Source organism: Pseudochaenichthys georgianus, chromosome 8 (assembly GCF_902827115.2).
Source record: "Pseudochaenichthys georgianus chromosome 8, fPseGeo1.2, whole genome shotgun sequence".
Classification (NCBI taxonomy): Eukaryota; Metazoa; Chordata; class Actinopteri; order Perciformes; family Channichthyidae; genus Pseudochaenichthys; species Pseudochaenichthys georgianus.
Window position 1 is genome coordinate 26,516,414 of NC_047510.2, and position 128,764 is coordinate 26,645,177.

Consider the following 128,764-nt stretch of genomic DNA (forward strand, 5'->3'; position numbering starts at 1 on the left):
ACTCATATGTTGATAAGAGTATTAAAAACTTGAAAAATATCCCTCTAAGGAACATTTAGAACAAACAAAAAATGTGCGATTAATTTGCGATTAATCGCAATTAAATATTTTAATTGACTGACAGCCCTAGTTTTTATATAAATGGATCAGGAACAAAAAGTGAGCAAATCTTTTTTCCTGAAACGTTCAGAATCTCTTTACACAGAGGGGACACATGTTGATGTATAAAAGACATGAACAAGTGGATTTTGTATAATAGGTGACCTTTAAGTAAACGACACTATTGTTTATGTCAATGTTGACCAACCACATGTTGAGCTAATAATAAGGCAAGGCAAGGCAAGTTTATTTATATAGCACCTTTCAACACAAGGCAATTCAAAGTGCTTTACAAAAAACGAAAGACATTAAGAAAATGGCATTTAAAATCAGTCTTTAAAAAGAAAAGATAATAAAATAAACATTAAAAGAAAAAATACATGGATAAAAGTTACAGTGCAGTTTAAGATGTGAATAGTTCAATTAAAAGCAGCGGCAAAAAGAAAAGTCTTTAGTCTGGATTTAAAAGTAGTTAGAGGTGCAGCGGACCTGCAGTTTTCAGGGAGTTTGTTTCAGATATTTGGAGCATAACTGAACGCTGCTTCTCCATGTTTAGTTCTGACTCTGGGGACAGAAAGCTGACCAGTCCCTGAAGACCTGAGAAATCTGGATGGTTCATAATTTAGCAGTAGGTCAGAAATGTATTTTGGGCCCAAACCATTCAAAGCTTTATAAACCAGCAGCAGTATTTTGAAATCTATTCTTTGACACACAGGAAGCCAGTGTAAAGACTTCAGAACAGGAGTGATGTGATCCACTTTCTTAGTGTCAGTGAGGACTCGAGCAGCGGCGTTCTGAATCAGCTGTAGCTTTCTAATATATGTTTTAGTGAGACCTGTGAAGACACCATTGCAGTACTCCAGTCTACTGAAGATAAAAGCATGGACAAGTTTTTCCAAATCCTGCTGTGACATTAGTCTTTTAATCCTAGATATATTCTTTAGGTGATAGTAGGCTGATTTAGTAACTGTTTTAATGTGACTGTTGAAACTCAGGTCAGAGTCCATGACTACACCTAGATTTCTGGCTTTATCTATTGTTTTTGAACATTGCAGACTGAAGCTCAGCGCTAACTTTTATACGTTCTGCCTTGGCTCCAAAAACCATTACCTCAGTTTTATCTTTGTTTAATTGGAGAAAGTTATATCCAGTCATTGATTTGTTCAATGCACTTACTCAGTGTTTGAATTGGAGCGTAGTCTCCTGGTGAAATTGTTACGTACATTTGTGTGTCATCCGCATAGCTATGGTAACTTATTTTGTTGTTTTTCATTATCTGAGCCAGTGGTAGCATGTAGATGTTAAAGAGAAGAGGCCCCAAGATGGAGCCTTGAGGTACCCCACATGTCATATTTGTCAACTCAGATGTGTATTTACCTATAGAAACAAAGTTGTTTCTGTCCTTTAAGTAGGATTCAAACCAATTTAGAACTGTTTTCGAAAGTCCCAACCAGTTTTCTAGTCAGTTGAGTAATATGTTGTGGTCAACAGTGTCAAACGCAGCACTGAGATCCAGTGGCGGCGCCAGAGATTTTCTCTAGGGGGTGCTGTGGGGTAGCTTGACGTTTCATAGAGGGTGCTCAAACATTAAGGGTTTCCCATTAATGCACCAGCGCTACAGTTGAATTTTCTACTGCAACACTCCCCACACAATGTACCCGCGACTGTTACAATGAAGGCTCGATAATCAGCTCACGGCATATAGGTGTAAGCAGGGGTAAAGTGCTATTTTTACAAGTGGGGGGTGGACCTCACCTCCTCTAGGAGGGACCTCACCTCCTCTAGTGGGGTCTGAGGGCATGCTTCCCCGGGAAGATCTTTTTTAAATATTGAAGTTAAAAGCATCAATCTGGTCCACTTTGAGAGCAACATTAAGAGATATATGGATACATCTCTCAACAACACCCATATGAAACAGAACTGTAAACAGATTTTCTATTTCTTTATAGATATTTTACAAATCACTCCCCTTTTAAAACAAACCGTTTGAGACCCAATGAGTTAACTTTAGTCTAGTTATCTATCTAAACACTGAGAGTCCTTTACTTCACCTGAGCTGAGGTTATCTGAGACTCTCCGTCTGACAGGAGAGAGTTCTCCCTCCACCTTGTTATTGAAAAAGCTCCTTATACCCGTTAGCTTGGCTAGCTCGCACCAGATGCTAACCACAACGATCTCCAGTAGATACCCACCGGTGCACGAGCTCTCGCTCGCGAACGCACACAAAATGGCTCGTGCCACACACACACAGAGCAGAGCTTGAATGAAACACAGAGACCCAAAAGTAAGCTACTTGTACTCACGAGGCTATGCTATTATGTGCAGAATCCCTCTCGCTTTCAGGTGGTTTTGATTGACACGTGGACGTTTAAGGACTAAAAAACGATACATTGTTCACTTTGCTGTTAGCAAATAATTTGGCGCTCTAGCTAACTGGAAGTCAATCAAGTGTCACAAAGTAATTTAGCCTATGGGTAGGTCAACAATCGAATGGTTGCTGGCCATTGGCCTAATCATATCACCTGTGTTGGCTTTATGGTTTTGGTCAAAAATGTGTTTGTTTCACATTTGCATTGATGTAATTAATAATATTTCTAATTTAATTTAATAAAAATAATAATAATCTTCGGGAAAAAAACACATTTCTTGGGGGTGCTTAGGGGGTGCTTTGGCAATCCTGGGGGGGGCTTCAGCTAGCTCCCCCCTGGCGCCGCCCCTGCTGAGATCTTATAATACTAACACTGAAGTTCTGCCACTGTCTGTGTTTAAGTGGATGTCATTGAAGACTTTTACAAGAGCAGTCTCAGTGCTGTGGTTTGGACGAAAGCCTGACTGGAACACATCGAAACAACTATTTAAATGCAAGAAATTACTCAACTGTTGAAAAACAACTTTTTCAATGATTTTACCTAGACATGGCAGGTTTGATATGGGCCTGTAATTGTTCATTACTGAAGCATCTAGATTATTCTTTTTTAAGAGCGGTTTAATGATTGCAGTTTTCAGGGCCTGTGGAAAAATACCTGAGTGAAGAGATTTGTTTACTATATGAAGTAGATCTGAGGCCATGCAATGAAAAACATCTTTGAAAAATCCTGTTGGAATAATATCAAGGCAGCAGGAGGAGGATTTCAGAAGTTGAATAATGTCTTCGAGGTTTTTATCATTAATCTGATGGAATTGTGTCATGGTGTTTGAATTGATATTAAGTGGACACAGAGACAACACATTTGCTGTTCCTGATGTAGAGGCACTGACTGCTTGTCTGATTTTCTGAATTTTGTCAGTGAAAAAGGAGGCAAAATCATTGCATGCCCTGGTGGATAGAAATTCAGAGGCTACTGACACTGGGGGGTTAGTTAGTCTGTCGACGGTAGCAAACAAGGCACGTGCATTGTTTTTGTTTTTTGTAATGATGTCAGAGAAGAAAGAATGTCGTGCGTTTTTCTCTTTTTTCTCGTTTTTCTCTCTCTTTATATATTTCAAAGTGAACCTGGAGATTTGTTTTTCGCCACCTACGTTCAGCTTTTCGACACTCTTTTTTCTGCTCTCACGGTCATGGCCTTTCTCCATGGAGATATCAATTCAATTCAAAACCTTTATTTATCCAGGTAAAATCCCATTGAGATCAATGATCTCTTTTTCAAGGGAGACCTGCAGCAGTAGGTTACAGAAGAAGACATAAAAACATAAACAACAGAACAACAAAAGGACATCATACAGCAAAATGTACAGGGATTACAATTTACATATTTAACCACATGTACAGGTACCAACAACATCTGATTTTGTAGCATCCAACCGAGTTTTAAAAACATGTAGTTGTACTAGCTTGGTAATTTTCCATTCTTTTTGCAGACTGTTCCATGTTAGTGGAGCTGCACATCTAAAAGCTTTCTTCCCTAAGACAGTCCTAGCACTTGGCATATTTTCTTCCCAGTCACTTCCTTTACCTTAGTTGGAGCAATGGCATCTATAACATTTTACATTTTTGAATTAAAATGATCTACTAGCTCATTTACTGAGATGTTAGCAGGGGCAAGTGTGGAAGAATTAATTCTGAGTAAACATTTCCCTAGTATTTTCAGTTAAATATCGCTTTGTGGTTATCTATTTTTGAACATTTTTGTGAACAGAAATAGAGCTCTCAAAGAACACACAGGAATGGTCAGAGAGCGCAACATCAGTCACCACAACTTTAGAGATATTCAGACCCTTTGAGATAATTAAGTCCAGAGTGTGCCCCTTATTGTGCCAGTGGGCGACCATTCTGACTACACCGTATACTGCATGTTCATTCGAATGAATCATCATCGGTAAAGCCTTTAGCAGTATGTGGTGTGAAGAGGTTCAGGCTTTACACTGCCAAGTCAGTTCAGGCCCACTTGACACAAAACATCCACTTTGCTTAAGTGGTATTGGGCTGACTTTGACCTTTGACCTCCCTATGGAAGGGGAGCAATAAACAATTGTTCCCAACATGAATCAAACCGACACTGGGAAACAAATAGTAAAGGCTGAGATCTGGTCAGAGCAACAACGCAAGAGCGTTGAAGTCCTACATGTTTTTATGGATTCCTGACATCAAGTTCTATCTGCATATTCATCGTGTATCTTTATACGCTTATAGACAAAGGGAGATAGCGATGGACCGAGTGAGTGAGCAGAATGATTTGACCTAAAGCAGAAAGGGAAATGAAAGAGAGAGGTGCCAACGCAATGTTTCAGTGATGAGTCAAGAGATAGAGCCCAAAAGCAAAGCAAGAGTATATCTAAGTGTGCAGAAAAGATCAGACAGGGGAGGCAGGGAGCAGAGGAGAAGAACAAAGCAAAGAGAATGAGGGAGCAGCAGTGATAAGAAGATGAGGAGCGAAGAGGGGGCGGCTCCTCTGGGGTGTAATTAAGGCTCCGGATTCTGTTCGCCATTGACCGCTAGAACTTAAGAAAGATGAGGAGAGAGATATAAGTGAAGAAGCAACATGCGTCGATAGAACACAAGGGAAGGCCCTAAGGCTAAGAGCACTGAAGGTAAACAAAGAAAAAAGGGCGCATGTGAAAGAGGATGACTTGGAATAAAAGAGAATATTAACAGCGGGAAAAAGTAACGTGGGAATGAGTTTAAAAGATCCCAGATAATAGTATAAGAACAGAAGAGCTGTGGGAAATTAATCAAACTCAAGGAGGGGAAAACTAACTATAGGTTACTTACGTAACCCCAGGCCTCAGAGTAACATGAAGTGAGATGTCTCACTATGGGATGCGCCTCATCGCGGAGCAAACAGAAGCATCAATCTCATTACGCCAATCCTGATTGGCTGGTGATCTTGACGTCAACGTCAGGGGAAATCACCCCCTATAAGTAGCCTGTACCACGACGCATGCGTCATTCAAAATAAGCACCTCTTCTCGCTTCACCATAGCAAGGAGGGCCGTCTGGTGAGACATCTCACTTCATGTTACTCTGAGAACTGGGGTTATGTAAGTAACCTATAGTTCTCATTCATAACACTCCGTTCGATGTCTCACTATGGGAAATTGTAGCTCCCGTATTGCCAGACGAGCTTATCTCGAAAATCACCAAACCAACCAGAACTCAACAGGTAGAGCTCTGACTCAACCAGGTGCCCAGCACTGCTTGAATCACACCGGGAGCAGAACGCCCAGCCTGTTAAGAGGCGGACAAAAGTGAGCGGCGAGGAACAGCTCGCCGCTGCACCGATGTCTTGGATGGGAGACATCCTGGACAGAGCCCAGGATGCAGCCAGACCTTGAGTCGAAAGAGCTCGCGGACCCGAGGGTGCCTGCGAACTCTGACTCGTATGGGCCCCAAAGCAATTGCTTCCACAAGACAGTGGGAGAGCCGTTGCTTAGTAACAGGCTTGCCCTTATAAGGGTTAGCCCAGGACACCAGGAGTTGGTCATTATGACAAGCACCCCTGATCTGTCCATACAGGTGCGTAAGCACGAACTGGACACAGCAAATCCAGCTGCTGTTCCCCGGAGGGACCCAGCGGCGGAGGAAATGCCTCAATGTCCATTGGGGTACATGACCCAACCCCCTTGAGTATAAGGACAGGGTTGGGCTTCAACAACACTCTCGTTTGCCCTGGGGTGAACCAAAAAATATGTACAGATAGTGCATGAAAACATTACTGGCTCGCCTGGCGGAAGCCAGGACCAGTAACAGCACTATATTAGAGAGACCTGGTGTAGGAATCTCTCGCACTCTGAATAGTGTTTATCACCCTATGAGGGAGTCTCACTGTATTCAGGTTGTACCACTCACGGGCCAGGCCCATAAGGCCAAGCGCTCTGGGTGTGGGTGAGAAATCGCCCCCCCCCCCCCGCCTGGGACAGTATGTCCCTGCGTAGTGGGAGCTGCCATGGCTGCCCGCACAGCAGCTGATAAATCTCCGCCAGCCAGTACATAGCGGGCCAGTGCGGAGCTATCAGAATAAGTGTGTGGCGTTGTTCCCTCACTCTGGCCAGAGTTTGGGGAATCAGAGCCAGGGGTGGGAACGCGTACAGAAGGCCCGAAGGCCAAACGTGTGCGAGTACGTCCACGCCTAACGGTGCGTTTAAGTCGCGCATCGAAAAGAACAGCTGACATTGAGCATTTTCTTTTGATGCGAACAGGTCCACCGTGGCTCTACCATAACGCACCCACAGCTGGCTCACAATCCTTGGATGTAGAGTCCAGTCTGCATAAAGTGGTGTACCTCTGGACAGCAGATCTGCCCCGAGGTTCGACACACCCGGTACGTGCGTCGCTCTCAGAGAGAGGAGACGCCCGCTGCTCCATAAGATCAGTTTGCGTGCCAGCATGTGTAACTGGAGAGAACGCAAACCCCCTTGGCGGTTTATATACGATATTGTAGTCGTGTTGTCTGTCCTCACGAGGACATGATGTCCTCTGAGAAAAGGCAGAAAGCGTTTTAGGGTGAGGAACACCGCTAAAAGCTCTAGGTAATTTATGTGTGCCCGCTGGAGGTCTCTGCTCCAGAGATCCCTCACCGGGCGGCCTTCATAAATACCTCCCCAACCTGTCAGAAATGCGTCCGTGGTGACCACCTTCCGTGAAAGGACAGCACCCATAGGCACGCCCCGTACTAGAAAAGTCGGGTGCAGCCAGTGGCGCAGTGCCGTTACGCATTTCACAGTAACCATTACTCTCCGCGCGCCATGACGCGCAGGGTTTAGTTTTTTACCCAGCGCTGAAACTCCCTCATGTGTAAGCGTCCTAGTCGTACGACCAGGATGGCTGACGCCATGAGCCCCGTTAACCGCAGGCATGTTCTGAAGAGAACATGTTTGCGCAGCTGGAAAGCTTTCACTCTTTCCGCTGACAAGCGAGCTGAAAAGGGCACCGAGTTCAGGCGTAACCCCAGGAAGAGTATAGTCTGCGCGGGGCACAACATGCTCTTCTCTGTATTTATTATGAACCCCAGGTTGAGCAGGTGCTTTACGAGGACATTTGTCTGCGTAACAGCCTCCTGCTCCGACTGTGCGAGAAGCAGCCAGTCGTCCAGGTAGGTCGCCAGGCGAATACCCTGTTGTCTTAACGGGGCTATCGCGGCTTCCGTACATCGTACAAACACTCTTGGACTGAGAGACAGGCCGAAGGGAAGTACTCTGTATTCGTAACAGATCCCCTGAAATGCGAACCTCAGATATTTCCTGTGTGGATAATATACTGGGATGTTGAAATACGCATCTTTCAGGTCGACTGATGTAAACCAGTCATCTTGTCGCACGAGACGCAGCAGAGATGTGTGAGTGAGCATTCTGAATTTGTATCTTTTTAGATATCTGTTCAGAACCCTCAAATCCAGTATTGGCCGAATTCCGTTCCCTCCCCGTTTGGGAACGAGGAAATACTTGGAATAAAAGCCACTCTGACTCTGCTCGGCAGGTACAATAGATATAGCCCTCTTTTCTAGAAGTGAGAGGATCTCTCTCTCTAGAATATGGGCTGACTCTCCTCAGGCTTGTGAATACAAAATGCCCGAGAAACAAGGGGGGGTGACAGCGAATTGGAGTCTGTAACCCCGTGTTACTGTCTTGAAAACCCAAGCAGATGTTGTGAGCATCTTCCACTGTGTGCTCCTTAGAGCCAGCGGAGATGTCACATCTCTTGCCCTCTGAGACTCTGTTTGTTGTGTCATGGGGCCCTTTAGTGTCTGAACACGGTGGTACCCCATTTCAACAATCCCCACCGTCACTGCGCATGCACGTGACAGTGGAGCCTTCACGACCCCAGCCGGCACGGCGCATGCGCGTGACGGTGGTGCCTTCACAGACCCGTTTATTATCCACCTTTTGAGAGAGGCCGTAGCTGCTCTCAGAAGGGGATTTATAGTTAACGGACTGTTTATTGTTTTTCTTTTCATTTTTTTGAGCTGCGCCCTTGGTCGAAGCCTGGATGCGTCAGCGGAAGATGGTTTATTTAAACAACAAAGATGTGACATGTGTTTTATGCGGACTTGAGGATGACGTTGAGGCATCTCTCGAGGCAGCGGGGACACGTTTAGAGCCGGGGAAAGAACTTCCAGCTCTGTCACAGAGGGGAAAAGGAGAGGCTGTCATGCCGCTCGCTTCTTCCTCCTCGACTGCTGGCCGAAATTCTGGGTTGGTTGCGCCTGGGCTGCAGCCGGAACCGGAGATTTTCTAGGCCAACTCGCCCTCGTCTCCTGCCTGGGCTGGGGACTCGGGGCGGGCTGCGACCTCTGCTGACCTGGTACTTTAAACCTAGCAGGGTTCGGAGCAGCTTGGGCGAAGGGCCGCTGTTGCGAAGGCAGCGGCTGGACCCTTCGAGGGAGACAGAGGTGGAGGGCCTCGTCTTCCTTCTTTTTCAACTCGCACCTCCTCTGCATGGAAGCGAGAGCGGAGCCGAAAATCACCTCGGGAACGATGGGCATATCTATCACATCTTCCTTTTCCCGGTCCGGGAGGTTGGTGAGGTTGAGCCATCTAGCTCTTTCCTGCACCACCATGATCCCCATCACTTTGCCCGTGGCCTGGACGGCGCAGCGTTGGACACAGAGACAAATGTCTGTGACCGCGGCTATCTCGTCCAGAGTGGCCGGTCCAGAATTGCTCGACAGATCCTCACAGAGCTCCGCTTGGTATGCGGTTAGCATCGAGGAAACGTTCAGAGCCCTGGCGGACAATGCTGCGGCTTTGTAGGACCGTTCAGTCATGGTCGACTGGAATCGGTCCGCCTTCGCTGGCAGTGTGGGGTTCCTGCTTGGTGACGGGCCCATCCTCGGTAGGAGGTGGGTTGCCACCAGCGGTTCCATAGGCGGTATGTGGAGCAGGCCGAGCCTCTCCATACCGTCACAGTCAAGGGAGGAGGCACCCTGGATTGGGGCCTTGTTGCTAAAGGGCCGGTCTCTCCACGAGACCGACACCTCATCCAACATCTCCGGGAAGACCGGAAGGAGTTGCCTCTTCGTCCTCGTTGTTTGGGAAAAATGTTTTCCCTCGTAACGGGACCTGGAGGTCTCCTTGGCCATTTCGGGCCACGGGATGTCTAGCCTGGACGCAGCGCGCTGAAACACGGCTTGCAGGTCCATGCTTAGACAGGGCGAAGCTGGTGTGCTATCGCCCGGGAGAGCAGCCATCGCTCCCGGGTTTGCAGCCTGAGCTGGTGACACGAAGATGTCGTCTTCTTGCTCGTCCGAATCAGACAGGAGGAACTCAGAGGCATCCTCTTCATCCTCCATGTAATCCAATTCTCGGACATCCTCCGCGGGTGAAACCATGGTGAGGTCCAGCCGGGAGCCCCAGCTTGGTATAGCGTGGGGCCGCGTTCCCGTGTCTTTTGCCGCCACCGGGTCCCGGCCTGATATGGCGCGGGAATCCGGTTCCGCGGCTGCCGCTGTTGATGAGCCCCAGACCGTAATGGTGAGGGATTCAGTCTCTGCGGCGGACGCCCCCGCGTCTTGATTGCCAGCCGGCCAATCAATGGACATGAGGGGATCCTGTCCCGACAGGCTAGCTTGTCGTGCTAACCGTCGGCGGAGGCTCTTCATGGTGAGGCGGGCACAATGCCCGCACGAGCCGGGGTTGTCAATAGCCTCCTGGGCGTGTTCCAGCCCGAGAAAGGACGAGCAGACCTGGTGTGAGTCTGTGCCTGATATCTTCAACCCGCAGCCGCAGAGTCGAGCCTCCGAGTCCCTGACTCCTCTGGTGTGAGGGAGAGAGGCGTCCATCTCGTTCGCCGCGAGGCGTGGAGAGGACCCGCTCTTAACAGGTACGTCGAGAAAAAAGTGTTACCAATCTGTCTTTAATCCGGAGAAAAAAGGGCAGTGTGGGTCTTTTTTCTCAAAGAATATTACCTGGTGTGGTAATATTCTTTTAATCCTTTTCTCCTCCGTGAGAAGAGAAAAGAAAAAACGTCCTCGCTACCGTGGTGTCGGCAGTGAGGGAAAAACACAAGCTAGCAACGGGTGTGTTGCTAACTTGAAAGTCAAAATCTTACCTTAATTCCAGAGGAAGAACGGCGAGGTTGACTATAATACTAACTGGTGTGTTAGTACCATACTCTTCTGCAAGGCAGAATAGGGTAGCCGGCTAACGCCCGTCGACCGAAATTAGCTTTTGGTTCAGTCTGTGGACAGTTAAGCTAGCCCGGCTACTATTAGAGATGTGCTCTGAAGCGAGAAGAGGTGTTTGAATGACGCATGCGTCGTGGCGCAGGCTACTTATAGGGGGTGATTTCCCCTGACGTTGACGTCAAGATCACCAGCCAATCAGGATTGGCGTAATGAGATTGATGCTTCTGTTTGCTCCGCGATGAGGCACATCCCATAGTGAGACATCGAACGGAGTGTTATGAATGAGAACTAGAGAGAGGAAAGAAAGAGTTAAGGACAAGAAACAGGAAAGTGTGTGAGCATGAATGTTAGCGACAGACTTATTGCTCACCTCTTTTTTCAAAATACTTTTTATTTGTTGACTTAGTTTGTTAACAGATCAACATCCCCAGTGAACAGTACATTTCTTTACATAAAGTGTATGTAAATCACAACAAAGAAACTTAAAAAAACAACAAAAAAAGGAAAAAAATTGAAATAAAATATGTAAAACAGTAATACACTAGTATATAATTGAGTTATATTAAAGCTGATTACAGAGCTATGCTAAACAGAAGGGACTAAGATATGTTTGTGACTTCAATTCATACTTCGTTTTTATAACAATATATTCATACCTCTGGTCAACATTTTGTTCTTGTTTTAAGTTAAATGTTTCTACTTTGGGTGATGATAGAAAAAAACATCTTCAAAAGTCTTAGCCCTTACATTTAGATGTATATGGGCCACACATTGAGCCATCTGTCCACCATGTGAATCCCACTGAGGACGTGACAGTGTCTTTTGTCGGACAAATTGATTTAATATAGAGAGGCTTGACCTTTAGTTAACCGATATTTGCCTTGGCCGAAGACAGCCCTTGTAGACAGAGAGAGTGAGAGACAAGCAGACGTGGGCTTGTCTCTGCTCGTGGCACTTGCGCTATCATGAGGCTCCCGGACAGCTGTCTCTGTCATCCTGTCTTGTTGCCATCACTCATCCTGTACATCCGCACCCTTGATGTGGTAACAAATAATTTAATATTTGCACAGCTATTTTATACATCGGTTGAGATTGACTCTGAAAGAAATGTAGTTCCCGCGTTTTTATTTGTTTAAGTCTTTCATGTGGTGGTGTTGAAGAAGAAGCTTTGTACTTTTTTCTTCTAATTATTCTCAGCTTTACTACGGCTTTTTGTGTGTGTGTGAAATTAGTTGCTTTCATCTATTCCAAGGGATTGAGAGAATGATCTTAATCCATTTTTTGACAGGATATAACATAGGTTGAGAAGGGCTATACAACGCTCAATTTTTTTGAGTAAAGTGTGCCAAATCTGGAAATAAGGTTGAATCAATGGATATGGGATTTCAAGACCAGAAAATACTTCAATATTGAGCAGTGTGGCTTTTAACTTTATTAACGATGTGGAAAATTGAGCCAAGCTTTACGTCAGAGTCAGGTCTTCTTATTAGGTTCACGTGGTTTGTGAGATCTAAAGATGGTGACGCAGACACCCTAGGAAATATTATTCATGTGAACTTCAATATGTAACGTTTATGTGACGCAGGAAGCTGCTGATCTGCAAAGCACGTGGCAGTTTTACAAAATGGCATGCCTTTCAAACTGGAAGGTCTTCTAAAGAACTTCTCTCGGGATTCGATGGCTCCCACGGGATGGAGAAGTGAAATCCTGGACAAGATCTACGTTTAACTCGTGACAGCATTTTACACAACAACCTGACAGATTTAAATCGTATTATATGTTTCAAAGTCACATTTAGTTCCAAATGACTCATGCTTTTATCTAAATATTCCAGCTTTTATCTACTGCTATTAAAGAATTTAATATTATGTCTTGTTGTGGAGCACTTTAAATCAAACCCTCGAGACCATTACCGATGATGACAATTTAGCTCCTGTTCGGCAAGATCAATTGAAGCATGAAGATGATTTGAAAAAGTTACCGTAATTGGCGCTGACAGTGGTAGGATGACTGTGCGTTGGGTGCTGAATCCTCTCCAAAAGGAGATTTGGTGCTGCGAGCGGTTAGCTGCATAGGCCTGCCGCTGATGATGAGCTCCCTCGGGTGCGGTGGTGAGTCAGGTTTCCTGTCGCAATGCATTTGCTACAACACAGACATGCTCTAGGGAGTCCATGACTGATCTTAGTGGCTTGCAGAGCGCTGTTTGCGTGTATTTGTGTGAGTGCACACATGGCATGTGTCCTGCAAGACTACAAGAAAGACTTAAGAGCCCCTTGATGTCAAATAAGTTGACCCAGTAGGCACATGGCAGACATTCATCCTAAATGTAGTAAGCACGTAATGTGTGACTTTGAAAAAAACAGTATGACTGTGACAGTTTGCAAAGATTGACGAGACACACTGCCGTCCAATTGCCAAGGACATCACAGAGTTTGGATGGCTCATGTCTGACTGAAACGAACATAGTCACCAGAACGTCACTATTTGGTTTGTGAACTATGTTTTGAACCTGGCAGTGGCGGTTCTAGAACATTTTACATGGGGGGGCAAAGGGGGGGCATGAGGTCATGCCAGGGTGGCATGGGAGGGCGGACAGTACGTGGTATTTTATACTGTATATAACCTATGTATTGTTAATTCATGCCCTAACACAAGTGTTCTTAATGCACAAGAGAAATAAGGTGTTCAGACAAACAATCGGGTGCCATTTGAGTCCCCCAAGCTTACCTCAACAATTTTAAATGAAAGGAAACTACAAAATGTATTTTAAAGCAATGAATCAATGGAACAGGTTGTTTTGCATTACAATGTAAAATTAAATATATATTTTGTTTTTAAAAAATTGGTTGTCTTAGTATTAGACAGAAATATTTGCATGTCATCACTAAGCATTATTACATATTAATTTAATATTAAACAAATCAAAATGGCCAATTATCCCAAAATGTTGCTGCTAATATAATCATACAGTATGCTTGTCAACTTTAACTGATCAAAAGGAAATTCTGAAAAAATACTTGAATTATCTATGAAATTGCAATATTGTCCCTCAGTTTGTTTCAACCCTGTCACACCATAACATTTACCCTCCTATTAAAATAATGGATCAGTCCATGTGTGATCTGCATTGAGGGAATTACATCACAAAAGTGTCAGTTTCTTCTCTTACCTATATTTCAGTTTTTGTATTTTCAGATTAAGATTGACAAGCTCAACATTTCAACTCTGTTATATGAATTAATAATAGTAAATAATTGTTTATTACAAAATAAAAAATAGTTTTGCAAAATATTACAATTGTGTAATGTCCTTGACTTCCATGTGGTGCCATATCTTAGCTAAACAAGGTTTCATGGCTACTTTTTGTCATAAACTTCAACCCTGTTAAATTTTTTCAAGGATATTAGTAATTATTTATATGTTGTGCCTGAGGTGGGAAAATGTAAGTAGTCCACTACCAGATGTTATGACCAAACATTTTGGTTTCATTTTTCAAAGATATAAAGACCCAAAAGGCACCCGATTCAGAGAATACTCAAAATGCTGCATACTGTAAGTACTTCATTATAATTAAGTACACCCATCTCTTCAGAGAGCTAAAGGTGATCTGTGCAGCAACACATTTCAATCAATATTTGTCAATACTAAGAGCTGCTAGATTGTGCTGCTGTAATGGAATATAAGGAGAATAAGAACATATGTGGTCCAGCTGGAGTTTCATCTGCCTCCTGATCCCTGCCTCTGGCCCTCTTTCTGATACTTCATCTTTATTCCTCACATATATTTCTTCTTCTTCACTAATGTCTTCATCTCCTCCTCTTCCTCCTGCTCTGACCCTCCTGGTCTCTTCATCTCTCCTCCTCTTCCTCCTGCTCTGACCCTCCTGGTCTCTTCAGTGAACTCTCTTTTCCTTTTCCTCTTTCTGTTCGTCCTGATCACTTCTCATATGTCTTTTTGTTGTTGTTGAATCACTCCTATACTCTGGCCTGCAAGAGTCTACTTGTGAAAAGCACTGGTACAAATGCTTGTATAATTTTACACGTTAGGGCCATGTAGGTAGCTAATATGTAGCATATCATAAATATGACATCAGAAAGTATTGATCAAGCGCACACAGGCAGCTGTGTTTAGATCCATTTTTTACGGTAAAGGATGTATCCTGGTTTCATTGATCTGGCCTCATTGCTGTGATGTGTAGTTTACGTGGATTTAATAGTAGGCTACCGCGTAGTTTAGCAAAGTGATCGATCTCCCAGCTAACGCTGTCTGCGTAGTATTTTGTAACGTAACGCCCCAAACAGCGCCCATATGTTAAACGCCATCGATTCAAACGGCAGCGTTTTATTAATATTTAGTTTCAAGCTCTCGTCCTTAGTAAAAACAAAACTAGTGGAAAGGGAAATGCTCCCAGGGGAAGCTGATCCATAGGTGCAGGGACAGCTCGCTCCCTCTCTGCAGCTCTGTGAGCCACGGTCTGTGTGAACGCCACTCCGCAGTTTAATGCAGGGCCGTAGCTGCGTTTTTAACGTGCCTAAAATTATATTTAAAATGATTCACTTATGCAATGCTTCACTGTAAAATGTTTGACTGTAAAATGACAGTAAATTACTGGCTACTAGTTGCATGGATTTCACAGTAATTGACTGTGAATATTTCACAGTAATTTACTGTAGATATTTTACAGTAAATTAGAATAAAAGTACAACTAAATACTGTGACTTTACAGTTGCCATGCCCATGGAATTACTGTGAGAGCTGTGGTATTATAGTACCTTGATGTACATCAATTACAGTAATTACCTCTATTTTCACACTATTACTGTAGAAGTAATGCAACACAGTAGCCAGTAATTTACTGTAAATATAAAAATGTAAATAATACGATAATATATTGTAAATCTGAATAGTTCACTGGGATTTTACCATAACTACACAATTCAATCAAAGAAAATGCCCATTTTAACTTTGTATTACTCCATTGAAGTGCAAAGTACATTTCACAGTGTCTTAGACATGTTGTTACGGCCCCAACCTCTACTCCGCAGTAGTGGCTCGTGCTGAGACCCGCAACATGAAAGAATACACGCAATAACCGGTACTTGGTAATGAGCATTTATTGATAATCAGCCGTTTGCTCACACAAGCGAAACGGGAAACAAAAAGAGGTCTGGAGGACTGGCCAAAAGGAACAAACAGAAGGAGGGAACCCGAGCCAGCCACACCACGGGCCGTAGGACCCAGAACTTCCCCCACCCTAACCAGAAATCAATTATAAACCCTATGGGAAACAAAATAAAGCCGCAAAAACTGGACTACCAGGTCCTCCAGGCTAAACATAAACACACTGCAAAAATATGGCCTACAGCTCAAAATGGCAAAGAGGTATTCTAAGGAGAGTGTCTCCCGGCGTTAGGACAGGCAAGACATCCTTCTCCTCCAGCTTCTCTTTATATATACACGGCTGAGTGGAATCTGGGACACCTGGGCAGAGGCGGAGCCAGGGGCAGACCAGGTGCACCTGGGCAGACGCGGAGCCAGGGGCAGACCAGGTGCACCTCCAGCAGGGAGACAGAAAGAAAACAAGGAGGGGAGCACGTAACATGTCTACAGACATCCACTCAAAGTCAACAATTTTTCTGAAGAATGTGCTGACATGGGGGTTTAAATTGCCATGGCTCTTTTTGGCTTTCGAGCCCGTCTCAGGATTAATGCCCAGGAAGCACCTGAAAACAATAAGCCAAGACAACCATTTACATTTTACATATTTATATGTTGCATCGTTTATTTTAAGGCACATGCAGCGATGCCCCTTTCAATATAAGTAAAACCTGCACCAAAGAAAGAAATTAGTATTTAAAGCCAAGCAAGAGCGATGAAAGCAAGAAAATCACTTAATTTGTTCACAGAGGATGGTCTGAATATGCCGAGGCCATTTGTTTTATTTTATAACCAGAACTGTCAAAGAGGGTGAACAAATATGAGGAAAATGTTGCAATTTTCTCTGTGAAAAGATTAAAGACGGAAACACAGAGAACACACATATATCGCAACAATGTGGTAGAGAACTGTCAATCACAAGGTAGCCGCTCCCTAAAGCATACACTCCTTTATCATCTAGTTTACCCTAAATGAGAGAATAATAAAAGAAATGAATATAATGATGTTTCGAAGACATGAAATTAGAAATTGAGAACTTTAACTGATTAGGAATCATTTTCTATTGAGGCAAAAAAACATGTGAGACGAATGCTAATATTCTCATAAAATTCTATACAATTAGATTTTCTTTTTAACCAGTGGAGTCGCACAATAATCATTGCTAAATCTTACACATGTAAAAATCACAGACGTTAACAATGTGTCCCCTATACCAAAAAAAGGGAGTGTGTAATTTTGGGCACACACATGAAATATTCTAATATCTATACAACATAATGATGTTAGGGTCTCTGCTCACCACATGCTTCACACACCATCAGTCTTCATATAACTCACAGTGCTTTTCTGCTCTCCTCTTTTAAAGCCTTAGAGGTTAAATTAAAACTAACACTCTGCACAGAGCAGCTCCGCCAACTCTTGTCTCACTCATGGCTGACTTCATTTACATCCCTCAATTGACTCCCAACTCCTTTCTCTTTTCATGCGGTACTGGCTACCATCAAGGGTTTTTACTTCTGGACACACACACATTGCCCATCTGCTAAACAGATGCAATATAACACTTTTTACCCTAGACACCCTAGAACTCATATTTGTGCCTATTTACAGTACAGTATTATGAAAAACATATTACTTTTAAGGCCATACATTTTTTAAGGTATACATAACATTTGATACCTTTAATTACTTATTTTGAGTTCATTAATATTTGTACAGTAGTGGTCAAGAAAAAGGAAGACATTATTCAGGCAAAAAAAGCTGACTAAGTAACTTCATAAACACATACGGCACATCACTTCAGTAACTTCATTTGAATTTTTCGATATTTTGTCAAAACATATTTTATGGCTTTGTTTGACTCAAAATGTAAAAGGACAAATTGAGGTTTAACATGACAGAGATATTTGGATAGATGCAGTTGTTGTATATATTCCAAAATCTTTCTAACTATGCATTGCAGAACCTAGAATGTGTTGAACTTAATAGCATTGTTATAGTTTTGAAGATATTATTCCTCAAAAACATCAAACTCTTTGAATACTATGTGTTTCATTCCTGACACTTGGATGAGCAGGGTGATGTGCATTGCATGAGTTCAAAAGAGTTCATCCATGAATTTTTTCATGCTTGATATCGTTGACTGGAAGATTACATGCAGCAACTATGGTTTGTTTTTGTGAAGTTTCTAACTTTAGTTGAGAAAATGGTCCTATATGCCACTCTAACATACTTGTACTCAATCCATCCTCGCTGGTACCCATCATATCGGTGACAATTTGGGTTCCCAGGAGCCTGTTTTCAGCTCCTCCTGTCATGAGAAATATAACACCAGTAACAAACATCTGGTCTACAAGTCAGAGATACTGCACTTGATTTATTAGTGAATCGATCCTGACTTTTCTGCATTTTCATACATTCAAGATGGTGGGAGTGGAAATGGGAACTGTTCCCATGCAGCTGCTTGATCTCCAAGAAACATCTTGACCTACCTTCTTGGCTGCGGTCCATCCAGCACCATCCAACCCTCAGGCTTTTTACATTTCCAAACCCAGTGTATGACTTCTATCTGTAAGAAAGATGAAGCTTGCATCAGTGAGTTCACAACGCTCCGACATCCTGTTTTAGTTCATTACATTTGGCCTGAATAAATTAAGAATAATGTGCACTCACCGTCCAAATAGAGTATGTTTAAAGTGGTGGTAACTGATGTTTTGATAATGAAAATGGAACAGGGGCCACAACAGCACACAGACAAAGTTGGTGACTGGCTGGTGAACACAGTGGAGCTTTTAGCATCGAAAGAGACAGATATTTCCCTCAGGAGTTGGTAGAGAGCAAAACAGAACTAAAAGGGCCCGAACACTAGACTTACATTTGCTGGGTGGACAGAAACATGACGCTTAATGATATGACTGTTCGCAATATAAACTTAAATGGTGACAATGTCAATTTTGTATAGATAACCTGTTTACGCTGCCAACAAGGGCAAAGTGCGGGATACATCTTTTCTGTTTCTGTCAATTCTGATATGGTGATTTTAAGTGATTTTTTATTAGTCACTGGTAGGAGATAAGACTCCAACGTTCTCATATAATCCTTCCATGCTTTTCAAACTCTGCTCTGTTCGTATGCCTGTAAATAAACCACTCAGGGGACAAATTATCTTTCAAGAAATGCTTATCTCAAGAAAAGTGAAGGAGGGCTGAAGAAGACGAAGAAACTACACAGAGGAGTTCACCTTCAACAATTAGGTAACCTCTGTGTCCTGTTTATGTCTCCTCCACAAATCCCGTCTCACATTTCCTATTCTTTATCCTGACATATCCTTCCTCCTTTAACCAAGTTATCGATCCAACAGATATATTCATAGCCCCAGAACTAAGTGGAAAAAGGAGATTTTACTTTGTAGACCATCATTTCTAAAGCTGTATTTAGACGTGATCAATTTCACAGGGAAGAGTTGGGATAATGTCATTATAACAAAGATATCTCAATGATTTGAAACCAATTTGTATACGTCAGCACTTTCTGGGGACTGCATTGCAGCGATTACTGTGACATCTTTCAGCTCCCTGTGAATGTGTGGTTAACATTACCTCAGGTTGTAACAGTCCTGTGCGAAGTAGAGTATGTGATTTAATGTGTGAATGGAGCATTTCACGCATTATCTTTGACTCGTTGACTTAATTACTATCCTCCCTCAACATTAAGTGGGCCTATACTGTACGTGTCAGAAAATGTGTTCACCTCAGAAATGTTATAGTAGGTCATCCGTTAATGACACTTGTGACCACCTCATATTATAATTATGAAAACAAAACGTATTTTATACTATTTAAAAACATATTTGTATATATTATATTCTTTTGCATTATTGATCCAAAAGAAAATGTAATACTTGTTACTCACACACCATAGCTGCATTGTGTTCCAAAGCCAACATTAATCACATAATGTGTAAACAGATACAAACAAAACACATAATCTGTGGTTCAGGTGTGTCAATATGAATGACTGTGTTTGGATAATATCACTGCACAAACTGAGCTGCCAGTTACACAGCTATTGTTTGTCCTTTGGCTATTTAATTTGTGACTTTAAAAAATCATCCACAGCTTTTCATGTAAGTTGCTTGAAACACGGTGGCAGCAAGAGAGTCTTAGATTTGTGTGTGTGTATATGTCTGTGTGTGTGTGTGTGTGTGTGTGTGTGTGTGTGTGTGTGTGTGTGTGTGTGTGTGTGTGTGTGTGTGTGTGTGTGTGTGTGTGTATGCATACCCACATGTGCACACGTGCCTCCGTGTAATTACAGTGCAAGCAGTTGAAACCCTTACAATGCCCCTTCAACAGTGTAAATTACCATAATCATGTTTTTTGTGTGAAGTCTGACTTTTCTATCCCCCCAACTCTGCCCCTCTGCCTTTCATCCTCTTGCACACCCTCCCTCTCTTCCTCTATTGGTGTTTTTGCAGCAGTGAGGTAATTACAGTCTGCACACACTGAAGGCCTCGCATGGAGAAATAGAGCACATTAAATATGTATGTAGGCACTCTGAGAGGTTATTCCTCTCTGAAATGTTAATGTCTTATCCCTGGTAGAACCTCGAGAACATTGTATATATAATGCAGCCCAAGGCCAGAATAAGGTGAAAGGTGCTTTACGAACATCAGACTTGGTCTTGTCTGCCACCGGCACTGACGTCACCACAATTATTGTTGGAGGTGATGAGTAATCTGTGCAATGATTTGAAAACTCACAGCAAGGGGTTTCACAGCCAAATCGGCCAAATGTCATTTTATTTCAAATGCTATCGGTACCTTAGAGCAAACCCCATTACCCAATTTATTAACTTGCTATTTTAGGAGAAACACTTTATGTAATTTGTTTATTTAAAAGAAGACAATTAGTTATTAGATTATTTATAACCCAGTAAGTCATTTATGAAACACATTACCCTAACTGTGTCTGATTATCCTCATTGAATCTTATAAGGAAATCTAACACTTTAATAAGTACAAATATAAATAAATTAGATAAATTAAACCAAAAAAAAAACTGTGTTTGGTTGCAGTTTGTTGGCCCTTTACTGATTTATCTTTCCTATTCAAAATCTTAGTAGAAAAAAAGGAAATGTAAAATTGCTGTTTGCTCTACGAAGCACGGCCGGAAAAAAACTCTCTTTTAAACACCTTCATGTCCCACTGAGGAGACAGCAAGGTCTGCGGCCAGGACAGCCTGTCAGCTGGGGTCCGTGGCGTGATGAGCTCCAAGTGGAGCATGACAGGCCCGGCGGTGGGCTGATGGAGCACAGCCTTCTGGGAAGGTCAGTTCTCCAGTTGGGGAAAAGAGGTAAAGGTTAGTCACGATGCAGCAGGGCACTGTAGCATTAGGACAGAGGGGTTTAATCAGCTCAAGTGATGCAAATGTAGATGGTTGAAAATACATTCCTCTGAGTTACCTACTTCTGGCACATGAGACATCAGAACATCCCCGTTCTTAAATATCTTATTTATTTATTTATTTAGTAGTGTTAATGTATTGTACATTTCCTATTTATTCCCATGAATGTAATTAAAGGTAAATTGTACCTATCTATGGTGAGCGTATTTCTTATGGTATTCAGCACCACTTACTGTACCTAATTTAATTGCTATATTATGAGTCATTCTATGGTTTTCTGAAATGTGGCAATCAAATTCAATTTCATTTATTGTTGTCCTACAAGCGGTTACTTATGTAAATTGGGTTGTAAGAAAATCCTGCAGTATGGATGGAGCCAAAGACTGACAGAGAGAAACATTTCTGTTCTCAAATTATCTGTAATGTGGACATTGCATAGCAAGACACAGCAAAGCTGGTACATAATTGATTGTGACACACACACACACATGCACGCACGCACACGCACACGCACGCGCACACACACACACACACACACACACACACACACACACACACACACACACACACACACACACACACACACACACACACACACACACACACACACACACACACACACACACACACACAGACAGACAAACAAGCATGTAACAAGGAAAGACAATACATTGGCTATACAAGATAAAATTATCCCTCCATACATTCCACACACACATTACTCACACTCCCTGCACGTCTTGAAATGAATCTTTCAGCAGAGCCACTATACTGCGGCTATGCAGATCCTTGGGCTGTTACATACATTTGTATTCCATAGCAGCATACCCAATTTGTGGGCTGTGGCCGTATACAATATGCTGTGGATTTCTCACATAACCATAGAGGATATACAATTTAATAAAATGCAAATACTTCCCACTTGTTTGTAGCCTACATATGTGCAAAACAAACAAATACAGTCAGTAACACAAACACATTAAAACACACAATTTATTTGATCAACTGCAACCCTTCGCTGCAGGATGTTTCACAGAACAATACGCCATATGGGATCAATAGTATCAGATAGAGAGCACAGTGCCCTTGAGCCCAGAGGATGTGGCAGCGGTGGTCTGTTGTGAGGGTACTAGTTTACTGACTGCACATATAAAAAATGCATGAAAGAAAATGATGGGAAAAGTAAAAGATCCATTAAAGCCGTAACCATACAAGTTTAGTGTTTAAAAGGGAAGGAAAAACTCAGATGTTTGTGAACAGACTTTAATGAAAACCACCATTCAAATTAACATTCAGAAACCTTTTTCTCTCTTTGAATGGTTTGCGTTTCGGTTAAAGCATATGTTAAACACTCCAGGGCATAAAAATAGTCTTTAAAGAGACATTTTAAAGTATATGTATTTCGTTGTTAGTACTTAATTGCATTTGCATTAAAGGGGCCCTATAACGCTCATTTTCAAGTATCATATTTGTATTTTGTGCCTCTACTGTGACATGTTTACTGCCTGTGCTGCAGCACCTCTTTTCCCCCTCTGTCTGAAACAGAGCCCAGTCTGCTCTGATTGGTTAGCTGGCCGGCTCTGTTGTGATTGGTTAACCGCTTAGAGATTTCCCGCCCCTTAGCTTATCAGGTACAATGTGAAGCGATAGCGAATAGAAGCAAGTGTAACGTAATGATGTCACTGTGTCGCGAAAGTAAACAAAGGACTACAATTGAAGCGTTTCAGGCAGGCGGTCAGTGTGTAGGAGAGAAACCCCCTCTGGAGGAAACTTTGGGTTTTTAGCCTTTGCAGAACATTTACATGCACAAAAACCTACATGCCCAAAAACCTACATGACACACTACAGGAAAGGGGGAAAACAAGTTGAAAGCACAGCAACTAAACTGTCAGAGAAGAAAGTCACTAACTGATGACAATGCATGTGACAATTTATTTGTAATAACTGGCAGGTTGACAGCACAAAGGGAGCAGATTAAAGCTGATCTTCTATTTTGGGAGAATATCAATGCGTCATCCTGTTGTGTTTTTGTGAGCAATTTGACTTGAAATGAACAAAACTGTATTAGGGATTCAGAGTCAAACTCAAATTAGATTGATCACAACAACAGTTAAAAGTGTATCTGTAATGTTGAAAGATGATATGGGTGTCTACTGAATGTATGGAACTCTGTGGACAAAGACCAATGTGTATATTTGTGTTGCTAAAACGATTGTTTATGTAACATTTTCAGAGGCTAGGTAATGCTAAATTTGAGCCATCTCTTACAGATGTTATAACATAACAGGAATGTAGTGGAATCATTATACAAACAAACACTTCAAATAGTAGATAAGAAATCAGTTTATTCTCATCATTGCCCAATACTCACAAAATATAACTTTGAGTTGGAAACATAATACAAAATAATACACGGCCTTACCTCACCTCCGCTCAGACATGTTATCACCATACGCACACCTGTAGGTCAACAAGAGCTGCACCAAGAGGAGACTGCGTTGTTCCATTAAGGAAGAGTTCATTCAGCCAATCTTCATTTTCTTTTAAAGCTGCACAACAGTGGAACTCAATCCCAGTAACGATTAGAGAACAAAACACCTGCAGTTTATTTAAATCTAACTTTAAAACATGGTTAGTGGAAAATCAGCTCTGTCAACACTGACACAATGTGCACTTTACAACGCCCTGTTTGTACATTGTTTTTATGTTTTTTATATATGCTTTTATCATAATATAAGCATCTATGTTGAATGTTGTTTTACTGATTGTATTTACCTGTCATTTGAAGTGAATGTCTTTTTTTAGAATGACTTTCAACATCTGTCCAGGGACTGCAGATGAAAAATAGCCTGTTGGCTAACTCCGGCGCATTTACAGAAATGTCAATCAATGTGCACTGTCCCTGTCAAATAAATAAATAAATAAATAATATTAAATCCATCCTGACAGTTGTAAAACCAACATCTCAGTATGATGTTAGGTCTAAAGGTCAGTTCACCCCAATCATCCAGGTCACCTGCAGTGGTATCTCCCCATGCAAACACTCTTGGTATTACAAGCCAAGGTTTTCTGTCCATGAGGATTTGCCTCAACCCCAATATAATCCCTGTTATTCTGAACAATCTCAGAGCTTCCGTCCACATATTGTGTTCTAATCCTTTTGTGGGTATAAATAGATCCAATTAAAACGGCTATGAATCTGTTATATTCAATACAGTATAGCAAGCAAACGTTTCAATCTCAAACATAACTGGTTGGCAGAAAATTAAAATAGAAAAGAGGTGTTGAGTTGATAAACTGTGGGTTTTCTCTGGAAGTTTTTCCTTGTACGATGTGAGGGTCTAAGGATAGAGGGTGTCGTTTTTCTCATACTGATATTCTGAACAATCTGTGCTGTTTTATTTGCTGTAAAGTGTCTCAACTGTAGACTATTTTTATTTTATGTACAGCACTTTGGCTCGACCAAAAATCGTTTATAAATGTGCTATATAAATAAAACTTGATTTGATTTGATAAGAAAAACCACTGAATAAACCTTAAATAACATTCAGGTACCACTGATTCTAAGCCTAGGTTATTTCTCACTCACTACTTTACTGCATACAGCTCCCTGGTGGCAGAGAGACTAATGCCCAGATCATTACTTCCTGCTCATGGCTGAAATTACTTTTAATGTGAATTATATTATTATGGCGTGACATGATGCCTAAGGGTATAACATGAAAAGTGTTCAGATATTTGCAGAACACTGGCAGTGATGTGAAGTCGGGATTCTCTGTGAATCAAATACGTTTCCATTTAGAATGGTGATAGTGGATGAATGCTATGTATAGATGTAGTATTGTCTTAGATCTAAAAAGACAGTACCTAAGGTATGGATCTCACAGGTACAATTCCTTTGCTGATGGCCTCAGAGTTGAACAAGCTGTACTACTGGCTACACATAAACACAGTGTCAAGGGAAGCTTATTGGTATGTGAAGGCCTTTCATTTGGGCCTGAGATACATACAGTAAGCCTTAGTTGTTTGGATGCTGAGCTGAGGTTTGACATCGCTACGCTTGGGTTAACAGCTCTGAGTTCCTGATATATATTTGTGTATGTGTGCTTTTTATGTGCTTGCTGATTTTTCTGTGCAACAATAAAGCCAGTGTACTGACAGTGACAGAGTGTGACTGCAGTTATTTGGCCTCTGAATCGGATGCATCACTGCAGAACAACAATGCCACGGGGGGTGAACAGGTCTCAGACCACACACTAACACCAACGCGTAGCATGCTGAATCATACTGTAGGCATGATGTCTTACATTCATCCCTTTTGTGATCATCATCCTGTCTCAAATCAACAGAGGAGCTCACCAAATGTTATGAGAAAGGTAGGAAGCCAAGGAGTTTATTGTGTAACTCTCTCAAAAAGTACTGCAGGCATAGTGATTGTTGTCATATACGAAATACCGTGTTACATACTTTTTCTAGACACCTACAAAGATGTGTAAAGCCCATAGACATGATGAAACTCACCGAAAATGATGCCTGGAGCATTCACAGTACATGTTAAATGCATAGGAGTCACAGGAACGTCCTGTACTTCTCAAAGTTGCTCTACTGCCAACCTTTTTCCGTTTTTTGACAAATTTGCCTCCAAGCTGCTGTCAGTCAATCAAACACATACACCAACGCCTCCTCGAGCCAACTGATAACAACTACATACGTTTTAAAAAACATCTTGTCATTACATAATGTGGTTTCGGATGGAAAAACAGGTCTGGTATCTAGACAAATGTTTATCTCCTGTATGAAAGTCTTATGCATCATAAGCCTTTTTTCTGAGCCTCAGACCCTTAGCCATGAATCCTAATATATTTCTGTTGATACAGGTCACTACAGTGGCCAGCTATTCAAAAGGTGTTTTCTTGTATATGCATGGCTTTTGATGGCATAATTGCACATTATACGATACGATACGATATACTTTATTGTCCTCGTAAGGAAATTTGTTCTGGATGCAGTTCAGCATACATGTACATATACAAAGATAGTGGACATTAAGAGACGTACACATATCCACTAGATAGGACCCTATTGCATCATCCCATACACTGCCACTCAGTGGAAAGTCAGTGTAAGTGCATGATACCTTTCTCTAAACCAAGATGGACGACAGAAAGCCAGATGGACCGAATCACTCGTCAATCCTTTTATGGAAAGCGCCCCCTGCAGGTATAATAATTATGGTGACATCAAGTAACAACTAAGGAATCATATAATTCATATAATTATCAAAGTATTGGTTTTATGTTTTCAGGAAATTATGATTATTCACCTGTCCACTAAAGTGGACGTCATGCATCACTGGCTATATTTCAACTACAATTCAAGGGCCGCCCCTCCCTACAGGCAGATCATGCAGACTGCGTGGGGCCTCACCTTGCGGAGGGGCCTCACCTTGCGGAGGAAGCCTCACCTTGCGGAGGGGGCCTCATCTGAGGCGCAATTAGTGTGGCACGGCACGGTTTCGCCGCTGCGAGGCTCCACTAGCACTAGTAGATTACCAATGCGTACACCAGTGCAGTAGTTCATAATCGGAAAATCAGCCAACTGTAGTGGAGAATCACACACACACACACACACACACACACACACACACACACACACACACACACACACACACACACACACACACACACACACACACACACACACACACACACACACACACACACACACACACACACACACACATGCACGCATACTCACCTAGCAGTGCTGCACGTGTAAGCGCATGTCTTTACAAACTAGTGCATCATTATTGAAAGCTTACTGTAATTCAGGTAGAATCAGTATTCCAGTGAATTGAAGAGACTCTAGAGTAGACTATACACATTTTCATATCAAATGTATTGCAAATATAGAAATAGATCTTTAGTACAGAAATCACAAAGGGAATTTTTTTTCAATATCAGCAACAAATAATTAAAGAAAGAAAAAAAGCCAAGAATGATCCCCATCATCCAAACCTGTGTCTCTCCCTGTTGGTGTTTAAACATGAGTGTGTAGATCTGAAGCAAGAGGGGAGAGTCACATTAGATTTGGATGGAATATGATCATGGGACTTTTGATTTAATACAGTGACAGACAGTTTAAGCTCAAAAGACCAACTGCCACTGTCAACATGGCAAAAGCTCTGACACAAATGGGACATATATGGCAGAATATGGTAACTAAGATCGTATAATATTGATAGAAAGATTTGCTTTGGCCCTTGGGATCACACAGATAGTGGTTATACGTTAGCACTACAGTGATTATATTAGACGTTCGTGGTACTTTTCTAAGGGGCTATCATAGCTTGAAATCCCTCTACTCCTGTTTCCTTGTATGTGTTCGTAAAAGGGATGAATCTAAATTATTTTGTAAAGGGAATAGCGTATGAGAAATGTCAGTAAAATCACACATACACTATATTCACTTCTTCATGCCTTACTACATTCTATCTCTGCCATATCATCTGTGATCTTGTCCTGCACAAACACAGATGGGAACACACGTGTGCGTTCACACTGAGCTACGTGGCAAAGAACACACACGCATCACTCTTGCATAATCAACAGAGCAAATACGTCTAAAAACACATTCAACATTAATTACATGCCATTCATATTGAAGCGCAATGAATAAAACATCTGGCAGAATCCTGAATGCTCACTCGTCCACATAAAAAATGCAGAGGACCCCTTCCAACAGGTTTTTAATGAGCCTGATTGGTTGGTGCCGCCATGTGAGGGAGTGTGTTGTTAGGACACCTCTGGCTCTGTTTCAAGAGATATTTGAGTGCTGCCGATGCACAGTTCATACCGTTGTCCCTGTCGTCAGCAGCAGGAGGACTCTTCTGTTATTATCAGAGGCAATTACGATAAAAACACATTTAAATTATCTTTAAGATGCGGTAGAGCTGTTTAATTAAAGCTGCTTTTGTTTTTTATTGTAATGAGCATGAATAAATAAATCACAGCAATAAAGACATTGCTGATTTAGCTACTACTGTGGTTGTACATTTCTTCTTTATGCACTTTAAAATATTTAATTTAATAAATGCATTCCTGACATGCATCAATCAATCAATCAATCAATCAATCAATCAATCAATCAACCAATCAATCAATCAATCAATCAATCAATCAATCAATCAATGTTTATTTATATAGCCCAATATCACAAATGTTACATTTGTCTCAGTGGACTTCACAGTGTGTACAGAATATCAGTATGACAATACACACCCTCTGTCCTTAGACCCTCACATCGTACAAGGAAAAACTTCCGGAGAAAACCCACAGTTTAAAGGGAAAAATGGGAGAAACCTCAGGGAGAGCAACAGAGGAGGGATCCCTCTCCCAGGACGGACAGACGTGCAATAGATGCCGTGTGTAAATTGAAAAGATAATACATTTGCAACATAGGTAGTCCAACTGTTTGGAAATGCAAGTGTGTATAATAGGAAGATGAATCCACGAGGATATCCATCCAGGACCGATGATCCAGGACCACAGCCACGACTCAAGATCCAGGGCTCGCGATCCAGGACACAGGACCGCAGGATCATCCATGACTCCGGATCCCGGCGCATATAGACACCAAAAAGAAAGACATTTGGGGAGGCTGGGTTAATCGGAACATGAGAGTACACAGGTACAGACAGAGAGAAGGAAGAAGTAAGATGTCCCCCGACAAACTAAGCCTATATCAGCAAAACTAGGGGCTGAATCTAATCAGCCCTAACTATAAGCTTTATCAAAAAGGAAGGTCTTAAGCGCACTCTTAAAAACGGATAGGGTGTCTGCCGCCCGAACACAAACTGGAAGCTGATTCCACAAATGTGGAGCTTGATAAGAAAAGGCTCTGGCTCCCATTGTACTTTTAGAGACTCTAGGAACAACCAACAACCCTGCATTCTTGGAACGCAATGCCCCAGTAGGACAGTAGGGTATAATGAGTTCTTTAAGGTAAGATGGCGCCTGCCCATTAAGGGCTTTGTAGGCGAGAAGAAGAATTTTAAATTCTATCCTGTGTTCTATAGGGAGCCAGTGTAAGGCAGCCAGAACAGGAGTAATGTGGTCCCCTTTCCTAACTCTGGTTAGTACACGAGCCGCAGCATTTTGAATCAGCTGAAGCGACTTGACTGACTTCTTGGTACTCCCTGATAATAAAGAGTTACAATAATCCAGCCTAGAAGTAACAAATGCATGGACGAGTTTCTCTGCATCGTTTTGAGGCAAGATATGCCTGATTTTTGCAATGTTACGTAGATGGAAATAGGCGGTCCTTGAAATTGATTTTATGTGGGCGTTAAAGGATAAATCCTGATCAAATATAACACCAAGATTCCTTACAGTCTCACTGGAGGCCAAATTAATGCCATCCATAGTTAGTATGTCTTTAGATAATTTGTTTCGTAGATTCTTCGGGCCAAGTACAATAACTTCAGTTTTGGTCGTGTTTAACATCAAAAAGTTTAAGGTCATCCACGTTTTTAAGTCCTTAAGGCAGTCTTGAATTTTATTTAGATGATTAATTTCATCAGGCTTGATTGATAAATGTAGTTGAGTATCATCCGCATAACAATGAAAATGTACAGAATGATTCCTTATAATATACGGAAGCATATAATGTGTGAACAAAATAGGTCCTAAGTAGCATATCTGCTATTATTATAAAAAAGCAACACCTACCTGGAGCGTTTGTCACATACTAGATTCACACATTTACACATTGGAGGGTGAAAACACTTTGATGGTTATTTATTTAGAGGTGCGTGCACATGTAATTGCTTGCATTAAAACAGCAGAACATAATTTTAAATTAGAGTACATTCGATTATGGTTCACCAGGCTCTAATTCCCTCTGGGTGTTTCCTCACCGGCCTAAACACAGAGAATGTGATGTTAGGTCACATGGAGGAGAGGGGCCTAGCGAGGTCGAGTCCCAGCCAGCCAGAGTCGACGCTGCTTTGATTAAAACAGCTGAGAGTCACACCATACTAGTTGCTCTGTTGGCCTTTAGTGCTAAAAGCTAAACATCAGCATACTAATATACTCACAATGACAATGCTAATGTTATTACAATTTTACTGAAAGAAAGTAACCTAAGGACATGTTTTTTTGTTAGATTTTTTCAATTTCATGCTTGAATTTGATTTAGTAACATATATTTAAAAAACATTTTTCACTCAAAACTGTAATGTAAACTTTATGTAAACTATTTTTCTTTTTCACATGCATAGAGACAAGAAAGAGCACTGCGCTTTCTTCTTTCTGAAAGGAGCAATTATATTTAACATACCATCTCAGTTCAGGTTCAGGCGACACCATATTTTCTTGTTGCAACGGTCACTGTGTCATATTATTGTAATATTCATAAATATTGTCCATCACTTGGCCGAGAGACAATTCTACACATTGGTCCCTAACCAATTAAAGCTTGCTAACTTTAAAGTGTGTGAATACATTGGAAAGCAGGTGCTAAAGTCAAGGAAAAGGGGGAATATGTCATCAAAGGATAGCAAGTGCAACATGCTGAATTTACTCCAGTTCACACTAGTTTGGGTGAAGCAACTTTTGCTCATTATCATAAAACACAAACTACAGTTTAGGTGGATGGCAATATTATATTTGAATGAAGTCTCAAACATGCATTATCTGAACAAAATGTTGTGCCATTCCATTCGGTGGATGAGATGTTGACAGACACAGGATGAAGGCAGATGAACAGACTGATAGCATGGATTCTCCATTAGCGGCACTTTGCTCAACAGCCCAATGTACAAGAGGAAACCATGCAAGGAGAGATGAACTAAGAGGAGATAAGAAAGGATTATGGGATGGGGAGGTTTAAAAAAGTAAAAGAGGGTGGAAAGGCGGGATGAAGAGACACTCAAATGAGTGTTAATAGTTTTATAAATGCACAGGGTGATTCCTGACAAGCTTTTAATACCGGCGTTAGGATGACACATAATATTCAGAGTAATTACATGGTGCCATCTAAGGCTTTTATATCCTTACCAGCAGTACAGTAGCTGCCAGTGTTGTACGTCATGTTTGTCAAACAGAAAGAACAGCAGAGCTAGATACTCTACACTCACTGCAACAAAGACCTGTTGGAGCTTTTTTCTGTTTGTTTGTCTGTTTGACAGCAGGATTATGTAGAAAGTACTGGCCCTATTTGCCTGAAACATGGTGGAAGGGTGAAGCAAAGGCCAAGGAAGAAACCACTACAGGCTGACACGCCAGAGGTTTGCTCTCTTTGAGAACTTCTAATCTAACTTCTAATCATGATGCTTTTGCCGGCTTCTTGATTAAAAAACTAAAAGCAAACGTCTGGGAAAAGTTGTATTTCTGTCCCCTATCTCCCTGACCATTCTATGTATAATCTTATAGGCATTTTATCTAGTGAGAGAAGCAATTGGCGGTGGCAATGCTAATAGCTTAAGCTAATATTCATATGGAGATATCCTCTCCCAAGTTACCAGCATTTACAGCCCTATCTAGGTTACTGCCTTGGGGGTTACACATAATTCTCAGTGGCTCCAGAAGTAGCTTTGTTAAAACTTCCTCTTCTTCCATTACCACATAACTCTGACAATCACTATGATGGATGTGTGAGCAATAGACAAGGTGATAAGTGAGAGTAAGGGCAGCTCTGTTAGATACCTCTTATCAGTGCAGGGTAGCTGACAAAGCCAGTAAGCCTGGCAGCAAGGACCCGGCTCATGTTCGTCTCTCAGCTGTCAACTCATGGCCTTTGCTGCTTTTTCTAAGATGTAGTTCAAGGCAGGGAACTTTTTCTAAAAGGCTGCAGGATTTCTCATTGCAGACATTACAACAGCTCTTCTTAAACAGAAAGACAATTAACAAATACCTCAACAAGCCACTAATGCAGATTGTTTAACATGTATTCGTATGGGTTATTGTTGAAACAGGGTCTTATTTGAATGCAGCCATTTTCAATTATTGCCAGTGCAAAACCTATTCTGCTAAAAGGTCTGAGAATTTGCACTGAAAATATCCTCAGTTTGCACATGTTAAAGCAGCAGATAGACAAAGCAACATGCCCCTTTTTGAGCAGTTTGAGAAGGTTTTTCTGCAAATAACACATCTAATTAATTTATTTTGTTCTAAACAATGAGGTGACCTAAAACAAATTGCTGCTCCCCATGTGCTAAAAGGGTCACCTTTCACTTTGAATAGCAAGCACTGTGAGCAACACTCTCACACTGTTTCTAAAACTCCATCTACCTAACGTTTTGGAGGAACCATTTAAGACTCAAAATACCCCTCCGAGTGGTTCGGAGGGGGAAATAAGTGGATGGAATGAATAATTAATGTCTTTCTTGAAAGATGTTTTTTTTTTTTACTTTTCCCTTTTTTGCTTATTTGACTGTGCGCACACCTAATGCCTTGTTTACATGTGCAGTGCATAAAGCTTTTAAAGGCAGTCAGAAGGTGTTTGCAGAAGATGTTTGAGCTTGAACAGGATTTAGCTCTTAGTGTGGACATGGTTGAAAGCAGTTATCTTTCTATGTTGTCTCTTTCATTATCATGCACCTTGAATCCAAACATCGTTGACACAAAGATGACTCTTTTTCAGGTACCTCTGGACTCATGATTGTTGTACATGAGCACCATTTCTTATCCTGCATACAGAGTGTATAGACTTGCTACTGTTATTTATGATGATGAAAGCCATTCATTTAATTATTCTTATCATCCAAATGAGGCTGTTTCATGAGTAAGATTTTAAGAAACCTAAGACTTTAAATCAAAAACTCCTCTTATTACCGCCTGTAAGACTCATTATTGCACTGTCAGACTCCCTGCGGCTCCTTAGTTTCAGAGAAGATAGATTTTCTGCACAAGCTGTTTAAAGTTATTTTCTGATTTTTTTGAAAATCCATAGAAAACATGCGGCTCCCAGTTACTTCTGGTAGTCCGGGGAAGGCTGATATAAAGCTCAGCTCAGAAGTCTCTGTGTGATTCCATTTCACATAGAGATGGATAATCAAAAAGTTTTCTTTCGTTTCCACTAAACATCAGTTTTGATTCAAGAGTGGAGTAAAGTCGATGTGCTGATTGTTAATCATTCAAAAACAACAATGGCGCTGTTTGAAGAGTTGTTGTGTTTGAATTTGTCAAGAAAGACCAATACTTGTAGTAATTTGGCGTCTGAAAAAATTGATTAATTTAAACGGCAACACCGAAAACTCCCTGTAAATAATCCACAACACAAATACTGTGGGAGAAACAACAAGATGAAATATGTCTGCAAATGTTGTTTTTGAGCAGCATGAAGATTAAAAAGACCCGAATGGCACAATGTAACATTTTAATAATACATGTAGTTACCTCGGCTGTACCACCTGCTGCTCTACCACCTGCTGCTGCACCACCTGCTGTGTGATGGCAACATCTACTAAGCAAGTCAAGGAAAAGGAGCTAACATTCATTTGGTTGGTCAGCATGACAGTTTATTCATATACTAGGAAATAGTTGTAAATTGCCTGCATACAGTACAGTTAAGTAACGCCACGTCCCAATAAATACCCTTAATAAAGAACAAAGCATGACCTAGAATGTTTGAATGAACTTAATTTACATTCAACTCTCACTTAACCCTACACTAATCAATATGTGCTGCAGGAAGCTCAGTGGGCTAAAATAGCCTAATCAAAGAAGACTTTCAGTCTCAAATAATGATGGACGTAACCAAATTCAATATACTGTCTTACAAATGAAGCTTAGCATATGTTCAAGCAGGAACCTCTATGTACATTCTTCCGCAGTTATCTATCTTCTCACTACTCCCGAAGCTTCTAATCATCTTATTATGCATGGCCGTTGGCTCTTTTAGTTAACCAGACCCATGATAGTGTGTCAAAATTGCCTCATGGAGTCCCCTCCCCCTTATACTATATGATATCCCAACGTAGTCGCAAAGACCATTCACATTCTCATCCTTATATGTCAATAGATATCTGATGCTCACATTCTTGTGGACAATGACTTCCTGCATCGAGGGGCCTATTGTCATTTTCTCGGGGCAGTGTGTGTGTGTGCGAGTGTGTGTGAGAAGGTCAAAGAGAGATTACAGTAAATCTCAGATTCTCTGGTCAATGAAAGTTCTGTGGTTCCCACAGCATTTTCAAGGTCAACTCTGTTCTTCTTTTTTTAGTGCATAGTTCTTTGATTGTCTTCTCCTTCATTTTTTTTATTTCCTTTGTGTCCATCTCTTATTACATGCACACATACAAACAAGCATTCAATGTTGGAAGACAATGATAGATATGGGCACGAGAGGGCACACACAAAAAGCAGGCAGGATTAACGTAGTTTGAAATTCAGAATGGATAGTCAAGTAATCCAACCCCATAATCCTCAAGTGATAAAGAGCCTAACATGGACGGTTGGGATTTATGGATATTTATAAATGTGGGATATTTCTATAGCTGCTGAGTTTGGCTTCCACAACTCTCAGCAGGGAGGTTGAGGCTATGAAAAGAGGATGATGTTGACAGTGTCAGAGCACGGGGGGGGGGGGGGATAGGAGAATGATGAAAATACAAGAGGATGAGACAATCATGAAGAGGATACAGTAGAACAATGGAGGGAAGAATGTGAGAGTGATCAGACAGGAGTAGGCTGAAGAAGAAAAAGATGATAAATGATGTCATGCAGTACAAAATAGAGAGATATAGCCAGAATCGCCAGTAATATTTGACAGCCTTCATGTCCAAGACTTCTATGTCTAAAATTGTTTTGCTCCATAGGCAGGGTGAATTGTTTCATTGGTCTTATCATGCCAAACCAGCATCAAAAATGTAGTATTTACAGTGTCACCGAAAACACCTCGACTCAAATAGACAAGTGTTTTTCTTTTTTTTCACAAGTGGGTCTTTTTTCGTAACACACTAAATATTTTAGGGAAAATGGATGGAAGCCTTGGATGGAGACCCAGCTGTCATGAAGGAACATTAATTTTTAATAATTTCACCTAGGTTACAAAATTGGGGGCTGGTTCACAAAGTCCTTGTTGAGAGGGACCGTCTCAAAGAGACACAAGATCACCTTGCCCTCTTAAGACAAACTGACCCTTCATTTTTCACAAAATGACCTAAGTAGATTTGCAGAATTTTCAAACGTTAGCAGCTCATTAGCTAGGGTAATGGTGCCATACTATTATCCCCACGGCCCATTATTCCCATTCCCAATAGAGCATCAAAAAGTCCCATTGGACCAAAAGCCCATTTGTCTGACAGCCCATAATCCCAAAAACAAATTCCCATTGCTCTGTAGGCCCGCTTCCTGCAACAACAAGGAGCACATGGCTGAGTATTATGATTGTTTTACCCTCAAATCTGTTATTTTTCCCATAGGGTTTAACTTTAAATGTGGAAAGGTCAAATCAGCACAATAACACACAAACATGACAAACAGTTTGACCCCAGTGTACCAGCTGCCTCGAGGGCATGCCACCAATAACCACCTATCCTTAATCTCCATCATGTGGTGTGGAGTTTTCTAGGACTGATGTTACATGCTTACATGTTACATGCTTACATGTTACATGCTTACATGTTACATGTTACACACTGATGTTACACGCAGCATGCTCAACAGACAGTCAACCACACGATGGTCATAATCTTATACCGTGTCTTTTTTCGCCTAGCAGAAGGTGAGGGCAGCATCATCAACAGATCCTAGGGGTGGGGAACCTTTTTCCTCTCAAAGGCCATTTCAATTTTTTCAACATCCTACAAGGGCCGTACAAATGATTGACCTCCTTTCTTTCATGCTGTGCAAAGAAAAAGGAACCTCTTAATCCAGATATCTTACCATGACTCGCGTATGCATGCACGTGCACGGTTGTGGCATGACCACCAAAACAGAAAGATATGGACACAAGATGTGTGCTAATGTATTTAGTTTCCTATCCATGTGGACATGATTTAAGTGGGGGGGGGGGACCTAACTAACCTCCTCTAGGGGGGTCCGGGGGCATGCTCCCCCAGGAAGATTTTTTTTTTAAATGTTGAAGTGAAAGCATCAATCTGGTGCACTTTGAGAGCAACATTAGGAGATCTATGGATACATCTCTCAACACCCAGATGAAACAGAACTGTATGCAGATTTTCTTTTTCTTTATGGATATTTTACAAATCACTCCCCTTTTAAACTGTATTCTTGTTTATTAATAACAACTTGTTTTTACTGTCATATAGTATTTTATACCTGTTTACTTTATTCTCTTGTGTTTTTGTAACCCTAATGATCAGTGGCGGCTGGTGGAAAATATTTTTGGTGGGGCTGTTGATATAGTGAGTAAATTTTTTTGGGAGAAATTACCCCTTAAATTAGGACTTCTGGTGATGTAATGGCGCGTTTCCACTGCAGCGCGGAGCTCGCTTTAAGCGTGCAGAGCCGTGCGGGGCGCGTTTTTGGTTGTGTTTCCACTTGGCCTAGTACCGGCTAGCGGGTCCTAATTCACAGTTTTTCTGGCCCCATAAAATCGTGGTTCTAGGGCCAGGAACAACCAGGCTGAGTCGGGCTGAGTATGCTAAACTAGAGAGAGAATCGCTGGCAAGGGGGCTACAACTACAACAAGATGAACATATTTTACCGTGATTTAATTGTAATACACGTTTCAAAATGATGCCGAAGTAACAACATACTGATACCGGTTAGTAAAAACCATGAATTAACGCTTTGACAAGTCTGCAAGTCGGCAGGCTAAAATGCGTGTTTTCTAAATGGAGCTTGGCTAAGCTAACGTTGCTCCGACCGTCCACACTCACAACAACGCCTATACAGATATAAATAAACCAGCGACTGTATTCTCCATGACACAGACAGTCTGTGGTTTGTACTTGTTTAACTTTTGTCTAGTTTCTGAACAGATCGTATCTGTCCCCGGCTGTTTGAAGAGCAAGCATGGGAAACAAAAGACAGCATTTACCTGTTTGCATCCAGCTAGCCATGCCTTTCTGGTGTACCAGCTACGTGAGAAGCCTCGTTGATACGTTTTGTCTTTTTCACGAGCTTGCTGCGATATATACAAATCGGGTTGGTCCGGTCCAAGGTCTTTAAGCAACAGTTTATCTCCCAAACTTCTCCTTTCGAAAGGATTGGAGATTAGCTCTTGAACGGAATTGGGCGGGGACCGAGGTCCGGAGACTCCACCTGCACATGAAGCCATCCTCATCAACTACTGCCGTACTGCGTCACCCCACCGGATACGAGTCACTAGTGTCCAAACTACTCACAGACTGGACCGGGCGCTGACATTGGCGCCCGGTGATCATCAGATTTGACGACGCTGATTGGCTGAAATTATGTTTCGGCATCATAGTTTACAGATAGCAAGAGTCAGCTGCTAGTGGCTGCTGCTGCTGCTGCTGCACTGGTTGAGGGCTCCTTTCTTACCGCTCAGACGAGAGAGGGTAATGACCATAGACTGTATATAGGTAATACAGTGGGCAAGGCCAGGCAGGAAACATGTGACTTATCAGTAACTTTAGACATCATCGTAACACAATTTTAAACGAAATTGTATTGTAGATTATACATTTTACTGATACCAATTATATAATATTTACCTTGTTTATTAAAAAAAAAAAAATGTAAATATATTTTTCATTTTAATTTCAATTTTGCACGTGGGAAGAGGTGGGGCGGCGACCCTAGTGCCCCTATGGGCCGGCCGCCACTGCTAATGATCATATAAAGATGTTCCTTTACCTCACTGGTTGTAGAAAAAGCTTCTTATATTCGTTTGCATAGCTAGCTAACCAGATGCTAATAACAACAAAGTTATTGACTTTATGATCAGTATGACAGATGAGCAGATCGCCAATGGGCTTACAACTAAAGACGCAGCCATGCAAAAACTGCGGCATGTGTACGGCTGAAGTGCCGGAGCGACGTTCTGGTGCTCTCGGTCAGAACTGCACCCCTGTCAGATGAGACATATACCACGTGATTACACGTAAGGCTTGTGTTGTGTTCAAGGACCCTGACCTTGGACAGGAAAAACAGGCACTCGCTTGTTTAATTATTTTGCGGTCTAAATTTCTTTAATCTTTTTTATTTTTTCCGTGTGTTTATAAATTACCTCGAGGGCCGCAAATGGTCTTGGTCTACGCCCCGGAGGCTCCCCACCCCTGGTTTAAAGCCACACAAGTATTTAGGCAGATTTGTTTTATTGACCTCATAAACTTGGGATTTATTTCCGATCTAACATTGCTAAATAGGAGCTTGCTTAGTGAATTGCTAATAGGGTTGAACATTATGGTTACCCGTTACAATAGAATATCCCTAAACAGCTCATTATATTCCTTTTGATAATTAGTTTAGTTTATTTTTGGCTGGTTAATAAGTTGTTTATCACCACCAACATTTTTACGTGTTTCCCCATTTGTACCAATATTATACGTCCAGTAAATCCCAACGCTTCATCTGTTGTCGAAAAGCGTCCAACCAGCACTTTCAATGCTAAACCAGCCAAGCCCAGTCCGGCCCTCGCTGCCTTCAGGTTCACGAACTCCCTGGCTGTTCTCTGTCATCCTACTCATTAAATGTGCATGCTCAGCAAAGCAATTGCTCGCACTAGACTTAAACATCTGAGTCTCTATGGAAACGTGACTGAGGTAGACATGTTTTGTCATTTTCATCAAGTGTGCATTTATTATTTTTCTCATCTCTTGAAGTACCCATCTGTGCTTCTGTACCAGGGCGCTCACACACTGAGAGGTTTGAATGGAGAGTACAAGTGGTGTGTGTGTGTGTGTGTGTGTGTGTGTGTGTGTGTGTGTGTGTGTGTGTGTGTGTGTGTGTGTGTGTGTGTGTGTGTGTGTGTGTGTGTGTGTGTGTGTCCAAGTATAGCGTAGCACCTTAAGTAGCACCTATAGTATGTATATAGTAGCACACACACACACACACACACACACACACACACACACACACACACACACACACACACACACACACACACACACACACACACACACACACACACACACACACACACACACACACACACACACACACACACACACACACGCGCGCACTCACCTAGCAGTGCTGCACGTGTAAGCGCATGTCTTTACAAACTAGTGCATTATTATTGAAAGCTTACTGTAATTCAGGTAGAATCAGTATTCCAGTGAATTGAAGAGACTCTAGAGTAGACTATACACATGTTCATATCAAATTTATTGCAAATATAGAAATAGATCTTTTGTACAGAAATCGCAAAGGGAAAAAAATGTCAATGTCAGCAACAAATAATTAAAGAAAGAAAAAAAGCCAAGAATGATCCCCATCATCCAAACCTGTGTCTCTCCCTGTTGGTGTTTAAACATGAGTGTGTAGATCTGAAGCAAGAGGGGAGAGTCACATTAGATTTGGATGGAATATGATCATGGGACTTTTGATTTAATACAGTGACAGACAGTTTAAGCTCAAAAGACCAACTGCCACTGTCAACATGGCAAAAGCTCTGACACAAATGGGACATATATGGCAGAATATGGTAACTAAGATCGTATAATATTGATGCAAACATTTGCTTTGGCCCTTGGGATCACACAGATAGTGGTTATACGTTAGCACTACAGTGATTATATTAGACGGTCGTTCGTGGTACTTTTCTAAGGGGTTATCATAGCTTGAAATCCCTCTACTCCTGTTTCCTTGTATGTGTTCGTAAAAGGGATGAATCTAAATTATGTTGTAAAGGGAATAGAGTCTGTGAGATGTCAGTAAAATGAATGTAAAATGTGTCACTCCAGCAGAGAAATTGCAATGGTTCAACTTCTAAAAACACACGGTTTATTATTAATATTGTAACTTGCTCAAATGTGTCCCGAAGCGGTAGTTTGTCAGATTGTGCAGTGAAGTGTGAAATTGTATCCCTAAACTCAAAGGAATTAGAGCTCAGTAGAAGTCAAATCACTGAATGCTGACTGAGCAGGTTTTGAAAGCCCTAAACGTGACTGAATAATAGTTTAATTTGGGTTTATTGCTTAAAAGTACACAGTTCTGCATCATGTGTAAATAAACCTTAATATGTTTGTTGCTGCAAGGCCAAGACAATATTAGCTCTGGAACCGATCAATGCACAGACATTTAATTTCCTCAATGAGTCAAGGAAGGCCCCGCTCCCCTGCACTCTTGACAGCCATTTTTCGGAAGCCGCTGAGTTTTCAATCTCTGGCTCTGACAAGGCCCATCATTCTGACTTTGGGACTGCCACAGCACTGGATTGTGTGTTCGGAATAGCAATGGATTCCCTGCCTCTGCTGTCTGTGAGCGCAGAAAACACTAATGTTCATGAACTAATGATCAGAATGAACTGCTCTCACTGCAATGGGACCTTTTAGCCAGCTTCCCAACACTGGATCTGGCATTAGATTAAAAGGAGCTATGGGTTACAGATTAGCCTCCAGTACCAATAAAGCTGCCCTATCAGATAACAGCACAATTGCACCCAATTAAAACATGGCACTACACACTGGGTTAATAATGTAATATAGCTTTGCCATGTTGACAAGCTGAAGAGAAAAGCCCTGAGGCCTCTTTAAGTGTTGGCAAAGGCTCCACCACAGGCTATACATCTCAGTTGGAGAGTCTTGAACTGTCACTGCAGATTGTAAACATGGATAGGATTTATGGCCTGCTTTTTCTGTACCGACTGTAATGCAATAACTAATCTGTCGGCAGAGGTGCTGTAGGTGTTACCAGCACACTATTGGATGGGTGCCAAATGAAATGTACTCACATCTCGGACTCCCTTAAAGCCACAACTCTGTCCAACAGGAACCATTTATACTTTGTTTGTTTCACTCTGTGTTTATATTATCGTGTCTATAAAGACCTCAGTTATGAACGTAACGTGTATTATAAGTTTCCATATCTGTGCAGGTGTCTGTTTTTGTTGAATCAAGTTGAGAAACAGTCTTTTCCATGCACGCAAAAGGCTTTTCAGCAGTTTAAAGTCTTATAAAATAACTGATTTACAACAGACGGTGTTAGATGAATTTGATCAACTACTTGGCTAGAAAACCAGCAGGCTGTGTGAGGAGAGGATGGGAATGAAAATCTGTGATTTAGCTAACAGTGAGTGGGCTGCGTCTGAGGGCGAAGCTGCTGATGCTGCATTGATTTAAGAGTGACGTCTAACTGATGGATTTGGATTAGGTTAACACCATTAAACAATACCTGCTGTGTGTGTGTCTACATCGATGACTGTTCTTTGAACCTATACTGTCATGTGGTATGTCTCTAATCGTAAAAAAACTTTCTATAAAGCAGGCCGCTTAGATAAAGAGAAAATCCAACCACAAACTGTGACAGGGCCTCGCCTCGGGCCAAAGAAGATAGCTTTGCATGTCTGCCATGGAGAATAATCGCTGTAATGGAGAAGAACAGAATGCAGTTTCTCAGAACAGATGGATGTGAACACCCACAAGCCTCAGACATTTTTACCCCCTTTGCACTGCACTCGCCACCAGCCTGTGGCGAAAATATTATGGAAGCTGAAGTATCAGTATATTATACAATCACCCAAATGAAAAACCAATAGGTTAGAATGTAAATAGAAAACGTCACAGAGAATAAAAAACGGCTTAAAACCTAAATGTTCAAATCAAAGGTACTTGACAATATTGTTTTTTAGCCCCTATAGTTTCTGTTTTTCAATGTACGTCCACTCAACAATATATTTTTCTCTCAAAAAATACAGGGAATCATGCAAATATAACAACTTTTCTTTTATGTAGTACACTATGTTAAGCTTTCTCTGTTCATAAACCTTTAACATATATCATTGCAAGTACTAAAAGTCAAACCCTTGGTTCCCAATAACCAACCACCCCACCCGCAAAAAGAAAAACCCTAACAAAGTAAACAAAGACAAACAGCCAACTGAAAAAAGAGAAACACACGGACATATCAAGAGATCAGGCCGAGTATAAAACATCCATAGAAGCATTTTTTTAACCGTAGCATTTTTTTTCTTTTATATAGTGTACAAAATTCACAGATATTTCACAGATTCTTTAAGTCTTTTGTCCGTCTTTGGAAACTAAACATTGCAGTTAATGCATACATGTAAACGTGTCTGTGTACTAATCAGGTGGCAAACAATAGCCTATTTTGGCTTTCTTCCAGGATTTGCAACTGCTCTTCTGCTAAAAGAAATACGTTATTTAGAATCACCAGAGCTTTCTCAACCTTAAAAATGACAGGTATAGCTTTAATCGTTTTTCCAGCATGCTTCTTCAAGATGTTAAAACATGAACGGGTTGGACATGAGTAGTCTGCTATATCTTAATGAAGACATCTAGTCGTTTGTGAATGCTTCCAACATAAACATGTCAGGCTTCTCATTGTAGATTTAAAAACTGCTTGGCAGGTGTAAAGGCAGCGTTGGCAGTGTTAAGCCAGTCAGAGCTGCCTCATTAAAGAATGACCAACAAAGCAGTCACGCCAAGACATATTTCATTTGTCCAAATCACTTCCTTTCATCGTATTTGAGATGAATACAGTTTTGCATTAAAGCAACATTTTACAAAATGCGTTTAACATTTTCCTCACATCTTATTATGCCTTCTGTAGCTTTCATGAGAAGATCAACGGTGTTTTCATGAAATGTTTTAGAATATCCACAAAGGCAATCTCCCGCACAGTAATATATGAAACTTAATAGACCATTAGATAAAAGGTCTGAAGATACCAAATGAAATGATTTTCAACCTATTCTCAGTAGATGAAGTCTGTCACCTGCCATGACAGACATGAGGGATGCTTTCAGTTTTCAGAAGTGCTGACGTTTTTGAAAATCTTTTAAGACCGGTCCCCACAGTATTCTTTGTTAAGTGTGTGACTCTATCCTTCTGTGTGTGTGTGTGTGTGTGTTTCATGAATCATCCCCCTGAATCATGCACGGTTAGTCTTAGTGTAGCCTTTATCCCAGATGTTTGCGTGCATTAAGCCAAAATCCCCTTCCCATTGCTATCTTCTCTTTGAAGACCTTGCCCATTACCTGCCTTTCAGGAAAATAGTCATTTTTGGTTTAGTCAGACTGTGACTCATTCTGGCTCACTTTTATTTTTCCATGTTTGACGACTACTCTTGCCGTGTGTGTGTGTGTGTGTGTGTGTGTGTGTGTGTGTGTGTGTGTGTGTGTGTGTCTGTGTGTGTGTGTGTGTGTGTGTGTGTGTGTGTGTGTGTGTGTGTGTGTTGTGGAGGGAAACAGGTTTAAAAACACTCTCATTGGTCACATAATAAACCACATGTAGAAAATAGGTTTGCTGTTGGTGTGATGGTGTCAACATCGGTTATTCAACATGTTATAATTAAAGAATGACTTAACATTGTGCAATGTTTTTCTCATATGCTGGATCTTGATTGTCTAATCCACTTGCCTCTTGGTTACATAATAGAATATATTACTTCTGTGGTTTAGAAATAAGAATAATATGCAAGTTTGTATACTTGCCTCCTTGTAAGAAGATGATCAAGTAAATCATTACAGATTACATCCAAATGATGATTATCACTCGTAAAAGCAAAGTCTCACTTTGATTGAGATTGCTTAAATGACGCATGACATGGATGAAAAGTGCAGTGTAACATGGGAGGACGGAGAACTTTTACTCTGGTCTTTACTAATGAAAGCATTTAGCAACTCAGAAACTGATTAGACATAAGCCCACACCCCATTTTGGGCTGTAATTCATTATTTATACAACTACATTTTAGTTTAATCAGGCCAGACTGGTTAACAGATAGCATCAAAGAAATACAATTAGAAACCATCTGTGATGTGTTGTGGTAAAGACAGATAGGGGAAGCAACCACAGAAAGGATGAAACATTAATAGCACATTAGAGGGCTTTCTCACGTCTAGCTTTCCTGTGGCTGTGAGACAAACAACAAGGACGGTGCTACAAAAAGGACCATTGATCACTGAGTGAGCCTCCCTCAACTAGGATATGAGCAGCATGGGAAGGAAGAGAAGGCTTTTTCAGTTTGATGCTGGCTTTGTGGCACAACAACAGGTAGAAGGACATGGCTAATGCTTTGAGAAATATCACCGGTCCTGTTTGTAATTTGAAAATTCAGATGGTAAGTTAATCAAACCGGATGTTATCTGTTTTATCCAAAGCTGTCCCGTGCAGTGACAATTGAAAATATAATTACATTTGGATTCTCTATGATTATCTTGTGGTCATTTTGGCAGAAGGCTTTCAAGTGATTATCAAGGTTGAGAAACACAATATCCTCTAAAACGATTGCACTAATTTGAGCTATTGTGAAACGGTGTTCATTAAATCATTGGCACTTCTCCCTCGAGCGCGTTCTTTGTTGGGCTGGTAATGCTGTGTCATAATACAAATCTGTGAATAACAAAGCTGTGAATAACATTTGAGCAGAAGAGCAGTTGCACATACATTCGTACCCCCTGCAAATCAGTTTCCTTTGCAAATATGTGTGTTAAATATATTAATTAAAATAGAAAATGTATTAAATAAAAAAATCCTCCATCAAAACAGTAATATCCAGGAATGTCTGTCAAATAGATCATGTCAGATTGATGAACATTAACGGCAGCTGTAATGATCAATCCTGATATTACTGAACATTTCTAAATGTGCTGTAACGCGTATCCTCAGTGTCTATGTCTGTAAACGTATTATGGCAGTTGAGGATCTGGGAACTAATTTTCTTCAGTGGGATTGAGAACTCCAAAAGAAAATCCTTTCTTCTGATTTGTCTGAGTCAATCACAGTAACACAAGCTCCTTTGGAAACGTTCTTATCTCGGGTAATTGGAGACGAGTGGGAGACATTTCCAAGACTGTCTGTTCGTCACATGGTGCTTTATCATAAAAAGAAGGCGGATAAGGTGGTGCATCCCAGAAATGCGATTTTTAAAAGGTGACCATGAGGCTCTTGAATCCATCAATTGTAAACACACACATCAGAACACTGACTCCAAGGGGCGATGACCTCTGACCCTGACGGTATGCACACATCTTTATAAGACAAGGAAAAGGAGACAGAGATAGATTCATGAAAACAAAGAGAGCGGGAGAAAAACACAGATCAATATGGGGGGGGGGGGGTCATTACACACCACCCTTCAATTGTTGCATACTCAGTCCTGTTCAACCTGGATTCAAGTGCATGCTAAACAAATCAACACATTTAAAAAAGAAGAAAAGCATTGTTGATACGTGTTGAACAGACCCTCATCCTATTATCTTTGCCTGTAAAGAAGGGCAATGTCTTACTGTTACTATCTGATAAAACACAACAGGAAGTGTCTCATGCTGAACCATCGGAACTATGGGAGCAGGGAAGGTAGTGGGAGATGGATCAAAACACGACAGCCACAGAAAAGGAGTGCGATAAACGATGTTGAATAAAGCCCTGAACTAAAATGTGGAGCGAGAACCTCTGATTCAGTTTTTCACATTTTTCAGGTATGATCTCAGATTGTGTATGTCAGCAGTTGAAGCAAAAATCCAAAGGCTACACAGCGCTTTGAGAAAGCAGGATGCCTTTTGCTAGAATGCCTGGTAATAACACTATCATGAGGAAAATCACAAGTACATGGTTTTATAGAAAAGGCCAGATGGGTGGATAATACTATACAAGAATGGAGATTAGATTATGGCTGTGTTAGCAAGAGGCACTGCACTACTGTGGTATGTATGTCTGAGCATTAATGGACAATTATATTAACATTGTTGAGATTTATACATTTGTCCATGCCTTTAATAATCTAGTATTTTTTCGACTCAAACAACCAGCCAATAGGCAATACATGACAACTATTAATTTAGGTAAATTTGGGCACATATCATATATTCTGACAAGGCATGCCAATACCCACTTACACTAACCACTGTGTACCACACACACACACACACACACACACACACACACACACACACACACACACACACACACACACACACACACACACACACACACACACACACACACACACACACACACACACACACACACACACACACACACACACACACACACACACAATCAGGAGGCGTAAAGTGCGAGCGAGCATGCCTGTCACATGTTGGTTGATTAAGTTATCAATAGACGACAATAGCATTGATTTCGAGAAAAGAACAGACATGTTGGCAGTAATTAGAAGTGTCCTTTCCCTCTGTGCCTCATCCCGTTTTTAATGTTAGGGAAAGGATTTGGAATGTACTCCAGTGCTTACATCAAATGGTGCAAATAGATTTCCCCCCTAACCTGCTTGTAATCTACTTATTCACAGTGGCTGCAGAAAAAAAAATATTGATATCCTTGCTTTTCCTTCCTTTGTTCTCTTAAACCCTCGCTTTCAAGTTCTCCTGTTCCATTGTCACGTATATTACATGTTTGCTAGATTGTGTGAGTTCATCTGTCACATGGTTAAATCTTTCTATTGTACAGGTAAGTAGCATTTCAATATATTATATATGATTTTACTTAATGTTCTTTTTCACGCTCTGTATCATTACATGGGCAAATGGTGCTTAGAACAAATAAGGACATTTGCAGGACAACATTCTTTACACCACTCATTGAACCATGCGTGTTGGAAAGATGAAAGATACCACTTTAATCTCTTTCTCCCTCATGTTTTATTTATGACGCAGGACCTTAAAGCCCTCTTGACTGCTTTCTCGCTCTTCTTTTGTTGATGTCTTTCCCTTTTCTCCTTTCTTTCTGTGTGACAGACGCTATTGACATGCAAATACCTCATCCGCATGAAAAGAGATAGGGTCTGCATCTGTGTTCACTAAACGGCATGCTGTCACTTGACAACAGAGCACAGATCCCACCATCCATAGTCTCCCTTTGCCTCGAAGTCTAAACATATCCAAGGGCAAATTGACACAGCACCCAAAACCAAATAGGAAACGACATCTTGGATCACAACAGCTTATAATGAAGGATATCAGCATTTACCTTCAGTAATTATCCATAGATGGAAAAGTGGCACTGATAAAGACGGTCCATCTGATCACTGAAAAGTACAGTTTTACACAGTTGGAAATACTTTCTGTGCAATAAATAAAACCCACAAACACTAAATGAGAATGATCCAGAAATAGTGCTACAACAAAGTGTAAAATAAAACACCATAATGATTCTCGAATCCCAGGCACAGTTTCACAGTCCTTGCTTTAGCACAATATTATATACACCTAGCATGCCAAAAAACATAACAAAGGCGACGTTTTGTCCTCAATGTTCTCTACATTATCCTCATATCCTTTCTCTAGCCCACAGGCATGAAAGGAAATTATCCAAACAATTTTTCCCACAATGCTTATCTCTGGTCCCAAAGTCACAACTTCTGCTGTGCGGACACCCCTTTCCAGTAATCAAGGATGTCATGCAGGTCCTCGCCTTTAGCGAACTGCACCTTTTTTCTAAGGGCGTTTCCTGCCGTCACATAACAGGCCTCATCGCGCTGGCCTTTCCGGTAAGGACGAAAACGCTCCCAAATCCGCAGTGAGCTCTCTGAGGAGTACTCTGGGCTGGAGGAGTAGCCAGAATAACTGGAATGGTGGTGGGCAGGCGAAAGCTGGGAGTAAGATGCTGCATCCCTGCGGGAGCGCGTCAGGGGCTTTAGGAAGGAAACCCTCTGGGCTGGGGAGCCTTGGTGGGAGCCTTCATAATACAGAGCTGGGACGGAGTGGCGGTGCTCCGAGCAGTGGTAGTCCTGCTGCACCTCCAGCTGCTGCTGCTGCTGCTGCTGCACCTCCAGCTGCTGCTGCTGCTGCTGCTGCTGCTGCTGCTGCTGCTGCTGCTGCTGCTGCTGCTGCTGCTGCTGCTGCTGCTGCTGCTGCTGCTGCTGCTGCTGCTGGAGGTGTATTTTCTGTTGTTGATGGTAATGGTTTTGCTTCTGGTTGTCACTGTCACAACCACCACCACCCCCTCCACCGCAACTCCCACTCCCCACTAAGGGCAACCTTTCAATGGGCTCCCCACAGCCCACGGGACTGGCTCTGTCTTGGTACTGCGGCTGTTTACAGCCATCTGGGCTCCGAGGCTCAGAAACTTCCAGGCTATACACCCTAGCTCCTCCACGTTCCCTGTCCCGACCCATGGACCCACAAGAGGTGGTGCTGGACTGTTTCTTGACAGAATTTGCTATAATCACAGCTGCATCTGCACTCAGTTGCCGCTGGATGGGACGTACAGCAGAGGCTGGTGGAGGAGGCCTGTAGGGGGGACTGACGACGAAGCCACCACCACTGATCCCTGGGCGCTCACAGAGAGGGGCATTCAAGGCAGGGAGTGGAGGTGGAGGGGGTATTTTGGTGGGAGCACTGACGTGGCACGTATCTGACAACCCTTGGGAGAGTGGGATTAGGCCACGAGTCAGAGAGGACGTGCTGGTGGGGGGAGGGGAGGTGGGATTGGAGCAGGCTGTAGGGTTATTAGAGACCCCTGAAGCAGCGACTGCTGCCGCATCCAGCTTCAGTGCATCGATGCAGTTGTTTATGATCTGGTTAACTTTGTCCACCTCCATGGCAATAGTGGAAATCTCAGATGCAGAGCCACGTCCGTCATCATCTGAGTCATCTCCTATATCAGTTCCATCATCGTCCCTCATGTCCATCCCTACATGACCACCATCTCCCAATCGCTCCATCCCGGCCCCACCAGTTCTGACATCCATATAGTTTCCTTTACTTGTAGCAAGGGCCTCTGAAAAGGCAGTAGCCATCTTTTCCACTTGTGGGATGGAGGAAAGCCTGGAGGAACTGGTGTTTGCTGAGTGGAGCATTCCCGAGCTAGAGGATTGGGACATGGGAAGTTTGCCTCCATGGTGGTGCTGATACTGGTGATGTTCTCTGGACTGCTCCTGAAGCTTGTGGACTGCCATTGGATCATTTGCCACTGCTGCTGCCACTTCTGGTCCATAGCGCATTTCTAGTATGGTTTTCTTGACACAGATGGACTTCCTCTTGTCGTCATGCCTCCGTTTCTTACGAAGACAATAGTAGACTAAGCCTAAAATAATGAGCATGCCAAAAAGGCAGCCCACAATGGTCATGATATAGTGAGTAGTGGTGGAAGGTGTGGGGAGCAGGTCATCTTGATTTTGAGCCCGAGTGGCAAACTGGAGGCAGGTGTGGTTGTAACGTTGAGAGTTTCGTATGGATGCTACACAGAAGGTATAATTGGTGTGTGGCTTGAGCTTGTCGAGGGTAATCTTCTCCTTCTTGTTCTTCAGATTCATAACGTCAGACACATATGTGTGGTTGTATTGTGTAAGAATATACATTTTGCTGTAGGGCCGTGGAATCTGTACAAGGAGAGAGGCTGACGACAAAGAGACATGATGAAGCTTGATACTGGGACTGTTTTCACCGGAAGAGGGGGTGGGCTGATGGTTTGGCCCAATAGCCCCAAACATCTCTGGTCCGATCCCGGAAGGACCATCCAGATCTGGTGGCAGTGAAGTCATCCCTGGAATCATCACTCCATCTCTGCAGTGATGGTACAAAATGTTTTTAGCATTTCGACCAGCATGGCCAGCGGCGATGAGTAAGGGGTAGCCAAACATTTCCCGGGGCGTCTCACACTGGAGGCGGTCGTAGGTGTGTGTTACATTGTTGAAGGACTCCAACCAGGTGAGGAAGCTGTAGAGCTCACAGCCGCAGTGGAATGGGTTCGCTGCCAGTTCACACACCATGAGTCGATTGAGAACCGTGAACGTAGATGGGTCAATGCGGCCAAGTCTGTTGGAAGACAGGTCAATGCTGCTGAGGCTAGGGCACTCCCAGAATGCATTGCTGTCAATAACTTCAATGAGGTTGTGCTGGAGGAAGAGGCATTGCATCCGTCCCAGTCCTCTCATCATACCCTCAGTTAAGTTGGTAATCTTGTTGTAACCGAGCTGGAGAACCTGAGAAAAAACACAAAGGAGCATTTGATCATTTAATTCCTTTTTAGAGTTTTGACATTTCTTCAACATAAGCACGTATACATATGGGGAAATGGGCTTACGTTGACAACCCATTTGATTGTCTAACTGTGTCCGGTTGACTATCTAAGCAAGTAATGTTTCATTTGTTAAGTTGTTGTGCCAATCATTGAGGTTGTGTACTTTAACTAGGAGATCTGGAGTACTTATAAGTATAAAGCATTAGTACACTCAACCCTATGTCTGAGTGGTTAGTTTAATTATGTCGAGGAACATTTTATTACCATCACTCATAATACTCCTGAATAATCTTGGTCTCCCTCTTATGCATTTCCATGCGTTCAGCTAAAATATCATTACAATGAACTCAGTTTCATAATTAACGAGAACAATTCACTGAAATGTAGTTATGGAAGTAATTATTTACAATACATCGAATCAAGCTCAAGCTGTTAGCTGTCGTAAAGTGAAAGTCCTAGACTCAATCTAAGGTGTAATGCATTGTGTACTATATCATAGTGTCCAGCTCAAAGCTTTTATCATTCATTCCTTCTTCACCTGTAGGTTGGCTTGTCCTGCAAAGGCTCCATCCTCGATATGGCTGATTTCATTCTTGGTGAGGTTGAGGTCAGTCAAGTTGGTGAAGCGAAACATAGAGGTGAAGAGCACAGCTTTCAACTTGTTCTCATTCAATCTCAAGTCATGGACAGTGTTGTTGATGTGCTGGGGGATTGTCTCGTACGGCGGCTGGTTCTGACTGCAGATAGCAAGCCACACATAGCCTTTGTCCCCCTCAATGAGCCAGCAGTCTCCATTGACCATGTGGGGAAAATGGGAGAAGAGGAGGAGGGAGGGGACAATAAGAAAAAGAAGAGTGGAGGTGGTGAAAGCACCCTGCATGATGCCGGTGAAAATAAATCAAAGATGGGAAGCTAGAATATATAGGAGAAAATGTTGGGGCAGGCAGGAAAGGAGGTTGTTTTGTTGGAGAAAGGGAAGCAACAATGGTTGCTCGGAAAGGATTTCCAAAACTGAAAAGGGTCTGGGCTGGTTGCTGAAAAAGGGGTGAAGGCTTCACAATGCCAGTCACAGCTGTATGGTCATCTTGGTGATTAGCAGGGGATCCATGTTATGTCATATCTTGTTGGGCTGCAATGTGGGGTGACACAGCTTGTCTTCATAGTCTCTCCTTCAGCTTCAGCTGTGACGCACGCAAGTGGATGGAACCTTGGAATAGTGGAGAATCTAGAAAGGGAATACAAAAAAGAAATACTGTATGAGAAGAAAGTAAAAGCAAAACAGGTGATAAGGCAAGGCAAGTTTATTTATATAGCACCTTTCAACACAAGGCAACACAAGGTGCTTTTCAAAAATGAAAGACATTCAGACAAAGGCATTTAAAAACAGTCATTAAAAAGAACAGATAATAAAAGAAACATTAAAAGAAAAAATACATTAATAAAAGTACATTCATAGATAGTACATGAATAAAAAGTTACAGTGCAGTTTAAAATATGAATAGTTCACACAGAAGTTCCACTTTACTGATGCCTTTCTTTAAGGTTTCTCCGAACATGAGCTGTGTCCGCTTGTATGGCACATACGTCCCGAGCAGCATACACAGAGAAAAGCAGCCAGGACAGAGTCCCCAGACACTGATCCCCTGGGGTTACTATAGCCACAAACGTTCATTAACCAAAAACGAAACACAACCGCTCAGTTTCAATTAAAAGCAGCGGCAAAAAGAAAAGTCTTCAGCCTGGATTTAAAAGTAGTAAAGCAAGACATGTCTATTACCTCCTATTTTTGTTATTTGTATTGCAGTGTTTTAGGTATTAATGGCACTTTTGTACTGAAGAATGAATAAATAAACACAGTTGAATCATGAATCAAAATAAATGCTAAATTAATTCAGACCACACCAAATTCATTTAACCTGCAGGCGTCCACAAATTAATCTCAATTTTCTTCGGGGCTTGTTCCACTCTTTTTTTTCGTCAGCTGGTGTTCATTCTCATCATGTTCATATGTCACACGCTGCATCCCCAACAGCTCCCCTTTTAGCATTGGTCATCGCCCCTTGGACCCCGCTTGGTAATGCTATGAGGTCATCTAGCTTGCGCCGATACCTACATGCACGCACCTGCCAATCCTCCTCAGTCCTCAGGGGAGGATATCTTTTTGTAAACACAAAGTGCAGCAACAATCACCCACATTCCAAACAACACATTATCACACACATTCCTTGTTATTTCACCATCCTGCCAAACGTAAGCGCTCTATCCCATCTGCATGTCATCTGAAGAGCAGTCAAGCGTTTACATAAGGAGAGCATTAGCTGCCTGTTGCATCATGGCAGACATTGTCCTCTTGCCGGCTCGTAGCTGGGTAGACACACAAATACACCCACATTACACACATGGAATCTGAAATGCACACATGGTTCTCAAACATACATGTGCATGTGTAAACGTATGAACTCAAACTCATGCATGTCCTCAAGAGTATTTTTCCAGGCTCAGGGGAACTTGTACAGACATTGAATGCTATGAGGATGGTTTTTAACCAACACACTGATGGAAAGCTGTACACAAGGTTCACCTAATGTGAAGACTCATGATGGTTGAAAGCGTGTTTAGAGCAGCTGGCAGTTAAGTTGTATGTCCTTGACCTCAAGTAAGTGATGTGTGTGTTAGCAAACAGTACAGTGAAGTAATAGGTTTACCAGCAGTGTATATAATTAGTAGTAAGTGTAGTGGCAGCCTTTATCCGTGTAACAGTAGCTGTACTTATAATTGTGGTTTAGTTAATGCTGATGTTTGTATCTTTCCAAACCACCCACACCCACCCACCCACACACACACACACACACACACACACACACACACACACACACACACACACACACACACACACACACACACACACACACACACACACACACACACACACACACACACACACACACACACACACACACACACACACACACACACACACACACACACACACACACACACACACACACACACACACACACACACACACCACTTCAGGGGACATTACATTGACTTACATGCATTTCCTGGAGACTTATCCTAACCTTAACCATAACCAACACATGCCTAACCCTAACCCTTACCCTTAACCTAACCAAGTCTTCACCCTAAAATTAATGATTCCCCTCATGGGGACCTCCATTTTGTCCCCATAAGGGAGGCCAGTCCCCACACACACACACACACACACACACACACACACACACACACACACACACACACCCACACACACACACCCACACCCACACACACACACACACAATTCATATTAAACATTTTGTTATCTACTACGATTCATATATGTATGTCATCCCATCTCTCCTCTGTTTGACAGTCCCTCGATTCCCATCAATATTCCATGAAACAACAAATTAAAACTCTCTCTCTCTCTCTCCCTCTCCCTCTCTGTGAGGAACAGGCCACTTTTCTCCCTCATGCTCTAAATTCAAACTGAGAATTGAGCTCATTCCGGGCTATTCCGGTTCACGCTCCCGAGAGGTGTCAGGAGAGAATCAGGTCCATCCTCTTTTTTTAATCCACTTATTACAGAAGATTGTGCCGCCTAAAGCATGTTGGAAATGGCCCATTATCATGTAGATCTCACGAACTTATGCACCTGCTACATTACCTGTTTCCGCTCACAGGCAGACACAGAGCGAAAAAGAACATTTGATTGTCAATGTGTTTGACAGATTGATAAAACAGATGGAGACAACGCTGCATCAAAATGCGGCTAATCTGGTCATGAGTAGAACGCGAGAAAACAGGTGTGAATGACAGATGAATGGCGTCGATCAATGAAGCCACCCTCACCAGTGATGTATTTGATTAAACACACATTTGTCCCTGAACGGGCTCAAAAGACCAATTTGCTGTAACGAGCATCCCAATCATGTTTTGTTTTGGTTTAACAAATCGGAAAAGTATCAAATGTTGTTCAACGTTGTTATCCATCAAAGGGCTCTTGTGACGGAGATACCATTACCTAAAATACCCCCAAAAATCGCTGCTGTTAACTCTTTACGTACCATCCGCACATATTACAGCTCCAGCCATTGTGTACAACATGACACCTGTCCTAATCTCTACACAGTCTTGCCCACATCATTTTGGGACACTCCCCTGCAATAGATTGTCTTGCTCTGCTTTCTGAGGCTTATCCCCTCGACATGAGACGTGATCTCATTTGGTGCTCCACATAGTGAAAGCCCCAGGGTTAACATGAGGGAGGCAGGCAGCACAGTAGGCCTGCATGTGTGTGTGTGTGTGCGTGCGTGCGTGTGTGTGTGTGTGTTTGGGGATATGATTATATATTAGGAATATGGGACATGCATAACACCCAAATTTAAAGAGCATGACTCACAACACTGATCAATAGAAATGTAGCACAGATCAAACTTTTTTATGCGTTAGCAAACTGTTTTTGTATTTTCTTAAATATATATTCGTATGTAGAACTTGTTATCTGATTTATTCTTGATATGACATGACGATAAGATCCAGTAGCCACATTATTTAGCTTGTTTTTTTGGTTTTTATTTCTCACTTGCGCTTGTGGAGCAAGTACAGTTATCCAATCAGAGTAGGTCACAGCAGCAGAAATGAAGCAAAGTAACAAGTGAACAGGTGGTACGAGCTGCAGGTGTCTGACTGTCCTACTTCTACCTTTTTTTCTGAAAATCACAACACAAATTCTCCTTTTCCACAAGCCCCGTCTTGTAATTGAATAACTGGCACACACAACAAATAGAATAAAGCTGGAGCACTAATTCGTAGTACAACTGGAGTTAATTAAATATTAAACATCGCTTCACACTGTAACCCCATTCTGTAAGTGGGTAGTCTGTAAACTCGTTTTCCAGACCCCAACCAAGCTATGTCTAAATGTAGAGTTAAAAGTGAGTACAAATAGCATTCCCCATGCTTTTGTGTTAACCCATAAGGCCATAACATTTCATTGGCTGAAAGTGCATCACTTACTATAGCAAAAGTGCAGATGTTGACGAACCATTTCACCGTGTGTTCTCTCCTTTTAGATACTCTGCACTTTAGCCTAACAGCATATCTATGATTGCACGTACAATATATTTATCATATTTCATAAGGATCAGTTTTCCTTTGGAACAAGGTTTTTGAAGCCAAACATATTGTGAAGGACAGCATTTACATACATACACGCATACGCAAACATCACACTTCGTCACTCATGTGAGATAGCATCTGGGTTACTCAATGTACATGATTGTATTGATCCTCACTGTTGCCATGGAAACACAGTTATGATTGACGGTGGGAAACTAAGCCCTATGCTAACAGAATAGGGTGATGTTGGCAATTGCATGAGATCAGCTTTGTTAGCCACAATGATAAAACCCTAAACTCTGATAGCATCCAACGAACATTGACTGTGACAGGAGTTGGAATTGGAGCACATCCATATAATTTCCATTGCCAGCGTGACTGGGAGCCGGGCCATTGTCGGTCCGAATGTAAATGTATTTACTGACACCTCTTTGTGCTGCGGGCTGCATATGATGCTGTCAGTTTGGATTGTGTCACCTGTGAGTTATATATGTACCAACTGAACAGGCATGTCAAAACAAAGAGAGGCAGATTTATGCGCATGAAAATGTTACAGCAAATGTGCACTGCACCTTTCATGCTATGTGTGCTCATAATCTGTGTATAATTAGCGCCTGATTGACTAGCTAGCTCATTACGCAATCAGAAAAAGACCTTATGCCTCCGAGTGTATTCTGAGAGTTAGCAAGAGCACTGAAAACCTCTGAGAGCTGATCTGCGGTGATGCTGAAGAACAAATAGTCATTAATAAAGTAATTACATTCTAAATCATTAAGATTACTAATTCAATCATTATGATAATATTCATTTGCAGAGAGGCTTGTTTCACTAATGTTGTGGGAGTGCAGTGTAGTTTGGTTTGAAAGGGTGTCGCTTAAAAAGGTGAAGGGTAATGAAAGCTAAATAAGGCCAAGCCCTGCCTAAAATATTGTTCCCTTTGTTATTGAACAGCCTGGCAGTAGATGCTACGAATTACCGATGTTACTTAAGTGTTTCAAATGTACAGTACTTTATCATAACATGTTGTAACATAACCCAGTCTCACGGCATTTCGTGTTATAGTCACAACATTTTGATTTTGAAAAGCAATGTATTTCTATTGGTGTTTCGTGCCTGCACCACGTCTTTTTGTCCGGTCGGGTCTCGGAAGACCAGAAGCTGTGTGGTTCATAAGAACATTTTCTTACGAAATATCTTACCCTATCCCTTTTATTTTAAATTGTATAATGTCGGAGTTTTTTTGCCGTCCGCGAGGAAAATAAATGGAGCTCAGAGCCTCAGAATACTGAAATCTGTATTTTTTGTCATCTTGTTTTCCTTCTAATTTGTTATTGTTTGGTGCAGGCACGAAAGATATACTACCAATAGAAATACATTGCTTCTAAAATCGTTCTGTGTCAGAATACTGAAATCTGTATTTTTTTTTATCTGCTTTTCCTTCTAATTTGTTATTATTTACATTGCTTTTAAAATCGTTCCGTGTGACTCGAAGATAATGGCGAAATCGTGATGGTGAACACGAATCCATAGATTAATTTCGTGACTATAACATGAAATGCCGTGAGACTGTGTTGAACATAAGGCTTCGGTTTCATAGTTGAAGAATACATTATATGATTAGAGCAATCGTAAGAAAATAGCAGAGGTGGAAGAAGTACTCAGATCTTGTACTAACGTTAAAGAAGAAGTACCAGAGTGAAGGAATACTCTACAAGTAAAACTCCTACAATCAAAATGTTACTTAAGTAAAAGTACAAAGTAACATCAAAATATACTTAAAGTACCAAAAGCAAAAGTACTTATTATGCAGATTGGTCCTTTTCAGAATAATCTATATCAAATGGTTTATTGATCATTAAAGTGTTCTCAAAGCTGGTAAAGGTGCAGATAGTTTGAATGACTTTGTATACTACAGGGTAGCTTGTGAAGTACAAAGTAGAAGTACAAAGTAGCATAACATTGAAATACTCAAGTAAAGTACAAGTACCTCAAGATTTTACTTAAGGACAGTACTTGAATAAATGTACTTAAGTTACTTTACACCATTGTAAAATATTACTATCGCTTTGGAACTTGGATAATATAATACCATGCCAAAGAAGATTGTGTAAATCACTATGAAAAGTAAACTGGACATACAGTATGTTCTCGGAGAATGTGAATTCAAGTTTATTTGCGAGTGTTGCTCTGCACACATTTCCCAGGCACTGGCAGCAAGAACATCTGAGTGTTTTGTTGTTGCTGGTGTTTTGAAAAAACAAGGATGGTTTAAGCAGCTAATTTTGGAATAACTGGCAGGCAATCTTCGGGGTATCATACTGTATATTGTTCAAAAGTATCTGACAATAAATTGCTGTTGAAGTTCAACATAGTTGTTGATCCAGGCCACTGTGACTGAGTACAGTGGAAAGTGTATCGCTGAACAAAGTGAGATCTGGCATCAAATGTTCACTGAGTGGTTTTGGAGAAAACATAAAGATATGAAATATTACAAAACAGAGAAGCGATCTTAGAGCAGTGTCTGAAAGGAGATGTTCTGATAAATGTGTGAATATGCAAACCTGTTCGTCTGAAAGGACAATGATTGACCCTCGACATTTTCGCTTTATTATCTGGATGCTAAACTGAATTGATGTGATTAATTCCACACTGAGTCATGAGACCTTAGACAATACCGGGGGAGGGGGATTTCAAATAAAGTGCAGTTTTCAAGGAAAGGAACAAAATGAAATTATATATTAAATATAACAAATATTATGAATGTTTCTTTTGGCCAAAATGAATTTAAACAAACATATCTGTATATCTCTTATAACCGTTAAAAGTTGGGGACTTTTTTTGTGTGATAAAACGACAATATCTTGTATTGAACTGTAATGTAATTTCACACAGAATGCAAATATGAAAGGGAAATGGAAACACTTTTCAAACTGCTTTCCATGCGACATTATTCCCATTAGGAAATGTATTTATCTAGTCTATTTCCAATGTAAACGATAGAGATATGCAAATTTATTTTTTGAAATACGTGCCTAGTGACCATGGGCGCTTCCATTGCTCCGGGACTTTCCCAGTGACGTCACTGAGTGGGTACGGCTTCCTGGGTACGGCTTCCTGGGCCAAAACTCAATAACAAACAACATGGCGTGCAATGCACCAGTAGTTTACATTAAAAGATAACGGTCGTCGTCAGGAGCGTATTGTATTGCCCCAGGCTGCACAAATGGATTTTATACGAAGAAGGAAGAAGTACATTTCCATAGGCTGCCACTAACGGATGAGAAGCTGCTCAAAGCATGGGTTATTTCCATGAAACGGTCCGATCCGCTGCTGAATCAGTACGCATGTGTGTGCAGCGAACACTTTAAAAATGACGATTATGTCCACAAAATGAGGTTTGATGAGTCTGGATGCCTGGTTCAATACAAAACATCGGATTTGAAGCCAGGATCTGTTCCCACAATATTCGATTTCTCAACGTATGCAGTCGGGAACACAAACCGTCCCAGCACGTCGGCCGCGCAAGACAATGACACCAGTGTTAACAAACGTGAAGTTCGAGCCACCAAACGAGTTGCTTCAGCTGCCGAGAGAGAGGTAAATATTGCAGCACTACCAGATTACTAGCTCACACATGTATTTACTGACACAGTGTGACCTTATTAATTAACACAATCGCGTCCAAGCTAAATGGTAGCTATTATTATGACGTACAATGGAGAATTGGGGGTGTTCTATAGCTCAACTAATTAACACACACGCTCATCTGTCGAAAACAGCCCTAAAAAGGCTAGTATTGCTGGACTAGGTGTTCAATGGATGGTATTGCCAAGATGTATGAGGTGTTGGAAAATAATACAAAATATATGTCAACTGACCACTGGTACATGTGGTAGCCTGGTAGTATACTTCCAGTATACTTCATCAAAATGACTGCCCATCGTTATCAGAGTATTTTCTGAACATGTGCTTAATAATAACACAATCCTTTATAAATAATATATTTTGCTCTGAGTAATAACAGTTTGAGAGTTTGCTTAAATAGTCTTCAAAAACAAATATTTTCCTATTTTTTTTCCAACGGCCGAGATACACATAGGCCTACATAATTATAGGGCATCTCCATGGAGCTCAGGCTGATTGTTTGCTCTCTGATGGGCTGTGGTGGCTCGATCACGTTCTTTTAATTCTTAGGTGTCTTTATTTTACCATTATGGAATAATCACATTGGTAAATAGTGGAGATGGGGTATTTCCGGCCAACTTATCATAGTCATGATTTTGAATATTTCTAGTTCACCTTAACCTGTAACATATTTATATTGTTTTGTATCAGGTCAAACGAGGTATCCATACTGCTGCAGGATTGTTGTCCTGTCAGACAGAAGATACATCCTGCATAGGTGCTGATGATGCAAGTGATGATTCCCAGGTACTGGAGGCACACACAACTAAACGTGGGCAGTCAGTGACTGTGGCCACACAGACGGAACCACTGGAACCATGCCCGTGTAAAACTATGACTTTGGTGAGTGTGCAGACTGGGACCGATGACATTAACAACAGTCAGTTGCTCAGTCATGATCATCCATATCGTCAGCAGGGACATTGCTGGTGGATCCGCCATACTGGCACCTGCAGATGCAATGGCCAAAGCACCACCGACTCCAACACCTGATGTGTCAATGCCTGAAGAAGATGCTTCCAGCTCTGGGGAGAGCATTCCAGGGACTGAGCCTTCTTCGTCAGACTACAGCCCTACTGAAGATGACATTATACAGAATGACGGTGAAGACAGCGAGGATGATGGAGAACATTCAGTGGATGGCAGAGAAGATCCAGTGTCAGACAAAAAATATCTGGTATCCCATGCACAACTGATGAAGCTGTTTTGTGTATGCAACTTTGCCGGATGCGGAAAATGTGTGATCAGCAGGCCGTACTGTTCAGCCAAAGGCTTTGGACTGACAGTGAAAACTGACTGCATAGATGAGTTTGTGTGGACTTCTCAACCCCTCTTAAATGGCACAATGTCCTGCAACCTGTTAGTGCCAGCCACAATTTTCCTGACTGGAAATGCTTATGGCCCATTTTCTGAGATATGCCCGTGTCTGGGTCTGGAATCACTCTCGACAAGACACTGCTATAACATCCAGAGAGTGTATGTGCTGCCAGAAGTTACCAGTGTCTGGAACTTGCACAATGAGGCAGTGATGGCAGCAACTGACGATCAGGTTGTCACTGTGTCAGGCGATGGGCGATGTGACAGCCCTGGTCATTGTGCTACGTTTGGAACGTACACCATGCTTGATATCAACTCAAGGCTCATCATTGACCAGCAGACAGTGAAGGTGACAGAGGTCAAAAATAGCTACTGGTTGGAGCCTGTTGGACTTGAAAGATGTATTTCCAAACGACAGGTATTCTATTGTTAGTTTGTTTATTTCACAGGTCAATAGTAGGCTACATGTAGTATTGCTACAATATATTGTATAATCTTTTGTCTAATTTTAAATAACAATTGTCAATTTGGAATAGAAAGGTTGTGATGTCTAGCTGTCTGCCTGTGCCATTGTATGTATGGGATCTCTGCTGATAGCCAAAGATATATAATGTATGTAAATTTGTTACATGATATGCTAGAGAGGCCATGATTTCGGACAAACATTGTCACATGAAAATATAGAAGGGGGGGGTGGGGTGGCTATCAAACCCGTGTGATAGAAATGGAAGATGTTGGCTTTATTAAATTCAATTTATGGTAAATATCTTTTCAGGATCACAATGTGACAATTTCCATACTAGCCACAGACTGCCACCCTGCAGTGCAGAAGATGCTACGTGAGGACCACAAGACCATCAAGCATGAGTTTGACTTGTGGCACATTGTGAAAGGTGTGAAGAAGCGGATGCTGCAGAGCAGGAATACCGAGCTGAAGGAGTGGGTGCGCATGGTATCCAACCATCTTTGGTACTGTGTGTGTACATGTGATGGTGACGCGTTACTGCTGAAGGAGAAATGGACGTCCATCCTCCATCATATCATCAATGTTCACGAGTGGCTGTCGGCAGAGAAGATGCTGAAGTGTGAACACGAGCCTTATTCTGAAGAGGATGGGAGTTCCCGACCTTGGTTGGAGCGTTCATCCAAGGCCTTTGGCACTCTACAGAAAGTGGTCATGGACAAGAGACTGTTGAAAAAACTAGATACGGTATTGTCTTAATTGCTCTTCTTCATTTATATATTCTGACCTTATAAATTAGTATATTTATCTAAAGAGAATATATTCAACGGATGTAGCCCTGAACAAACAGTAAAATATGAAATTGAAAATATGTAAAAAAGAAAAATACAAACACATGCATAATTAATATCAGTATTTGAATTATCCACCAACCATGGGTGATTATTCAATAGTGATGTTTGAGAATTGCATGTCTGGCATCTCTCGACTCCAATAGTTCGCAATCTGACAAATTAAGTAATAACAAAAATGCTAAATAATGCTGACATTCATGACCCACTCTGTTCAATTGCAGGTTACAGAAGGGATCCATACTGGCGAGCTGGAGAGCATCCATTCTTTGTATACAAAGTACGTTCCAAAGCGCAAGAAGTTCACGGAGGAGAGCTTTCAGGCACGCCTCGCTGCATTGGATCACAACCACAACATCGACCGTGAGCAGGCACAGACCAAGAAGGGGGCACTGCAGTTCAAACTGCAGTACTCGAAGCCTGCTGGAGGATATGTGGTGAAGGCGATGAAGACACCAAAAAGCTACAACTTCCGAAGAGAAATCATGGTAGGGGTAGTCGAGAGGTGTTTATCAGCATCGTCCATGAGGTCCGAACTTGCAGAACACCGTCATACAGATGCAGAGAAGGAGAAAAGGACACTTGGTGCGCATAAAGGCCTGGTAAAACCATCGAAGGAGGATGCTGTGGCACACCACCTAAGTCGATTTGTGAACAAGTAATGTCGGTCTCTATGTGTCTGTCGTATATATGAAGTCAGCCTGTGGGACTCAATGTGTCTGTGGTGTATGAAGCTTAGTCAACCTGTGGGGCTCTGTGGCAAATAAATAAAGGACGTCTATGGCTGAAGTAATATATGCTGGTAGTATTTGTATATTATTATTTGAAGGGTAAAAACATAGTTTGGTTCAGGAAAATGGTCTTTATTACTTTATGAACATCAAGCACTGAAAAACATTTGTAGAATCTAGTGAGATACATGTATATGCTTGATAATATAAGTTGTAAATACTGTTCTGATATATCACAAACATTGTATGAATGGTTCCATTATCAAAGTAGAATTTTCTTCGCTAGCCTAAATGTCACGATTTCACTGTCAAAGATTTGCCTTCCATGCATGGAATCATTGGTCACATCATATCCCTCCAGAATATTCAAATCCTTTGTAGGTTACTGATGGGTAGTGACTTCGTATCCGATTCACAACACAGGCAGGTATCGGCACTCTGTTCCCTTTTCCAAGGAAACCTCTAGTCCAGATGGTGAATTGCCAATAAGCTGTTAGTCTGTAGAGGCTGAAATAAATAGGATACACATATAAATACAAATCATTTAATTTAAAACAATTATATATTTTTAAATAGGGCCTACACTTACTCGCTATTTATTGGTCGTTCGAGGCTTGCTGCACGCACGTCTCGTAGCGATACCATTGCGATCGCCAACATATCATTCTCGATGGAAACCATAGGGAACAGTCGGTGTTCCATGATACACTGGAGATTATTCCCGTCTGAATTGAGCATGTGGTCGATACCAATTCCCCTGCAACATCTACATTCATTTTCCGATGGCATCACCACACAATTGTTGCATGTACACCAATCTGTGTTGTCCATTCGTCCCGGGTTTTGAGCAACATCTTCTTCCTCTGAGACCGAGTCGGTACTGGAACTGGTGGTATTCCACTCGGCGAGTTCAAACCGTCGGTACTTTCGGCGGATTCCGGATCGTAGCCACCTAGTATTCGACCGAATCGGTCCATAAGCATAGGCCATGGGATGCCTGGTAACTGTAGATGCTTCCACATCAATGTCATCTCCCGACGAATAGTCAAATTCATCGTTCAAAACGTCGATCTCATTGCAAAATTCCCCCATCGCTGCCATATCTGCCACGTTGTGTTGACTTCCGGTATGGATACCCGGAGCGAAGACCCACCCAGTGACGTCACCATTTGGGACTCCCCTAATGGCTGGTCCCGGAATTTCCCACCCGGCCGGCGGATAATTAATTTTCTTTTGGCGAGTAATATCATATACAATAAATATTACGATCAATATCCATTGTAAAATGAATAAACTACCGGAATATTATAGCTGTAATGGTGTTTCCTTTCCCCTTTAAACACAATATCTTTTTCTGATTCAGGTTTTTAGGAGATGTTTTGTCTGCCCTTTATTTATGAGGATATTAAATAAACAACACGGAGGCTCTGCAATTTTGAACCAAGACAGCAAACTTTAAATATTACTTGTTGCTCCTGTCTTCAACCAATGGGAAAAAGGGATTTCAATTAAAAAAAACCTGTGAGAGTCCCAGGCTGATGTCATAATCTTAAATGAATCCTATTTCTATTCCCTAAATTGATTTGAAAAAGCCTCCGGTCACTATGGTTACTGTTATTATGCCAAAGTGGCATGATGGGGTGTTTAGCTTTCGGCTCAGTGGTTTTCATGACGGGGTAAGAATGAAACCGATTGTAGCTGTCAATCAACCATCCGCACAACATCCTACAGCAGCTCAGACGTTTCTCCTTTTCATTCAATTATATTTAGATGGAGGTAGGGGATTGTGTGCTGTTACTGCAGCGACTAGTTTTCTTTACCTGATGTTCAACAACAAAAAACATATAGATTTGTTTGGTCTCGACTGGGTTTCTGCTCTTTATCTTGCTATGTCTAGATGTAGACACTCTCCTGCTCCCTCGACAAGCCCTGGTATTTGTTTCTGTCTCCTATTTTCCTTCAATTAGTCTCTTTCTCACCTCACCCTGTATCACTATTTCTATATCTCTGCACTGCTGTGTTGCCTTCTCCTCGTCCAGACCGGCTCCCTGGAGTACAGTCAGTGTGGTGCGGAGAAGTTGGGTCTGTGTGCATAACAGTCTTTCCTCTCCACTTCACACGGGGCTTAGAGATGAGACAAATGCAACTACAGACAGATGAGGCTCCTCTGAGAGCTCCACTGTGTGTATGTGTGAGTGGAACAGATCATTCCTCAGCGGCCATAAGAGGAACCTGTTAAAAGCAGCAATTGTACTTTGTTAAGCATCACTGAACACAATGTTGCTGTTATCTCTTGGTAGGACTTAAAGTTAAACATTTTCATGTGTAGGGTCCTTATTATGCAACATTACACACCCTTTTTAGAGCATTCCATATATAAATCCAATGAGTGTTGGACCATCTTGTGCTTTATTCCTAAATGTTGGGTTGCTCTTTGTTGCTTAAGCAGGATAGAAAAATGTAGGAAGATATAAATAAATGAGGAAGATGAGAGAGGAGAGGCAGAAAGGGAGCGAGAGGAAAGAGAGGGCAGTGCGAGAGAGAGACAGCTGGAGACAGAACTGTTGAGATGTTTGATCTGTGATTCCTCCACAATCTTGTTTTTTGCAGCCGCGAAGAACTGAGACAAAGTCACAGACACTGAAATCACCTTGGATGCATGTTATCATTAAGATCCAACATTTGGAGAAATAGGTAGCAGAACAAGCTCACAGAGAGGCAGACTGAAATGAAAGCGATAGTGGAGGCAAAGGGTGTTCTAACTACCTCTCTGAGGTTTGATCTATAATTCATACTCCATGTCATACTGTATATGCCTTGAGAAGATCCTTTCAACGTCTCTTTTTTTCCGTCCTTTTTAACGCTTCTCTCACCTTTTCTGTCTCCAGTCCTTACTGATCGTTTCTGTGTGTTTGTGTCGCCAATCTTTGAGTTCCAGACCACTGCCATCTGCTCATGCAGGACATCATATCCATTTCGTGGAGGACTCGCTGGAAGACGAAGCGATGCAATGGAGCATGATCAAAAAGTGCATGTAGTCAACCCCAACTGACCACTATGTTGCCACTGTTTCAACCCCAAAATGACTGGACGCAAGGCCCAGAGGGCATGACTGCATGGTGACACGTTGGCATGCGAGATGATGACTTGGTTGAAGAGTTTCTAGCAGAGAAGGGTTACCACCCAGAGCTTGGGTTAAAGCCAGAGAGAGTTGGGAGTTGAAACTCTGGAGCAGCTATATCAACCATGCGGGAAAAAAGCAGATTGTTTTTGCTTGAGGCTAGGGCAGGGTTTGTTGAATAGCAGCGGAGAGAAACAGTCCATGTTGCTTGGAACCAGGCAATATAGGGCAACAAAGGAAAACATCAATTGGATTGCATGAACTACAACGGGAAGTGATTGAGGTCAGTGAAATGTCAGACCAGGCCATGATGCCATGGAGGGAAGAATGGAATAACAATCCAGCTTTAAACATTTATAAAAATACTTTTCAGTTCAATAATGTACATTATAATGCATAGAGGTGGGGGTTATTGTGAGGGACGTTTTTTTCCAAAAGTTTTTCATGCCGTTAGTCAAACACCGCAGAGGTGAATGCAGCTTGAATTCTGAGGAAGTAATATTTAAACTTGCCTGTTAAGGATTCAAAATGTCAAATCAACAGGTTTAGATCTTTTAAAATGTAAATCTTTCACTTTGACTTATTTAAGCAACTGGCTTTAAAAAAAAACTTGTGTAATTAGATTTTTTGAGTTTCTTTATTTGATTTACTATGTTTACCACGTGGATCAACAACAGAATAACAAACGCTGTCATTAGGTAGCCATTGTTCATTTCAGTGTGACTAACATACATATAGATATTTAAAAAGACAGTGAATCAAGTGATAGGTTGCCAAACAGCCATAAACGTAGAGCCAAAGTATGAAAGGAGAGGATCGAACAGAATAGGAAGAAGAAATAAATGAATCAATAGGATACTGAATTCCAGATTTCAGATTCATCAACAGCTAGCTAAAGGTTGGACTTAAATGACAGCTCGACAGATCTGGATGCAGCTGTTGAAAATGAATGCATGAAGTAAAGCCCCAATAAGACCATATTTGTTTGTTGATTTCCATATTGCATACTGATCAGTAATCCAAAAGGAATCCCCATAGAAGTGCATATTGTGCGTGATTTTCTCTCCATACAGAAAAATTAATCACAGTCCCATAGCACGAGTTTTGTTAGGGATCAAAAGCCCTCTGTGATAGGATGGACGTTTCTGCAGAATATTCGTGCGAATCGCATAATTGGGTTAAGATGCCTGGCAACAATTCAGTTTTTCATTGCCAAGATTTTTTTACAAAGAATATTGAGCAAGTGAATTAACTAAAAGGATGATGTGTGGGACAGAGTTTGATTGTTTTGAATGACAGATTTGAGGAGATGCAATTATAGTTTTCTGTTTGAACAGGAAAAGGAACTTTCAGTGATTAGTTTTTTTTTTATTAGAATTCTTTCAGGTAGATAAATAATATAAAACATAAAGAAAAATAAAGATAACATACTCTAGCTGCTCTACTAATCAAAAATAATTTAACATAACGTGTGTTTTATACAGTGCCTGGACTTTCCTCTGAGAATAAAAGCATCATGCCCAGAGTATTATCTTATGGACTATTGATTTTCCTCTGGTTATTCATTTTCCAAAACTTAATATATTCATGTTTGCTAACATGAACTCTGACAAACACACTCAGAATGTATTACAGCAGTACAACTCTCCCTCCACACACGAGGCACACATGCCTATAATGTGGGGGAAGCTGTAGGTTTTACATTTACTGCTTCTCACATACGAGTCAGAACCACAAGTTAAGCCTCACTCCTGATCAAAGCACAATACATTTGCCACCATCGATGCATCCGTTATCCTTCGACCTACACACTTGCACCGGTGCTGTCATAGCAACACTGTATCAATGCTGGAGGCAAGAAAGAAGCACAATTCATTTTTCGATCACAGAGGAGCATGGGAACCAACGATGCATGAAAATAGAGGAGGAAGAGAAATATTGAGGCCATGGAGATATAAGTACATTTCAAATTTGAAATGAGGTTATAAAAGGAATCAGAATGCAGTGGAGAGCAGAAGCACAGCAGGAGAGATGGATGTGTGGAAAGAGTGAATGCGGGAAGTATAATAAACAGGGGACACGGGGTGTCAAGAGGAAGGAGGAAGAATGGCGGTGCTAGCATTGATGAATCAGCGGTAACCTGCATGTAGGGAACTGCTGTGCTCACAGAACTGCTGTGCTCACAAAACAGCTGCGTCACAATCATATCTTTCTCTGCGGTGATTCTCACAACCTAGAGATGGAGGCAGTAATCACTTGGCTTACGCTCCTCCATGGCAGACTGGATATGGGTAGAGAGGTGCGGCAGCTCCATTTTGATGTGTGAATGCACTGCCAGGGGTTCAATAACTTTTTATATTAGATTTTGATTATTTCTGCCCCCCTATGATAAACTGGAGACCTGAGCAGAGTGTACCAGCTCCCCATAACGCAGAGCATGATTGGTAGTTTAGAAAATGGATGCGTAGATACTAGTGATCAATATTGCTTCCACAAATCAAAGATGGGCAGGAAATATTAAGGGAAACAAAAAGGTCACCAAGCGTGTTAGCAATCAAAGGAGTCATTACTGTAGCTTTTTTTTTGTGGCTGAAAGGACATGGCAGCTCATTGAGTTGAACATGTCAAGGTTATTCTCGGATGCTTAGATCAGGATCACTTGCTGTGTGTATGTGCGCATTTCCATAAAGGCGGGCCCGTAAACCCACTTGGGAGAGTGATGTGCTGCGCTGACTATTTATGTGCTAGTTATAAATATTCTAGAAGCCTTATCCATTCCCGCAACGTTCAGGAATTCCTTCGGCAAGCCTGAAGGTAAAACCGCCTTGCTAAAAGAAATTCAGAGAAAGCGAGAGAGGCAGAATCAGCTTGGTAGGCAGTTTGTACTTTCAAACAAATCATTTTTAAAAAAGTGCTTTGTTTATAGTGGCATACAATCATCTCTATCCTTTGGCACCACTTTGCAAATGTGAATTATTGGGTTGACTTGTTTAGCCCTGTGGGTTGGAAATGCGGCACTAACATTTTCCCAGGTCGGAATTTGGGAAAGTGGATGCTCTCAATGAGCTCTTACATTGCATTTACCAAATGGCACACTGTGGCATCACACTATATTCAGATTAGGAGGCACACACACATCAAAGAGCTGATGTCTCTCGTCTCGTCTTACAGCCCTTCTCCCTTCTCCGATTGCTCGTTTATAGTCAGCGGCACTTAAGTTGAGGATTGAACAATTATTTCAAATGGTAACACAGTTATATCTAGTGTGAAAGGCTCCACTCCAAGCAGCAACGAGGATTCTACTGGGAGCACTAATCCCCCAGAATAATAATCACTTTCGCTTTAGTCTGCAGAAATCAGAGATAGCTGTACACAGATATCAGATCTTTGGAAAATCTGCAACATTATCAAAATCATTAACAGAGCAAAGTAGGAGGAGAAATCATTGCAGAAACAGGGTTTTCGGGCATAAGTATTAACGGAACAGTCAACATCTGGACCACTATGTCATGGGATTTACGAAAGAAGCATTCCTCGATAGCTCTACAGCTTATTTTCTTACGTAAACTGTGATAATGGCCACTTTATACCTTGCAGCAGCCATGTTTACTTTCCTGCCTCTGTATTTATGGGCATGCATGGATTCAAGCAGGCAGCTTATTTATAAGGGCGTCACAAAGCAGAGTAGCTACAGGCAGAAAAGGTTAAAATATGTCTGCCTTACAGCCAGGATCAGGCTTGATTCCCTCAGGGGCTTCACAGGATTAAAATACAGAAAGAAAGATAAGAATGGACTGGAGCTGGATAGAAAATAATGTAATCACGATGGCTTGGTTAAATTCACCAACATAATGTCAACACTCCACTCCAAGGCAGCTGTAACTATTTTCAAACTTTTTCATTCATATTTTCCAATCAAAAAAGTAATTGGAGAAACAAGTCATGCTACAAAGTGACTTTCTAAATGTTTGCACCATTCTCTTGCTGTATTATTTCTGGGAGCATTGACAACTGGTGTTATGTCATGAAGCCGCTCCTGAGCAACATAACTTGTATCATTCAGCTGCGAATTTCAATCATTTATACTTCAATACTGTAGTGACTGAGTTCCTGCTGAATGCAAAGTCTCTGAATGGGACACTACTACCAGACCTTGAGGTTGCTCAGGAGCCACTGGGAGTTCAAGATGGTTTCTTGCATCAAATATTCAATTTGTGCATTTTGCTAGTCTTTTCTACACTTGTCCACAGATTCAGTAACCACAAAAAGGTTTTGTGCTTTTAGGGCAAACTTTGCTTTATTATTTCACATAGAAACGTGTTCTTGAATGAGTTTACTTTTTGTCGTAGTAAATTTCCAATATGTCAGAATAATCCTCTTTGCACTGCCGTTCATCGCTGCAATATGTTTAACAATACAAGGCCTCCTAACTAAATTGTTCCATTGCTGACAATACCAGGAACAACACTGAATGCAACATTACATTAAAAATAAACAATGGCTCTAAGACATGGGGATTTTAACTATAGTCCCAATGTTCATTTGGCATTGTTGGTGAAATTGGCTGCTGGCTTCTTTGTTCGTTTTCCTTCATAATTCTCCTCAGTGATTGTCCGTTGGCCTCAATACAAGATTACTATAATACGACTATAATAATGTGTTTATATATTCCTTTCCCAACAAGCCTCGGTTTTCCACATGATGGTGGGGTCAATCTGAAAAATACTGTCTTAGCTAAGCTAACTGGCTGTTGCTTCATATTTACCACACAGACATGAGATGGGTAGCAATTTTGTCATAAACATCTTGGAAAGGAAACGTTAACTTAAAGTCAGTTCTAACAGGATAACAAATAATGTGATATGGGACTCAGAAGCAACCCATCTTCATTCGTCCCTATAAATGTGAATCACTCCTTTGTCACATGTTATCAGCACACTGGGTACAAGGGGTTTTATTTTGAAAAATATTTTGTATTATTATTTGTCCACTTCCAATCAATCCGAATAGTTGTGTGGCTCGCGGTACACAGAATGAGTCCCAGTGTATATTGATTCATTTGATTAACCATGAGTCAACAGTGAGTCCAGGCAGTGAGTCATAATAATGGAGATGGCCATAGATGGCATCTCATGCAGTCGCCTGCAGGCCTGCATCTACCGTCTGCCACGGATAACAACATGGGTCAGCTGAACCCATAACCCCTTTGTTGACACAATGGAGGGACTAGGGTTGTTAGGGACAATAACTATGATATTGAAATGAACAATTATTAATACACAAATGATAATGAATAATCCAGCACCTCTTGAATAATTTCTGTTTCTTTTTCCATTCTCACTCCGTCTCACTTGAATCCATGTACCTCCAACACAAAGGCACAAAGATGTGCTAAAGAAAACCTAAGGTGGATTTGAGTGATAGCATTATTAATTCTACAAACATAGCGATAATATATTTATTGCTAATTATTCCGGCCACGATAATCATGTATTCAAAATCTAATATCCTGAGAGCCTTATATAACATGTGTACTTCTCATATGTAGAAGTACGCATACAAAAAAACACACACTGACACACATCCTGCCTTTGTCGGTCTGTTGCTCTTAACTTTTCCATCTCTCTGCTTTCCCCTCTCACTGTATTCATAATCTCCCTTTTACAGTAGTGTCATTCTCATTGAGAGAGAGAGTGATTCGGGGGAAAGACATGAACTGTGTGATGAGAAAATTAGCCAGAGAAACCTTTTCCCTTCAGTTTTAAAGTTTGATTCAAAGATTGTTAATAGGATTTTTACATATTGTCACAACATAATAAACTCCCTTCTCACGTACTCTCTATTTTCCTGACTTTCCCTGATTTAATTATGTTCATCGCAACTGAGTTCAATAAAAAGGTAATTTACTGAGATGGCTGTCAGAAAAAGGCTTTTTAGCACTTTATGATGACAATTGTGTCTACAAAAGAATAGGAAGCATGCCAAAAAAAAGGTGGAAATGATTTCCGGTAAATTATTCTCTTAAAAGTTTTTTTTCAGTAAGAATTATACAGTAGCAAGCAACATTATGTCTGTTGGGGAGCAGGTGCGATTCCTCAAAGCAAAATGCTATATGCTCCAAAGAGAATATCATGCAATGATGTCAGAGAAGCTGCGTTTCTGTGTATGTGGTGGTGGATGCCTGTTATTGTTCCTCTACAATACACTTTGACAGTATGAATATCAGAGACTGTAAATGCACACTACTTAAATTGAGGTTATATCTACAGTAGTGTCCATCTTCACATGTGTTGTTGTTGATTTTGTGCCTTCCCATGTTCTCACTTCCACATTATTGTTTTTTGTTTGGGGGTGATGATAACAAACCTTCTGCACTGCTAAACTAGGTCAACGCCTGGCTCCCGGCAAAATAAAAAGATGGAAGGACAGAGTACAGGAGAGGAATGGAAAGGGGGGAAATGAGAGGGGAAAAGATATAATGAAGAAATTGCATAACAGTGAAATACTAAGCAGCGAGTAATTTCCTTTCCAGGTCTCACGGTGCTCTGTGTCACAGTGACCAATTGTAATAGCAAAAAAATACAAAAACGGATTCAAAAATAGATTGGTGGATGAATATAGAGCTCTAGTTTCAGTTTAACAATAGCCAAAGCTACAAGAAAGGATGACATTATAGTACTTTAATGTTTTTATTTGTAATCTACCTGGAGTTATGAATCTGACATGGAGTGACCTTAATGCTAAGAGGATTTCATGCCTACCAACCTCTATATTAGTACTGCAAAATCAACTTAAAATCTGCTTTATTTTGAACCCTGGCCCTGATCCAATTAATAGTGTTCTTTGATACTGTGGGGTTAAGCTGGTAGAGCGTATTGCAGGGAATGTATTATTGTGTTGACTTTAAAAAAGGGCCAGGACCCCAAATAAAGCCAATAAACCAGCATGAAACAACAGAAACACTCATGACACATGACGTGTCGCAGGGGGGTACCCGGGGTTGTTCACCTGGTTAGTGTTTCATTCCGTGTCACTTCCAGTCCGCTCTGTTGGTGGGGAAGGCAATAGCGGGAAGACCCAAAACATATCCTTATGCTTCGTTACACTCACGGAGGGCTGAATCTGCACAAGTGACTAGAGTCCCTGTGGTACCCAGCGTGGTGTTAATGACTCAGATATGGTTCTTTTGATGTTGCCAGGTTTTTTGTTTTTGTTCAGCAGCTTCAAAATCTAAATTGCTGACGGATAAATGGTAGCAGATGATGGGGCATCTGCAATACATCCAGAGAATCTGACTCACTGTAAATATACCTTTGGCAAAAGCTCAATAAAAGATCTGTCTCTCATGTTTCCACAATGTTTGCAAACACTTTTTCTGGGAAATAACACAATTTCCTCTAGAAATGATTTGTTTTCTTTGTCTATTTGTGATGAATGGTGGTTAACAGGGCAATGAAAATCTCCTCAGGTCAATCGGAAATATGTTTTCAAATGAACAGTTCAACACTAGGGGTTTTTAAATCTACTCTTAAAAACACACTTCTTCTCCCTGGCCTTTTAGTCAGAGCGGAGCACGACTCCTGACTTTTCCCTGTGTTTTTTATATATCTGCTTTAATTTATTGTCTTTTATTGTGATTGTAGTAATGTGTTTTATTGTGATTGTAGTATTTACAGTATATAGTACAGCACTTTGGCCCAACCAAAAATCGCTTTTAAATGTGCTTTATAAATAAACTTTGATTTGATTTGATTAATGAACACAAGAGGGCTCCCACTTCTTAAATCACAAGATCGTTTTGTTCAAGGGCACAATCAAGGACATTTAAAACAACGTTAGCCACATCTTCATTTCCACCCATATGGGAAGAAAATAAACTAAATACAAGCAGTTTACTGTAAACTGAATCATTTTAAAACCTTTGTTTGTCACATTTAATCACTCTAAGTCTTGGCTTTTCATGCAAGCCTCCTACTTGGGGTTAAGTGTTCAGAACATCATGCAAAACAAGTTAATCCCATTGGTGTTGTGCAGAATGAATTGAGATTTAAACTTATAATAATGTAGTAGAGATGGGAATGTGACCGGAAATAAAGAGGGAGAAAACGGGAGTAGTGAAAGGGGGAGACACAGGGACATGGGGATTGAGTTATGAGGCTGATACAGTAGAGAACAAAGAGCTTGACACCAGATATCAGTCGAGCTGCGACAGATCATGTTATAAAACTCCCTTGCCTGTTCAATCTCAGTGACAGGGACTGTGTGCGAAAGAAAGGAAGTGTGAGACAGTGTGTGAGAGTTGAAGACAACAAGAGAGAACTTTGTGGTCTGGTGTCGAGGAAAAACAACAAGAACCCTCAAAAGAACCGGAAAGGGACAAAAAAACAAATGATGGAGGCTTACAAGCACAAGATGGAGAGAAACGACAGATAGCATGATGAAAGGGGGGAGGAAAGGTGAGGAGGAGAGAGAGATTTATTTTCCATACTTTAGGCTCATTGCAATGATTAAACTGTGCCGCTGTTATGGTTTGATTCTCAATGCAGACGACAGAAAAACAGGTTGCAAGGCATACAAGTGAAGGAAAAACAGCAGAGAGTGACAGTGATGAAGTGAGAGGAAATGGAGAAAGGGAAAGTGAAGATAGCGATGGAGGGACCAGGAGTAGAGGACAAGGAGAGAAGCAATCATAGAGGAAGACATTTAATTAGAGCAAAGAGAAAAATAGTCTGGGAAACAACACGGAAAGGAGCAAGACACAGAAAAGGGAGAGAACAAATTGAGACTCACAAATTCAAGACATAAGAAAATATGGATTTCAGCGAGCCAAAAGTGCAATAGATTTGTAAAGAGATGCAAACATGAGGAAGCAATATCGATAGTTGGAGCTTGGCAATTGCATCTGAGTGAAACTAATTGCAGGAGGTGTGTTGGTGCTTTCAGATGAACTGCCCTCTGGACCAACGCTGATGTGAAAGCCACACTAACACACACATACACACAGACAAGCACAAGTACACAAAATCTTTCGTAAAGTAGAAAAGCACATTTTTAATGGTTTGTGTCAGTGTTCTGAAGGTGGAAGGGTCTGGCATGAGACACTATATCATTTTCTTCCATCCATCTTAAAAAGAAAAGTTCTTCGACTAGCACACATATAAAGATCCCCACACACTCACACACACCTTGTGCAGTGAGCTGGAGGCTTGTAATGGGCTTTCACCAGCATGCAGCCACCTTTAACAGCATTGCCACCTACACCTTATAAATGACAGAGAGTACGCCGCTATATGATGCTGACCTTTGTGGACTCTGAGGTGTATAGTCATTTTAGCACGTTTAAATCATGGGTAAAAAGAGCAAAGCAACAAATCCTAATGTACAGTCTCGCTTGTCTGCCTCATCCTGTCTATATTGTGTGATCCTGTGCGGGCTGTCATCCTCTGTTCACTGGGTTTAAGTAATTCATTCCGTCATCATTTAAATCTACATAGCCAGATGCCAGAAAATCCCCAAAATGCTAGAAATTGGTTCATCGTTAGTGGGTACTTCAGATATATTTAGCTGACTCCATAACTCTTTCAGATGCTGACCATATTCCATTTGTCTTCCGAGACGTAGCATATAAGATATTTAAATAAAAGTGAAAATTACTTGGCATCACAGCTACCTCTCCAAAGGTTACCCATGCCATCTTTCTCTCCTCAAGCCCGGATTCCCTGCCTTCACTTCCTCCTGCTGTCTCCCCTGATGTCCCCGCAGCTCGACCCCCCATGGTGGAGTGTCTTATCTCACACTGGGAGTTTTAACTAACTGCCACTTATCCCAATTAACATTCTTCAAACAATGAGGTTTGTCACCCACAATTGCAGTCCTTGGAAGATGGCAGGCATGGACTATAATGAGACCAGTAAAACAGGCATGTACTGTAAGACTCTCCACGCATCAGTGGCTTTCCAGCACCTGTCTCCCCCAAAGGAACAACAGCAGTGCTTCATTTGGCTCCCTTATGACAAGAACAGAGACTACTTCTACACAGCCAATCCCGCCATAATAAGATAGTGATCAGGATTACAAATATACAGTAGCTTGACTTTAACTACATTCATAATTGCATAGTGATCCACGTGGCTAATTACTTTTTTGACTTTTTTTGTGTTGTGAAAAACTATAAATATAATCAATGTTGTGTCATAAAGCAAAGGAACTATTTTTATTATATAATTTAGCATTTGCTGCTACATTGGAATTGTAGCTAATTTGACGAGCCCTGTGTTCTTTTCATTGCAATGCTATTACCACCCAGAACAGTGTAAATCATACAGTCTCAAGGAGTGCAATTTGAAGGCTGTTTTAGATTTGCAAGATTGTATAATGTCTGATGTTACAAAACAGCTTGGTAAGACTAACAATCACATGTCTGAACAACAATCAAAAAGGGTGCAACGTTTGGGTTGGAGAGTTTGTTTGAGTTGCTCTTTGGCTAAGTGTAGATGCAAAAATGTGTGGACAGTTTAACACAATTGGTAGCTTTCCAAAGTCTGCTGATAGCACTTTATGTACTCTTGCCAGTGCTGTACTGTACTGAAGCCACTGTATAGTGTATTCTCCCCAGGGGAATCATGAAAGTTGCATCCAACCATATCTTATCTTATCCTAATTGGTAGTTTTTAAATACATGATAGCACATGTACAATTGAATGATTAATTGTATCCCTCCCTTGGTGCGTGGATCAGTTTCTGGTCACAGAATTGATGTGACAGAAGAATAGAACGGGTCAAGTTGGCACAAGTTATGAATATGTATGAAATAAGATAATCAAGGGACTTATTATAATACTGTCATAGCAAAGATCACATACCAAACCATTGTGGAATATTAAAACGGAACATTTCAGAGATGTTCCCATGGCATCTTGGGAGACGTTGCCTTCCTGGTGCCCCATCTGTTGCTCAGTTTAAAGGGCATGTTACCTGTTGTGACACCGAAGGGATGTTGGCTGTCTGCCAGAACACCCCAATGATCCAAACCCTAGTTAAAGTGCAAACACTCCATATAAAGCTCTTTGTGCTGTCATTGTGCCCTGTATGGCAGCGCCATCTCTTAACCTGTGACTAGAATTAAGCTCTAAGGGTGGAAGTCTGCTGTAATAAAAGAATGTGCATCAAAGCACATTCAAACATTAGTGAAAGGCTGTCTGGAGTCAGTGGTTTACATATGCTATATTTCTTTTCCATTCCCATAAACTCAATAGTTATTGCTTAATCTTTTGACTCTACAGCCCATAATGTTTGATGTCTGGTTTGTATTACTGCGCATCTCTCAAGAAACAGATAGTGCTAGACACACAGTAAGATTAAGAAGGGAAATAATCTGAGCATTTTACCATGGAAAATGACACTCCTGTACCCCATATCTCACTTAAGTGTACGCTGTTTATCAGTAGTGTAGACCACCATAGAGACTAGGATTTAGAAAGTATAAGGGTCAGAAAATCCACATTTCACAAATAGTGTGGAGTTTGAAGAACAAGCATTATAGATTACAAGATCTGACAATCAGGTTGCCTAAATGACCTTAAATTAAAGGGGACCTATCATGAAAAATGCACTTTTGTACATCTTTTACACATGAATATGTGTCCCCAGTGTGTCAGGGAACTCACCAAGTGACAGAAAACACAACCCTCTCTCTTTTCCTCCATACCCAAATCTCTAAAAACGGGGCTGCAATGGATCTGATACAGACTGATACAGATTTGAAATTGTTCTGACATCAGAAATGGGGTGCTCCGCCTATATGGGCAACTCTCCACCTATTAGGGAAATAAGATAAGATGGACTTTTATTAATCCCTCGTGGGGAAATGGTTTCTCTGCATTTGACCCCTAGTGTTAGGAGCAGTGTGCTGCCATTTTGAACGGCGCCCGGGGAGCAGTGTGGGGAACGGTGCCTTGCTCAGGGACACCTCGGTAGCACTTGGTCTTGCCGGGACTTGAACTGGTGACCTTCAGTTGCCAAGCCAAGTCCCTATCGACTTCGCCACCACCGCCCCAATGAGAATGAGAGGTTGCGTGGCATGGTAACAGCATGGTAACATGACGCTCGTGCGTGGTCAGCTGCCGCTCATTTGCCACAGAATCAGCCCTTGTGAAGACAGGGCTGGAAAAGAGCAAATAGAGTGAAATGAGGCATGGCTAAAATGCATGATCTGTTTGGTATTTTGAAAAAAAAACGTATAGACATGTTTTATATAGGTATGGCCCTACAATATATTATTCAAATATAGCATGATAGGTCCACTTTAAGTTTTCAAATCTATAATTTAAACATTGTCCATTAGATGCTGCGAAATTATATAGGTGCTAACCTCTTGTTAAAATAAATGACTGAATGATTTAAAAGAAGAAATAGGTCCAACTATCGCCACAATTTTGCAGCCATTAGAGGACGTGCACCGATCTTAACACTTATCTCAATTGGCTGCTCCTCACTATGAATGCATACATATAAGTATTAGGTACTACTACTGTGCCACTGTTGTTCCTGCAGATGTACCCCTTGGTTGTTTCTAAAATATAACTCCCTGCAGGAAAGACCAACTCAGAGGCCATTACAGTACATTGCACAGTAGGCCTATGAGGCAGCCGAGGGTTTAAAGAATAATCATGTTCGTTTGTGGTTATTATTGTAATGTCTCAAATGTAATATGGTAAAGGGACGTGGCCTCACAGCTGTGAGAACTCAGCAATCAGGTGTCCATTTTAGGTAGCACTTTCCTGGAGCGTCAGCTTCAGCGTCAGACAGGCTAAGACAGGCAAAGACATTACAGTCCTGCGGGAGTCACGAGGGAGGCAAAGAGGAGGCAAATCCTACTTTGATTGAGCTAAGTATCGCTGGTGTTTTATTTTATTTGGTTGTTTAGCCCCTCATGCTATAATCATGTGTATTTTCTCCATTCCTGTTTATGTGTCTTCTCGCAATTATCACTGGCCCTGTGTATCTCGTAATCGATATAACCGGCCTGCTCTCGTCTATCCCACGTGCTCCACTGAGATCCAACATCTAGTTCCAGGCGGCCTGTGGAACTGCCAGTCAGCTGTTCCTAAGGCTGACTTCATCTCTGGCTACGCTTCCCTGCAGTCTATGGATTTCCTTGCTCTCACTGAGACGTGGATTACTCCATCCAACACATCCACCCCAGCAGCTCTCTCCACAGCATATTCCTTCTCCCATACACCCAGACCCACTGGCAGACAGAGGAGGTGGCACTGGTCTCCTGCTCTCTCCCAAATGGAGCTTTTCCCTCTTCAAGCTACCTAACTTCACTCCTTCCACCTTTGAATTCCATGCCGTCACAGTAACCCATCCTATACAATTAACCATTGTTGTTCTCTACCGTCCACCAGGCGCCTTGGGGGACTTCTTGGAGGAATTAGATAATCTCCTCTCACACATCCCTGAAACTGGCCCTCCCGTTGTACTTCTCGGAGACTTCAACCTCCAGACAGGGAAGATAGACAAACTAACATCTCTGTTAACCGACTTTGCTTTCTCACTGTCTCCGTCCCCACCAACTCATATAGCTGGCAATGTCCTTGATCTCATATTCTCAAGAAACTGCGCTACTTCTAACCTCTCTGTAAACCCGCTCCACACATCTGATCACTTCTTCATTTCATTCTCTCTACCCCTTTCCAAACATAACAAACTAATCTCTTCTCATCCTGCACCTGTCCTCCGTAACCTTCGTTCCCTCTCCCCCTCTACCTTTGCCTCATCGGTGCTCTCAGCCCTCCCTTCCTCTGACTCGTTCCAATTGCTGCCTCCAAACTCTGCTGCAGAAACTCTCCTCTCTACTCTCTCATCCTCTCTGGACTCTCTCTGTCCTCTCACATCTCGGCAGGCTCGTCAGTCCCCTCCTGCTCCCTGGCTAAATGATGCACTGCGTGCTAATAGAACCGTCCTTCGGGCAACAGAGCGGAAATGGTGGAAATCCAAACACCGTGACGACCTCCTAACCTATCAGGCTCTCCTCTCCTCTTTCTCTGCTTCGATCTCTCAGGCAGAAAGCACTTTCTTTCAAGATAAGATCCAATCTTCCTATTCCAATCCCAAAAAACTCTTTTCCATCTTCTCCTCCCTCCTGGACCCCCCCCCAAAGCCCCTTCCCCCTTCTGTCAAGCGACTTTGTTAACCACTTTGAAAAAAAAGTTGATGATATTCGCTCTTCTTTTTCTGACTCACCTCTACTCACCGCTGGGTCACCAGACCCTCCTTTCACCCACACACTGACCTCCTTTCCCCCTCTCTCTCCAAGTGAGGTTCTTACCCTCATTACCTCTGACCGCCCTACCACCTGTCCTCTGGACCCTATCCCTTCAAACCTCCTTCAGACTATCGCTCCTGATATTCTACCGTTTCTCACCCATTTCATCAACACTTCTCTAACTTCTGGTCACTTTCCAAACAGTCTCAAGGAGGCAAGAGTAAACCCTCTCCTAAAGAAACCCACTCTCAACCCGTCAGATGTTATAAACTACAGGCCTGTCTCTCTCCTCCCGTTCCTGTCTAAAACACTTGAACGCGCTGTCTTTAGACAACTCTCCTGCTATCTCCATCAGAACAACCTTCTGGATCCGCACCAGTCTGGTTTCAAGGCAGGTCACTCCACAGAAACTGCCCTCCTTGCTGTCACTGAGGAACTGCACACTGCCAAAGCAGCCTCCCTCTCCTCTGTCATCATCCTGTTGGACCTGTCTGCTGCATTCGACATGGTGAATCATCAGATCCTCCTTCGCACTCTCCAAGAACTTGGAGTTTCAGGCTCTGCACTTTCCCTCCTCACCTCATACCTCAAAGACCGCACCTACAGGGTTACTTGGAGAGGGTCTGAGTCCGACCCTTGTCAATTAACTACAGGGGTCCCTCAGGGCTCTGTTCTTGGTCCCCTCCTCTTCTCCTTGTACACAAACTCGCTCGGATCAGTCATTAGCCTGCATGGTTTTTCATACCACTGCTACGCTGACGACACCCAATTAATTCTGTCCTTTCCCCGCTCAGAGACCCAGGTCGTCGCACGCATCTCTGCTTGTCTAGCTGACATCTCTCAGTGGATGTCTGATCATCACCTCAAGCTCAACCTTGATAAGACTGAACTGCTTTTCCTTCCGGGAAAAGATTGTCCCACTCTTGACCTAACAATCAACATTGGCACCTCTGTTGTTTCCCCGACTCAGACTGCAAGGAATCTGGGTGTGACCCTGGATAACAACCTGTCGCCGCTACAACCCGCTGCTGCAGATACACGCTTTACAACATCAGGAGGATGCGTCCCCAGCTGACCCAGAAAGTGACGCAGGTTCAGGTCCAGGCTCTCGTCATCTCACGCCTAGCCTACTGCAACTCCCTCCTGGCTGGTCTACCTGCATGTGCCATCCGACCTCTGCAGCTCATCCAGAATGCAGCTGCTCGCTTGGTCTTCAACCTTCCTAAATTCTCCCACACCACGCCGCTCCTCCGCTCCCTCCACTGGCTTCCGGTAACTGCTAGAATCCACTTCAAGACAATGGTACTTGCGTACCATGCTGCGAATGGATCTGGCCCTTCCTACATCCAGGACATGGTTAAACCGTACACCCCAGCACGTGCACTCCGCTCTGCATCAACCAAACGGCTCGCTGCACCATCGCTGCGAAGGGGACCCAAGTTCCCATCAGCAAAAACACGTGGGTTTGCTATCCTGGCTCCAAAATGGTGGAATGAGCTCCCCATTGAAATCAGGACAGCAGAAAGCTTATACACCTTCCGGCGCAGACTGAAAACTCATCTCTTTCGACTCCACTTCGAGCGATAGAATTATTAACAAAGCACTTGTATACTAATAAAGGGCTGGCTTATCTAAAGCCAGTTGAGTAGCACTTGAAATTTTTTTGCTCTATGATGCCTGATGTACTTATATGATTCTGTTTTCTTCAAGTTTGTATTTTGTTGGTCGAACGCACTTACTGTAAGTCGCTTTGGATAAAAGTGTCAGCTAAATGCAATGTAATGTAATGGTAACATTATTGGAAACAAGTAAACCGCAATTCTATGATTGCAACTCAAACCTCTCAAAAAATATCTAAAATGGAAGCAATAAACTGACAAGAGGATGCCAAAATATTAATGGTTTAATGGGTATTTCTATGCCTGTTATTGTCACATCCCTTACAAATTATACCTCGTTGTTATCATAAAAAGACATCTAATACCCATTCTGAATGTGCACATTCACATGCACACACAGACACAATGGGAGTTAAAATAAAAGGGGTCACTATGTTTATGAGGTTCAGGTGTGAGAAGATGTTTTAATAAAATCACTGCATCTCAGCTGGACACACATAAATACACACACAAACACACACTCACATCGAGTACAGTCCACATTACAAGACAGAGACAGGTATCAAGTCTGTACGTGTGGCAATACACCAAAAAAGCATAGCAATAATGTGTAATATTCTTGTAAAAAACACACAAAGACGTGGATACACTGACAAACACATTTACAGCCAACCACAGAAACTCTTCTCCTTTGTAAGAACTCACATGGATTTCTCTTGTCCTATCACCATCCTCACATATTCCAAGTTCTGGGTTAAGAGCTGCAAATACTTGACCTGTGACTTAATTCTGGAGATTTATCATAATGTCACCCTCACTGACTCACCCCAATCTCGTTCCTCTCACTCCTCTGGTCTTACAGTGAAACATGTCTCCAGTATTTTACATTCACAGTCCATTCCCTCTCGCTTCCACTCCATCCTTCCTAGTCTTCCTCTCTTAACCTTTCCCACAAGATTAATTGATGGCATCACCTTTCTGTCATTCTCTCACTTTATCTCCCTCCCTTATTTCTTATTGGTGCTCCCCTCTGAACCGGGACCCATTAGTCTCCCACATGAACGGAGGCTCAGTCATTGGTACATGTTCATTTATAAAGCCATGTTGGGTAAACTACCTTTTTATATCTGCTCTCCGTTCTCTCGACGAATTGAAAGTACGTATTGCCTGAGATCTCATGATGTTGTTTTATTAAATGTGCCAAGTGCTAGGACTGTCTTAGGGAAAAAAGCTTTTAAATGTGCAGCTCCACTAACTTGGAACAGTCTGCAAACATGTTTAAAACTGAGCACTTTGGTTCCCCTGCATCATTTTAAAACTCGGCTGGGTGACATGCTGTTTGATACTCATGGTACCCGTCACTGTAAATAGAGTTTTGTAAACTGTACCCTGTACATTATGTTGTATGTCATCCTTATTGTTGTTCTGTTGTTTTTATGTTACATGTGTAACTAATGTCCTGCAGGTCACCCTTGAAAAAGAGATCTTTTGATCTCAAGGGGCTTCACCTGGTTAAATAAAGGCTACAAACAAACAATGAAGGCAAACTCTTCAATCTGATGCAAGCAGCCCGACATTGGGCTTCTCCTCAATAATGGCACTACTAAAATGCATATAAATAAATGTATCGCAAACTCTGACATCTCAGTTAAATGTGGAGAAGGAAATTCCTTTTACTAAACATATTAACCTATCATTTTTACCTGCTTTGTACTCATTTGAAAAAATCTAATAATGACTGTTAAAAAGCTTCTTGTGGGAAATACAGTAATACCAATAATTGTAATCCACAGAAAGAGACCAAACTATTAGGAGGCACATGGGAGTAAGCATAAGAAAAACAAGACTGCGGGTAAGTCAATCAAAGTTACAGCAAGAAGAGTTTAAAACATTGGGTGTAAGAAGATTTAAGATAAAGGGCTCAAAAGTCTCGCTCATCTTTGGACTTATCTTCTTAAAAGGGGCTTAACTTATGGTCATATGTTTGCTCAGAAGTCATGACAATCTAGAAATGCTTTGACTTCATGATAGTGGTGGGACTGTAAAAAAGCACAAACTGTGACAGGATGAGGAATATTAATTTCATTCATGTAATTGTCAGTAATATAGAATTACTGACACCACAAAGTAGGACAGTATACCCCAAGTCCTGAGTTTGGTCATAAAGCATGTTGACCATGTATAGCCATTCCTGACTGATAATAGAGAGGTAGAGCACTGTGTCACAGAAGAGGAACCACAAATAAGGAGAAATAGGGACAACAATAATTTATGTTTTTTTTAGATGAGTGTTTTTGTTTTCTTCTTGGAGGTATTTATTTTTCAAGTTAAAAACATAACGCAAATGAAAGATTATCTCATGAGAACACACAGTAAAAAAAAACATTATCCATACAAACTAAAGGACAAAGACAACACACACATGATTGAACAATGTTGACCATTTCTTTCTCTTTTACTTAAGTTTGGAACCATGTGACATTAAGATAAGATAAGACTTTATTCATCCCGAAGGAAATTGTTTTTCCTCTCTCGAAAGTGTGCCAGTCATGAGGGAGGAGGAAACGTGTGAGGGAGAGAAGTAGCTGTCTGCACATCTCAGAGTTGTTAAGATGAATTATTGATTCAAAGTGGATAGGAAGCAGGTTCAAGACCTGTATCGGCCTTACATCAATAAGGTGGTGAGGTCAGATGCTGAGGTGTGAGGAGAGGCTGGGGGAGGAGGAAGACAAGAAGCATTGAAAGTAGCGCAGGATGAAAGAACTGGAACAAAGAACCAAGGAGAAAAAAAGGGGGACAAGGTTTAAGAAGAATAAGAGAGAAAGTGGGAAAGTAGGAAAGTGATAGAAAGTGAGAAAAAAGCAAGGGAAGAGAAGAGACAGGGAAATCATGAGATGACAAAAGAAAATGAGGAGGAAAGTAAACAGCTGTTTGACACTGGGAGAAAGATAACAAAGAACAAGCCTCATTATAACTCCTGCTCTCCTCTGGGCTGCTTTAGACATGTTAGAAGCCGTCATTATCAGCTTTACCTGCTTTCCAATCCCTCGCTCAGACCTATCTCTCCCACGTCTCTGACAGCTTGGCAAGGGTAAGAATGCTCCCGTAATTATGTCAGGGTTTTTTTCTGTCTCTCTTGTTTTCTAACTGACATCCTCCAGCTAGCCACAACAGGGGATCCAATTTAAAACATGGAGAATCAATGTGTGGCTTTTCTCAGAGCGGTAACAATGTCCAGCACCCACTCTTGGTGGGATGATACACGTTGATGAATTGAAGTGAACATGAGATGGCTAGCTAACAGCTTTCTGTCGATCTGTCCGGCGCTCTGTCTGTCTAACTTTTCCTGTGCAGTCTTTCTCTGCCTCCGTCCGTGGGCGACAGTATTTCTTCCCCGTGATAATACGTGCATGTTAGCATGCCGGATTATGGCTTCTGTTCATACAGAAAGAGAAGCTGGATGGAAGAATAATTGTGGCTTTGGTTTTGAGAACAATGGTTTCATACACTGCCGACTGCAACGCTAATGATCACTGCAACTTTGGTGCTGTTTTTGGAAGCCAAGTGTGCCCACAAAAAGGATTATTTTAGCAAAAGTGCAATGCAACGACAAGAGCCATATAGGCTGTAATTAATATAGCTGCATTGTGGTGCTTTCCAATAAAAAGGTGCTAAGGTTTCTCATCTTTATAAAAATAATATCTGTCTGTTGTTGAGAGTCGTACATCACAATATGTTGCTTTGTTTGATTGTATTCATGCCTGCAGAGGTTGTATTTTTTATTTAGGTGTTACAAAGACAACCAACATCCCCCATTTAATACACAGTGTTAAAATGTGTTTGCAATTCAACCAAGGAGTAGAGTAAATCTGCCATGACACAAACTGAATAATGAGACAGAAATAAACATTCATAAGGAAGAAGAATCATTTTTCCTGAGGCGCAAGGCAAGTTCAGAAGGTTAATAAGCCCATCAGTCAGTCAGCCAATGCTTTATTTCCACATAATAATAGAAGCTTATTCAAACAGCAGCTCAGAATTATTCCAACCATGCATTTTCTGAAGTAGTGTAGTCAGGGTCAAGCTAATGATGTATTAAACAAACTGTCTCTCTATCTTTGGATTGTCTTTGAAGTAACCTTTAGGGCAGGGGTGGGGAACCTCCGGCCCCCGGGCCGTATACGGGACCATTTGGTACGGCCCTCGAGGTAATTTATGAACACACGCAAAAAAGAAAAAATTAAAGAAATCTAGACCGCAAAAAAATTAAACAAGAGAGTACTTGTTTTTCCTGGCCAAGGTCAGGGTCCTTGAACACAACACGAGCCTAATGTGTCATCACGTGGTATATGTCCCGTCTGACAGGGGTGTCGTGCTGACGGAGAGCACCAGAACACCGCTCCGGCACTTCCAAAAATTGCAGTAGCCTACCCATAAGGAGCCGTACACATGCCGCAGTTTTTGCGTGGCTGTGTCTTTAGTTGAAAGCCCAGTGGCGATCTGTTCAGCTGTCACACTGATCATACAGTCAATACCTTTGTTGTTATTAGCATCTGGTTAGCTAGCTATGCTAACGAATATAAGAAGCTTTTTCTACAACCAGTGAGGTAAAGGCACATCTTTATATGATCATTATTATAAAAAAATAAGAGAATAAAGTAAACAGGTATAAAATACTATATGACAGTAAAAAAAAAGTTGTTATTAATAAACAAGAATACATTTTGAAAGGAGAGTGATTTGTAAAATGTCCATAAAGAAAAAGTAAATCTGTTTACAGTTCTGTTTCATATGGGTGTTGAGAGATGTATCCATAGGGCTCCTAATTTTGCTCTCAAAGTGCACCAGATTGATGGTATTAACTTCAATATTTAAAAAAAAAAATCTTTCTGTTTTGGTGGTCATGCCACACCGTGCACGTGCATGCATACGCGAGTCATGGTGAGATCTGGATTAAGGGGTTGCTTTTTCTTTGTACAGCATGAAAGAAAGGCCAAATGAATGGGCTGTGATTTTAGTATTTTTAAGCAGAGGTCAATAATTTGTACGGCCCTCGGAGGATGTTGAAAAAATGTAAATGGCCCTTGAGAGGAAAAAGGTTCCCCACCCCTGCTTTAGGGCCTTTACAACTATTGACCAACCCCTACCGAGTACAGTATTTTCTGCAAACAGGTCGCTCTCATTCTAGGCTACCTAGATAATATAACCCTGACATGCTTACCAAGTTTAAAATAACACCGGGCTAGGTCTCAGACGACACACTGTTCCTCATTTAGTGCTCCAGTTTGACTTTCTTGGCAATGTATGTCTGTGTGCTGCGTTAGGCGCGCGCACGTCTTCTTCGAGACCCTGTCACACACACAAGTTACAGCCCAGTGATAACTTTCTTAAACCAAAATCCAAACTTTTTAAAAGCACATTTGCTTATTTGAGCAGAAGGCTGCGGCAGAGGGTGACATGACAAACAGCACAGCGCGTAAAGTTGGATGAAATGCGGCATCGCTTGGGAGCAGAACTCAAACTCAGTAAGAGGCGCCGTCTTCACAGAGTTTAGCACGATCTTGTCAGCATCTCTGCATCTGGTGTGTGGACACAGAGCTGCTGAGTCGCCTGTTTGTTTACTGAGCACAGCAGCCCTTCATCTTCTTTTATTTAACATTCTGCGAGTATCAACTGTATTCCTTAACAGAATTAATACGGGACAAATATTCGTTAGTTCAAAACGTGTTTCTGTGCTCAGACAGTTTCGCCTCATGGCAGGTTGTAGACGAAGTTCACATCAAACTGGAATAGGAATACATGAATAAGGAACACGGTGTATCTGAAGTGAAGTCTGACTCAAGTCATAAACAGGAGGAATTACTTTTTCTGTTCAAACAGATAATCAAAGCAGCCTCAGAAAAAAACATTCATACATCAAATTGTCGCTATAGAAGGCCACTTCAAAGCAGTTTAACTCCCATACACAGACAACCATAGCACAAGTGTCGTCAAACAGAGAAGGTCAAGTTGAAAACGGTCATGATATCTTTGATTAGGAAAAGCTTAGCGTCATAAAGTCGTTTCTGTTTAGAACTAAGTGAGTTAACGTTGTGTAACACACATATCAGAACCAAAGTGTTGTTTAATACTTTGACCTGGTTTAGGGAGGGAGGAAACCCCATCAGTTTACAGGGGCCCTTGTTTGTATTTAGCTTTGATTGCTAAAGTGCCTCCATTGGGCTCCTTTGTTTACTTGCGTGACATGACATCACTATGTAACACTTGTGCTTCTATTGGCTACAGAGCTCCAACTCATTCTACTGTATAGGCTTAGGGGCGGACTTCTCAAATTGGTTGACCAAGTCCAACAAAGCTGTCCAGCTAACCAATCAGAGCAGACTGGGCTCTGCTTTCAGACAGAGGGTGAAAAGAGGTGCTGCAGTACAGGCAGTATGAGAAGAAAAGGGACCTTATTCTGCTCTTATTATAGCAGAGGCACTAAATACAAATATGAACTTATTCCATTACATGTCACTTGTTAGACGCTTTTATCCAAAGCGACTTACATACTCAATACTGTGGACAATCCCCACAGGAGCAATTTATGGTGAAGTGTCTCAGGGACACAACGACATGCTGACTGCAGTGGGGTTTGAACCTGTGCTCCCCTGATCCGAACGCCTACGGACAACCCACTACGCCACACGCCCCCTCAAATATGAACTTCTAAGCAACAAATAAGCATAATAGGGCTCCTTTAGTTTGAACTGAATGTAAGATTGTCATCAAAGGATATTATCACATTCAAGTTAAACAATTGGATCCCCTCACAGGTTTCAGAGTTCAACCTCACTCTAATCTGCCTTCTTATAACAGAAATAGTTTAAAGTGGACTAAAAGTGGCCTCTCAGTCGATATCTTATTAATACCCACATCTTGGATTCAATTTCCAGGACCACTCAGGTTTCACATCACTCCACCGGGCAAGTAATGGACTGTTTCAAGCTTCCTTATTGCTTTTCTTCCCTTCAACACATCACAGTCTTTTATTAGAGGAGATCTACGTTACGGGCAGGGCCAGGGAATCATGCACGGGTACGTTGAGATTACCATCATTTTCCAAGAGCAAGCTAATGGGGGTTCTGCGTAAGTGATACCTGAGTGTACTTGCCTAGTAGATCTCAGTAATACTACACAATGGTAACGACATCGTGCTTGGATGCTGGTGCTGTGGGTTGGTGCAGTGAAACGTGTTTTGAGTGCCTAGTGATTGAAACAGAAGGAGATTGAATAGCCTGTTTTCTTCTGATGCCTATAGGGAATTTAGCCATCTTGGAAGCTGCTGATCTGAAAAGTCCTGCGACGTGTATATCCGGCTACAGTAGGCAGGCTGTTCTGTGAGAAAGAGGCGTACAGTAAGAGGACACATGCGGTCATAATCTCTGCGCATAAACGCCCATCCCCCACCTATCTCCTTTTATTCAGAACATTAGAGACTCCATGGACCTAGAAATATCAGCTCTCATAAAATATACATGCTAGATACACAGGAAAAAAAAACACATGCCGTATTCCCTGCTGTGAGAAGTATGAAACAAGCGCACTCTGGGTGTGGAGGCACAACATCTCCAAGGGAGAATTGTCTGAATGGCTTTCTTTGATCATATTCCTCTTCCATCCACTGCGTTAACCCTTTGACTGGGCTTTTCTTTTCTTGGCTCAACGGCTCGTATATGGAGGTGGCTTCTGTATTAGGCTTTTGCAACCATACTGAGCTGATTACAGCACTATGGGTCGGCTTATGCAACATGTATGGCTCGCTGCATGGGGGGGATGTATCTTTTTCTCTCATGGTCTACTGCCGTCTCTTGTCCCGCTCTCTGGGTTTGCTGGTCACATCCCTGGTGGAACATATGACCAAACTGCAATGTTTTATTTAAAAGGTCGAGAGCAGCAACAACCACATCGTCCGATTGTATTTGTTGACTTTTAAATGTTTGGTTTTCGGGGGACATCTCAACATCTGTCCAGGGACTACAGACAATTGGCTATCTTTTGGTGCATTCAACACCTTTATTTATCCAATGGGATTTTACCTGGATAAATAAAGGTTTTGAATTGAATTGAATTGACAGCGATGTTTATTAATGTGCACTGTCCCTGTAAAATAAACAATAGATAAAAACATTAATAGATAGATGACCTCATTGATTGTGTCTGCTTTAGCCTTTCCCCGATAACATGTACGTCTGCCTGGATTAGCATGGATAAAGTGATCCATGCATCATCCTAGTCTTCTCCAATACAAACACACTTTTTCTTTCTCAAGATGTAGACAAGGGTCTTGCTATCAAGGCCATCACATTCCCTCGTGTCTTCTCCTCTGACTTGCTTGTATCCTTTCAGATGGACCCCATTTCCCCTTCTCCACACTGTCATTACGTAATTGCTCTCTCCTCTCCCCTCCTTTCCTTTCCTCTAGTCTCTAATTGAGGGTACGCTACAGGCAGAATGTGTGTGGGTGTGTGCATGAACTGTTTGAGTTTATAAGTATACATGGTGTTCACTACAGCAACCGCTATTGCATCGATAGAGTTAAGATCCGTACTGACTTTCTTAGATATACTATAGCTTCAAAAACTACACTGGAATGTCTCTCCCTTCTGCAGAATCCAATTACAGTTATACTTACACTTTCTTTTTAGTTATTTTTATGTCACTGGCGCTCTTACACACACACACAAGTTGCTGATAATTACTTCAAGGTTGCAGCTTCATTAGCCAGCAGACCTGGCAAGATAAACACTTCAAAGAGTGGAAAGAAAACATGAGGGAGGATGTTGCGAGCTAGAAGAAGTGATGTAATGTTAAAAAGTTGAGCAAGGGAACGGGAATCAAATCGGGACAAGATATGACATAATACAGCATATGAATGTATATTTAAAGAATCCTTTCATTTACTCTTTGAACGCATATCTGTGAGTTGGCCTCGGTGTCCCTCTGCATCTCTGTGTATGTGTGCATCTGTGTGTACCGTCTGTTCTGTGCATCAGAATACACCCATGCAAGAAAAAAGTCTTTGCAGTATGGGGATGAGAGAACACAGAAACAACTACACAACAAAGCCTGCAATGCATTGGAAAGAACTGAGAAAGAGTTAAGACACAAAGAGCATAGCAACACATCTTCTTAACTCTCTCTCTGCATGGCAACTGGACTCTACACATGTGGGGTTGTATAGTTCAAACACTGTTTCAAAGCAGGAAAGGCCCAGTGACGTAACCTAGTGTAAGCAGGATTAGTGAATGCTAGACACAGCGTACTGGCACACTGACTACACCGCACAACACCACAACTAGGACATCAGGAGCACAGATGCCGACGTGAGAGACAACGAAGAATAGAAAGAGCCTAACAAGAGTTTTACATGCAATCACTGTCTGTCTCAAACAAAAGAGGGACGGTATATCAAGCCCATCAGCACAAACAAATCAAAGGAATGAAAGTGGAACAGGTGAAAGACAGAGGTAAAGTCGACAGCGGTGTCAATGTAGAAAGAGAGATGTAAATGTAAATATAGTATTAAAGTGTCTTTCCTTCCTGTTCTTCATCTTATTCTCCTGTGAACTCGTATGGTTTCCCTTTGTACGCCTCTTTACGGTGCATACAGTTTAACAAAGGCAGCGGGAAACGTCAGGATGTAAGTGCAGGTCTCTAATGTCTAATACAATCCCCAGGTTCCCGCTATTTTTACTCTTTCTTTTTGTACTGGCCACTGCAATGTAGTTTGAAAGCGTAGCCAAAGCATGGGCGTCCACAGCACACAATATTGTGCGCCAATGAGTCAGAAGCACAGACTGTATCAAATATGGCCAAATATAAAAAAGACATATGCAAATTATATGGCAAACTAAAAACTGAAGAAAGTGAGTCTGAGGTAAGATAAACTAGGAATAAAAGGTTTAATTGGCGGGTGCTATTTTGCCTCACAGCTGCCTGAAGTATGTTTGACAAATGTACTGGTGACAATCAATTCTTAACTGAGTAGCAGTAACCCTTCCCCATCTGTTTTTGGGACTAAAAGAGCCCACCACGAGTAATTTACAGCCGCTTTGACATCTGAGATAATGGGAAAAGCAAGTAATGAAAGTCTCAGTGGATATCAGTCAAAATAAGCTCAAAACTCATCAGTAAAACATGTCACACACTTAATGAGATTCAAACTGTGAGGTAATTTAATGCTTCATTCCTTCAGCCCTCCACTGGCAGCACCCACATACGCAGACAAGACTCCAGACAACGCGTACACCCTCTCTCTCACACACACACACACACACACACACGCACAAAATGCATTTTCTTTTATCACTTTCAGACTGCTCTCTGCTCACACACACATAGAAATACATGCACACACAGCTTAGTTACCGTCAGACACAAACATACTCAAAGTCTCAGTTCTAGGCTGCCACCCAATCGATAATCCCATTATAGCTGAAAAGGCTCTTTTATTTGTTCTGATTGACTTTGTGGTGAGGAGGAGGCATGGTTCATAATTAAAGCAGGATTTGCCAGATTGATGGTTAAATGGGGTGGATCGAAATGTAAGCAGACACTTGGGCCATGCCACATATAGAAACATTATGATAAAGTGTTCTTTCCGAAAAGCCTCTCTCTCTCTCTCTCTCTCTCTCTCTCTCTCTCTCTCTCTCTCTCTCTCTCTCTCTCTCTCTCTCTCTCTCTCTCTCTCTCTCTCTCTCTCTCTCTCTCTCTCTCTCTCTCTCTCTCTCTCTCTCTCTCTCTCTCTCTCTCTCTCTCTCTCTCTCTCTCTACACCCCTCGTGGAGCACATCCCGCCTCTCTTTAACTTTGAAGTGTCACAACCTAAACTGAAATGTTCCACACCGTATATAGACTGTAGAAGCCATGACAACGACACACAAGCATGTAGACGCAAAACCTCCAGGATGTCCATGCATTAAACATAAAACACTAGGGCTGTGAACTTTTATATGTTAACCCTTGTGATTAAATCAGAAAGCTTAATATAAAGCAATTAAAAAATGCAAATCGAGACATTCGCAAGATCTAAACTTCCCTAGCGTAATTCCAGCACGGATGTTTTCCATGAATTGCATGGTAGTGAAAATGCAAAGAAGGTGCAAAAGCGGGCACAAGCTACACTGACTGGAGACCACAGGAGCTCAGTTAGCAGGGATCAATAGCACACCTACTCGATGACTTGTGATAGCTGCACTCGCTTCAGGTGGAGTGAAAATGGAGGAACAGCATTTTACCGAAACATGCATCAATTTCTTAAAGTTGCTGAGATTGTAAGTGATTGACAGCACTCATAGCCTCTGATGGATTTGATTATATGTTGTCCGTGAGGAAGCATTCTCACATCGTCGGAATGGTTTAAACCTGGGATGCAGCTTTACTGGTTGACTGAATGGTAAGCCGTGGTTGTACTGGACAGCTTGTACGTACAGTGTGAGGACTGTGTGCTACACTGCGTCCCAGGGCAACCGCTCCCTCAGGCTGTTTCTGTAACAGTCTGGGCTTCATTAGGATTCACACCGCTGGCAATACTGTATAACTAACATGTGCACTGCTGGTTTCAGGGTCTTGCGTGGCACCACGGGTTCAGCGATACAGAACATTAAACATGGATGCACTATCTAGAATGCCACAGTATGTTATGTGTCAAAATGTAGATAAGCTTCACACACTGCAGATAAGATTGAACTATTTTGAAAAAGTTTGTACCCACCTTCGAAAAGCAGGTACATATTTAATAATAAAAAGCTATGGTGCAGAAACCATAATTACATATGCTAATGAAAGGCAGCAGCAGCAGCAGCAGCAGCAGCTCATCCAACCAGACTGGAAGGATTTATATGCAATTGAAATGTTAACAATGTTGTAAATGGCTCTGAGATCTTACAGGGACAGCCCTAATGTCTTCCTCAATCTCATCAAGTAACTCAATAATTGCGTACCTTAATAGCGTACAATGGTTAATAGTTTCTCTGTTGGTTAACTGAAACGATGTTAATGTATAAATATGCTCTCCTTGGCATGCCTGGAATGATATCAGTGCCCTTGGCCCACTGTAATTATCACTGTATAGTGTTACACTACATGCATCATGTCTCTTTAACAGCCCCTGTATCAACAAGGCCAGCATCCTTGGAGATTTCATTGATAATCAAGCCTTGACTTTTATTAATAAGGCTCACACTTTAAGTTGGGTTGTTAGAATTTTAAAGAGATCGATTTCACCTTGAAATGCTAATTAATTAGTTCATTACATTTACAGGAGAGGATGTACAGCACTCTGTCGCTTTCATGGTGTCATAGATGTCAATCAGAGGCGGTTTTATGTTTTGCTCTACTGTTCACAAAGCATCAAAACGTGTTAGGTTGTCAAAAAGTCCTGTAAGAGGCCCCTAAAGAGGTCATGCTGCTGATTTAAAGTGACTTACTATGACAGTGCCATCTTTTAGGAGGTTTTTTAGAAATAAAATCCGAAAAAAAATAGAAACATGTGTTCATGTAGGCGATTATATCACTGTTGGATGTAACTGTGTGATGAACCATGCACATTCTCACAGGGTTACTTAGCAGGTCACAGCTGATCATATAGATAACAGTCACGTGGCATCACACATGAGCTATCACATTTGATCACAAGCTAACACCCAATTTCTTAATCTACTGTATGTGTACACGTTCATGTCCTACATAAAATGCTATATGCACAACCCTAAAATACTGCATAAAATGTAAAACCTGTGTCCTTATATACATTTGAAATTGTATTTTGCTTCGATGTGGTTTAACCAGCAATGTAGCTATATCTATCCGCCTATCTATCCATCTATAAATGTCATATAAGCAAAATGCCAAATGAATGTACTGCACAGACATAAGGAATATGTTCCTGATAGTATATAACAATAATGACTAATGAGCACCACACAATGAACATAAAGGTGGCGGCTGAGTTTGCTCGGCATTGCATTTGTCTTTGAAGAGCAAGATTGCCGCTCAGAGCTAGCACAGAAGGCGGGAGGAGAACGGAGACGAAATAATTACAACAATTACTCCTTTTACTTTATCTCTGCCTGACACACGGCACACACACACATGCACACACAGAGAAATTATAATAGCAGTGGTAAGTGAAGTACTGTCAGCGCTAATGACAGTGTTGCCAGTCAAATAAGTGCAGTAAAGGCAGGAGAGATGGCATAATATATATATAGCTTCACAAACACTTAAATATAATGTGCCTGAGTATATGACACACATGCAAGTATATACAAAGGCAAGAAGATGATGCCAAACTGAGTTTTTGTGTCGTTGCATAAACATAAGATTACATTAAATGTGCTTTGTGTGTGTGTGTGACATTGCAGAAAGAAGGTCAGACATGCTGAGTGTGTTCATGGAAAGACACACACACGCAGGTGATGAATGATTCGTAGAAATCAAATTAAAAAGATTGAAAAGCTATCAGTCATACAAATGGGTCCACGTTCATAAATATATTGTTGATACACAATAGGAAATAAATGACTTTTCTAAAAGAGAATATCCAACCTGTTTCCACTCTTTGTTGACTCCTCTCACTTTTCAGCGGCCTTCATCGTGACACAAAGATCTGCTCGTCCGGGCATGTGTCCTTTATGAACGGTTTCTCGGGGGGTGGGGGGGTTGGCAGGTGGTTCGAGGTTGTACAGCAAAATGAGTTGGTACTTTTGCTCTGCTTGTAGTAAAGGTCCTCTGCGCTTCTGCCAGGATTACAGGAAAGGAAACTGGGCTGAAATTAAGAAATATACAAATAAAAAGACGGGATTAAGTGAAAAGAACTCACTCTTAACTTTAACGTCACTGCCTGGGCAGTTGGCAAAAAAAAAAAAAGGCCTACTCATTTCCAAACAATCGTTGTATCATAACAAGCTAATAATGTACAGTCACTTTATTGCATTAAAAAAGTATCTGTTCAATCACAACCATTTATGTATTAAACCAGTAAATTAGTCGCTGGCAGTTCAGCTAATACCATTTAAAAGGTCGCTGAAATGTCTAGCGTCTTTTGAGACACAAAATACGTGCCCCACTAAAAACTAAAGGATTTCAAATAAAATGGAAAAGCAGGGGAGGGAGCAGGTGGATACATGAATGTATTCTCTACTCAAGTCTAGACAGAGGAGAAAGTGTTGAGAAAAGAAGAGGGGTGAAGGGATTTTTTGAAAGCATACTGATTTTCCCCGTGCATCGAGATCACGAAGAACTGCGCAACAGACCGGACACGCATTGCAAATAATGCAGAGAGCATGGGAGTGACGCAACGCAGGAAGGATCTATCTATCTATGAATCATATGCCTCTCCCTCCCAGAGTTTCTCTCTTGTTCTCCTACTCACGATCCCTCTGCTGTGGTTCCCATTCCCATTGCAGATAACCAGTATAACAATAATGACAACAAAACTGTCCGATGATGCGTAAGAGAGGTACTAGGTGACAGATGGCTGGGTCTGTATGTGGTACTATATATATAATGAGATGCTACCTCTCTTCCTGTTTCAGTCGCGGAGTAGGACACCTGTCACATCACACCTCCAGCCGTCAGTACGCAACACACTACCTACCTAGGAATAATTTGAGCAAATAACTGTCAGAGAAACTGACACACACGGCTCGCTTTTCTCACTCTCCACTGGTCTCTCCTTTTCTTCTCTGCCTCGCTTTCTCTGTCTCTCTCTTTCCTTCCAGCACTTTCTGAGACACACACACACACACACACACACACACACACACACACACACACACAAACACACACAAGCAGAGACACAGACGGTCTAAATCAGTTAGGGGAGCCCGGCCGGCTGCGCCAAAGTGAGCCGAGCGTGACATCTCACTTTCAGCAGTAATACTGGGCTGAGCCTGCTCCTCCCGTACACGTTAAATGGTGAAAGAGCTCTGCATTATACTTGATCATGACTAGACACAGCACGGTATATGCATGTGAGAAGAGAGCACACTGAGGGAAACACACACACACTTGGTAAATAGGGTGGATACAGTGCCTGCAAGTGACATAATCGCGCACACAGCATGTTTTGCTTGCACCCTGCAGACACTAAAACAAACACATATGCTTATCTTAGACAGACAAAAACAAGGTTTCAAGCTGAAATACATTAGGAGGGTGTCTCCCCAGTGTGCTCTCACAACAAAATAGTAGAAAATAAAGAAATCCAAGACAACAAAAAAGATGCAGAGACCTTATTGAAGATGTGCATGTGCCAGTGTCTTGCTCAGCAAAAACAAGTATTGGAAAAATCAAAGCATGGGTAAAATTGGAGCCCACTTGAGGTGTTCTTGTTTGTGCTTTTCACATTATTTGTTTATTCCAAGACGGACTATATATACATGCAAATACAATATGTAATGTCCTCTCATTCCTCAACAATGCTGCCTACTTCTCACCATGTTGGTTTTATATTCATGGTGCTTTTTAAGGATGTGTGTTTACTAGCAGGCCTACACAGTGTTTCTAGAGGTCCAATGGGTTTCCTAGGGACATTTCATCTTAAGGGATCTACTTGGGCTGGCAGTTGAGCTCCGAACAAACATTGCGCAAATGTACTGCATATTCACGCTTGAACCATTTTCCATTTTTAAAAATAGAGGTCGCCCTTTGGGCCACCCTCAGGTCAAACTGTCCTCTTTGCAACCAAGATGTTGAAATCTAAGGGGCAGATTTCCATTCAATTTGCTGGGGATGTCTCCGCTCCCTGGAGGAGGAATTCTAGTATTTTGGGTGGTCTCTCTGAACTTTAATGTCGGGGGGCAAAGCTATTTCCAGCTGTGCACATGACATCTGTCCTGAATCTGCCAAAGAATTACCGAGCAGTATGCACTCCAGAGAATAAAACCTCCTCAATGTAGACACTCCATGTAACTCCATTTGATTGTAGCACCGGTGGCGTAGCATTATAATCAGGACCAACTATTGTGTAACCCTACTGATGCAGCTTTTAGAACAGCACATATATTGTTCATGCTGTGTGTACTATTCACACAACAGGTTATACATTTTTGGTATTTTTTCCCACAGTTAGGTATGGCCCTACTTGCACTTCCCTATGTGTTGCTCCCTCAACAGGCAGTGACGCAGTGTGTTTTCTATCTTGTCTAAATGGCATTCTCAATAATAGATGGGCAGCGTGTCTGACTACTCCGTCAGCCTCCAGCGAGCGTTTAAAAATAGCCCGATTCTGTAGACACAAAACACATCAGTATTGAAACAAACCTGAGCATGTCACCACTTACAAAACTTTAGAAGAACTCTATAGAGCAACATGTGACCCGAAGAGACCTGGAGCTAGTTAGCTGTTAATGCTAACAATCTCTGAGGTGACGCCTGTGCAATAAGTCAAATATGTACATTATGTATCTTTATTTCTCCCTATTGGTCAGATGTTTATTGTCTTTTTTCAATAGTTATCTCCATCTCCTACTCGGTATTACATCACAGCTGCTGACACAATCAGAGGGTTGTAGGTGAATCAGTCCTTTGTCCTATGTTCAGCACACACAGCCAACACATGCATATCCAAAGAGAAGCCCTACTCATACTGTGGCTACGTGGTGTGAGCAGCTTTATAGCCTCCACATCCTCTCATCCATTGGTGAATATGTTACGGAATCATATGTGTAAGCTTTATCTATAGGGGGTTGCACATGTGTTTCTATAATAACTCTATCCTTAGTCATTACAGCCTTTCATCTGCATGAACAGTGAAAGCTAACCATTTGGAAAGACCAAGAGATGACGGAGGAAGAAGTGAGGATCAAGAGAAAAGCAGTGCCAGGAGAGGACTCAACATCCAAGTAATTGTACATTTACACCTCATTACTCTGACAGCCTGTGTGTCAAGACCTTTCTTATACAGTCTGTGGTCAAGAACGACTGAAAATAAGTGTTTTCTATGATTGCATGTCAAAGTAACCCCTTTATTTGACTTGCAGGATGGAAACAGTGACAGCACTCTGAACTCCATTACTGCATCTCAGAGCAGCAATTACAGAGAGTCAACCAATCAAAGCATCATTTACAGCTAAATGATCTTTTAAATATTCAGTCCTGTGGTTTGCATGTCACAACTAATGGCCCTTAGACGGAGATATTGACTCAATATTCATCCCATATAGCCAAAAAAGGAAAAGCAACTGTGAAAGAGTTTCCGCAGTTTGTCTTCACGTCCAATGTTAGAGGCCCAATCCTAAACCACGCCCTGCACCCTACCCCTCCGTTTGCGCGTTCACGCGGAGGGTCTGCCACATTAAGTGCTGTTCCAAACCAACAAGTGTGGAGCGGTGTGGACGGGCGTACAGCGCTGTACGTCCGTCAGGAAACACGCTGTGTACAAGTAGTTCCAGCAAACATCCACTGATAAACTGCAACCTCATGATAACCTCATATTTTTTTAACTTAGGATCGTACCTGTGTTTAGTCTAGAAAAAGGTAAATGTGTGCATTTTATTATAAAGTTGTGTATATTTACAGACTGTTGCAAAAACTAAGAATCTTGTAAAAATCAGGTTTACAACTAAAATAGATTTAAAGGTGGGGTAGTTTGAGAAAGCAGCTCGAGATACACTTTTTGTTATATTCCATGGAGTGCTCTTAACATCCAGATAGCAATGAATATCTTAAGTGCTTTGACAACAAATCCATACAAAATGTTGTATGCCGTAGTACTGTAAAAAGCCGTAGTACTGTAAAAAGCATGACCAATCATTTTAGCCGGGCTGTATGATTAAATCTTGTACCGTAAATGTTGTATTAAATAAAGTTAATATTACTTATTATTATAAGTATATATATATATATATAGCCTACAGTGCAATCATTCTTTCATGCTAAATGAAGCTCTGTTGCTTGGATATCACTAGATCCTGTTACAGCGTAATATAAGTACATAACGATTGATGTGTACATTAGCATAATTACTAGCTAGCCGCTAGCTGCTAACTGCCGCCTCGTTAATATCAAATCCATCATAATAACAAATCATTACCATGCTATCATGAACGTGCGGTGCTGTTACGTGTACGCAAATTGACGTGCTTGATGTGAACGAGCATTTTGGTTAAAGTTGCGCATGCGCTATGAGCGCACATACGGGTACTTCTCAGGCATGCCGGGTAATCTGTGACGTTTCGCTCTCTCAAAAGTTGGGCCATTTTATCATCATGCGCTAATGAGCAACTCTCATAGGAATGAATGAGGCCCCGCCTCCCACGCTGTATCCAGTTCTTATTATACATCCATGCTCGAGATCGCTAGAATTTGAAAATACACAACCGGAGAAAATCTGCCACTTCCTTACAGAGCCCCTCCTCCAACACACACGAACACGCACATGACCAATGAGGGCACGAGATAAGTTTGTGCACAGATGGAAGGCTGACAGGCAGGTAGGCCATCCAGTTATTTTAGCCGGGCCGGCTAAAATGATTGCTCGTGCTTTTCACAGCACTACGGCTTCCACAGATGACTTTTTTTATGGATTTTTTGTCAAAGCACTTAAGATATTCATTGCTATCGGGATGTTAAGAGCATTCCATGGAATATAACAAAAAGTGTATCTCGAGCCGCTTTCTCAAACGTACCTACCCCACCTTTAACTAAACACAATTAAAGATGTTTGGAGTTTTATTTGAGTTATTCATTTAGATTTTTTTGTCTAAGAGATACTGATTTTAAACCGTTGTTACATACAGTTACGGCATTTCCTGTTTCTGCCGGAGAGAGGGGAGTTTGTCCCAAAGCTTGCCGCTGTATTTACTCCCTCCATCTGACAGGAGGGAGCCTCGCTGAGCTGCGAGTGTCACTCCACGGAGTTCACTCCATCACCGAGGGGGAGTGTGTAGGGCGTGGTTTGGGATTGGGCCTTAATGGACCGTCAATATCAAGGGTGGGAGTTGGAGGAATATTATTAATTCAGTGAACGGTGCTCATTGCTAATAGGTTCACTCAACTACAACCCACTCTGCAGAGTTACAGTATTACAGACTGCTTTATATATGTGTTTCCATTTCATGTAAGATTCTACAAAAGATAATAGATAACAAAATAATTTTGTATACAGAATTCAAGAACTATAGTCTGTGTTTACTACTTAATATTGTGTTGTGTGACAGTTACTACTTAATTGTGTGTTCTATGACATTGGCTGTATTGGTGGTGTGTCTGGAGCAGATTTGTTTTTTTGTACAGGCTAAAGACACAAACATGGACATGACAATAACATATAGGAGATGACATTCCCGTCTCTTCAACATTTCACAAACAAAAATAGGTTGACAACCAAAAATCACCAAAAACACAACATGGCAAGCATATGTATTGTTCCTTTAATCCCACTCTTCGTTAGAGCTATTTCCCATTTCATGGAAATTGTATCTACTCTTCAAACACCTTAAATGAAGATTACTCCTTGATTGACTTTTAAAAATATGTGTTTTAGCCAGAAGAATAGTTGTATTTATTAACTGTGTGCGGTCTTCATCTAAAAGCCCACAACACATAAAGGGTGTAAATGTAAATTCAATATTGAGTGTCTTCAGCCAAGTTTGAATCTTAGACACAGACTTGCAACAGATGGACAATACAAAAATAAATGCATCTGGTCTTCCTCTTCCTCATCACATCATCATTTGTTTTTTTTGCCCGTCCGTCCCGAATGGTTTCTTTATCTCTAAACCCTGCATACTGCTCACTTCAGCAGTCTCAAACAGAGCGACAAGTAAGTCCTCTGCATACACAATGTTTCCTTCTCTCAGCATGGAAGAGAAGGAAAAAGGAGGAGGTAATCATCAGCTCAAACAATGCTTTGGTACGTTTCCCTGGAGACTATTAGACCTTGTTTTTATACAGTAGACATTACTTGTGCCTCTCAATTACATTAATGTGAACAGATCATAAAATGATAAGCCGCAAAAGTTATGTTTTTTTCCCTCTTGCATTATCATCTTTCAAAACTTGAGAGTAATCTTCTGCCAAGTAAATTGAATATTCTGAGTCTCTGCTTGCTATGCTTTGCTGCACTTGTGTATCTTATTTCAGAAAAGATTTCTTGAGCATGAGAATGTCCTGACCTCTCCATCTGTATCTTATCATGCAAACATCTTTTAATTATCTTGACACAAGGCGTGTACATGATGGGAGAACGGCTGGCTTTTCATCTCACTGTATTTGATTTATTGGGGCATTCAAAGAGCAAAGAAATATACATAATTATGCCTGAAATATTTCCACGTTGCCGCTTACAAATGTATAATATAATCAACAGGCAAGACATGCAGGAGGAAATCTCTTTTACACATGAATACATAACAATATCAGGCAGTTGTGTAGTGTTCATCTGGACGATTCCCATTTGTAATTTGATTATGCAAACATCCTATTATAATGCCTCATGCTGCATGATCTTTTTGAGGATCATGCAGCCAATCCAACATCCTGTATGTTCTTATTCGTATTGCATGCAATGAAGCAGGCAGTGTTTCTGTATGTGGGCATTCAGTCATATGTAATGATGTTTTTACCAAAAATGTATAATGTCAAATATGTTGTAGATCTTAGCTCCTTTTTATTGTCAGTCATTCTTGTAACAAGTCAAGTTGTCTATCAAGGGTTCCAACCACCACTTGCTCAAAGCCTCTTATCAAATCTAAGTCATTCAAGTGCATCAATGCTCGTTTTAATTAACACCGTTTAAGGTAAGGCATTTAGGTTTAACAATCGGAGGTGAGCAGTTTTGTGATTCAAGAATCAATGATGTCACAAGGTAGGGGGGGGGGGGCTGAGCCAAGTGAGCAAACGGTCAGGAGTGATCCTTATGGTAAATGTATCCATGTTACCAATGTCAACGGCTCATTAAAGCACGGACCTAACATTCTGGAGAACTTCGATTTTGTTCCTGCAGGTTTTCCACACTTTTTTAAATGAAAGCATGAAAAAAGCAATGGAACAGCCTTCAAAGAAACGTATTGTAAGTCAACAACAACAACACCGCTCAATTCGCTTTTTCCATTTCTATATACTTTGGCCCAGTGAAACGACTGAATGTCTGCTACTTTGTTTTTGACTACCACCAACTGAGTAGAAGGACAGGAAAGGAGGAGGGAGGGAAATTGAGCGCATAACAAAACAAAAGTCCATCTCCATTGCCCACCCATCTGCTTGTTTGTCTGTCTGTCCTTCAAGGCCCATGTGTCCTTAGCTCTGCCAGGCACAATCTGCCACTGAGGCTCATAACTGCAGAGCTTCAGGGGGAAGCGCAGAGAAAAAAAGAGAATAGGAGCGAAAAAGTGCATCAGTGATAAAGAAAGAAAGTCTAATGTGTCAAAAGATAATAACAGATTTCTTGTCTCACTTCAACACTTCATCATCTTTCTTTTTAGTGTGTTGACGGTGGCATGTTGACATCTATGCACCATTTTAGACGGTAAACAGGCTCCATTTGCATTACAGGCCCTCCTCAGTACAGCGGGGTGCTTTAATGAGAAGCAACCCTTCATGTTGTCAGCTATGTCTGTGAACATAAAACAAAAGGATTTCCAGCCGGCCAGCTGCCTGTGTTTTAACCAAACCTCTGGCAGAAGGGTTTAGACTGAGTGTTAGCGTAGCCAAATTCTCTGGTAAAACATGGATTAGAGAGGAAGGGGAATTTGATAATCCTCCCCCGCCCACACCCTTCTCATTTTCTCTTCCTCTTTCCCTGCCTCTCTCGGGTGATGATTGAGAAATCTCAGAGGATGCCGTCAGAATAATATTAAGACAATGTCATGGTGCGGCCTGGACAAAGTTCATTTGTTTTGTATTCGGATTTTATGTACGCTCTAAAAGAGAAAACAATTATAAAGAAAGTTGATATTGTGACAGGCATCCATTTAAATAGCTTTGTCATATTGGACAAACTGTAAAGGACTCTCCACAGATTACCAAATGAAAAGGTAATTATACTTTACTATATTCTCAAAAGTCATTCGTTTTACATTGCAGTTAATCTACTGAATTTCAAACCAAAATTCAGCAGTAACTTCTGTCACTGACATGTGCTTTTACTAATTGAATTGTTTCTGCCTAACTCTCATGAGTCCGTGTCCTCGTGTAGTAAGAGCATATTTAAGTATGCAGACAAAAACATCAGGATCATCTCTAAATAAGAGGTTAGCATAGCAGAGACATTATGTAAATTTGACACAGCTGAATTAATCAAGCAACAAAGAAAACTGTGGCTTTGTTTCCAAGTGACATTCTTAAAATAACATCCGTTATCCTGAAGTCATATGAGGTTAGGATGTATGAAAATAAATAAGAAATGTATTCAAACAAATTCACTGACTAGCTTATTCCTTCTTGCACAAAAGAGAATTTTTAAGATATGTGCTCATTGTCCTCATCAACTCGTGCATGCAGTTGTTTTTTTTATAAGAGAACAAAAACAAGAACACTCCAATTGATAAGAATCACTCTACGGAAGTTAAATAGACTTCAAAGGTCCCATGACATGCTTTTATGGTTATTACCCGTCCCCTTGTGTGTTATGTAGCGTTTTCTGCATGTAAACGGTCTGCAAAGTCAAACCCCTCAAAGTACACCCTGTAGCGAGTAAAACTCTAACACAGAAAAGACGTGTCTATGCTGCCCCGGAACGCCTCGTTGGAGATTTCTCTTTTTCCATTGTTGTCTTCCGGGGCAGGTTGACGTCGCTCGAGCCAAATGAACCAATCCACGGAGCTCCGCACACTCACTCACTCAGCCTTATCTTTTCTCATCTTGTCCGCAGGCACGGCACGCAGACCCCACGCAGCAACCATGCAGGACACCAGTAATCCACCTCACACTGTCCGCTCCTCGAGTCTCAAAGGGCGGAGCAGCGAGCCCCGCAACGTCCCGCCAACACGCACCCAGACCCCACGCAGCATTCTCATCTGTTTGTCATGACTGGTGTTATTTTCTGGTTGCTAACAAACGCCATTGTAACACATAAACGCTGATGTTCAACTGTAACGGTGGTTGACTAATCAGAACAGAGTGGGCGAGCTGACCAATCAGAGCACAGTGGGCTCTGAGAGAGGGGGTGGGGGGCGAGGGAGGGGGGGCAGGAGCTCCAACGAGGCGTGTAGGACAGAGAGGGAATACACATACTATACAGAGATGCTGTATGAGAAAACAATGTGATTTTGGAACATTGAACAATGTAAATCTATTCTAGTAGACCTCAACAATGGAATTATGATCCGTAGAAATGGCCATGACATGGGACCTTTAAAAAAACCTTCCTGGGAACATTGTCTTCCCAAATCTGATAGTCCCTCACATTCACATTTCAATTGCTTTCTTTTTTATGTGAGCCGTTTATAAAGACTTACAGTACAGGAAGTAAATTAGCACAATATTTTACTTCAAAGTAAAAGTGTGCTCATTTCTGTATACAAACCACAGCACAGTGCCACACACACATCGTCTAAGCTTTTGTCGCCTGGCTGGTGGATTAAGTGTGGGCATTTTGTGAAATCATTTGAAGCCCTGGGGGTGCGAAGAGGAGTGTAGAAAAGTGTGTGTGCGCATAGGTGTGTGTGTGCATCCTGCCTGTTCAATGTGCTGTGTATTTGGCCCATGTTTGTGAACATTATTCAGCATATGTGTGTTTGGGTTTGGGGCCAACAGTGATTCAGTAGAACTTCAGTAGAAGAAGTGCAGGAAAATGAAAAGGAGAAGAAATGAACTTCCCTTGGCTTGTTTTAACAGAGGATATACAACAATCGATGTTATTATCGACCGTGGGGAGAGGTAGCATTTGTTTGACTATCGATTGCTTCAAACAGCGTATTTCTACATTTTAACCTCCATGACTCCAGACTCTGAGAAGCTGACTAAGCATCACAGATCATCTGAAGGATATTTTCTTCACTTTTTATATATGAATGAAGGTACACAAAATACACTGTCAAGGTTTAGTCAGTTTGGTCTTGAGGATTGAGTGGGTATACTGAAACCAGCTCCTGAGTGCAGATGTGTGTCTGCAGGATGTAGGTTAGGGTGAGGCGTGCATTTATAATCTCTAATCCCCTGGAACAAACTAAATTATTCTGCCTCTAAACACCTGTCAGTCTATTTATGCCAGTGCTACATCTGCTCAAGGCAGAGAAAGCAACCATGTATGAACACATATAATCCATCTAATCACTTATGACACATTAGAAGATACGATGTAAATAGATTAGTATCTATTGATCCCAAATTGGGGAATGTTTGCGTTGCAGCTGCATAAAAAGACAAGGCAATGTACATTAGAGTATCTGTAGAGAACGTGCCATCTGCCTGTATTTTCTTATTCTGTTGTGTTCTGGACGTTTCTACAGTAGGCGTGAACGTAGCAAACTATAGGTTACTTACGTAACCCCAATCCTCAGAGTAACATGAAGTGAGATGTCTCACTATGGGATGCGCCTCATCGCGGAGCAAACAGAAGCATCAATCTCATTACGCCAATCCTGATTGGCCGGTGATTCTTGACGTCAACGTCAGGGGAAATCACCCCTATAAGTAGCCTGCGCCACGACGCATGCGTCATTCAAAATAAGCACCTCTTCTCGCTTCACCGTAGCAAGGAGGGCCGTCTGGTGAGACATCTCACTTCATGTTACTCTGACGAATGGGGTTACGTAAGTAACCTATAGTTCTCATTCATAACACTCCGTTCGATGTCTCACTATGGGATATTGTAGCTCCCGTATTGCCAGACGAGCTTTTCTCGAAGATCACCGATCAACCAGAATTGAACAGGTGGAGTCCCGACTCAACAAGGTGCCCAGCACTGCTCGGGCCACGCTTGGAGCGGAGACGTCCAGCCTGTAAAAGCAGACAACAGTGAGCGGCGAAGACCCGCTTGCCGCTGCACAGATGTCTTGGATGGGAGACATCCTGGACAGAGCCCAGGATGCAGCCAGACCCTGATTTGAAAGAGCTCGCGGACCCGAAGGTGCCTGCAAACTCTGACTCGTAAGGGTCTCAAAGCAATAGCCTCCACACGACAGTGGGAGAGCCGTTGCTTAGTAACCGGCTTGCCCCCCTTTAAGGGTTAGCCCAGGACACCAGGAGTTGGTCATTATGACCAACACCCCTGATCTGTCCATACAGGTGCGTAAGCACAAACTGGACACAGCAAATCCCGCTGCTGTTCCCCGTAGGGACCCAGCGGCTGAGGAAATGGCTCAATATCCATTGGGTACATGTACAGACAGTGTCTGAAAACATTACTGGCTCGCCTGGCGGAAGCCAGGGTCAGTAACAGCACTATGTTAGAGAGACCTGGTGTAGGAATCTCTCGCACTCTGAATAGTGTTAACACCCTATGAGGGAGTCTCACTATATTCAGGTTGTACCACTCACGGGCCAGGCCCATAAGGCCAAGCGCTCTGGGTGTGGGTGAAAAATGTCACCCCCCGCCTGGGACAGTATGCCCCTGTGTAGTGGGAGCTGCCATGGCTGCCCGCACAGCAGCTGATAAATCTCCGCCAGCCAGTACATAGCTGGCCAGTGCGGAGCTATCAGAATAAGTGTGTGGCGTTGTTCCCTCACTCTTGCCAGAGTCTGGGGAATCAGAGCCAAGGGTGGGAACGCGTACAGAAGGCCCGAAGGCCAAACGTGTGCGAGTGTGTCCACGCCTAACGGTGCGTTTAGGTCGCGCATCGAAAAGAACAGCTGACACTGAGCATTTTCTCTTGATGCGAACAGATCCACCGTGGCGCTGCCATAACGCACCCACAGCTGGCTCACAATCCTTGGATGTAAAGTCCAGTCTGCATAAAGTGGTGTACCTCTGGACAGCAGATCTGCCCCGAGGTTCGACACACCCGGTACGTGCGTCGCTCTCAGAGAGAGGAGACGCCCGCTGCTCCATAGGATCAGTTTGCGTGCCAGCATGTGTAACTGGAGAGAACGCAAACCCCCTTGGCGGTTTATATACGATATTGTCGTCGTATTGTCTGTCCTCACGAGGACATGGTGTCCTCTGAGAAAAGGCAGGAAGTGCTTTAGGGTGAGGCACACCGCTAAAAGCTCCAGGTAATTTATGTGTGCCCGCTGGAGGTCTCTGCTCCAGAGACCCCTCGCCGAGCGGCCTTCATAAATACCTCCCCAACCTGTCAGACATGCGTCTGTGGTGACCACCCTCCGTGAAAGGACAGCACCCATAGGCACGCCCCGTACTAGAAAAGTCGGGTGCAGCCAGTGGCGCAGTGCCGTTACGCATTTCACAGTAACCATTACCCTCAGCGCGCCATGACGCGCGGGGTTTAGTTTTAAGGCGGCTACCCAGCGCTGAAACTCCCTCATGTGTAAGCGTCCTAGTCGTACGACCAGGATGGCTGACGCCATGAGCCCCATCAACCGCAGGCATGTTCTGAAGAGAACATGTTTGCGACGCTGGAATAAAGCGAGACAAGCTCTGAAAGCTTTCACTCTTTCCGCTGACAGGCGAGCTGAAAAGGGCACCGAGTTCAGGTGTAACCCCAGGAAGAGTATAGTCTGCGCGGGGCACAACATGCTCTTCTCTGTGTTTATTATGAACCCCAGGTTGAGCAGGTGCTTTACGAGAACATTTGTCTGCGTAATAGCCTCGTGCTCCGACTGTGCGAGAAGCAGCCAGTCGTCCAGGTAGGTCGCCAAGCGAATACCCTCTTGTCTTAACGGGGATATCGCGGCTTCCGTACATCGTACAAACACTCTTGGACTGAGAGACAGGCCGAAGGGAAGTACTCTGTATTCGTAACAGATCCCCTGAAATGCGAATCTCAGATATTTCCTGTGTGGATAATATACTGGGACGTGGAAATACGCATCTTTCAGGTCGACTGATGTAAACCAATCATCTTGTCGCACGAGACGCAGCAGAGATGTGTGAGTGAGCATTCTGAATTTGTATCTTTTTAGATATCTGTTCAGAACCCTCAAATCCAGTATTGGCCGGATTCCGTTCCCTCCTCGTTTGGGGACGAGGAAGTACTTGGAATAAAAACCACTCTGACTCTGCTCGGCAGGTACAACAGATATAGCTCTCTTTTCTAGAAGTGAGAGGATCTCTCTCTAGAATATGGGCTGACTCTCCTCTGGCTTGTGAATACAAAATACCCGAGAAACGAGGGGGGGTGACAGCGAATTGGAGTCTGTAACCCCGTGTTACTGTCTTGAAAACCCAAGCAGATGTTGTGAGCATCTTCCACTGTGTGCTCCTTAGAGCCAGCGGAGATGTCACATCTCTTGCCCTCTGAGACTCTATTTGTTGTGTCATGGGGCCCTTTAGTGTCTGAACACGGTGGTACCTCATTTCAACAGTCCCCACCGTTACTGCGCACGCACATGGCGGTGGCTTCACGGACCCGTCAATAATCCGTCCTTTGAGAGATTCCGTAGCTGCTCTTGAAAGGGAAAGGATTGACGGGCCGTTCTTTACAGCTCTAGCCGGCACTGCGTGCGCACGTGGCGGTAGTGCCCTTAAAGCCCCAACCAGCACTGCGCATGCGCGTGGCGGTGGTGCCTTCACAGACCCGTTTATTATCCGCCTTTTGAGAGAGGCCGTAGCTGCTCTCAGAAGGGGATTTATGGTTAACGGACTGTTTATTGTTTTTCTTTTCATTTTTTTGAGCTGCGCCCTTGGCCGAAGCCTGGATGCGTCAGCGAATAATGGTTTATTTAAACAATAATGATGTGACATGTGTTTTGTGCGGACTTGAGGATGGCGTTGAGGCATCTCTCGAGGCAGCGGGGACACAATTCGAGCCGGAGAAGGAACTTCCAGCTCTGTCACAGAGGGGAGAAGGAGGGGCTGTCTTCCTCCTTGATTGCTGGCCGAAATTCTGGGTTGGCTGCGCCTGGGCTGCAGCCGGGACCGGAGATTTTCTAGACCAACTCGCCCTCGTCTCCTGCCTGGGCTGGGGACTCGGGGCGGGCTGTGACCTCTGCTGATCTGGTACTCTAGATCCAGCAGGGTTCGGAGCAGCTTGGGCGAAGGGTCGCTGTTGCGGAGGCAGCGGCTGGACCCTTCGAGGGAGACAGAGGTGGAGGGCCTCGTCTTCCTTCTTTTTCGACTCGCACCTCCTCTGCATGGAAGCGAGAGCGGAGCCGAAAATTCCCTCGGGAACGATGGGCATATCCAGCACATCTTCTTTTTCCCGGTCCGGGAGGTTGGTGAGGTTGAGCCATCTAGCTCTTTCCTGCACCACCATGATCCCCATCACTTTGCCCGTGGCCTGGACGGCGCAGCGTTGGACACGGAGACAAATGTCTGTGACCGCGGCTATCTCGTCCAGAGTGGCCGGTCCAGAATCGCTCGACAGATCCTCACAGAGCTCCGCTTGGTACGCGGTTAGCATCGAGGAAACGTTCAGAGCTCTGGCGGACAATGCTGCAGCTTTGTAGGCCCGTTCCGTCATGGTCGACTGGAATCGGTCTGTTTTTGCTGGCAGTGTGGGGTTCCTGCTCGGTGACGGGCCCATCCTCGGTAGGAGATGGGCTGCCACCAGCGGTTCCATAGGCGGTATGTGGAGCAGGCCGAGCCTCTCCATACCGTCACAGTCTAGGGAGGAGGCACCCTGGATTGGGGCCTTGTTGCTAAAGGGCCGGTCTCTCCACGAGACCGACACCTCATCCAACATCTCCGGGAAGACCGGGAGGAGTTGCCTCTTCGTCCTCGTTGTTTGGAAAAACAGTTTTCCCTCGTAACGGGACCTGGAGGTCTCCTTGGCCACTTCGGGCCATGGGATGTCTAGTCTGGCCGCAGCACGTTGACACACGGCTTGTAGGTCCATACTGAGACAGGGCGAAGCTGGTGTGCTATCGCCCGAGAGAGCAGCCATCGCTCCAGGCTTTGCAGCCTGAGCTGGTGACATGAAGACGTCGTCTTCTTGCTCGTCCGAATCAGACAGGAGGAACTCAGAGGCATCCTCTTCGTCCTCCATGTAATTTAATTCCAGGACATCCTCCGCGGGTGAAACCATGGTGAGGTCCAGCCGGGAGCCCCAGCTTGGTATAGCGTGGGGTCCCGTTCCCGCGTCCTTTGCCGCCACCGGGACCCGGCCTGATATGGCGCGGGAAACCGGTTCCGCGGCTGCCGCGGTTGATGAGCCCCAGGCCGTGAAGGCGAAGGACTCAGTCTCTGCGGCGGACGCCCCCGTGTCTTGGTTGCCAGCCGGCCAACCAGTGGACATGAGGGGATCCTGTCCCGACAGGCTAGCTTGTCGTGCTAACCGTCGGCGAAGGCTCTTTATGGTGAGGTGGGCACAATGCCCGCACGAGCCGGGGTCGTCGATAGCCTCCTGGGCGTGTTCCAGCCCGAGGCAGGACGAGCAGACCTGGTGTGAGTCTGTGCCTGCTATCTTCAACCCGCAGTCGCAGAACCGAGCCTTCGAGTCCCTGACTCCTCTGGTGTGAGGGAGAGAGGCGTCCATGGAGAGGACCCGCTCTTAACAGGTATGTCGAAAAAAAGTGTCCCAAACTGTCCTTTATCCGGAGAAAAAAGGTAGTGTGGGTCTTTTCCTCTCAAAGAATATTACCTGGTGTGGCAATATTCTTTAAATCCTTTTATCCTCCGGGGAAGAAAAAAGAATAAAAAACGTCCTCGCTACCGTGGTGTCGGCAGTGAGGGAAAAAAGCACAAGCTAGCAACTGGTGTGTTGCTAACTTGCAAGTCAAAATCTTACCTTACTTCCAGAGGAAGAATTCGGCGAGGTTGACTATGGTACTTCTTCTGAGAGAGAATAGGGTAGCCGGCTAACGCCCGTCGACCGAAAATTTGCTTGGGTTCAGTCTGTGGACTGTTAAGCTAGCCCGGCTACCGTTCGAGATGTGCTCTGAAGCGAGAAGACGCATGCGTCGTGGCGCAGGCTACTTATAGGGGGTGATTTCCCCTGACGTTGACGTCAAGAATCACCGGCCAATCAGGATTGGCGTAATGAGATTGATGCTTCCGTTTGCTCCGCGATGAGGCGCATCCCATAGTGAGACATCGGACGGAGTGTTATGAATGAGAACAGGTGCCGCAACCCCGATTCTCGTTGCAAGCACAGAGTTAATCTGGGGCTCTCTATTACCCGCTGGCAGGGACCCGGACCCTGATCTCAGTCAGGGGGCTTCTGGTGCCGTTGAGTTGGGAGGGGGGCAACTTTGAATGCTCTGTGTACAAACCACAATTGACAAGTCATAATTATTCTGCCTTTAAATGCAATTTTAAGATACTTGTACATTACATGACTATTAACATATTGTGACGGTTCTTCCCTCTACAAAAAGTATAGTTGTTTTTAACTCAAAATCTGTTAAAAAAAAGGTATAGGACATGATACAGGGCTGACGCTGTTTAATTATAACTGGGTGTTTGCAGTTTATTTATTTATTTGGCTTTTCTTGAATATAATTTACTTCTGTTGTGTATTTGTTCGTGTTTTTGTTTGTTTATTTATCTGTTTATTTATCTGCTTATTTGTTTATTTATTTATCTGGTTATTTATTTGTTGTTTTATGTTTGTTTTTTTTAAAGTATTTCTTTAAGAGATAAGGAAAAAAAGAAATATATATATATATATATATATGTTAATAATTTAGTTTTTGGGAGAAGGGATGGGATTAAAGAAGTGTAAACTTCTTCCCACCCCTTTTCGGATGTGTAATTAAGTAGTAATATTTTTGTATATCAATTTGACACTGCTTATTTTTGTATTGTATAATAATTCTCATGTTAAATTGTTGTATTATTGTTTTACACATTCGAAATAAATCAAATTAAACTACTATTTATTTGACAGCCATAGTTAAAGCCATTGCATTACATGGCATTTGGCTGACTCTTTTTATCCAAAGTGACATACACTTGAATACCATAGACATGCCTGCGGGAGCCATATGGGGTTAAGTATCTTGCCGAAGGATACGGACATGTTGTCTGCAGGGGGTGGGATTAAACCGTTAACCCCCTGAATTGCAGATCAGCGCACCACCCCCTGTGTTACAACAGATTTGTGTAAAAATATGAGGCTTCTAGTACTTTTACTTGTAGCACATACTGATGCTAATTTGCTTATGCCTTTGCACTTCTACCAAAGTGATATTCTGAAAGTATGAGATTAGCTTGTAGTGGGGAAGCATTTGTATAGTGGGGCATTGCTAATTGTATGTAAAAAAAATCGCAATGCTTTATCCAACACTAGTGTACCCCCGTCCCAGCAATGGGACTGTATTTTCACTGTGATCTTTTCTCCTCTCTCATCCATCCTTCTCACACTGAACCCCACCTCGGTTTACCCCTCCCTTTTCCTGTCAGTTTATTAGTTTAAAGTGACATTGAGTGATCCGAAACCAAAAGCAAAATTAATATCGAACTGACAGGGCAGACTGAAAAATACTCTCTCCAATAGCTCATGAAAAAAAACAGCTTTCACAACCCCTGCAAGCTTCCAGGACTAATAGTTGCATGAATATGAAAGTCTTACTTCAGTGTAAGAATTTGTGTTTATGCAAGTGTCTGTGTGTCTTAGTGTATTACATTTTGTTTATATTGCTTCAGGGTGTTTTGTTTTGGGCTATACTAAGTCAAAGGTGAGGTTATGTTAGTTTGAACATTGTTTTGCTTCCTGTCCGATTAAAAAGAAAGGCCTTCAAAAACAGTTGAGTTGAAATGAGGTTGATTTTCCACACATTTTGCACGCCAAGATTTTGACAAACTCAGCTATAGGCCATGGCATATTTAGATGGCAAACAGATGCTTCAGTAGAACATAACCTCACGCATTCATCCAGCTGAACTGTGCCAAGACTTACAGACACACTTATGCACACACAAGTACACACACAGGCAATACAGATACTGTCTCTCTGCGAAACTGCAGATACGAAGTGACAAAGCTAAAATATTTATACCCAGATCTTAGCAGTGCGTACTGAGGGAGGGAGAGCGGCGCAGGGACAGATGGATACAGAGCGGCGAGGAGAGAGAGACTCAAGAAGAGAGGCCGGCTACAAGGCGATGGGAAATGTCAGAGGGTGTGTGTTTGTGCGCGCGCGTGCGCGTGTGTGTGTGTGTGTGTGTGTGTGTGTGTGTGTGTGTGTGTGTGTGTGTGTGTGTGTGTGTGTGTGTGTGTGTGTGTGTGTGTGTGTGTGTGTGTGTGTGAGAGAGTGATGACAACATAGAGGGAAAGAGAGAGAGATGAGTGTGCAGCACAGATGCCAAATGAATCTAGGGCAGTCCAGAAAAAAACAAGGCATTATTCCAAAATCCACTTTGTACGTGTGTGTGTGCAAGTGTGTACGTAATTGTATTTCTATATATCCGTGTGTGTGTGTGTGTGTGTGTGTGTGTGTGTGTGTGTGTGTGTGTGTGTGTGTGTGTGTGTGTGTGTGTGTGTGTGTGTGTGTGTGTGTGTGTGTGTGTGTGTGTGTGTGTGTGTGTGTGTGTGTGTGTGTGTGTGTGTGTGTGTGTGTGTGTGTGTGGTGTGTGTTGGTGTGTGTGTGTGTGTGTGTGTGTGTGTGTGTGTGTGTGTGTGTGTGTGTGTGTGTGTGTGTGTGTGTGTGTGTGTGTGTGTGTGTGTGTGGTGTGTGTGGTGTGTGTGTGTGTGGTGTGTGTGTGTGTGTGTGTGTGTGTGTGTGTGGTGTGTGTGTGTGTTGTGTGTGGTGTGTGTGTGTGTGTGTGTGTGTGTGTGTGTGTGTGTGTGTGTGTGTGTGTGTGTGTGTGTGTGTGTGTGTGTGTGTGTGTGTGTGTGTGTGTGTGTGTGTGTGTGTGTGTGTGTGTGTGTGTGTGTGTGTGTGTGTGTGTGTGTGTGTGTGTGTGTGGCAAACATGTTAGCATCCCTCTAAAGTGGATGTAACATTCCAGAGTCTGAAAAACAGGTAAAAGCACCACGATTTCCTTTTTTGTGCTTTTTTCCTTTTTTTACAATACCCTTTAATAATTACAGTGCACTCTGCATCACCCACACTTCTTCCAGCGTGTTCTGATTCCCTCTCTCTCTCTCTTTCTTTCACATAAACAGCTAGATTTGTTTTTCTTCATCAAACTCGACCGCTGAATTATTCTGTGTACGTGAGCATGGGTTAATTTGGGTGGGGGGGGTGGCACAAAGCAAAGAGGATGGCAGATGGTGTCCTCACTTCACGGACATAGAGTACACACACACACACACACTGAACAGAAAATAAACACCCTCATACAGAGAGAAGAGTACACATACGCAACATGCTTGACACATGCACAGTGTGTGCAAAAGCTTTGTTGACCTCACTGAACCACCAGCCGCTCACTTCTCTTCGTATGTACTCCAATCTCCAAAGATGGTGGAATAGAAAAAAGAGAACATAATCCTTGTTTGTGTAATGAGTCCTCTCCTTGTTTTACTACAACACCTGCATTTCCCCTGTGGGGTTCATTAAAGGCTCATCTTAACTTTTGAAAATATTTTGTTTATTTTCCTTGGCTCACAATTTAATTCAAAATTGATTCGGAATCAAATAAGCTACTGCCATCTGCTTTTTTCATCTGCTTTTATTTTCGCATGCCAAAAGTTTACCACGCAGGAATGTTTTGTACTCATTATCAGCAGTCAGAAATGGCTGCACTTACTCAAGCTCGTTCCAGTAAAACAATCCACACTCCCACACATTTATTTCTGCTTTGTTTGTGACATTTATTTCAGACAAATTATGATTTTGATTTATGACTTATACATTTAAACAATTTCATTTTAAAGTGTACTGAGTATAAATCCATTCAGTGTGAGCGCATAGCTTCCCGTAGTGACAGCCTGAAAATAGCTGCATGTTGTGTAAGTCATGTAAAGCTCCTTCTTCCTTGGGGGATTATTAAAATGAAATGCATTCAAATGCTTGGTTTCATTGGAGAATTAACTTTTTCATCCTTTCATAGAGTCACAGAAGCGCTTGACTTATTTAGTATGAGCTAGATAAGCGGGACAATGTGTTGGAATGAACGAGCATGAATTTGAAGTTGTGATTCAACACAGAATTCCAGTTTTATAATCTTGATTATAACGTGAAATCAGTTGTTATCCAACTGCACTGTATAACTCCAGCTCTGACTAGAGATGGACAGTCTACAAAAAACAGATTATCTTGGATTTGAATAATTAGTCAAGTATCAGTATAGCTTCAATAGATGTTAAATCACTCTGATACAGACACATCTCTAGTGTAATATTGTGCTATACAGGTTTACTTAGCTTTTATACATCTAAAGAAACATTGGAATAACACAAGAAAAAGGCAGAATTCAAACATTAAATGCCAATATAGCATGCGCAAAATGTAAATGTCGAAAAACAATTGATTCGTTGACTTTTATTAAATGTATTATGACAACAGATTACACATAAAATCTATTAGGTTAGTTGAAAACATACATATTAAGATGAACCTAATATGTTGTATGTAAACTTAATATTATGTCCTTCAACTAACCTATGTGCAGTCTGTTGATATAATATAATAAATTAAAGTCGTTTGTGCCAGTGTTCACAATCGTGTGTGTGTGTGTGTGTGTGTGTGTGTGTGTGTGTGTGTGTGTGTGTGTGTGTGTGTGTGTGTGTGTGTGTGTGTGTGTGTGTGTGTGTGTGTGTGTGTGTGTGTGTGTGTGTGTGTGTGTGTGTGTGTGTGTGTGTGTGTGTGTGTGTGTGTGTGTGTGTGTGTGTGTGTGTGTGTGTAGACATCCACAGCCCTCAGTCAACAGCATGACATCAAGCTCTCACATGCAGCTGCTTCGATGTGTCACAACCAGAGACCCAACACCTTTCCTCAGACAGACACGCTTCACTGCACACACAATTATTTCTGCTCAACAGCTTTTCCCTGTCTAAAAACATTTTGTCAATGTCACATCACTTTGCACCACTTTGTCACTCCAATTACAGCCATAAACAGTGAGTTGTGAATCTATAAACATCAGAGAAGGAATATGATATCCCCCGATGATTACCCCGGGATAGAGACTGCTGTGGTTTCTTCACACATTGGGCTTTGGATTGATCCTAAAAGATGATTATCAACCCCCACGTTGTTCACAGTATTTTTCATGGATCTACCTGTGGCTATGAAGTCAATAAAAATGAGTACTTCACTATATGGCTGTATTTTCCTACCAGATGTCCTGCCATTCAAGTAATGATGCTCACTTTACTGCCCACTGTGCAGATTTGGATTGGGTGCAACAGCGGCCCACTGACCATTTTCTAAATAGTTTGCAACATATAGAGGATAAGAGTATAAAAGAAACACAACAAAATACACCCCAAAAAAAAGGACAACCTCACACAGATCCGTGTTAACCCCTTGATGTCCACAAATCCTAGAATCCAGGAAAATAAGTTACGCAGAAATTACAAGCATAAAATATCTTATTTAACATGCAATTCATTCTGTTCCTCGCGGTACGCTTATTTTATTGAATCATTTCAATGATTGCATGATGAAAGAGGTTACAACTATGTTTATGTTATAAATTATTTCAAATGTAACCAAAGCATTTACAACTAATGTGAAGCTGCAGCTATTCAATTCAGTTAAACATATCTGATGTATCTGTCACATAAGCCCAAAGTCAAATCCTTGTGTCTCAAGTTCATTGAGTTAATAAATCAAGTGAATAAATCTGTTGATTTGAGTAAAACACATGTCTAATAAAAACAAGTGATGGGCCTTTAACTGGATGGGACAAGATTTAGTAGAGTTGTGGTTCACCAACTGTAACACTGTTGTTTCCAGTCTTTATCTGCATCAGGTTTCCTCTCTTTATCCCCGCCTCGGGCTCTCCACTCTCACAGTACTACTTCGCACATCTTATCCTCTCAAAGAACCGCAAAGATCCTATCATCACTCTCACGCCCCTCAAATGCACTGCTAATAAACAAACGCACCGTTGCTGTTTTCTGCATTTTGAAAACCTCGTCAACGGATCACTGTGTCCCATGTCTCCGAGTCTCTGGCCCCAGGGGACCTCCTACAGGGTCCTGGCAGTTAAAGACTGACGGTTGTTGTGAAACATGACTGTCGTATTGATTGCACAGAGCACTGCAACAGCTGTTAGACTGAAAGAGAGCGCAGTGTGCTACGGCCAAGGATGTGATGTGGAGGAGTGAGCAAGTGTGAATGTCTCCCAAGGGTTATCCCGCTCTGGATCTTTGCATAATCCTTCCTGAAGTTTACGGGAATCAATTTTGGAGGGCGTAGCTAGGAAAGGGAGCCCGGTGAAGGCGGAGCTTAGTGCACAAGATTTGGGATTGTGAATTGTGTGACAGATGACGGTTCTGATTCTCTGGAATATGAATTTTGGATTGGAAACATATTAGCAGACGTGTAGGGAGTGTGTAGGGAGGCTCATACTGACATTTGCAGAATTTTCATAGCCGATACCGAAATGATATCCATTAGGCATGGATACAAAAAGAAAAGTTAAAATACATGATGTGAGTTGAAGACCCATTCAGTAAAATTGTCAATTGCACATAGGCCATGTTTTATCCACCAAATGTATAGTGTATATATATATCTGGCATAAATTAAATCAGAAAAGTTGACATTTGATTTGCTTACCTTTTATTCCGATTGAAATTGTAGTCCTATTTTACAGCTTGTATTCCTAATACTAGTGTAGACAGACCTTTTACATCATCGGTGACGTTAATAATGTGTTGTACGTGTATTAAATTACCTGTCAATCAATCTGTCAACCTGTCACAGCAGGTTTCATCTAGTATTTGGAATTCTCAGGATTTGTGCTTTCAAGGTTGCATTGTAGAACATGGACCTGCTAACGGCAACAACTGGACACAGCCAGTTGTGCCAGTTGAGTTAGAGAGATAATGAGCAACTGTCAACTAGTCAGCCAGCAACCGTCTCCTTTCTGAGTCCATTAGTAGATATCAACTACACACTTTGCACATAAGTATTGACTATTGCATTTAAAATAATATTTAGTTGACTTTAAGAGGCCTTATTGTGCTTTTGGAGCTTTTCCCTTTCCTGTAGTGTTTTATACAGGTTTCTTCCCTCCAGAGGAAGTTCCTTTCCCACACCCCTGCCCGAAACACCTCGATTTAAGTCCTTTGTTTATTTCTGCAACATAGTGACTTTATGACGTAACACTGACGCTTCTTTTGAGAAGCACTTCAACACATTGTTTGTGATAGGCTAAGGGGAGAGACCTCTCTAATCGGTTGGCCCATCACAACAGAGCCGGCAGCTAACCAATCAGAGCAGACTGGACTCTGGTTTCAGACAGAGGGTGAAAAGAGGTGCTGCAGCTCAGGCAGTAAGAGGAAAATAAAGAGCTTTTTGAACATTAAAGCGTGGAGACATGTCACAAATACAAATATGAACCTGCAAATTAGAGCTCATTTCTCTAAAGGTATCTGCTGCCACACAGAAATAACTGAATTCTGTGAAAATGTACCTAATTGTAGTAGCTAGAATTCTATCACTGCATGCAATCCACCTCATCAGGACCATCATCCCTTTGAGCTGCATCCAAGTGCAAGGTAAGGTAAATGAATAGTGGAGCTAAGTGTCTCGGCCTCTCAGTGCTTTGAGGTTGGGAAAATATAAATGGCACTAATGGCCCTATTCAATAACTACTCAAGCTCCTGCCCACCTGGCCTTCATTCGGCCCAGAGAATTGGTAGATAATCCCATTCATTATTGGATTGTGAAAAGAGAGACTGCTAGATTGTTTTTAACTACCATGCCATCATTCTGACCACAAAAACAATAGATAAATACTTTTCTTTTCCTTCACTTTTCTTTGCTGTATCCTTTATCACAAAGGCATTGTTGTTTAATGTTTTTTTTATGTTATCTACCAGTTGACCTCCACAGCATCAGTTAGCATGTCTTTGTTTTCTCACAAGAGAAGCAAAGCAGGAAGAACATTGGACTTCAGGTTTTTACAGTATAACATCCATCACCTCTTGAGAGCGACCCCAACAGACAGTTCTATGGATTCCCTGAATTATGGCTGACGCAGTTCAATAGTATTCTGATGAACTGGAGATTACATAGCAACAAGGCAGAGGGTTCGCTAGGTGGGTGGTCATTACTTAGGTCTCTAAGGCCTGCCTCACTTACTGATTTTCTCCCCCCTCTTTCCTGGTACACCACTGATCTGTGATTGCAATTGATTGGAGACTGCTCATCATTCCTCCGAGGGCAACATCAGGAATCATCGGCATCAGGGGGGAATGGATTTTGGGAGATAAGCGGAATGGGACAAATGAATGCAGCGGGTGGAGAGAGAAGGAAATGTGTGGAAAACACCGGAGTATCATAAACTGGAACAAAATGTTCTGCATTGTGGCTTGAGGTGTTTTCCTCCTCATGTGTTTCTCATTAATCTAAGTGGGTGTGGCCGATGAGTGATGGGGCCAGGTTAAGGCAGGGATGAGAAAGCCACTAGGCAAGATTTCCCTTATTGACTGTAGTGAAAGCAAATTTAGTACACTGTACGCAAAGCAATCCTCGTACTTAACAAACCAACAGACCTCTCTGTGATTTGGAGCGGAACCTGGTGGAGCACTTATTAACTATTGATAGGCAGATGATTAAAGCACCAGTGCTGCCTTATTGACCTTCATTTCTTTAGTTTTAGACCGACATCAATTTACTGCAGCTGGTTTATTGACATCTGTATGTAAATCACATTAATCTATTCTCAAGCTATAGAAATAATGAACTAGCACTTTATTCATATTAATTTGCACTGCTTTGTAGACATAACACATGAATTGTGAGAAAAACTAATTAAATCCTTCTTATTTCAGCCAAACCAAACTCAAATTCGTGATGCCTCTCAACATCCCCTGTTATTCTTCAGTCACCTAAGTAAGTGAACAAGAAAAGACTTCCCACATTTAGATTATGCATGCAGATTATGTTCAAGCACACACTTGGCCATTCAATCTCCCCACTATGGGGCACCTCACAGACTGTTTTGCGCTCGGTCAGCACAATGCGCTGTCCCTGGTGCTGAAACACTGCTCTCAGACCACCGTGCAGCACACAGACACCTCTACACACACTACCGATTCATTTAACCAACGTAACATTAGAAATTGTGGATCACAGTTGCTCGTGTCTGCCGGTGGAAAATGTGTGGGCGAAGGAAACTGTGGTCCATCGGTCAGCAGTCGGACACTGTTGCTGCTGCTGGTGGTAGGAAATCTCTCTATCTCTCCCTCTCTCTCTTTCTTTCACTTACCGACTGACTCACGCGCGCACGAGCACAGAAGAACTAAAGGCAGCTGACACCGAAGCCCCCATTGCAGGTAAAGCGTAGCGCCTGTCGTGAGACACAGCCGTCACCAAAGCTGGGGCATTCACCCACACACAAGCACAGAGAGAGAGAGAGAGGGGGGAGAGAGAGAGAGAGAGAGAGAGAGCGAGAGAGAGCGAGAGCGAGAGCGAGAGCGAGAGCGAGAGAGAGAGAGAGAGAGAGAGACACACACACACACACACACACACACACACACACACACACACACACACACACACACACACACACGCACACATAAATACAGAGACACACACACACCGCCAGTTTTATCCCCTGCGTGATTCCTCCCCTCGATACTAAATCCCTTCTCGCACATCTGTCAATCCATGGCGCGTACTCTGCCGCCCGTCCATCCCATCCCCGCAGAACCCTGCATAAACACCAGCCTGACACTTTAAATCTACAGCCACACAGATTTGCATCACTTCTGTTGAAGCCTTGAAAGGAAAAATATACAGAAAGATCGCGATTTGACATACACCCACAACTATAGCAAAACAGGAACAAATAACCTACAAAGACATCACCATCACAAGCCAACTCAAATCAGAAAAACATGCCTCTGTAAAGATCCACCATATGGGCTTCTGTTGCACCAAGAGGACTCAGCCCAGCAGAGCGTTAGAGTCTGTAGTGCAGGTGCATGCTCGCTGTTGCATTGCATATTATTTATCAAACTAATGATACATTATGAATAACATTATTTCACAAACAAATATGCATTTTGGTAGAATACCTTCACTTATTTCCTTTCCAAATTAGGCGTCCGTTGGCTGAAGCAAAGAGAGAGTGATTCTTTTTTTCTCCATCCAGTGCTAACGTCGCAGGCTCAGCAGCGCGGCGGGAGAGGATGACTGAGAGAGAGAGAGAGGGAGAGGGAGGGAGGGATAAAAAGGGAGAGAGAGGGGAGAGAGAGAGTGCATATAGACCTCTGCTGTATAGAGTAACATGGGTGAACTGCAGTGGGCATCTGCCCCTACAGCTGTGAGGTGAATACCTGCAGTTATGATGGCAGCTTCATTAACGACTGTGAGGTTAAAATAGCAAATGGTATCGATATACTATTGAATAAATCACTTGGAATTATGAATGGGCCGGCATTCTGTATATGGGAGAGTGGCAGAGACACACATTTGAAGGTAGTAGACTCGTGTACTGCATACCCCTCCCTTCACCATTAAAATGACTCACATTTAACATTTAAGACACAATGGCATACGAACAACAATCACAATCTGATTAGCTAATATAAATGTGCATTGCTTACCACATACAACAATAACAAATGGTGTCAAATGTAAAAAAAACAAAAAAACAAGGGTTATTGCCACACTGTAAGAAACGTACCGTGAAATTCACAGTATTTAACTGGCAGCAATTGACAAGTTACTTACTGTAAAATGAATTACAATAAGTAACTTGTCAATTGCTGCCAGTTATATACTTTAAAGGTAATCACAGTATTTACAGTTTTTATTTACAGTAACAGTGTAAAATAAAACAGTAACTTCCAAGTACTGTATTTGTGTTTACGGTAGTGTTTTAACTGTAAAATAGAAACTTTAATGCTATAATTTTAAGTTACAGTATCAGTATTGTAACTGTAAAACAATTTATTATAGTATACTTCATGTCATGCTGGTAATTTTCAGATTACCAGAAATTCTTGACACAATTTTAAAGCTCACCAATAACTGCAGGGAGACAGCAAACAATACATTTTAACAATGTATTCTTAATTGTTGAACGGTATCAAGACCATGTATTTTCTTGTGCTAAATTATAAATATTTTCATCCATAAAACAATCGATATTAATATCCAAAAACATGGAGATTGCATTTTTAAAACAGTGGCGATAACAAATCAACACAAAAAAATATGAAGCCATTTCTTCTGCCAAGCCATTTTAGAGACGTGCTGTATGTTGAAAAGGTGTCACGACCTCGACACAAACTGGAGGACCCAAATGCACGACCCAGAGACACAGTCTTGAATGTAACAACAATTTTCTTTTTAATGTCATTGAACAGAAAATCCCTCTTAACAGAGTAAGTACTGGAATAACAAAAAAAAACGCTCACAAGGAGGAAAAAACCAAGCATAACAAAAAGAGAACTTAAAGGTGGGGTAGGTAAGTTTGAGAAACCGGCTCGAGATCGCTAGAATTTAAAAATATTCAACCGGAGAAAATCTGCCACTTCCTTATAGAGCCCCTCCTCCAACACACCCACGCGCACATGACCAATGAGGGCACGAGATAAGTTTGTGCCCCGATGGAAGGCTGACAGGCAGGTAGGCCATCCAGTTATTTTAGCCGGATTGGTTGTACTTTTTACAGTATTACGGCTTCTACAGATGACATTTTTTTATGGATTTTTTGTCAAAGCACTTAAGATATTCATTGCTATCGGGATGTTAAGAGTATTCCATGGAATATAACAACAAGTGTATCTCGAGCCGGTTTCTGAAACTTACCTACCCCACCTTTAAGATAAACTTAAACTAACAAAACAACAAAACCTGACATGAGTGAAAACGATCCTCTCTTTGCTGAGGCCTGGCACGACCACACGTGGGAACAAACACAAACTGACACAGAACAGGGGGGAGACAGGACTATTTAAACATGAGGTGAGTGGGAACAGGTGGAAACAATCAGGGGCGGGGCAGACACAGACGATGGCGGGAAAACACACAAAGGGAGGAAGTAACAGGGCCAATGAGAGACAAGTACAACATGAAACAGGAAATGGAAAACGAGACACAACATGAAACACGGGGACTTAACTAGAGATGAATGACATAAATAGACAGACCTGACATGACGTGAATAAATATGAACTGACTAAACATGAAATGACAGACATAATACATAAACATAACTAACACATTTGACGAGACACAACAAAAGGAACTGTTTGGCAAATACATTATCACTATTCTTAGATAATACACAATACTTTAAAACACTTTGAATACAAACAACCAAATGCATGCAGGAATGGACCCTGTACTGAACTTACAAACCTTACACGTGTAAGACATTTTGATTACATAAATTAACTGACCAAATTGTTTGTATTAATTACTTTATTTGTCTCTTGAGTTACCGTGGCTGTTGGGGGAGGTTACTTCCTGGTTCAGCAAAGGGTGTGGCCGAGCGCTGAGGACTTATACATACTGCAAGGAGCCAATTGGGACAGATTGGGACAAACCACCTGCTTCCATGTTAAAGGGGGGATTTGGGTTTTTGTCAGTGTCCTTTGTGTATGATGTGACTATTACTTATCTCTTGGGTTCAACTTGGTTTGGCCAAGCCACTATACAGGTGCATCTCAATAAATTAGACTATCGTGGAAAAGTTAATATATTTAATTAATTCAATTCAAAAAGTGAAACTCATATATTATATGGATTCACTACACACAAAATGAAATATGTCAAGGCTTTATGTTCTGTAAATCTTGATGATTACGGCCTGCAGCTAATGAAATCCCCAACATCATTATCTCAGAAACCGGAAGCACCACAGTTACGTCTTCCGGTTTGCAACGACATAGGGTCTTAAAAATATATATATCTACTAAGTATATAAAATATCTAGTAGAGACAAACTAGTAATTACACTGCATCAAGATGATGTATATTAAGAAAAATATGTTGGTTTATTTAAGATATGAGATATTTCTAGATATTCTAGAAATGGCGTTTTTCGGTTGGTTCCTTCTTTTTTGGTTACTGTGAATATCTACAGTACATTGATGTTTACTGTGAGGTTCTACAGTACATTGTTGGTTACTGTGATTATCTACAGTACATTGTTGGTTACTGTGATTGTATACAGTTGGGACGTTACTACTGCTATTACTACAGTAACTCCAGAGTTGCTGTAATCTTTGGTTGGAAACACGGTATTATACTCTAAAATTGTATACAGTAATTTACTGTGCACACACACTGTAAATAACTGTGGATTTCACAGCCATTTTTTACAGTGCATGATTTTATTATTCTGCGATTCAGTCACATCTGGATCATTTTCTTTCTTATTATTGATCATTCAAATTGACATTTTTATCATTTGAATTGTTGCAAATGTATAATCTTTTTTGATCTATACACCTGACATCCCTCACACTGTTGCTCTCCCCCATTCGTGGACTTTCTTTGGGAATTCTTGTCGCACACACACTGTAAAGCGACTTGAGACTAAATGTGTAATTTCTGATATTGGGCATTATAAATCAAATGTATTTGATCGACTGATTGATTGACATCAACAAACATGGAAGTGGATTATTGACAAAACAAATCCATGTAGAGGCAATTGCAATTATTTAGGGCTATGACAGATCAAGAAGAGCTCCTTCTCCTCTCTTTAGCTAATTCCTTTTCCACTTTGTCCACATATGCGTTTGTATCCTCAAGAAGAATGAAAGATGGAGTTCCGAGTGGGATCTGACAATAAGTCTCCAGCAGTTTTTTAATCAAGCTGTGCAAACCCAGAGAACGTTCATTCTGCCTGTTTCACATGAAGGAATATGTTGGAGGTGTGATTATACTCAATTAACACTCTCCCCCTCCTCATTTCTCACTCACTTTAGTTGTTTGTCTCCTTGTTTTTCTCACTCACAGAAGCAGGCGCGCAGACACATGCAAGCACACGTGTGTACTTCAGCTCATTAACTCACTCTCCCTCCATCGCAGCTTCGTTTCTCCGTCAGCGGGGGACTATTAGCTCCAGAGACCGAGGCGGCACCGAGACTCTCATTAATATGTTCTCCTCATCTGTGCCTGTAGTGTTAAGCAACAGCACAATGGCTTGTGTTGGCATGACGCTTAAGAAATCTGTTATCTATTGCTGCTAAGAGGAAGTGGATGAATGTGTTTGGAGATAGTTATTGCATTTGCTTCAACACACAATAAGCCACATTATATGCAGAAATGCAAGTGTCACTACATCAATGATGGATCATGATGATTTCTCACATGAAAAGTAATTCATCACACAGTATTCCACATCACCTGGTAAAGATGCAGGGGTTAAACATTTCATTTCAAACCTTTATTTAACCAGATTGGTCCCATTGAGATCATAGAACTCTTTTTCAAGGGAGACCTGCAGCATATAGGTTCCACGTGAAACATAAAACAATAAAGGACATTATACATTATATTATACATTGTTTTCAACCTCCACTGATTCAAAGCCCTCCCTTCAAAACCTGGTTAACTCTCGCTCTAGTAATCCTGTCTAGACTGCGTTTGGTCGGTTCTGATCCAGAGAATGGATTTATCGGATGGATGATTTGGGAAATTAGTCAATTGGGAGAGAAATACAAGAACAGAAGGCAAACGTGACAAAACAAGCGGTGGTGTGCTTTCTGAATCGCCCTCCATTAGCACTGGCTGAAACGTTTTTTCTTGCAGCTTTACCTTTGCACATCTGTTCAAATTCAATAATGCCCTCGAGCTAACTGGTACTGTTTTGGACAATATTGAGCTGAGGGAAACGGGGGGTATGGATCGGAAAAGACAGACGGTGAGAGAAACAGATCATGAATGTTGACTACAAATATGACGAAAGAACAGTTTGTTCAGACAAATTGGGAATTCATCCCCACCAAATATCACAAGCTATGATGAGATGTGACGAGTTGTTGAGATACTCAGTCTTTTGTTGGATACAAAGAAGGGCAGGCTGTTTGGCCATTACCGAGCCCTGTCATAAATGCTCAATATGAAACTAAAGAAGTGGCTCGTATTTCAAAATCCTTTTTTCTGATCAAACAGGATGTCAGGTTTCAGGCTGCTGTTGATTGTCTCACTGGTCCCAAAGATGCCGGCCTGTCAACTTACATTTCTTAATCGCCTCATCCATCTGTCTAGTCGTAAATAATTCTCTTTTAACTTCACCCTCACGTACAAAGCCACTTTGATGCATGGGACTCTTTTCCTGACAGCCAAACAATTAATAACTGCTCTTATATTCTCAAGTTACTGCCAGGGACTTTAATTTTAGATCCCTCTTGTGACACTTACTATTAGTGTGAAGGACACAGGTTGTCATCATGCTACTACTTAAGGTTTTGGGGGCTATGACATTAGCTGCTCCTTTAATTAATTTAAATTCAGAAGCCTTCCCATTCCTGAAATCTGTCCAGCTGGGTGCTTTCCTTTCCATAATTAATTTTAACATTTCCTTGGAAACTGCTTTGGCGCATCTGAGCATGTGTTTTCTCAGCTTAAAGTCAAACTGATATCACATTTAGTCATCTCTTTCTGAAGCGAAAAGTAACGTCAACGTGTTTTTTTTAATGTATTCTTAATAGTTTTTAATGTGCATATTCAGCAGGACAGTTAATGTGTTTTGTTTGTGGCTCTTGTGTTGCGTAGGCTGCTGTCTGGCTCAGTGTGACCGTCTGCTCTGCTTATGAGAAAAACACATCCATATACGTGGACCAAGAGATAATGGTTTATGTTAGAATTAAAGCGAAACTAGGGGGAACCATACAACGGAGTAGAAATGTCGAATTTTTTGCGTCTGTTTTTTAATTTTATTCAAAACACAGTAAGAATGAAGAATGATTTCTTTCTTGTAGGTGCGCTAAGTTTTTCCTGACTGTTCAACTTACCATACAAATATCCCTATGTTTAAAACTGATTAACTGCTTTTATAAAAACAAGTTACAGACAAGTGCACAGTGTTAGCGTTGTCCCCAGTCTCCAGTGATGTACCTGAACGCGTTCAATGAACGATCGTTCATGAACGCGTTCATATTTTGGGCGAACGTGAACTGAACGTACTGTATTTCCGCTAGATGAACGTAATTGAGAACGCGTTCATTCTCAGCGCTGTATAACGGCGTTCAAAAGTGCGTTCATTCTCAGCACTGTATTATAACGGCGTTCAAAAGTGTGCCAGATTTCATATGCCTTTCAGCCGAAAACCCAGTTAAAACACACCGTAAACAGGCTTCAAAATAATGCGGAAAACCACCCAATCTGGCAACAGCAAGCTGCCTGTGACGCGTACGCGCCTGTCACCCCTGGCTGTCGCACTAAAATATAAATATACTAAATATATCAGACTCCTCACAAGAAACAATGTGGAACCGCGGAACCGGCGAGCATTGAATGAATGAATGAATTAGTAGGGACGAAGCCGAGAGCAGCTGCAGCAGCACTCAGAGTGAGACTCTACGGCAGGGGTGGGGAACCTCCGGCCTCCGGCCGTATACGGCCCGCAAGACAATTTGGTACGGCCCTCGAGGTAATTTATAAACAAACGTAAAAAATGAAAGAAATCTAGACCGCAAAAAAATTAAACAAGCGAGTGCCTGTTTTTCCTGGCCAAGGTCAGGGTCCTTGAACACAACACGAGCCTAACGTGTCATCACGTGGTATATGTCTCGACTGACAGGGGTGCAGTTCTGACGGAGAGCACCAGAACGCCACTCCAGCACTTCAGAAATTGCAGTACCGATAAGTCCATACACATGCCGCAGTTTCTGCGTGTCTGTGTCTTTAGTTGAAAGCCCAGTGGCGATCTGCTCATCGGTCATACTGATCAGACAGTCAATAACTGTGTTGTTATCATTATCATCTGGTTAGCTAGCTATGCTAACGAATATAAGAAGCTTTGTCTACAACCAGTGAGGTAAAGGCACATCTTTATATGATCATTATAGTTATAAAAAAAATAAGAGAATAAAGTAAACAGGTATAAAATACTATATGACAGTTATTAATAAAGAAGAATACAGTTTGAAAGGGGAGTGATTTGTCAAATACCCATAAATTAAAAGAAAATCTGCTTACAGTTGTGTTTGGGTGTTGAGAGATGTGTCCATAGATCTCCTAATGTTGCTCTCAAAGTACAACAAATCTTCCCAGGGGAGCATGCCCCCCGGACCCCTCTAGAGGAGGTTAGGTC

At 42.0% G+C, this 128,764-nt stretch overlaps 1 protein-coding gene across 2 annotated transcripts; it reads right to left on the reverse strand.

The window, feature by feature from the left end:
* Nucleotides 1-46,248: 46,248 nt before the first annotated feature.
* On the reverse strand, nt 46,249-121,658 carry LOC117450574 (protein phosphatase 1 regulatory subunit 29). Of its 2 annotated transcripts, XM_034088407.2 has the most exons (4): nt 121,563-121,658; nt 95,021-95,240; nt 50,794-51,480; nt 46,249-50,217 (listed from the first exon to the last, which is right to left on the reverse strand). In XM_034088407.2, exons 3-4 carry the CDS (start codon nt 51,133-51,135, stop codon nt 47,644-47,646), a joined length of 2,916 nt encoding a protein of 971 aa, XP_033944298.1. In that variant the 5' UTR covers nt 51,136-51,480; nt 95,021-95,240; nt 121,563-121,658; the 3' UTR covers nt 46,249-47,643. The 2 variants fall into 2 exon arrangements, with proteins under 2 accessions (XP_033944298.1, XP_033944299.1); XM_034088408.2 differs by lacking the exon at nt 95,021-95,240.
* Between the last annotated feature and the right edge of the window lie 7,106 nt (nt 121,659-128,764).

What these genes read in the sequence shown, in the direction of transcription:
- LOC117450574 (XM_034088408.2), bottom strand. Translation starts at nt 51,135, where the DNA reads ATGCAGGGTGCTTTCACCACCTCCACTCTTCTTTTTCTTATTGTCCCC. An exon ending in CAGGACAAGCCAACCTACAG is followed by an intron (nt 50,218 to 50,793) that starts GTGAAGAAGGAA and finishes GTTTTTTCTCAG; the next exon opens with GTTCTCCAGCTCGGTTACAA.